Raw genomic sequence first — 121896 nt, 5'->3', positions numbered from 1 at the left:
GGAACTCGGAGACCCACCCTCCAGAACTCCTCACCCCCACACACACATAAAAAAATTCTCCATAGTGAAGGCGGGATTCCCAAGGGAAGGTCGGGCTGTGGGGAGGCATGAAGATGCAGAAAAGGGCGCACACTGGGTGAACAGCCAAAATATTAGCTCTGTGGAGCAATAAAGAAGGAATGCACCGTACAAGCTACGGGGTCAACAGTGCCAGCGCAGAAGAGGAGTGATAAAACTGGGCACCGTTCACCAAGACAGACCCCTGCTGGGCCCTCAAGCAAGTCTCAGCAGATCTCAAATGGCTGAGCTCCCACAACAGTGAGCCCAGACCACAGTGCAATTAGACAAGAAAGTAATAACAGAAAACTCATCAGAGTCCCCCAAGCATTTGGGGACACACTTCTGAGCAACCGGAGGGGAGATCACAATGGGAATTAGAAAACTCTTTGGATTGAGGGATGAAGAGAATGTTTATTTTATTATTTTATGTACGTACTCCAACACGTTTACATTGGAACTGAGGAAGAGCTGAGGTGTGGAAGTTTCTAGCAGTGTGTGCATCAGAAAATAAGGAGGCCAAGCCAGGCGTGATGGTCTATGCCTGTCATTCCCCCAGCACAGCAGGGCAGAGGCAGGAGGATTGCTGCATGTTTGAGGTCAGCCTGGTTAATATAGAGAGAGACTATATTGAGACCGAGAAAGAGAGACACATACATACAGAGAGACAGAGACAGATTCAGAGAGAGAGAGAGAGAGAGAGAGACAGAGACAGAGACAGAGAGAGAGAGACAGAGGGAAAGACAGAAAGAGAGAAAGAGACAGAGACAGACAGTCAAAGACAAACAGAAAGTGACAGAGACAAAAAGAGTGTGACAGAGAGAGAAAGGGGGGTTGGTTAACAAACAGCTTTGAGCCGATAAAGGTGATGGGGTACACAAGATGGCTCAGTAGACAAACAGGCTTGTTGCCAAGCCTGCTGACCAGAATTGGATCCCAGGACCTACGTGCTGGAAGGAGAGAACTGAGTTCCAAAAGTTGTCCTCTGACCTCCATACACATGCCACAGTGCATTCACAGTCCCACACTGCCAACCCCCTCCCAAGTAAATCAATAATTAACAAGTGAAAATGTGGAGATCTTTTCCCCCCACTTGCCCAACCCTTTGGTGAGGCTGGAGCCTGTATGGGACCTTAGCCGGCATCTTCAACTGCTCCTCCACACTGGGCCACCTGTCACTACATAGAGACACTTCCTTCTGCTGCCTACATAAGGAATAAGCCACCTGAGACACAAACAATTCATTGTCCTTCACTGCTGCTTGTGTGGGGCCATGGCCTCCCAGTGCAGGACATTCTTACGTGGTCCCAGGCACTGTGCCAAGAGCTTCCACGACCATCATTGTCTTTGTGCCCATCTCAGAGAGGCTTGGCCATTTGTCCCCATCACACAGCCTATCATGGCAGAGCCAGGTCTCCAGTATAGTTGGTTTTTTTGTTTGTTGTTTGTTTTTTATCATCATCACACTTTGTCTGAAATGTGCATCCACTGTTGCCAGGGAAACTGCATCTCCACAGTGCTTCAAGTTAGAGCTGTTCTCCTTCAGCTCGGGCCACTGGATTCTAGGCAGGGCCTCAGAGGATTTAGTGTCTGCCTGGCTTCTATCTACCACTGAGCTCTCTCCTCAGACCCTGGCTCCCAAGCTCCCCAAAGATGGCAAAGATTGCAGCAAGCACTTGTGATGTCCTGGCTGAATGAAGCCTTCTTTGCCCATCTGTTGCCAATCACAGTGAGTATGAACAGTCTCCCGTCTTCCTCTTCCCCAGAGAATAGATTGCTTCTATCTGCCTTTGCTCCGAGCCTCTGTGTTCTCATGGCTCCTCCTTCTCCCCTACAGCCAACAGGGAAGATTGTAGGTGAAAATTTAATATGACTAATAATAGGGAATCGGTGTGAACAGCCCAAGGCAAGGGATAAACCAGGCTGAACACTGCCTTACAGTGTTGTCTGCCACCGAGGCCTGCACTGGCCTTGAGGAGCTGCTCCGCCAGCCTGTGCCCTGCCGATTCACACATGACCTCTGCTCTGGGGCCGGGGATTTGCTCACTCATCAAATTCCAGCAGCAGTGTGCAAGCTGCAGTGAAAAGCAAGTCAGCGTTGGTACAGTGGATGTGTCCTCAGAGAGATCCAGAACAATGGATAATGGCAGCAGGACAGATGATTCAGAACGTGGAGACTGCAGCGAAGTCCCTCTGCTAAGAAAAATGTGGTAAAAATGAGGGGCCTGGGCAACATTCTGCAAGACAGGGACTTCACGGTGGCCCTCAGCTTTTACCCACTTTCCTTAAGACACATTTTTACATGTATTTAGTGTGTGTGTATGTGTGTATATGAGTGTATGTATGTATGTGTGTGTATATGTGTATATGAGTATATGTGTATGTGTGTATATGTGTGTATGTGTGTGTATATGTGTGTGTATGTGTGTATATGAGTATATGTGTATGTGTGTATATGTGTGTATATGAGTATATGTGTGTATGTGTGTGTATATGTATTTGTGTGTGTATATGTATGTATGTGTGTGTGCACATGCTATAGCATTCTCATAGACAAAGGACAACTTGTGGGAGTAGGTTCTCTTCTACCATGTGGGTCCTGGGGTGAACTCAGGGCATCAGCTGTGACGGCAGCTACCTTTACCAGCTAAGCCATCTCCTTGGCTTTTTTTTTCCAATTTATTTCTTATTAACCGCTTAAAAGCTGATAAAATAGACACGACATAAAACTCACTTTGATCATTCCCATGTTCTCTGCAAGAACAGCAAGTGCTCTTAACCACTGATCCATCCCTCCAGCCTTTCTCCTCTCTCTCTCTCTCTCTCTCTCTCTTTAAAAAGGATTTATTTTTCTATATGTGTTTCTGTGAGTGCATGCCACATGTGTGCAGGTGCCCAAGATGTCCAGCAGAGGGAGTTGGCCGTCCTTCTCCATTACTCTCTGAGTATTCCTTCAAGGCACGGTCTCATGTTTGCGTAGCTAGGCTGGAAGCTGACAAATCCCAGGGGATCCTTCTGTCTCTGTTCACCCTTGGAGCTGGGATTACAGGTGTGTGCCACATGCCCAGCATCTTACACAGGTGCTGAGATCCAAACATTAGTGTTTACAACTGCCCAGCAAGTGCTCTTAACTGCTAAGCCAGCTCACCAGCCCCCACCCGGTCCATTTTTGTGATAGGGGTTTTGATATAGAACACTGGCTGGCCTGGAACTTGCTTTATCAGATTGACATTGAATTCACTGTGATAATACTGCCTTAGAAGATGCTGAGCCTGCAGTCGTAAGCCACCACACCTAGCTGAGTCAGGCGCTTTTGATTGTGCTAATCCTTTTATCTTCCACAGAAATTATTTCTAACTCCCATCTCCTTTTGCAAGAAACCGTGAGCTGTCTTTCCTTAAATATGCTTTAAGGCCTCCTATGGTAGCTCACATTCATAATCCCAGCATTTGGGAGGCTGAGGCAGCGTGACTGTTGTAAATCTGAGGCTCACTTAGGCTATGTAGTGAACTGCAAGCCATCCTGGGATACAAGAGTTATAAAACATGCCTGCAGTGGTGACGCATGCCTTTAATCCCAGCACTTGGGAGAGAGGCAGGCGGATTTCTGAGTTCAAGGCCAGCCTGGTCTACAGAGTGAGTTCCAGGACAGCCGGAACTACACAGAGAAACCCTGTCTCAAAAAACCAAAACCAAAACCAACCAAACAAACAAACAAAAAAGAGTAATAAAACTCTAATCTCAAAAATAGAAGTTAAAGCCAGGTGTAGTAGTGAACGCCTTTAATCCCTGAACTCCAGAGGCTGAGCCATCTCCTTGGCTTCTTTTCATTTTATTTCTTATTAACCACTTAAAAGCTGATACAATATTCATGAGAATTTCTGAGTTCAAGGCCAGCCTAGTCTATAGAACAAATTGCAGGGCTACACAGATAAATGCTATTGAGATATTTAGAGAGAGAGAGAGAGAGAGAGAGAGAGAGAGAGAGAGAGACAGAGAGAGAGAGAGAGAAAGAGAGAGAGAGAGAGAGCGCTTTAGAGCTGGGGATGGGGCTCAGTGATAGAGCACTTCTCTAGTTTATATAAGACCTTGTTTTGTTTTGTTTTGTTTTGTTTTTTAAAAAGGAGCTTTTGGAGGCTGGAGAGATAGCTCAGTGGTTAAGAGCACTGTTGGTTTTCCAGGGGCCCTGGGTTTGATTCCCAGCACCCACATGGCGTCTCATAACCTTCTCTAGTTCCAGTTCCAGGGGCTCTGATGCCTTCTTCTGGCCTCTGTGCCTCTTCTCACACACACCCACACACACACCCACACACACACACACACACACACACACACACACACACACCCACACACCACACACACACACACACACACACACACACACACACACACCACACACACACACACACACACACACACAGAGAGAGAGAGAAAGAGAGAGAGAGAATGCCCCTATCATAATCTAAACAAACAAACAACCCAACTTTAAACAGTATAGTAGAGTAGAAAAAACAGGAGAAGCAAGATTAAACTACTATCAGGCAGCATTTGATTCAACTGGACATTGAATTCGGATGTGAGCTTCACTGAAGTCAAACAGGAAGAGAAACTTTGATACTTGAGATTTTAAAAGCATATAGCAAGTATTCTTTTTGTTTGTTTGTTTGTTTGTTTTTGAGACAGGGTTTGTCTGTGTAGCCCTGGCTGGCCTGGAACTCACTTTGTAGACCAGGCTGGCCTTGAACTCAGAAATCCCCCTGCCTTTGCCTTCCCAGTGCTGGGATTAAAGGCGTGCGCCACCACACCTGGCTATAGCAAGCATTCTTATTAAAATTCATAATTATGATACGTGCATTGGATCCTTCTAGATTGTATTTCTAATGTGAAATTAAAATGAGTCTGGAGCATAACTGATAAAATGATAAAAATAAAAGTGATGAGAAGAAGCAGGGCCCGACGACGGCAGGGCATGAAATCCCAGCATTGGGAGCATCGTCACAAGTTCAAAGCCAGCCAAGTCTCCCCAGTGAGACTGCCCCAAAACAAAACAAAAAACACAAAGAAATAAATCTTAAGTTTGAAGTAGACAAATGTAGCTTCCGTTATGCCTGAGGAACCCTCTATTCCTCACAATCCCCTTCTGATTAAGTCTCTAAGCAGCCACTTTGCCTCCTTCTTCCTGTACATCTGGGTCTCTTCCATACCTGAGATACAGAAGAGACAGGGACAAACACAAGTGTTTAGACAATTATTTATTGGTATGTGTGTGTGTATATGTGTGCTGTATGTGTATATATGTGTGTATGCTTATGTGTGTGTGTGTGTGTGGTGTATAAGTGTGGGTATATATGTGGTGTATGTGTATGTGACTCCTTTCCTATCCCTATTCCACCATGGTTATCCTGGAACACTGAAGAGCCCTTCCTTAAGTCACTGATCTCCCAGCTAGGCCACACTCCAGCTGCACAGATTACCCAGAGTCCTCTACCATGCCAGCACTGTGATCAATAGAAAGGTTGGCAGGATGGCACACATTCACTTTAAAATTAAATGAATAAATCATCCTTGCATTCTCCCAAGTGAGCAAACTGTGCCTTATTTGTGGCACAGAAGTCTGATATATGAAAAGTACCCAAGACTCAGAATCCAGCTGTATCGCAGGCTGAGAGTTCCTCCTTGCTCAGCAGAGATGCCAACATAGCCCAGCATGCCCCATCAACACAGGTGGGCATTCTTCTGTAGTGATCTGGGTACAGTGTGCTTGAGCATCCAAAGCAAGGCTTCTGGAAAGTTCCAGTAGCTCCTGCTGGAGAAACAGTTTCACGCAAAATTTCCTTGAATTTGGAAAGGTGACATGGAAGAAATAACATGGAGATTATCCCTTTGTGCCAAACCACTTGGTGGGGATGGTGTGTGTGTGTGTGTGTGTGTGTGTGTGTATGTGTTTATGTGTGTGTATGTATGTGTATATGTGTTGTGTATGTATGTGTATGTATGTATGTGTTTATGTGTGTATGTATGTGTATATGTGTGTTGTGTATGTATGTGCATGCGTATGTGTGTGTATGTGTGTGCATGTGTATGTGTGTGTGTGTGTGTGTGTTGTGTATGTGTGTGTGTGTCCCATTCAGCGAGCAGTAGCCTCTGCTGTTCATGGGAGCAGGCTCTGCCATGAAGTGACTTTACATAGAGAAGTGCAGAATAGGTGTTGCGCCACAGTCACCACGTGCTCCACACACAGGGGCAGCAGTTGAGGTGAGGCAGCTGGCTAGAGCCTAATGGTGTAACAATGGTATGGCAGGTCTGTGGATGCTACCTTGGATCTGGCTCCCATGACTTCCCACTTAGGATGTGGGAACTTGATCGCAGAGACTCCCTTGGTAAAGATGTTAGATGGCAGAGAACAGCTTCTCAACCCATGAGTGGTGACCCCCTCGGTGGGGGGATCGAACAACCTTTTCACAGACGTCACCTAAACCCATCAGAACACACAGATAATTACATTATGATTCACAACAGCAGCAAAATTACAGTTATGAGGTAGCAATGAAAATAATTTTATGGTTGGCGGTCACCACAATGTGAGAAACTGTATTAAAGGGTTGCATCGTTAGGAAGGTTGAGAGCCCCGATGTTAGAGGATCCCAGGCACGGCTCTCCGGGTGACTCCTCCTTCCTTGGTCCAGCTTCATATCTTATGTTCCTTCCACTCTAACCTATCTGGACTCTTCTCCCTCCCTCCTTCTCTGGAGCAGGCTGGGGATGCACAGGGTGGGTTGCTCCTGTGCTTCTCAACTCCCGCTGAGGTCCCAAGGAGACAGGTCACAAACTGCCACACACTGGTGCATTGCAGAGGAAGAGAGGGTGTGACAGAGAGGGAAACAGAGGTTGGCAGACTGTGGATGGATGCTTAGCAGACAGCAACCATGGGCTGACCCCCTCCATGCCCCGTCCCTCCATGCCCCACCCCTCCATACCCCGCCCCTCCATGCCCCGCCCCTTCCAGTATCCACAGCTGCACCAACCTTGGGAATCTATCTACATCCTATAGTGAGAAAATAGAGGGCAAGCACTTTGTCCAGGAGGGTCCATTCCTTTGAAGATTGGCTTCCTTGGGTCCCTGAGCTTTGTGGCTTTGTGGATAATGAGGGTGTGGTGGGGGGGAGGGGCATGGAGTGCATCTCGAAGTAAAAATCATGGGCACCACTTTCCAGAAGCATCCAGAAAAATGGACTGGTCCAAGCTCCTGGGGAAGGCCATCTCCTTCCACCCTTGAGCTGAGAGGCCTTCTTATCCACCCTTCAGAGCCTCTGATTTGAGGAACAGTCTCTGACTTAAGTCTATATAGTATAAGCATGTCAAGACAAGGTCACTGGGTTCCAGCAGAGCTGTCCCCTGGAGGTCTCATGAACACGCCAAGGGCTCCAAACACACAGGCATGCCCATGATGGGGTCTGCACAGAGGCTGCTTGGCATCTTTCCAGGGCTTGAAAGCCTGGGCCCCCATTCCCTCTAACCTCCTCCCCTGGGTGAATTACCTGCACACAATTAATTATGCAATTATCTAGATGAGGCTGTGAAGAGCAACGATCAAATCGTCAAGATGGGCTGTGGGATAAGACGCTCCTACTTTGCCAAGTGGAAAACAGTCCTCCCTCACTTCTGAGATCCAGTAGCTGCCACAGCGAGGGCCACACTGTGGCCTTGGGGTGAACCTGGCTCAACATGTCCTTGACGGGATCCAAAGCCCAACCTGCTACCCCAGAGCACTGTCGCATAACCATCATTGACCAGTGGCTCCGCTTCTCCCCAGCAGCCTGTTCTTATGTCATGGAGAGGTTACCATCTGGAAAGTTGCTTGTCTGGGAACAGGGGTGGTTCTGAGTTTGGGTTCCAAGATCAGGGCCTGAGAGAATAGATGCATTGTCCAACTGAGCAACTGAGCTGCTGAGGACTGTCTGCCTTTCGAAGCGTAGATGGGTGAGGTGCACATAGACCTGAAAGTCAGTACTTGGAATCTGGTGTGGGGAAGGCTGCATCTTTTTTTTTTTTTAATGTTTGTTTGTTTTTAAATGCACTATTTTCTGAAAAAGGCTTAAAGTTATGAAAGAGGAGAGGAGAAGGAAGGTGGGTTTGTTATATCTCAGAAAGAGTTTCTAACAAGATACCTGGGAGTGGATTATCTGAATTGTGAGCCAGCTGTGAGCCCCGGGGAGCTGGAGAGATGGCCCAGCAGTTAAGAATACTGGCTGCTCCTGCGGAGTTCCTTAGATTAGTTTCCAGCTTGGGCTGCTCATAACTACCTGTGACTCCAGCTCCAGGGGAATCCAACACCCTTTTCTGACCTCCTTGGACACCTACACACATGTGGAATACACAGATACCTTCACATATACAGATGAGCAAATATAAAGTAAATAAAATAAGCCTCCCTGGAAACTGTCCTTCCTCGGCGCCCACTGCTGCTGCAGCTTACTGGCATCAGCTGTCACAGTGACGGGCTGTCCTTCGCAGTGGCAAGAGTCTAAGCATTTCCTCCGCCTCCTGTCTATTTGCAGAGCTTTGGTGCTTCTCATTCAGAGAAGTTCTTCTGTGGGAGGAACCTCAAGAGGACAAGAATAAGTCCCCACTGTGGTGCTTCCTGCCCAGCAGGGGCAGACACATAGGCGAATGCTTATAGGACAGTTATAAATCACCTCTTCACTGCCTGTCCAGACTCTAATAAACTGTGTCAACTCATGGAATGAAAACCGCTCCCTCTCATGCATCTACAGCGCCAGTGCTGCTGACTGGGGTCTTTTTTGTGCAGCAGTTTCTCCACCCTCCCCAACCCCACCCCATCCCCCTGCCCAGCTAAGCCTCAACCCCATCACGGAGTTCACATCATGGAGTCCACATGATGCTGTGAAACCTAGGGTCATGTGTCTCAGAGCTTCTGAGTGATTGACCCTGAACCCAAACATGCAAACTTCAAGACTGATAAACTGTTAGGCCAGGCTATCTCATTCTATCCTATCCTATAGACCAGGCTCTCTCATTCTATCCCATCCTATCACCATATATTTAAAGTACAGCCAGACCCCTAATGCCTCAAGAGCAGAGTCTAGGTGCTAGGTGCTAGGTGCTCTGCCAGTCTTTGTAAAATCCTTCTAACCTTGCTGTGTCATTGCAAGAATTTTCTCTCTATGGACCACTAAGAAGGCAACTGGACCTTCTCCTTGTAGGGTCCTAGTGACAAACCAAAGTTCCCCCCTAGGAACTAATAAATTAGTGAGTTTCTTAGGCTTATGTACAGAACGTGGGAGAAGTGTCACAGGCAGGAGTGCTGGTGACCCTCCCTCGAGCAGCCACACTGGAAAGTTTGCATCCAGCATGGACGATGGCTCCCACACAGCTGCAGAGATGGAGAACCTTATTCCCCTAGTCCTCCCCAGACTATATACTGCACCCACTCCCCAAGACCCCAGGGCTACATTCAATTAGAGCAGAAGAGAAAGACTGCATATAAGTGATTGGGAGGAGGGGCTGGGTGCTCAGGTGAGGCTCCGGTGGCCCTCAGAGCCTTCTCCTGGGAGGGAATGGCCAATACTCAACAAGGTCAGCTGTGATGATCTTGTACAAACAGGCACCACGGAATCCATGAAGACAGCAGCTGTTTGGCTCTGAGGACCGGTGCTAGGCAACAAGCATATTTGAAATTTTGAATAAAATAGGTAAAAGGCAAAGAACAAACAGCTGACTTCAGGTGGCTATTTGCTAGAGCAGACCCAAGAACCTTGTTGGGACTTGGGAAGGCAGGCTTTCCATCTTTGGTTCTGAAGGCTGGGTGGGGGTGGGGGTGGAGGGCCTCTGCTGCTCTTTCTTGGTTCTCATATATTTATCAACACTGATCTCTTAAAAACATAGGCTGGCCTGAGCATCTCTCTGCTTCAAGCCACAGAACTCCTGAGTGCAGTTGGATAGGTCTCCTTCTGTTGGGATTTGTGCATTAATGTTTCTTGGAGCTCCCAGGTTGGAGGCTTGGTTCCCCAGTGCAGTGAAGCTCAGTGGTCAGTGAGGCCACAGGGAGGTGACTGGATCCTGGGGATTGTGGCTTTGTCAAAAGATTCATCCGCTGAAGGATTCATAACTTAACAGTGTCTAGGAAGGTGGTGGGAACTTCAGGAGCGGGTTCCAGTTGGAGGAAGTAGAGCATGGGGACATGTTTTTGAGGGGGAATCTCTTGTTCCTGGCCCCTCCCATCTTCCTTTATTTACTTCCTGGCTCCCCACTCTACCTTGCCACAGACCTAGAAGCAATAGGCCTTAGGTGGAAACTTCTGTGTGAGCCAAGATAAATCTTCCGACTGATTTCCTCACGTGCTTTGTAACAGCAGCTAAGTCAGCTTCCTTCAAAGCCAATAGCTTGCTGTTAGCATAGGGCAGTGTGATACCTTTCTGGGACCATCTGTGAGAAGCTCATTCTATGAGATCAGCAAGTGACTGGCGTCTCTTTGCTGACCCTTTATTAAATGCTTTCTGTTCAGGGAAGCCCTTCAAGCATTTAGGGAGGCAGTTAAGAAGGGCACACCATTGTTGGGAGACTCTGACAATTTCTTTTGTAAGAATCATGGGTACTCATGGGACCACGGCACATGGTTGGGGCTGAGTGCAACTGACACACCTGTCCATCTGTCTCTGCTGGGTGTCTATGTATAAAGAAGGAGCCTGATACGGGGTCCTGTCATGCCCGTGACTGATGCTGAGTGATGTTTGCTAAGTGATATATTCAGCTGAACTGGATGGGGTATCAAGAGTTCAGGACCAAACAGCCAGAATTTGAACCCATCTATGTTTCTAAAAGGCTGTGTGAGCTCGGGCGATAAGAGTTTCCCTCTGAGCCCTTTGTGGTTCTCTTGAGATTGGGCCTTATCACACCCAGTAAACAAAGTACCCTGTGACAAGCATACGACTCAGTCATCGCATCTTTTGGGGATACCATGGGCAGCAGCCTCCTTTCCTTGTGCTGTTAGCTTTGAGTCGTTATCCTCTACCACCCTCCACCCCAGGAAGCTTTAGTGAGGCCGCAGATGACCCTGAGGTATAAGACTTGGAGCAAATCAGAAATCCCACGGCTCAGAGAGGTGTCTGACAGGACCAGACATCGGTCAGCTTCTTAGAGGGCAGGTATGTGCTCAGACGTGTCTCCCCGAAAGTTAAATGATAAAAACGTCATCTCCAGATCCATGTATTTATTGATGGATTTTGGAAGTAGGGGCTTTGGAGGAGGGTACTGGGATTAGAGGAGGTCGTCAAGAGCTTTGTTAGAAGGGAGACCTGAAGTAGTATTCCTGCTCATCAGATGACATCCTGCCTCGTCATGGGGCAGAGAGGACCACACCAGATGTCAAGCCAGCACCTGGACTTCCCAACCTCCAAGAAAAGAAAATATACATATATGTGTATGTATATGGATATATGCTAAGTAAACATTTATTCTTTATAAATAGCCCAGCTTTTAGTATTTTGTCATAGCAACAAGACAATATGACAACAACGATTCCAGACTGGGAAGCTTTTGCAACCCCTTAGCTGGAGCTATGGGGGCAGGGGAGACTTTGAAATTGGCTTTAGGAGAGATTTGCAGTCCTCCAGCTCATGGAAGACCTCTGAGCTAGCAGAAGCCCCATCCGGAGAGTGTATAGTAGGTTGTCAGGAAGATCACAAAAGCCTGTTTACTCTTGTGAGGAAAGGCAGCTTCAGGGTACAAAGAAAGCCAGCCACCTCTATGGACACACTGAAACACACCAGACACTTCTACAGACACACAGGGACACACCAGCCATCTCTACAGACACATGGGGACACACCAGCCACCCCCATAGACACACTGGGACATACTGGCCACCCTCACAAACAGATAGGGATGCACCAGCCACCCCCATGGACACACTGGGAGACACCAGCCACCCCAGACACACTGGGACATCCCAGCCTTCCCCACAGCCATACCAGGCCACACACAAACCTTGCAGCTCACATCTTTACCAAGGGGCCCTCCTTTGAACAAAATTGCAATCCACTTTCCAAGTGCCCCCGAGGCATGCTTGTCAGCTGCTTCTGGGGAGAATTTATTGTACATTTATTTATGTGCCACTCTACAGCAGCCATCAACTTGAAACACAAAGAGCCCCGTTGGTTAAAAAAAAAAAAAAAAAAGTACCAAAATGCCAATCCTCATGCAGACTCAGTGAGAACTACCTCGGCTTTTGGGTGGAGTGCTGCTTTGAAAACTCCTTCAATTGGTCCTTAGCAATGCCTAGCTCACAGGTAGAGAAAGGGAACAAAATTCCGATTTGGCCTTTGCATTTAAAAAAAAAAGCAAGGATTCAACCACCCAGCTGAGCCATGTTTAAACGCCACAGTACACCAGCTGGACTTAAGTGATGCGGCTCAGCCTAATGCACGTGGCCATACAAACCAATATGAAACATCAAGGGAGGCCCGAGGGGTAGAGACAGGCACCTGGCTGTCACTGGCAGCAAGGGCGTAGCCAGGGGGCGGGGTACACTCCTGGCTGAGCCACAACCTGCCCTCAGAACCAGTACTCGGAGACGAAGATGTGTACATTGACGACGTTCCGGTGGGAAACTACGCCTCCCAACACGTAGTTCATCTCCAGCTTCAGGACAGCGTAAAACGGGCCCACGATGGGCCGCACTTGGCGCACGACACCTGGGGAGAGAGCAGAAGGCATGCTGTTGGGTGTTGGCAGGCACGGGGCAACATGGGTAGCTGGGAAAGGGGTCCTTGGGAATGTCAAGGCTACAGTGGTAGCCCGAGGCAGACGCTTTAATCACCAAGGTAACCATCCCCTTCCACCTGGTCACTCTGGGTTGCTTCCAGTCACTAGGGATAAGGTGACAGTGAGCTCACTACATCCCTTCTGTCACACACAGCTTGGAAGGGGAGGGAAGCAGCCAGTGTAGCTTTGGGGATTGGCAGGTCTGGGACAAGGCCAGCTGCGGTCCTTGTGGGGAGCTTGGGTTTCCTCTTCTACTACCATTTGTCTAACAAGGGCTCAAAGGCCCTAGAAAAGGCCTGAAATAAAATTGAGCCTTCTCTCCTTCCATCCTTCCTTCTTAGATCCCTGACGGGGACCCTAGGGAGAAAAAAAGCAATGGTTTATTCCTGGGACATTTGAAGATTACAAGGGTAGGTCCCCCTCTCCAGGAGTAGCAGCCCCAAGTCCCTTCAAGTCGGGTCCTTGGACATCCTGCAACATAGAATCCAGATACCCGTGCATGCCATCTGTCAACACATCACCCACAGACTTCTCCCTAAGCGAACCTGTTTTTAACTTGGGAAGGGGACATTACAGACCTCCACAGGCAGTCAGCACCTCACTCTCATCCCCACGGCAGCCACAGCATTGCAACCATGTCCCTCCAAAGGCCTATATGCAAATATGGCTTCTGAAAGGCTTGTCACCCTTTGCTTACCGCTGGGCCCCTCCCCGGGCTAGGTCAGCCTGCCAGGTTGGGTGGGGTCACAATGCTGGCTGGGCCTGTAATATTCATAAAGTTCCTTTGAATCCATGCATACTTTTTCTCCCTGTAGGCTCCAGGCCCACAGGGTGTCTGCCAGCCACTGGGACATTAGCCATGGGAGAGCAAGGGTGTTCACACCATTTGGCCCATGGCTAAAAAGCTGCTGCTCAAAGGGACCCTGAGAGGCCAATGAGCCTGTGATCTGCTACAGGACAGTGGTATGATGAATGTCTTCAAGCTCTGATCGGATCCTGCTTTGTTCCTATTAAGCAGTATTTCAATATAATTTCATGGGGACTGGAGAGATGGCTCAGTGGTTAAGAGGGATCCATGTTCGATTCCTAGCACCTACACTGAATGGCTCACAACACTATATAACTCTAGCTCCAGGGGGTACAAAACCTCTTCTGAACTCTCATGCATATATACAAAGAAACTTAATTTCATATATATATACACATACATATTTATATGTATATATATGTATATATATACACACACATATGTGTATGTATATACACATACATATGTATGTATGTATACTGATATTTTATATAACATATATTTCATTGATCCATATATATTCATATATATATATATATATATATATATATATACACATACACATATACTGTTGATTGTATACAATGATATATAAGATATCAACATATAACATAGACATCATAAAATCTTATCTCTTTGTGGGAGTAGGTTTCAATCAGGGTCTCATGCAACCCAGGCTGGCTTTAAACAAATTATGTAATAGATCATGACCTAAAACTTTTGATCCTCTGGACCTCATTTTTGGAGGATGATAGGCATGTATTACCATGCCCAACTTGAATAAAATTTTAAATGATAAGGGTCATATTATAGGTACCTATTGATATAATATTAACATGTTGATCATACTGTCACACCTACAGGTTGACACGTATGTCAATATATCTCATTTAAGTGACCATTCCTACATACTCATGGGACCCCTCACAGGGTCCACAGTTCACACACGACTGGGCATGTAGTAGACGCCTGACACTGAAATCCGTAAGAAAGGAGAGGGGCCTGGTGAGATGGCTCAGTGAGCAAGGCAACTGGCACACTAACCTGATAGCCTGAGTGTAGTACCTGGCACCCACGGCAGAAGGTGTGAATGGACTCCTGAAAGCTGTCTTCTGTGCATCGTGTGTGTGTGTGTGTGTGTGTGTACACTAAATAAAATAAGGTTTAAAAAAATGTAGAGAATGCGATGGTAGTTGTGGAGGGTGGGTCTGGGTCAGAAAGGTGATCGAGAACTCACGTGTGGGGCACGGAGATTGAGCGTGACCAACCGGAGTCAGAGGAGTTACTTAACTTCTCTGAGCCTCAATTTCCTTTCCTGTGGACAGACATAAAACCCAGCAATCTTCATAATCAGAAACCAAACAAACTGGGGGCCCAGGCCTGCAATCTTAGCCACTTGAGATGTAGGAGCAGGAGGATTGTGTGTTCAAGGCCTTTCTGGGCTACAGTGTGAGTTCAAAGCCAACTTGGGAGCTTAGTGAGATCCTGTCTCAAAATAAAGTTTCCAGAAAAATGTAGCTCAGTGACAGAGCACTTCCCAGCAAGTGTGAAGGCCCTGGATTTAGTCCCCAGCAACACACACACACACACACACACACACACACACACACACATATTCAGAAATGACTGCTGGATATAAAACATGCAATCTTTCAGTGTGATCTCTGTGCTCCAATGGCTAGGAAATGTTTGCATCTAAACCCATCATCTCAGGGAATTTATGAAGGTTCATTTCTGTCATATCTGAAGACCAGAATGCCATACTGTTGTCTGGTTTGTAAAAGTCACGTGGTGTGACAAAGCAACAAAGCAAGGGAAGGACTACAGGGCCTCCAGGTGCCAGGCCTCATCATAGACATGAGTCACTTTCAGAGCCTACAGTGGCTCAGGATCTTTGCGCACAGCAAGAAAGATGACTAAGGACAGCTCGAAATACTGCCTGGGTTAAGCAAGAGCTTGTGTGGGTGCAGGCTCAAGGAATGTGTCCCTTCCAGCTCGCCCAGAATCTTCTGTCTTCTGCCCCTTTGACCTGAAGTCTGTGTGGTACCTGCAGCTAGCCACAGCTTCACTCAGCTCAGAGCTATCTTTCTCACACTGGACCCCTCGGAGGGCCCAGCTCCCAATCCTTCCCAGCCAGGCAAACTTTCTTGCACCTGTGTTTTCAGAGAATAGGTTTCCTCTGTCTCACTAGTTCAAGTCTGGCTTTCACATTCTTGCCCTCACCTTGACTGAAACCAGGCTGCAGTGTTTCATGAAAGATGACATAAAACCCAGCTGGTCCCCAGTGCCTGGCACTCAACAAATATCAAATGGATAGATAGTTCTGGTGCCAACTTTTTATTCATAGCTTCCTATCACCTGCCATCTTCTCACCCACCTATCATCCATCTATCCATCCATCTATCCATCCATCCATCCACTCATCTATCATCCATCCATTGATCCATCCATCCATCCATCCATTCGACATCCATCTACCCATCCATCCACCATCCATCCATCATCCCACTGACCAACTCATCCATTTATTTAACCCATCTATCTCATTTGTTCTTCCAGCCATCCTTCCATCTACCCATCTGTCCCTCTATCCAACAGAGGTCAATCTACACAGGGAGATTTGGGGAAGTTTCTATAGAGGAACAGATATTTAAATAGGGTTGTGAAGAGTAAGTTGGGGCCCAGAGAGCAGGAAGGACATGTGTTCTCAACTGTAATGCTCTACCTGCCCAGTTCATAGGACGTTCCAGCTAGCCTCCCATTCAGGGCAGACTGCATTGTGCTCATGCCTGCTCCACCCTCCCCAGGGTTTGGGCAAGCACCTGGCTGGAGTTCAGCCATGATTACTGAAGGAGATGGAGATTCGAAGGAAAAGAAAGGAAGTCAGTTCTTGAGGCCCCACTAAGAATGCATCACTGTCTGGCCTCACAGGTGGCATTTCATTCTGTAAGATCTGTTTTAAACTCCTGTAAATACTCCTCGAGAGCAGAGAACCCCTTCCTCCATGGGGCCCACAGGCTAGTGTGGGCTATGGCACAAACTGGGAGTCATGAGGCCCATTCTGGGAGTCAGAAATTGGCTGGAGGCACTCCATGGCTTCTCCCTCCTGTTCTCCTGAACTCAGGTCCTCCTGTCCCATGTTCCCATCACCTTCCTGTGAGGAGCACTGTGACTACCTTCTTCAACATTGTACTTCTCATTCCACACGGTTATATTCCGTGTTTGCCCATAGCATTTGCCTTCTTAGAGCGCCCCACGAAGGAGGGTAGGCTTTCCCATTGAAGCGCTGTCCTATGGTGCACAGTGAGAGAGCCTGGGGCAGCTAGCCCTAAATGGAAGTCTTTATCCAACCCGTCTACTTCAAGGCTCAAGGACCTATACAGAAGAGGAGGCAGAGAGAATGTAAGAGCCAGAGGTCATTATGACTCTAGGGAAGACAGAGTCTTCCAGACAGAACAGGGCTGATGCACAGATATATGAACACACAGAGATTGACCGCACAGATGCAAAGCAGACAAAACCCCAGCACTGAGACCGGGAGTGGACATGAAGTTCCACCCCTAGTCAACCTATTTGCAACTGATCCCTGATGGGAGGGAAAGTCTGTTTTCTCCAATAAAAGGCTACTGGGTAGATCAACCCCCATTCCAGGGCAGGCCACATGCTTAGGAGCAGCTGACAAGCACAGAACGGACTCCATGGTTTCTTCTCTGTGTGTTTTGTTGTAATGGTTTGATGATATTTTTTTGAGAGAGAGAGAGAGGGAGACAGAAAGAACATGAAGTTGGGTGGGTAGGGAGGTGGGAAGAATCTGGAAAGAGCTGGGGAAGAGAAAATTTTAGAAACAAAATATATTGTACAAAATTTAACAAGAGCTACAGAAGGCTTTGGCTAAGGGCATATTTCTTTGACTGACACGTGTAGCAGCAAGCAGCCCATTTCCATCTAGCCTGACATGCCCGTCCCATCTGGAGGGGTGTTCCAACCTTTTCAAAGGCTCTGGCAAAAGGGAAAGAGGACTTGGACAGATGGTTCGTTGGGTACAGTGCTTGCCTTGCAATCAGGACCTCAGTTAGGAGCCTCAGCATTCACGTAAGGGTCCACGTGTGGTGATGTTGTGCACTGTAATCCTGGTGAAGGCAGATGCAGGGCAGACAGGTGGATCCCTGGAGCTCAATGGCCAGCTAGCCTAACCTACTCAGCAACATCCCAGGCCAATGTTGAACAAAAGGTAGACGGTGCCTAAGGACCAACAGTCAAGATTATCCTCTGACATCCTCACATACACTGTGCATGCATGCACCTATACACCACACATGTATATACCTGTATTCACATGTGTAACCACACATACATGACCATGCGTGCATGCCCTCGAGCACGCACACACACACACACACACACACACACACACACACACAGGCATAGTGCTACCGAATTCAACAGATTTAACCTTCTAAATCCTCATCTTAGGCATTTCTGCTCCAGGTCCCAGGCGCTTCTGGTATTCCTCCTCAGCGCGTCTGTACCTCTTAGAGATATAATTAAGCCTGTTTTTTCCCCCATTGAAAAATGTAGTCCCCTGGGGCAGCTCACCTTCATGTCTCTGCTCTGCTGTGTAACCTGAAGCTGATGTTCTGGGATTTTTGATCCTGAATACAAAGTCCACAGGTCCAGGAGGGGATGTCTGTCTCCTGGGACTGGTGCTTCTCACACTCACCCCCGAGCCCATCCAACCTCCTTCCATGTAATGTATTCAGTTGCCTATCAACTGCGTGAAACAACATAAAATCGGCTGGGCTCTCCACACACCTGACTGGCTTTCAAACATTCTATCCAGATAGCTGGAGTCATACCCTCTGGTTCTTGGGCTGCCTCTGTGCTGGCCAGTTGTGTGATCTTATGCAAGGCCTCATGTGTTCAGCTTCTGACACAAAAGCACCGTGATTTGAACTGACAGGGTGTAATGGAGTGGACCTGGCTGTCAGAGTATTTCAACTAACAAGGTGATGAATCAAGACACTGCGTGTGATGCAAGGGGACAGACAGCGGCTTGAGTGGGGAAAGGCACATGTGACAGTCTGAAAGCTATGTGTCATCACCAAGCAGAGAGTAAGAAACTATCCCTCCCTGCAGCCAGACTAGGGGTGGAGTACATTTAGCGTAAAGCCAAGGCATGGTTAGTCCTGCATGCCTGGTTCTTGGGGCCTCTTAGTGCCTGGTTTACTCAATGAATGGCTGCTGAATGCATGAACCATAGAGGTCAAGCATTGGATGTAATGTATAAAGTGGGAAAATATTGGGAGCTAGTGACCAACAGCCTAAAGCGTTGACATTTCAGATGGTGACCACCTGGGAGGAGAATGGGCAGTAAGGAAGTGTTGGGCTCTCTGTCTGGCCTTGGTGGCCACCTCCCCGCCCCCCCCCCCATGCCAGACACTGGAAAGATGGTGTCACCAGATTCACCAAACCTCCCAGTATCAGAACCACAGGCTATGACAGGTAGTATGAGCCATAACAAGGAGCTTAAGTCAAGGAGGGGATACTGTTGGCTCAGTGTCCTGAACCCACGGGGCCTGGGTGATGGGGACTTTGGGATGTCTGCACACACGTGTCCTGAGGTGCAGCATAATGTTGCAGATGAAGCCGGGAAGGACCCTACATCTGAACGTGACGTTCATTTGTTTCATAACTGCCTTCTACACATACACAGATATGTATGCAGTATTCTTCCGAATGTTGCAGAGGAAGGTGAGTTTTACCATGTGGGATATTCTTCTCGTGGTCTCAGACACCCATCCAGTTTCAGCCTTTGAAGCATTTGGTAATGGGGGGGGGGGCGGAAGGTAAGGAATGCTTGACTTGAACCTACACACGACTAGGGTGCAGTTGGGTGGGGGAAGAGCCTGCAGGGCAGGGGTGGGGAAGACCCCCCCAGTGGCCAGGCTGAATCTGGTCCCCACCATTGATCTATGAAGAAGACCAGCTTCATCCATGAGGAGGGAGGGGCCAAAGGTGAAGCTCTGAGAGTAACAAGTCCCAAATTCCAGCTACCAGGGCCACGAGTCCCAGGCCAGGCAGGACTGATGCCAAAGCTCAGCTCACTATGTGACACAACCCATGGATGCTTCTACTGTATCCTGCCCGGGCCTGACTCAAAAATACTCCAGCAAGGGGCTGGAGGGATGGCTCAGTGGTTAAGGCCACTTGCTGCTCTTTCAGAGACTGGGGTTTTGGTTCCCTGAACCCACATGGTGGCTCACAACCATAGTTCTAGTGTCAGGGCATGTAACACCCTCTTCAGACACCTCTGTGAACACCAGGTATGCACACAGTGCACAGACATATATGCAGGCAAAACACTCAAACACACAGAACAAAATAAATAGTTCTTTTTTTTAAAAAAAAAATCATTCAGTGAACTCGGCAGAAGTATCTGGAATTTTAGAGCCAGCACAGCAGGAATTAGGGCTGTGTCTCAACTCCCCACACCCTGCCTTCCCTGCTTGCCCGAGAAACCCCCTAATGGCCGGAAAGGCAGGAGGACAGGTGTCTACGCTGCATAGTTAGAATACCAAATGTCACTCAGCATGTTTCAGCAAAACTCATCAGCCATATTTTGGGATTATTATAAATGGACCCCGCCCCAAGTCTCCAGTGAGCAAAAGCAGATGCATCAAGCAGACACCTGCAGGCAGCCAAGTGGAGGGGGTAAAGTCCAGGGTGCAGCTGCCCTGGCGAGAAACGCAGAGAAATGCCAAGAGATCCAGCTTGGCTCTACACCTCCCTGACCCACATCTGAGACGCGGAACCGGCTTTTCTGCAGCACTGGGCTCACACACGCTAAGGACTGCTGGTTGTGACTGGAGCCAGCACTACAGTTTTCTGTGGTTTGTTGTGGGAGGAAATACAACTCAGGCTGGCTAAGTTACTCCCTGAAGGTTACACGGCTAGGAAGACACAAACCAGGACTCCAGAACCTGTGCCGCTGTGCCTTCCTCCCCCGAGCCGTGTGGCTTTAACAAAAGAAAGGCAAGAAAGGTTTGGAGAATACTCTGGAAGGATGTGCTCCTAATTGTACTGGGGGGAGCAAGGTGCTGGGTTCTTTTCCTTTCCTATGTCCCTGCCTTGACCCTAGCGCTCCTCACCTACCTGCAGGATCCTCCCAACCTCAACCCCAACCATGAACAGGTGGCCCCAAACATACTGAACCCTAACCCACCCTCTCCAGGACCTCTCTCCTTCCTCCCCGTGGTTGTCAATCTCCACACTTAACTGATGTACAATCACCCAGGAGACGGAGAAGCACACCTCTAGGTTTCCCTGAGATGGGTGGGGCCACCTGCAGGATGGGAACCCAGACATAAAGGGGGTAAAGGGTGAAAGGCAGAATGGGTGCTCCCTGCCTGTCCCCTGCTTCCTAGCTGCCATGAGATGAGCTAATCCACGGTGTCCTCTCTGTCACGATGACCCGTGCCCTTGAGAATGGAGGGCAGAAAGGAAATCTCTCCTGTTTCTCTCAAGGATTTTGTCACTGAATGAATGAAAGAAATCAGAAAGGGAAAGGACATGACCGCTCCTAGATACGGTGGAGAAGAAGGTTTACTGTAGATATGAAAGTCAGCATAGCCAGCGGCGGGAACATCTGGGAGAGGCCAAAGTGGACATGACCTTGAGACACGGGAGGACAGAGGGGCGAGGAAAGAGGAGAGCTAGTCCAAGAGACCACGGTAGATGAAATGGTTAGGTAACCAAAGTGGTAGGGCTATATAGAGAAGGGCAGCCTAGGCCCTGGACTGGAGATGGTTAGGGTAGGGGGCAGGGTGTGACAGCTAGGAAGACCTTGTAACAGGCAGGGATTGGAGATGCTCGGAGAATCTGACAGCCAAGTCCAGTTTGATCTGTTAATGAGCACTTCAGTCATTTGTCCCAAATTTAAGACCTAACAGTCATATGACAAGAAAGCCCTACCTGGCTTCCCAGGGCCAGGAACTTGGAGTGGTTCTGGCTCTCAGTTGATACTTTCTTCCAACCCCGGGCTCACTCATCACCAAAATTCTTATTATCAGAGTTCTCTCCTCCACACAGGCCCTTGTTTCCACTGGAGTTTGTAGCCCATTCATCCCCACTGTCTAGAAGGTTAGTCTAGTAGCAGGGCACTCCAGTGGTTCTGGACACCTGATGGGTGTGAGGGCTTGGTACCTCCTAGTAGATATTTTTGTGCATATTTGTACCCATGTACATATATGTGTGTGCTCAAGAAACAAGTCGGGGGGGGGCAACCCAATGATGGATCTATGGTCTCATCTATCCTGAGTCTCAGCAGGACAGCTTAGCAGCCCTTCCCGTGTTCCAGGCCCTTACCCTGACCCTGTTGCCGGTTATTTCTCTTCTCTGTGACCTCTGACCATCTTGACTTGTATCCAGTCTGGGCCCTTCTTTGTCTCTCCTCTCACCATGCTAATGACCTCATCCACTCTCTGAGTTCCTAACTACCTTCCCTTCTGGAGGAATCCAGCCCATGATTCTAGTCACATCTCTGAGGGTGTTTGACAAACATTTTAGACTCAATGTCTGAACGAACAGTTCATAACCTTATACTTCCTGTTACCACACCACTGCTCACAGCTGCTAGAACCAGATACCTGCCATCAAACCCGAGTCCCCACTGGCCCATCAGCAAATATGACCTGCTAGCCCGACCATATCGCTATCTGTCCACACCTACCCTTCCTACCAGACCCCAATGGTTAGAGCCACTATCATCTTGGCCTCCCGGAGGACGGTGACAGCCATCCCAGGAGGCACCTAGAGGAGCCTCTCTCTGTGTGAGCTTCCTGCATTGATCAGTGGGAATTCACAGCAAAGACTTCCCTGTGGCTCCAAGGTCCCGAGGTCCCATCTCATTCTTCCTTTGTTTTAGCTGCAACTCTGCACAGCGAGCCCATGCGCCTTAGGGCTCTGTGTGGGCTGTTCTCTCAGCGTCCAGTGCTCTTCCTCCAGCTTGCCTGAGGCTCATTTCCTGGGCTTTTCTGTCTTTGCCAAGTGTCCCCAGTATTCATATTTGAAGTGGTATATCCTCCCTGTTCCTATGTCACCTCCCTTTCTGAAGTTCTGGTCACCACCAGACTGTATCATACTCTTTGCAGTGAGATAAAAACTGTACAATGCAAAAAAAAAAAAAGTGTACAATGCAGGAGGCACATCTGTCCCTCCCTCGGACCGCCTTATTCCCAACTGTGTCCCAGAGAACAGCCTGAGGTGGGCTGTAAAAGATGAATAGCTTACTAAGAGGAAAAAGAGGTGGAGAGAGGATGGTTTGTGTTTGGGGTGGGTACAGCTGGCTGGGGTGGGCCCAAGAGTAAAAGTTAACATTTGTGAGAGGCAGGGCTGGAGAGGCCAGTGGGCATCACCCAGCCTAAAGCCTGGGTTTCCAGCCAGGTGCTGTTTAACTCTACAGTGATCAAGACAGAAAGACTATACCATATGCTCTCTGTTCCCTGAGGAGCGGAGCAGAAAGGAACAGCAGATCTGGGCTGCAGATATCCCTCCAGGCAAGCAGCAGGGAGAGACAAAGTTAACACTGGCCAGGTCAGCAGGAAGGGGGCCACCCAGTGGGTCTCAGGTTCTACCTTGAAGAGTAGAAGCTGAGCTCTTTCAACCACAGCAGGCAAGGGCACTCCTCAAACATGTCCTGAGCTCTGCAGTACTGCCAGGCCACAGCATGGCAAGGTGATGGAGACTCACTGTCTGGGAGGCAGCTCCAGGGCAGGAGGCATGCACCAGCAGCCATGAGCACAGGAGGACTCTGGTGGGCAGAGCAGTATCCTAAGGCTCCCAGGGTTCACATCTGGCTTGTTCAGAGTCCTGTCCCAGCACTGTGCACACATGGCCCACCTGCAGGCTGTGCTGCCATTCATCTACAGGCATCATCGGGCCTCACTCTGGGATGGGTAAGGGGATCAGATGGATGCTCCTTTATGCCTCCTCACCGACTCTGCGAGAGATACCTTCTCAAGACCTGTGCCCGTCATCTGTTTGGACGGACATCCTAGACTCATGTACCTGCAGTTTACAGTCCCCAGGTACTTAGGTACATCTCTACAAGGACCAAGTGAGCTCAGAGGATGAACTTTTCAGACACTTGCCAGGCCAGTCTTCCAGTCTAACCTTAATGATCACCATTGCCCAGGAGTGAGGCAGGCATCATCCTGGTCTAGCTCCCTTAGGAACTGGGACAGTTCCACCCACACAGTTTCAACTCCATAGCTCTTGTAACTGGGCGATGGCATATTTAGTGCTTAGCTTGGGTAGGGCACCCCATCATATCATCTGTTCCTCTTTTGAAGCGGTGGCTGCAGGGGGCTGCTGGCCATCAGCTAGGCTAGGCTATGGGCCTAAGGGGTCCCAGAGCTGTCCTAGCAGGGAAGGCAACACTGTCACCATTGGGCAACCGCTCAGGCCACACGCAGAAGAATCCCAGGGGGCATTTGGAGTCACCTGGGCAAGGGCTGGGACTCTTGGCTGTTCTTCATGGCCCTTTCACACCACCTCAGTAGGCCCCTAGCAGAGATCATGCCCCCACCGAGCTCTTCCCCATACCCATGCCTGTGGGTTGGGAGTGTAGGTCTCATGTTTAAGAGACCTTTGAGCATCATCTGCATCTGTGAGCTTGGGGGCGGGCCATCTTCTGTGGTGCTGAGAGATCTTAGGCAATGAGTAGTAGATCCTAACTTTGCTCCACGCCTGCCCCCCACCCCCAAGGAGCACAAAAGCTGTCTGTCCTCTTCTTACCCTTCTGTCTGGCCCTCTGTGAGAGATGCACCTCCCCGCCCCCTGCCCTGCCTGCACCTCCCGCCTGCCTCGTGGCAGAGTCAAGCCCTGGCCCATCCCAGACTGAGGAGGAGGAGGCTGGGCCCCTCACCCGGGAAGCAAGTTGGCTGCTGGCCAGGGTGTGGCCCCGGGTGACAGGGCTGTGCCTCCCGGAGAAGAGAAGGCGCCTAATCCCTGGGATTTGCCGTGAAAGCCAGGACAGGGCCAATCACTCCTCGCTGGGCAGGGATGGCTGCGCTGTTGTTTTAGGTGGAGTTTCTGAATGTCGTTTGCAGTGCCCACTGATCCCAGGCCAAACCTGCCAAATTGGATTTCAGGGCAGGGTCAGTCTCTCATATTTAACCCCTTAGGAGGTAATAGTTTAGAGAGGCAGTTCAGATCCTCCTAGCATGGCCAACAATGAGGAATTGATGCCAAAGAGACCTTAAGTCTTGAGTGAGTTCTTCTGGCTCTATTCTGGGGCCACGGTGTATAGGTGTACACTGCGTACAGACGAAGCTAGGAGTGGCATTACCTAGGGTTCTGTAATGCATAACACGTTCAACTGCCCGTGGCAGTCCTGACACATATGACTCTTACCCTTTTGAGATATGTAGCCAGCTTCTGAAAACCAACCACCTTCAGCCGTGGAAACCCAACAGATGCGTGCTAGAGAAGCTGGCAGGCAGTGTTTTGAAAGCATGTGAGTGGAGCTGCTTCCCAGACATCGGTGCAGGGCCTGGCACAGGGCAGGGTCACACCTACCCTTGTGGGATGAGTAAGATAATTCAAGATTGGCAGGACATGGGAGACATGCCCTCCACTTTGCTGTAGGCCAGGTCAGACTCACCAGCCCAGGCTATAGGACAGGCCTGTTAAACAGCTCCCAGGCAGTGAACTGGAGTGAACAGCCCCACACTACCCCATTAAACCACGTGTGTACTGCCACCCAAGGGTGCTCTGAGCTTCCCCAAGGAGTTATTTGTTCACAGCCCTCGCAGGCAGTACTCTAACCCTGTGCTTAAATACACACATCACCTTGATCCTTACGGTCCCACGAGGCAAGAACTACTGTGTTGATATTCTGAGATGAAAACAGAGAATGTGTGTGATCAGACTGAAGTCTTCAAAACCGGAAGCGAAGACCCACAAATCAAGCCTGGAACAGCTCGTATTAGGGCCTTTTGAAATCAACTGTACATGATCCTAAAAGAAGCAAACCAGCCCTTGGTATTTTCTAAACAGTATGCGTCAGTTATCGCTTCTCGGCCTTTTGGCTAAGATCAAGTGCAGTTGATGAGACCTGTGCCCTGTGCACCCACGGATGAGACTTTAAATACTAGTTCAGAATGAAAAGTATTTCCGTGACCTTTAAGAGGGGGTGTGGGGCGGGGCATAGTGGATCATACCTCTAATATGAGCACTTGTGCCCGGGTGATGTCGGAAACATGGAATACTTTTTCATATTTAAGATCAGTGTCTACTTTTGAATACTGGCTGGACCATTTCTCACCAGGGGGGCTCAAGGATCCTTGGACAGGGTCTCCAGTTCTGTACCCCTCCCAAGCCTCAGTGTGGGCCATTCAGGTGGTTTTCTTCTTAGGGACATCTCCCTGTCAGACAGACAGGCTACATGCACTGTGCAGATAGGCCTTCATGATGACCCTTTCATCACAAGGTGACATCGTGGGGGCTCATGCCTGCTTGATCTATACGTATCAGGCACACCCATGGACTTCAACAAAGGCTCTGGCCCAGATAGCTCCCTAACCCTACTCTTCAGGTTAGCTGAATGTGTGTGTCAAAAGCACTGCTCTGCTGCTGGTCCCGTGAGACACCATCTCTTCTCTGGAGTCTGTGAGGGATCGACTCTACCTGCTCCTTCCTGGGCTCAGCTATGTTCCTCCTGTGTCTCACCTGACCACAAACTTGGACCTGCTTCCACCCCAACCAGATCTGGCATGGATAGCCACTCTCAGACGTGACACCAGAGACCCTGGGACTCACAGCATCTGAGCATCACCACTGGACTTCTGTTGTCCTCTACGCACCCGACACGCAAAGGCCTCGCTCACAAATCCCTTTCTGGGTCATGGTGAGAGGGACTCTGTAATCAGGGTATCTCTTTCCCAACCTAACTCAGCAACAGTGCCCAAATCGAGCCAGCCCATCTTTTCGTCTTGCATTCCAACTTTCCCAGCTACATGGGGCTTGGCCAGCCACGCCCATGCGTGGGACTAAGGAGGCCACCCTTCTTCTCCCCAGGGATACCTAGAAGCTGTGTCCCCAAAGCCATCTTGCGGCTAAGGAGCTTGAGGACACCAGAGAACAGACCTACAGGCTTGAATTCTAGCTGGCCAGAGGACCCATTTTTCCTCTGCAAACAACCATATCAGTTCCAAGTGGCTATCATCCTCGAGGCTGTACTGATGAAGGAGTTCAGTGCAGAGGCTGGGTGACAGTTCCTGACATCAGGTGACTCCTGAGCAAAACTTGGCAAAGTCTCCTAACCCTATGCCTGCACCTGAGGTGGCACTAGGGTCTTGAGGCCCAGCCCTGATGCTATACTACTACATGGTAAGCCGCCCATAAGCAGAGCAGGGAACCAATCAGGAATCAAGCAACATGTGCATCCACACATTCGGCCTCCCTCCTCGTACACAATCATCGCTGCTCTCGGCCCGCTACCCGGCCCTGCACACATGCCAAGTCAGACCTTGGGACTTGCCCAGAAATGAGTGTAAAGTGCAGAGAGGGTGGTCACAGCAGCCAACCAGAGCTGTCTCCAGCCTGGGAGGGTTCTGCTCAACTTTCAGATAACCTTCCTGGATCACTCGTGACACCGACCGCAACCTAAGTTCCCAACCCTAGAATTAACTGCTCAGGCACTGTGGCCCTGGAGGCTGGCCTGCCAGTCCATGGGCAGATGGGGGTGGGTGGGCAGGAGGGTATGATGCTGAGTGTCCCCACAAGCCCGGGTATAGCACCTGCTACAGCAGAGACTCATGGGTACTAGCCAGGTGGAGAATTGTGGGTGCTTCAGTATCCTGTCCCAGTGAACCCCATCTCCTGGTCCCACGGATCTCAGAAGGTCTTTACTCCTAACTGTCAGGTTGGATCCAGAATTCCAAGACTATTTATATAGGACCCAGACCTACTGGTATTGGCAGATGTCAGTAGGATAGACATCACTGGGTATATACTGCCAAGAAATGGGCTTCATGGTCACCTCATAGGGGTCGATGAAGTGACTGTGAAGTGGACTGGCCTTGGGTCTAAAGTAGTCCTCCTACACCTCCCACCTGACAGTTGTGTGACCTCCTCCGAGAAGCCTGCCTTGTGTGCTCCACTGTTACCATCAGTACCATCACAGCTGTCTATAGATAACTATTAGGCGATCTTTTAAGCATCTAAGGGTCCTGTGGAGGATGATGGGGTGTGGAGTCAGGATGGCAATGCAAAATTAGGCCACAGGCCAAAAAGAAAGAAAAAAACCCCACAAACAGCAGATAAAAATGTACGGCTGAGTGTTCTCAGCTTCTCTTGGCAGATCCTCTTGGCTTGGGTAAGGCTTTGGTACAAATTCTGGCAAAGTTGACACCTCATTCTAGATAGACTCTATTTTTTCACTTCTAGAAAAAATGAAGTTGAGAAGTTTCGTGGAGGCAAGCTAAAGAGAGGCCCAGGGTCCAGGTATCCTCTAAACCCTAGAGGCTCAGACAGGGCTCAGGCTGACAGTGAGTGGCCCACAATTTTCGTGGCCAGGGCTCCCCCATTACTCGCTCTATTCAGCTTCTCAAAGCACCCTGACTGCAGCCTCGGCTCTGCAGAGTGAAGTGTGCACTCCTGAGGAGACTGGGAGGCTCTGTGGTGGCCCAAGCACGCCCCAGGCATTTATAGAGCCACAGGCCGGAGGAGTATCCCTCAAGTCTCCCTGACAGCTGGAGAGAGAGGAATGTGCACCCCCCCCCCTTGCAGAGGCTTCAGCTCCGCCCTGAGCAGCATCTCCCTGATCCCCTAAAACCCAACAGGCTACATTAGAGGAAGCCTGGCCTTTTTAGTCGCCCCTCCCCCCACCTCCCTCCCCACTTCTCTCTCAAGCACTTCACTGTCTTGTCACTTTCAAGGGCCTGAATGCCATGGCCACAGGGGTCAAAGGCTCATCATCGGCTGCTTATTTTGTGGGACTTCCAGATTTGGAGAACTCTGTCCATGCCAGCACTGGGCGTCCGTCTATGGGTTCTAGGTCTGGGTAGGCCTAGGTTTGTGCTATTTCTACTCCATTGCTCGCCCTTGCTCCCCCACCCCTGAGTGAAGATAATTTCTCTATGTCCCAGGGACTGAAGGCTGGTTCCTGAATGCTATACTCATTGAGGCTCCTGAGTATGTGAGGAGACTATCCTTGGGCCTTGCCTCTCTAGGGAAGCCCTTTGTAGGGAGTGTCCACAAGGGTTGTGGCTTCGACAGGCAGGTATTCATCCAGCCCAGTGAGCAGGCAGGTGCCCCGGCATGACCATATACAGGCCCATGTCCATTGCCAGAGACACAGGAACCTCTTGAGCTTGGATGGGAACAGCAGGTGGCAGGCCCACTTAGTCCTGAACCATGCTTTTGCTGATGGCCAAGCCTTGGGGGTATTGCATAAAGTGTAGCCTGAAGTGTCGGAAGATACCCAGCCCCATGGTTTGTGGTTGCATAGTCTTACAAGGTCATTGGACTCTATTCCCTCCTTTGCCCAAGGGGAGCTTCCTGACCTGTTCCCAGGAGTCACATTTGCAAGGACTGAACAAGAACACGGGGGCGAGAGTGTGCAGTGGTGGCAAGAAGCCATGACTGCTAAGCTCCAGAGTTGCTTTATGTTGGGCCAAAACTCAGAAAACTCTATCCCCACAGTGGTCAGGACTGGAGCCATGTTGGGGGGGGGGGCGGGGGCGGTTTACTTCTGGGAGGGACATTTCCAGGTACACAGAGATGTTTCTGGGCAGAAAAGGGAGAAGGAATTTGGCTATAGGCAATCTCAGGGTAAATGTTCCAAGCAGAGAACTGGGAGCCTAAGACAAGAAGTCGGAAAGCAGAACCCAATCACAAACACAGCCTTCGTCCCCACTCAGGGCAACCGGCCCCACCTGGTCTCCCTCTCCACCCGGCAGGTGATGTGTGCACCAGATGGAACGCCCTGCGAACTTGCTGAGGAGTGGAAAAAGGCTGGGCCACTCAGTCGGCAGAGAGATGAGCCCCAGGAATTTCCGAAGGGCTGGGGTTCCACCCCCATGCCGCCCAAGCCTAGAATTCCAAAGATCAGGGCACCCATGACCAGGCGCGGCGAGGGGGACGCTCATTCCCCACGGCCTCGGCTGCATTCCATTCCCGAGCCGCCCACTGCCTGCAGGTTACCTGTGGTCACTCGTCACCCCTGGAGCCATCTCATGGCCAGCTGGGCCCCGGAATCACTAAGAAAAGACTAAGACTGACACACAAGTGGCCTTTGTTTCTTCTTCTGTGGAAGTGGCTGGGAAAGATGAGGCCTTCTGGCTCTATCACAAGCAGGACTTTCTGATGTAGCAGACAGGAAGCCAAAAAGCAGACGCACCCAAGACTGTTCTGTCTGGGGTGCAGCCATGACCCGCTCACTGGGACTCATCTCTGCCCAGTTTCCCAGCTTTAGACCACTCCAGGAACGATTTAGCTGAGAAGAGATGTGGAAAGAGGGAGGGCCCGTTCCTGAGAGAGCTGGGGTGGGCTACGGAGGCTCGATGCAACCCTGCAGGCTCACATCTCAGTATATTGATGGCCCAGTGCTCTCTTCTGGGGAAAGGTGAGCATGGGAGTGGGGGGCAGTATCTATCTCTATAAACACAGGTCAGCCAGGGCCAGTAACTCAAGTGTTCAGAAGTAACAGAGAGCAAGCAAACTGGAAGGTTCTACGGTTATAATCACAGCGGCCCAGGCTGTGTCACATGATAGCAATAGGTCACTCACAGGGCAAGCTCTAGGGGGCTTCTGCTGGCCAATGACAGGGTACTCATCTCTCATCCACACTTGAAGCAGGACAAACCGTTACCACACCCCCACCCGACCCCCGACATAGACACAACACCTCCCCTCATCCATAGCTGAAGGTGAGACTTAGGACGGCTGGCGGCCGGGCTGCATGCCCTCTCCTTGGAATCTCAGAGAGGGCTGCTGAACCATTAATTGTAATTAACTAATTATCCTTGCTGCCAAACAGCGGAGGAGGAGGCCGGGGGTGGTGAGCCCCCAAATGACTCAGCCATGTTTACAACATGCAAACCCATTTAAGAGCTTGTAAAGTTGCTATAAATGGCTCTTTGGCAACAGGAGAATAACGATTCCCTTTCTCTAGCTGCCAGTTTAGCAACTGTCGGGGTTGAAGAAACAGCCTGGATGGAGGTTTTGGAGATCCAACAGCGCCACCTGGAGGCCAAACTCATGGTTCGGCTCCAATCCAGATCTCACAGGCCTGAGACTAGAATAAAAGGAAAAACTGATGTATGTGTGTGTGTGTCTGTGTGTGTGTGTGTGGGGGGGGGGGGGGGGGATTATCACCCAGTTTCTCAAATGCTTCAAAATGTTCAGAGTGTAAATCTAAGTCAGAAGTGGCAGATAAGACCGTTTTCCATCACCATGAATAAAAGTTACTTAAAGCACTGGAGAGATGGCTCAGCAGTTAAGAGGACTCACTGCTCTCAGAGGTCCTGAGTTCAATTTCCAGAAACCACTTGGAGGCTCACAACGATCTGTAACGGGATCTGATGCCCTCTTCTAGTGTGTCTGAAGATAGCTACAGTGATTTATTTATCATATAAATAAAATAAATAAATCAGTACTACTACTAACAATAATAATAAGTTACTTAAAGACCATCTGGGGGCCGGTGAGACGGCTCAGTGGTTAAGAACACCAACTGCTCTTCCGAAGGTCCTGAGTTCAAATCCCAGCAACCACATGGTGGCTCACAACCATCTGTAACGTGATCTGACTCCTTCTTCTGGAGTGTCTGAAGACAGCTACAGTGTACTTACATATAATAAATAAATAAATAAACCTTAAAAAAAAAAAGACCGTTCTGATGAGCTACTGTGACAAAGGTCACAAAGTGGAATGACCCGCTGGGTGCAGTCATGACCCACCGGGCATTGGTGACATCATACCAAGACTCAACTCTGCCCAGCTTCCCAGCTTAGTCCACTCCAGGAGCAATTTAGCTGAGAACAGCAGATATGGAAATGGCCTCTGAGAGCGTTCAGGGCGAGCAGGTCCTACTGAAGGCCCACAGACAGCAACAGGGACCACAGTCCTCTCTACAGAGACCGTGTGGCTTCCAGGCTTCCCTCCCATCTCCCCTGTGGGTGTTTACCAGCCCCTGTCCCGGTGTCTGGCGAATCCTCTCCACTTCCTCTTCACCAAGCCCACATGAAACCAACACAGAAGGTTGCTCTGTCCCTGCCTCCTTTGTGCTTCTGGGACACCGACTGTCCTGGGGGGTTCTTACCCACTGACACCTGGGGAGGGGTGACAAGTGGCTGGAGATTGCACACTAAGCCAAGGTAGTTAGTTGCATGGCTGGGACTAGATATGGGGTCTTCTGAAGTCCAGTTTGCTTATCTTCTCACGGCGCCATGGGAACAGCAGACAGACCAGCTCCCACTGAGCAAGGCTTACAGCCTGGCTGGGGCACGGCCTTCTAAATCCAGCTATGAGAGGCAGGATCTATTTTGCCCACCTACTTGGTAAGTGGGAAGACTGAGGCTGACAGAGTTTACAGGAGAGTCAGTGGTACGGCCGGGGTGGATCCCCGGGGGAGTCTTTCACACTAGGCTCCCCAGACTTGATTGAGTAGGAGCTGCTGGCTAGGACCTGGCAGCCAGGTAGAACTGGCCTCTGATGGGAGTGAGGAGGGTGCAGATGACCTTGGTCAATGCCCTGGGCATCTCAAGGGTCACTCACCCACAGTCATGCCGTCCTCATAGCGCTTGATGATATCAAAGGAGTCTCGAAGGTTCCCTTCTGTGATGTCGAAGATGATGTCGGCCTGGTTGGCGGGGTACAGCGGTGTGACAGCCCTCAGAAAGATGATCTCTGCAGCAAGGATGATGGCATGAGAACACTGTAGCACTGGCGCAGCCCTCCACTCCACTCCACTCCACTCCACTCCACTCCACTCCACCCCCCTCCTCCCCAGAGACTTGCCCCCCCTTCCTCGACCCAAACACAACGAGGATTCACTCCTAAGGCAACATGGCTGAAATCACCAACCCCCTCCCCTGTGTGGAAGGGTAGAGTCCTAGCCCTCACATCATAGCCAATCTGTTTCATCAGTGGGGAAACTGAGGCAGTTTGACAATTCTTATCTGCCCTGAGGTCATGGGGCCAGCTGGCAGCGTGGACTCAGCTGGGCTGTGGTGGATGTGGTTCCAGATTACCTCATGGTGAAGCAGTGTAAGCCACCTTAGCCTTGGAACCACCATTCAGATCCCAACCTGGCTCAGGGTAAACTAGGAAATGTCCTTTTTTTTCTGGGCCTCGGTTTCCTCATCTATAAAGTAAGGGAGGAAGCTGGCTGATGTCCACTGAGTACCCTAGTGTCCTGAGCCCAAGACATCAACAGGTGTCTTGGCTGCCCCCCATTCAGGTAACAAACTCCTATGTCAGCAGAGTGGAACACCAGGAAAATGGCTGCTGGGGGAGGGATGGCACAGCAGTTAAGAGCATTGACTGCTCTTCCAAAGGTCATGAGTTCAATTCCCAGCAACCACATGGTGGCTCTTGGCAACCATCTGAATGGGATCGGCTGTCCTCTTCTGATGTGTCTGAAGACAGCTACCGTATACTCATATAAACATAAGATAAATAAATCTAAAAACAAAAAAATGGCTGCTGGGAACATGGGAAAGACTTGTGTGCGGGTCTGTAAAACCCCCCTCGACACAGGGCAAATATGAGTGACTTCTCTGGAAACATGAGCCAGTGGGAATGGAGTAGGGGCTGGGGACTTCCCCAAGGACAGTGCTGGCCTGGTGGCTCTCACACGTTTCCCCCACCGTCTGGTGATCCTGCATGACACTTTCACAGTGTCAGGCCAGGGGTCATCTTGGATAACTCAGCGACACATTTTCCTGGAGAGGAAGAGCTTTTCTTGGCATGTTCTTAGTATGTAAGCTGGCGCACAAGCTCGCTGCATGTCTGCTGATAGTCAGGGAAGGAGACTCCATGCAGAAGAGAGAAGGTGACTGGGGACCAGAGAAGCCCACAGCTACACACCCCAGGGTGTGTCATGAGTATGTGCTTCACCTAGAAGTTTGTAACTCCAGGCTGCCTCAGAAATGGGCTGTGATGGCACCAGCCATGTCCTTTGGGACATGGACACAGGAAGGAACATGTCACGTTATCTTATGGCCCTCTGCTTCCAGTCTGGCTACTCCATCCATCTGTCCCAGTCTCCGAGATGTCTTGGCACCCCAGACTTATCTATGAGAACCTCTCAACAGCTCTCTTGGGGTGAAGCCTCAGCTCCAGGTTTAGGCGCCGGCTCATCCTTCCAGTCCTGTCAGTCTGTCTTGGTTCTCAATGCCCACACTGCTCAGCTCACCTCCAGACCTTGCCAACTGTGATCTACTGGCAAGTCTCTCTTCTCTCCCTCTCCCTCTTTGGCCAATAACCTCCTACCCACTTCCCTCAGGAAGTATTCCTCAACTCGCCAGCGTTCAGCATGGAATCAACACTGAATGCTATTGTCAGAATGCGTGTCAGCCATCAGAGGGGCTGCCCAACAGGGAAAGGCTGAGCAGCCCAGGATCCCAGATGGGAAAGATGTGCATCCTACCCCGACCACATCCTACAAGGAAGGGTTCCTGCAAGACAGGCTTTCTGTTCAATCAGAAGGAGGCTCAGAAGCAAGTCCCAGGACCTTGAACTTGATCCACTCACCCTCAGGACGGGTGAACTCTCGAAAGGTGGGCAGCGAGATGACGGTGTGGGAGACGGTATGTACAGGGTCCCGCACGCAGGCCTCATCGTTGGGACGGCAAGACTTGATGCAGCGGACGGTGTCTGTTTTCTCTTGGCGGAAGCTGCAGAGAAACACAGGCCAGGAAGGTTGGTGGCAAAGCCAGGACAACAGCACCCAGGGAACACCAGAAGTAGCACGTGGTCCAGGGGCACTTCTATCAGCACCTAACAGCGGCCTCTGTGGCCAGGCTAAACTGTATGGATCTGTGCATGGCCCTTCATATAAAATGGGGACACCATTTAGCCTAGCTGCCAATGTGCACAGTTTGGAATTTGCCAACGCACTAAGCGAGCATCAGTCTGCCCCTGGTAAACATGTTCACTTCTCAGTTGCTCAGCAACAATGTTGAGTAGCTAGGGGTACCAGGTGCCGTGGATACCAGTGAATAAGGGTGTCAAGTCTTTCATCCTGGAAGCCAACAACTGGGTAGATAGCTCATGGTGGAGACAGGGACAGGGTTGAGGGTTGGGGGCAGGGTTGGAGAGATGTATATAAGCTGCTGACCTCAGGGTCCATCACAGAGGAGTTGAATCCATACCAAGTGACAGGAAGGAAAAGGGTTATGTTTACTGTGAGTCCATGCCCGTGTTCCTGGCACTATGCTACACTGCTCTTACAAACTTTACCATGAAATACAAAACAAGGTTGCTCATCAGTTAAGAGCACTGTTTGCTCTTTCGGACAATCCACAAGGCAGCTGGTTCACAGCCATTTGTAATGCAAGAGCCAGGGGATCGAACACTCTCTGGCCTCTGTGGGCACTGTACACACATGGTGTCTGTACATACATACACACATGCAAAACACCTATCGACATAGAATTAAATTAAAACTAAAAAAGCAGGAAGAAGAGGAGGAGGAAGAGGAGGAGAAGGGCAGTGTCTGTGAAACAACACCCAAAGTTGTCATCTGGTCTCCATAGGACACATATACATACACATACACACACACACGAAATAAATGAAATAAAAACATATGAGCAGGCAGGTGGTGGCGGCACAAGTGTTTAACCCCAGCACTCAGGAGGCAGAGGAAGGTGAATCTCTGCATTCGAGGCCAGCCTTGTTTGCATAGTGAGTTCCAGGACAGCCAAGACTACACAGAGAAACCCTGTCTCTAATAACCAACCAACCAATCAACTAACTAACCAACCAAACAAACAAACAAAGAAGAAATAAAAACAAACCCCACAAAACAAAACAAAACCCCAGATATGAACGGAATGCAAATAGTTCGAAGAGTTATTGTATGGAAAACATTTTTATAATCATCAGTCTCATCAGGGAGTTGAGGCAGAAGGGTTACAAGTTCAAGGCCAGCCTGCTCTCTACAGTGAAACCCTGTCTCAAAAAATAAACATTCTTCACACAAGGAAAGAAACCTCAGCCAACTGCCTGAAGCTGCCTCGTGTGCACTAGATCAACACCAACACGCCCATATCCTACAGTTAGCCCTTAACCTGGGCCCACGCAAGCCCCTGCTCGGTTTCTTCACAGCTCCTTCCCACAGTGTGTACCTCTGTGACAGACATATGGGCATGCCCATGAGTGAGTGATGGTTGTCTGTCAGTCCCCTCTGACTGACAGTTTCCCCTCCATCCTTTTATTCTCCACGTGATCTGGTAAGGACCCTACTGCGTTTCAGCCTCGGAGTCCCATAGTCAGGAGCTGGCTGCCTGCATCCCTCTGTCCTCTGAATGTCCTTTATGTTGGGTGCTGGATTAGACACAGGCCCAGTCTGGTTGGAAGGATGACAGAGGTGGAGTCTCTCCCATCAGATCATTCTGGTCTTTCTGTGATACCTACAGCAGTTGGTGCTCAGCGTCTACACCCATTCTCCTAGTTAGTTTCTGTCATCTTGACACTAGCTAGAGTCATCTGGGAAGAAGGAATCTCAATAGAGAAAATGGCGCTGCCAGATTGGCCTGTAGGCAAGTCTATGAGGTGTTTTCTTGATACATGATTGACGAGTGGGAGGGCTCAGCCCGCTATGGGTTGTAGCACCCCTGGGTAAGTGGTCCTGGGTGACATAATGTTTTGTGGGTTTTGTTTGTTTGTTTGCTTGTTTGAAACAAGTTTCCTCTACATAGCCCTGGCTGTCCCAGAACTCAGTATGCAGACTAGGTCAGCCTTGAACTCAGAGAGCCAACTGCTTCTGCCTCTGCCTCTTGAGGGCTGGGATTAAAAGTGTGCACCACCAGGCACGGCTGGTCTTGGGTAATATAAGAAAGCAAGCTGAGAAAGTCATGGAGATAGAGATAGGTAGGTGGGTGGGTGGATGTGTGGATGGATAGATAGATAGATAGATAGATAGATAGATAGATAATTGCCAAAAAGCAGCACTCCTCCATGGCTTCTGCTTCAGTTCCTGCCTTGGGTTCCTGCCCTGACTTCTCTTCATGATAGACTATAACCTGTTAAGGTTAAATAAACCCTCTTCTTCGCAGATTTCTTTTGCTCATGGTGTTTATCGCAGCGACAGAAACCCAAGCCACCCACTGACTGTACCTTGGGGCTGGAAAAACCCTGCTGGCCTGACACTTTCCTCTCATTCACTGGTTGGCCTTCTGTGCCTGGAAGCGATCTCATAGATGCTACTGCTGTGTGGTCACCCAGAAGCATATAGTTCAATATTTGCTAGGTCCAACTCTACTCTGCTACTGGCCAGTGTTATGTTGGCCATGATATAAATATGACGTGATAAACATGAATATGAACACTGGATGTGAAAGGCTCCCCCTCAGGCTCTCAAGTCAGAACAGTTGGTCCCCAGCTGGTGGCGCTGTTTTGAGAGGTTAAGAATCCTTTGGGAGATGGAGGTCCAGTGAGGGGAAGTGGGTTATAAGTAGAATCTTGAGATTTATAGGCTGGCCCACTTCCTGTCCTGTTTTCTAAACTCCCAGGAAACGCACCTGTTGCTTCACTTTCCTACCACAACCAAGAGCTGCACCTGCCCCCAGCACACTCGCATGGACTGTACCCTCATACGTGAGACAAACACCCTATCTTCCACTAAGTTGCTTCTTGTTGTTAGGACTTTAAGAAAAGTAATGAATACAGACAAGTGTTTGTATCATGAACATCAGGGCTCTCTATTACTCCTCAAAATGACTTTGAGGTAGGAAAAATAAAGCCAGGGAGAACTCATGATGGGATCCAGTTTGATGAGGTTTGGTCCACTGGCATTGCTGTCCTTTGTGGAAGCTCAAACTTTCCTTCTATTCTTGGCCAGAGAGAAAAAAAAGTCGCTCTGGGACTCTTGTACTCCCACAGCTGAGGCAATACACAGTACTCAATTTCATCAAGAATGCTTTAGTGTACACTAGAGCCAGTACAGTGAGCTCTGGATTTATCTGTCTGTGGTCTACGGGAAATGTTGATACAGGATCATAGTACTCAGTGACAATGCCCAGAGCAACAGGGCTGGCCACTATTTCCAGGCATCGCCAGCAGACATTAAAAACATAACATACAGCGAAGGAGGGGCTGATGACATGCCTCAGCCAGCTACCAAAGCTGATAACATGAGTTTGGTCCTTGGGATCTAGGTGACAGAAAGAGGGAAAAACCAGCTTTTACATGTTGCCTTTTGACCCCCCTCTAAATAAATGCAATGAGAAATAAATGTAATGCAAGCTCACACTAATATTTACAATTCAAAACAAAGTTTATAAACTTCTTATCTTCTCCAGGGCTCAAGGATATAGTTTTTACTCTACGTCACAAGCCGGATTCAACTGACACTGAGAATCTCACAATTGTCCAATTTGACTGGTCCCATGTTTCACACAGAGTAACAGTACTAAAATGATCATCACCAATCAACCATAATAATCTCTCTAGTATGTTTTCCTTCTATTCGGTTTAACTAGAAATACTACATCTGTGTAGTCTGAGCTATATGGCAATTGATAGCATCCAGCTTCCCTTTAATAGGTTATGTAGCCTTAATGCCAAAGTCATTGTTCAGTGTGTGCAAGTTCATAACAGTGCACACTCTTGGTCAGTTTTGCTGGGTATAAAATCCCCGGCTTGCATTTCCTAATTGTCCTAAATACATCGCTTCATTTTCATCTGACATAAAATGTCAAAAATCTGATATTCGGGGATGTGGAGATGACTCAAGAGTTAAGAGTATTTGATGCTCTTCCAGAGAATCAGGGTTCAGTTCCCAGGATCCATGCTGTATGACACACAGGCATCTGTAACTCTAGCTCCCCGGAATCCAACAACTTTCTTCTGGCCTATTCAGACACCCAAATGTACATACATATGTATGCACACACATGCATAAATAAAAAAAATAAAAACAAATCTTTAAAAAAGCTCTGATACGCACATGAATACACATGCATGTGATCACACACACACAGTCACACACATATACATGCACGAACATGCACATGCACACACATGCACACATGTGTGCACACACATGTACACGCATACACACATGCAGTCACACACATATACATGCACACGCATGCACACACACATGCAGTCTCATACACACACACACACACACACACACACACACACTTTAGAGCTCTTCCAAAGGACTTGCTTGTTCCAGAATTTGCTTGAGTCCACAAGTGAACTAGATGAAGGATTTCTGTCTAGAAAGATTTACTTACTGCTTTATTTTACAAAACAGTGAAAAAGCAAAAAACCTGATTTCCATGTCTAGATGGAGTTAGAAATTAGAATCTATAGAATTAGATATCTAAAAACAGGAAGAGAAAAAAGGTCCTGAGTTGAAATCACATTTATCCAAGAAAAGAAATGTTTAAGTCAGAGATGCAGAACTCTAAATCCTGACCATGGACTTTAATAGGTGAAAATCCCTAAGACAACACAAATCATTTGCTGATGGCATTCAAATGGCTGATTCTCACACAACTACTTCGTGGCTTGTCAAAATAATATACAAACATCAAGACTCCAAACTCCTGGTTCTCTGAAACCAGTTGCCTTAACCTAATCCCCACTAGTTTATTTCATTTTTTCTTCATTTTAATTTTGTGTGTATGGGTGTTTTGCCTGCATGTATGTCTATACACCATGTCCATGCAGTACCCACCGAAGCCAGAAGAGGGCTCCTGGAACTGCAGTTACAGACAGTTATAAGCTGGTTCCTTTTGAAGTACAGCTAGTGAGTGAGCCATCTCTTCAACTCCCCTCATAGATTAAAAAAATAAACAAACACAAAAATCCACAATAGTTATTTAAATAAATAAACAGCAACAAAAATATTCCATGCAGGGACCTACATTCAAATACTCGTTGCCTAGGCACAAGTATAGAGGTGATTTAGCAGGTCTGGAGCGCAAGTGTGCCCTCTAGTGGCTGAGTGGACTCTTGTTAGCTCTGCACCGTCTAAGCTACAGGGGTGACCACTGGGATAAGGCCAACTGAAAGGGGGTGTGACCCTCATCAGTTGATTGATGGGTTTAAGACACCTTCATTCCAAGCTCTTCCACCAAACTAGCCAGTTCTTCCATTTGAACAACCTAATGACGCTGTTTCCCTGTTTAATGCTACTTGATTTCTAAACATGGCGTTGGCGCACTCTCTCAGGGCGAGCTAGAATGGCCACTAGATGAGAGAGGTGTGCATTACTTTCTCAATGCTGGGAGCAAATACCAAACAAGAAGTGACTTGAGGGAAGTTGGGCGTAGCATGTGGGTCCAGCGTCTGAGGCTACAGTCCATCAAGGTGGGGCAGGCTTGATAATAGGAGTGGCTCCCAGCTGTGGACACAGGAGCTAAGGCGGCTGACACATCTGGGTAGATCAGGAAAGAGAAAGAGGAATGCCGGACCTCTGCTGCCTTTCTCCTGTCTTACTTCCAACTCCAGAGGGTGAGACGGTACCACCCACATTCAGGGTGTGGCTTCCTCCTCAGTTAAGCCTCTCACGTGACCCCAAAGACCTACCTCATTAATGCTAGAGGTGCTTCTTAATTCAACCAAGGTGTTAATCAGAATTAACCATCAGAGAGTGACTTGTGTTTTTTCCTTAGGTATCCATAGGTTCCTCACCTCCCTCGCCCCCCAATAATTTTACAAGACTATCTCTGTGTTGGTTGTTCTGAGGTAATCAGAGGTTGTGAACCACCATGTGGTTGCTGGGATTTGAACTCATGACCTCTAGAAGAGCAGTCAGTGCTTTTAACTGCTAAGCCATCTCTCCAACCCTCTCTTTTTATTTATATATATATATTTTTCTTTTCTAACTTGTTCCTTTTTAGTGTTTTGACTTTGAAAAGAGGCCTGTGACAAGACAAAGACACAGGAGGCCAATGCTGTGGTGTGTTCTTCCTACGGGGATTTTCAAAGTTTATTTTTAATTTTTAATTATGTGGCTTTTTCCCCCTTCAGTTGTCACTTATAGTACTGACTGGTTTTCCCCGTTTAGGTTACCACAGACATTTTTTTCTAAGAACCAGGATTCTGAGATGCCTACTGTCTACACGTTGGACCTTCTCTGCATACCTTCAGAGCTCCCTGTTATCCGAAGCCTGGACCTGTACTGCATACTTTCGGCGATGCCCTTATCTGCAGGCTGGACTTGCTTTGTATACCTTGAGCATTTGTTACTTTTCCTTAAGACTTTCCTCTTGTAGTGCTTTGCTTCTTTGTTACTGTGAACATATATAACATTATGACCCAAAGTGACTTGGGTGGAGCAAGTTAACTCAAGGCAGGAACCAGGGGGATGCTACTTGCTGGTTCACTCACAGGCTCCTGTTCAGCCATTTTTCTTATACAGCCAAGGACCACCTGCCTAGGGAATAGTCCTGCCCACAGTGGGTTAGGCCCTCCTTTATCACAGACTAACCTGATAAGGACAATTACTCAACTGAAACTTTTCCCCAGTGATTCTAGACTGTGTCAGGTTGATGGTGCTAACCAGGACATTTATGTTCTTTCTCTTTTAATTCATATTTTCTTTTATTTAAGATTTGTTTATTAATTGATTAACTAATCAATTTATTTATTTATTATAAATACACTGTAGCTTTCTTCAGACACACCAGAAGAGGGTATCAGATTTCATTAGAGAGGTTGTGAACCACCATGTGGTTGCTGGGATTTGAACTCATGACCTCTAGAAGAGCAGTCAGTGCTTTTAACTGCTAAGCCATCTCTCCAACCCTCTCTTTTTATTTATATATATTTTTTCTTTTCTAACTTGTTCCTTTTTAGTGTTTTGACTTTGAAAAGAGGCCTGTGACAAGACAACGACACAGGAGGCCAATGCTGTTTGATGGGACAGGAAGAGCTGGAGGGGCGTGACTGTAAGCCAAGGAACGCCAAAGGCAGCAAGCAAGCCACCGAAGACTGCAGAGACAGCCATTCCCCTCCGGGAAGAGGATGCCCTGGGTCAGATGAAGCAGAGAGTGGCAAACACATAGTGGGAGATTATGCACACCTACTATGCAGAGTCACCTAGTTCACAGTCCTCTGCTACAGAACCTAGTGTGTGTGTGTGTGTGTGTGTGTGTGTGTGTGTGTGAGAGAGAGAGAGAGAGAGAGAGAGAGAGAGAGAGAGAGAGAGAGAGAGAGAGAGAGAGAGATGGACTCTCACACTGATGCCTTTGGGTTGCTCCTTTCTATGAGGAATTCACTTTCCTGGCATTTTAAAGTCAGTACGGTACATAGCTGCTTTTCTGACCCCCTAGGCTGTTGCCTCTGGGCTGCCGCCCTCTCTGGTATGCCTCTAATGGTTTGGCACCTTCCTCTTCCAGTGGCTGTTGTCACTGTTGATTTCCTATTGTTTCCACAAGCTGTCCCTAGAGAGACCCTGCCACTAGAGAAAGCCTTGACAACTCGGTCCCCACACTGACCTGTGGCTCCCGCCTAACCCAGCCCCTCCATGGGCTCCCACAAGCCTTGGCCACTGGGGTGTGAGGAGGCTCCAGTTCCTGAGCTCCCCACATATAAGCCTGTTGCTCTTTCCTGGGGTACCCCAGGACTGAGCAGAGGGAGGCCCTAACTTGCATTTGGGAGATTTGTGGAGCCGCTGTGTTGCTTTGTTTAGTAGTAAATTATTTCCCATGGATTTGTAATCACCCTGCCCAGTTGTTCTGAGCGTGGTCTTGGGAGGGCAGGATGCAGAGAGCTTCAAAGACTCTGCCTGCATCTCTCAGGCTGTCCATTCTGCACACACTTCTGCATTTTAAAATTCCCTTCATTTTTATTTTGTGTGTATGGCTGTTTTGTCTGCACGTCTGAACTACATGCTCACTTACTTAATGAGTTGCTTCTTCAGGCCAAACAGTTCAAAGATGCCAAAAACCAACCACAGAGACTACTCCTTCATTCAAAACCCCGGGGCTTAGCAGGTGTAACAAACAAGTTAACAACTTTAAGATACCAGGGCAAATGCTAATGAGGGATGCCCAGGGCCAGAGAGTGCTAACTAAACAAGAAAGGCTTCACTGAGGAGGTGGTCCTTGAGCTAAGTCTATAGGAAGAATGGCAGTTTGCAGAAGGAGGGCAGGGTTCAGAGGAGGCCAGCAGCTTATATAGTCAGGGATTGGCAAGGAAGGGGCAAGCTGCCCAATGGGCCAGGACACCAGCAAAGATAATGAGCCAGGTTGCGGAAGCTACAGCTGAGAGAATAAACAGTGGGCCAGATCAGACAACCTTCAAGGGAATCAGACTTCACGATCGAAGAAAGAGAACTAAAGAAAAGGAGGAACCAGAGAACAAGACCAGCCCTTCAGAGTCCTCTGCTGTAGCCTGGTGCATGCTTTGGGGGACAGGCAACGTGAAGGCAACATGACCCCCACATATCAGAGTAAGGTCTGGGTGCCAGAGCTTCAGGTTCTGCTAAGAGAGAACACCAGCAGTCAGATCCACTGAAAGACTAAAAACTTAAGCCTAGTGTGGAGGTTTGAATGAAAATGGTCCCCACAGGATCAAAGGGAGTGGCACTATTGGAAGGTGTGGCCTTGCTGGGGTCAGTGTGGTGGAAGTATGTCAGTGGAGTTGGGCTCTGAGGTTTCAGAAGCTAAAGCCAGGCCTGGTGTCCTTCTCTCAGCTGCCTGCTGATCTAGATGTAGAACTGTCAGCTACGACGTCTGAGGCACCATGTCGGCCTACACACCACCACAATCCCTACCATGATGATAATGGACTTAATCTTCTGAACTGTAAACCAGCCCCAATTAAATGTTTTCCTTTATAAAAATTGTAGTGGTCATGACATCTCTTCACAGCAATAGAAACCCTAAGACAACCAGTATTAATGGCATGATCTCCATTTTCTCAATAGACATAGACAAGAGTACCTAATGTGTACCCCGAACCTTGGTAGAAGACCAGGACAGTCGCAAGATGAAACAGACCTAGTCCCTGCCTTTGTTGAGTCTTCTAGATGATGAGAAAGACACATTCAGAAAACTGAAGCAAATGGGAATCTTGGGCTGTTCCAAGCACCATAAAGATAGTGTTATAAGCAAAAGAGACGGTCTGGAGAGATGGCTCAGTGGTTAAGAGCACTGACTGCTCTTCCAGAGGTCCTGAGTTCAATTCCCAGGAATCACATGGTGGCTCACAACCATCTGTAATGGATATCCAATGCCATCTTCTAGTGTGTCTGAAGACAGCTACAGTGTACACACATTTATATGAAATAAATATGGCTGGAGCTGGGCCAGAAAAAATTAAAAATTAAAAAAAAAAAAAGCAAGAGAGACAGAACACAGCCTGGAGTGTTGGGCAAAGCTTCTGTAACAGAAAGGATATGGTGAGCATCCCCCAAGGCTTCAATGTATTGACATTTAATTCTTATTGAGGTATTAGGAGCGTGGGCACTCACTGCAACTATGATATCTAGAGACGGGATGTAAGGAAGGCTGGGATGAGATGCTTACTATGGCAGAGCCCCACAACTGAATTCTTAAGGCTGTATAAGACAAGAGATGTAAATGCTCATACGTGTGACATCTTGCTCCATGTGACATCCTGAGACACATCAGGACTCACCTGCAAGAAGGGCCACCTTCAAGTGTAGATAAGCATCTTTTCTTCAGGATGTTACCCAGTCTTTGGTAATTTGTTATCTTAATAAAAACATGGATTAATACAGTCTGAAGAAGAAAGCCTACTTAAGCTGAGATTTAAGTAGCTTTTAGGCTAAGGGTATAAAATTATGTCATTATGGCTCAGGGAAGTGTGATCGGGGAGAGTAATTTGAGGTCAGGCTGGACTGTCACACTAAGATGAAGTTGTGCCCGCCCCTGAAACTCTCACTGAGAGTTCCCATGGTTCCGTGGTTAAGAGCACCAGCTGCTTTTGCAGAGGACCTGGTTTTAGTTCCCAGAACTTACACGGAGACTTACAAGGTCTGAAACTCCAATTCCAAGGGATCTGACACCCTCTTCTGTCCTCTACCAGTCATGCATTCAGATAGAACACACATACACATAAAATAGATATTTTAAAAATAAAGAATAGAATAGAATAGAATAGAATAGAATAGAATAGAACAGAACAGGGACAGCAACTACATGCAGTGGGTGCCATGAAGGATCGAAGGATCTTAGGCCAGTTCTTCAAAATGCTCTAGCTTCTAAGCCAAGAACAAACTGTGAGGCAAGTCTAGTTGAAGCCAAAAGATCGGCAGCTGGGTTGGCTGGACTCATGAAGGAGAAGCCAGGGGCAAGAGGCTCAGGGTTCACAGCGGAGGGACTGTGACAGAATGGACTAGGCAGAGCTGTCGAGCTAGGGTACACAGACCACCTCTGTGATCTTGGGCAAATCACACTCTCTCTGAGTATCCACAAAGACAATACACACCGGAAGTATATACGACATATGTTAGACAGGTTATGGTTCCAGCAAGCACCACAACAGTGCTTCTTCTTGGCAAAGTATTGGGGGGTGGGGTGGACCAGTAGAGGCAAATGAGTTTCTTTAGTCAAGCACTTTATCAAAGATCAACAGCGTTCAGTGTTTGCCCAGAACAGCTCTGATGATCCTACATGTGATCCCCAGGGGCTAGAAGGCCTATTACCCCAGATTAGCTTGGCTACAACAAGCTGAGCCATTAGAGCCAAGTCCTTCCCTTTCTTGGGGGTGTTGGGGAGTGTTTCTATATTGGAAAAATGAAGGAGGCAGAACTAGGGCATCTCTGAGAAGGAGGCTCCTTCTCAGCCGTCACAACTACTCTTTAGAGTTTATACAACAGGAAGAGATCGTTCACAGGTATAGACCCAGCCTAGCCTCATTCTCCTCTTGCTTTGGCTGTCTGATAATGCAATGATGAACTCTGTTGCTGTGATTCTCAGGTACCTAGACCATACAAAAGTTATTCCCCAGTCACACGGTAGGGAAACCAATTCTGGTAGGGGCTCAGCTTAACCCCGGGTAGAGAGAAAGCAGAGAGGCCCCTGTCCACGCCAAATAAAACCAAGGTACAAGAGGCATGCTCTTGGGATGGCTGCTGAGAGTTTATTAGAACCCCAAGGGTGGGAAAGCAACAAGAGGGAGTGCCCAGGGCTCAAGCAAGCACTCAGAGCTCTGCAGACACAAAGATGAAAAGCTTGGCCACAAAGGAGCTGACTGTGCCGTGGCGATAAAGATCCATCTTGACGGTCAGGAGCAAGTCCCTGGGCTCAGGGATGGGTTTGGTGAGGGCCACCACCCCACTGTGGTGGCTCACCTTTCGAGTGGTGAAAAAGCCCTCCTCATTGCCAGCGGTGATGGCCAGCTGCATGCTGTCCCCAGGGACAGCACTGGAAGGGCCCATGCGGAAAACCACCGCTGGCACTTGGATGTTGGTGGGAAAAGAGAGGTGGTAGTAGGTTATTCTCAGAGGCAGCCTGGGGCACTCCTGGTTCTCATGGCAAGGCAAGCGCTCACAGCGGCTGAAAGACAAGTGGACAGAGAGACAGGAAGAGGGTTAGCGCCACCTCGGCAAGCAGAGAAACAACAGAGTGTGGGCAAGCACGGCTCACTAGGCGGGGCCTCCTGTTCACTGGGTGGGGCCTCCTGCCACCCCTCTGACTGATGCAGCCAGCACAAAGAAAACCCTCACTCACCTGGGGGAGGCGTTGTAGACCTCCAGGCCGCAGACTCAGGTACAGCAACACCCTCTAGGGGTACTGGTGACCAGGGTCAAGCCAGGGGGAGATGTGTCCCCTTCTCAAGGCAGAGAGCTAGCTACCCTGGGCACACTCAGCAAGGGCCTCACCCAGATAGTGGCCAAGGCCATGAAGAACTCCTGGGTGGATCTCAGGGATTACCCAGAAATCATCACGGCTGTTACCACGTACTTGCATGTGGGGCTAATCCCCCATACATTCATTGGCGTCATCACAACCAGTGTTCAAGATGGCGGCTTGAGTGCCCCTTGTCAGATGAGGAAAAAGGTTCAGAGAGAGCCACATTGTGAAGGAAGATGCCAAGTCTAAGCTCAGGGATGAGATCCGTTCCCCAGCCCTGTGATTCAGCTTTAGACACTTGGTCCGATTCTCTGCTTCTGTCCATAGAGACAGAGTGGGGCTCAAAATGGGGATAATGCCAGGTTCTAATATCCTGTGACAAGACTGAACTTCCTGTGACAGGATGAAGACAACACCGAACTTCCTGTGTGGTGGAGATGAAGACAGGTTCTTACTTCCTGTGACAGACTCTAACTTCCTGTATGTGGTATCAATGAAGACAGGTCCTAATTTCTTGTGTGTTAGAGATGGTAACAGGCTCTCACTTCTTGTTACAGAATGGAGACGTGTACTAACTTCCTGTCACAGGAACTGATTTCCTGTGCTAAGGTGAGAATAAGTTCTCTTAGTAGCATCTAATTATAGCCTCTAACTTCCTGCAACAGGATGACAACAGTACATTCTTATGACAGAGTGTTGACAGGAAAATGACAGGACTCGAGTTCTAGTCCTGAACCAGGCCCAACACATGATAAAGGCAGAATGACAGGAACTTAAGAAGCAGAGCCAAGATGGCCAGCCCCATTGGACTTGACCAAGTCCTCCTCAAGTAGGTCTGCCATTTTGACCAAGTTTGGATTCTCCAGTCACGGAATCTCTCAGGGTCTTGCATTACATCCCTCCTCTGGCTTTTTAAGTCTCCATGTCTTGTCCTGAATTTGCTACACATTTGACACTTCTTGTGCACAGCGTTTCTGTTTGTGTCTTATTGGATGCTTATCAGGGCTGCTAGGAAGCCTCTCACATACTTGACTAGTTAACATTCTGGCTCTAAGAAAAGAGAAGTCCTTCAAGTAAGATCCACAACACCAGTGACAGGAGAGAACCATGCCCACTGAAGACAGAGCCTGTCACTGAGAGTCCAGAGCTGGCAGTAGGGAATAAGGTGGACATCATGGGCACTGCTGAAAGGCAGCCGTCCCTGGAGATGCCAGAGGACTGGGTAAAATGGGGGCACTCTACATGCCAGAGAGATCTTTCTATCAAGGAAGGGCCTTTGATGACTGGGAGAAGGGAGGGCCATAAGAGCCAGGCAGGCAGCTGGGGTTCATGTGCTATGTTCCTCTGGGATGTCAAGGGCAGCAAGCAGTAAGTTTGGGTTTCAAAGTTGGCCTATTTCCCTTTAGAGCACACACACACACACACACACACACACACACACACACAAAGACACACACACACACTCAGACACAAAGATACATACACCGCACCCACTCAAACACACGGAAATACATACACCACACACACTCACACACAGAGACAAGACACACACCACACACACACACACACACACCATACCCATTCATGCACAGAGACACACAATGACACACACATTACACACACTCACACACATACATACTGCTTCGGGAGCAATCTAAATGGATCTGGTCAGTAGGTGGTGCTAGAGTCTCCCTCATGGAATTCACCTTTCCCACTTGTCTGTGAGGCCCTCTACCGACCAAAGACTAGGTCTTGAGTTGCCACAAAAGCACAGCAAATGTGAAGGGAAGGAATGTGAGACACGCATGATGCCCTGATCCAGCTCCCATGACTGTCACATCCAGAGCCTGACAGAGATGACGCTGTCATCCATCAGAGCATCCAAGACCTCCCTGGAAGAGGTGCCTGGGGTGGCTCTTTTTAGACCACTCACTTCCCAAAAGGCCGTGACTCCGCCACTCACTGTGGCACTTTGGCTCTATCTCCAGTGCCAGCACACTTTGTAAATGGTCACTGTACAGGCAGACTTGGACCTTGAGTTTCCTTCTCTGCCCCAAAATTTATTGAAACATCCTAGGGATCAGCATCAGCTGGTGGAGGCTTTTAGTCCCAGAGGCTGGAAGATCTCTGTGAGTTCTAGGCCAGCCTGGTCTACAGAGCGAATTCCAGGACAGCCAGAGCTACACGGAGAAACCCTGTCTTGAAAAATGAGAGAGAGAGAGAGAGAGAGAGAGAGAGAGAGAGAGAGAGAGAGAGAAGAAAAAAGGAAGGGAGGGGAGGGGTAGAAGGGGAAGAGGGGAGGGGAAGAGGGAGAGAAAAGAGGGAGAGGGGAAGAGGGGAGGGGGGAGAAAATGGAAGAGGAAAGGAGAAGAGAGGAGAGGGAGGGGAGAAGGGGGAAGACAGGGAAGGAGAGGAGAGGAGGGGGAAAGGGAGGAGGGGGAAGAGGGGAGGGGAAGAGAGAGGAGGGGAGGGGGGAGAGGAGGGGAGGGGAGAGGAGAGGAGGGGAGAGGAGGGGAGAGGAGGGGAGGGAAATAGAGGGAAGGAAACATCCCAGAAACCATAATCACTGTGTGGCAATCTACTGGTCAGACTAGGGACAGCAATAAAATCTGTTAGCTGAATCACCCCGATGGGGGTGGGCAGTCACTACTGAATCTATTACAGAGTAGGGCGGGGTGTGTGTGTGTGTGTGTGTGTGTGTGTGTGTGTGTGTGTGTCTGTGTGTGTGTGTGTCTGTGTGTCTGTGTATCTGGACCTCAGATCAGCTCAGCATGGCAAGCAGGCTCACGGCTTCCACACGTTTCCCATATACGCATTACAGTGCAATGTGTCCCAATTCTCAGCTTCAACATCTTTGACTGCAGCAGCCCAAGTTCTGTGAAAATGATCAGAAGCCTCCACGGAAGAGAGACAAAAGCGCAGAGAAAAGCAGCAGGGCCGCCCCTGTGACCATCCGCGGACGTCAATTCCATCTGTCGTCCCTGGCCAGGTCCCTCTTGAGCTCTGTGACCATAGCTTTTCACTTTAGCTACTTTCCTAAGACTCAGTATCCAAAGCTACCCAGCCTCATGACAGCTTTACAACCATACTCCATCCGAGTGGCTCTGTGGGCAGGAAAAAGGATGTACCCAGTCCCATCGGGTGCCAGAGGTAGCCCTGAACACAGGAGTAGCAAGCACTCAGAGGTCGGGACCTCAGTGTGTCCACGAGACTCATTGGTGGCTTGTGGTCCTGGCTTGCTTGGTCAGGCTCCTGGGTAGCCAGGAACAGCACAGGAGAGAAGGAAGCTACATGAGGAAAGAAAGGGCCTGAGGCAGAGAGAGAGAGACAGAGAGAGACAGAGACAGAGACAGAGACAGACAGAGAAAGAGAGACAGAGAGAGCACACTAGCACACAGAGGGTAGAAGAGACTGATTCTCACATCTTACCCACTAAAGTTCCAAACAAGCTCCCCCCTAGAGCAGGAACCTCAGGAGAGATGCCCAGTATATATATATGGGCATATATATGTATGTATGTGTATATATGCATGCAGTGTTTGTGTGCATGTATATGCATTCATACATGTTCAGTACATCTGGTATGCACGTCTAAGTGGAGACCCGAGGTTGCCGTCTGATGTCTTCTTTGATCTCTGACATATGTTATGAAGCAGGGCACCTCACTGGAACTCGGAGTATGACAATTTAGTTGGTCTACCCAGCCACCTTGTGTGGATGAATCCTCTGTCTCCATGCTGAGATTACAGGTGGGCTGCTGTGCATTTCTATGTGGGTGTTGGCGACCCGAACTCCAGTCATCAGGCTTGTATGGCAAGAGCTTTCCCTGCTGAGCCATTTCCTCAGCCCAGTTCATTTTTCTCTCTTTGGAGACCGGTCTCATTGAGCCCCAGCTGATTCTGAACTCCTGACCTTCCTGCCTCTACCTCACCAAGGCTGAGGTCACAAGCGTTCTGCCGCGGCATCTGGTTTACTCCGTCTACTAGCCTCCTTTGTAAAGATCAGGGAATTTAGAGAGCTCAGTTTCTAATGAGGAGAAAAGGGAGTTGTAAAATAGAAGTCTCTCATCTGAGATGTGCCAGGAAGTGAGTCTCTTCTCAAATGTGCCACCCCCTAACTGAGGTGAACAATGGGTGACACCTTCCCACGGGAGACTCAGGCCCCACCCCTTCCTCCACCCAACACTGCTGTTGCAAATGGTCTACAACTGAACAGGGACTATCAAAGGAGAAAGCTGTAACCAGAGAGATTCCTATATAGCTGCGATCAGGAAGCCATAACCATGAGTCCTTCATGTGCTATCTCAGGCTGTCCCCATCCGAGAGCCAAGCAACTGGCCAGAAGAACAAACTGATGAAGCCACTCAAAAGGAATTTTGTCCTCTGGTTTGTACATTGGGGAGAAGGACAATGTCCCACCACCCTTATCTCTACCACATCACAATGTGCTCACTGGACCAGCACTGAGACAGGCTTGCCATCCCTGATTATCAGGACCTGACCACGTAAGTCATCTTGGTACCACCGCACATAGGTGGCCCAACGTTGACCCAGGGCCAGAGCACTTAGAAAGGCCAGAAGCCCAGCATTTCTACACTGCAGCCCAAGTTTCTCCATTCTACCCGGCCTCCCAGACCTACAAACCATAACCACAGAGGACCCAACAGTACTGCAGGGATGTATGTGTCTTAGAATGTCTGCCCCATCCACTGGGCAGAATCTATATAGAAGAAGCAGAGGAAGGCTGTGCCCCACAATCAGGGGTCACTCTCAGGGACCCCTGAAGTCCACCCCAACATTCCATCTTATAGCTGAAGACAAGACGCTCCAAGAAACCCAAGTTAGCCTGACTCCACAGCTATGATCTTTCTAGAATGTCAGTCAAGCATGAGGCTTGGAAGAAAAACATCCCCCAGGGGGTTCACTTGGACCTCCCCCAAATCCTCAGTACAGAGGGCTCCACCTCCACCTCCCCCACCCCCATTCTCCTCTCCAGTCCCTGTTAAGGCTCTTGGTGATACACAGACAAGGACAGAAAGTGTCACCGGTAGACAGCCATCTTCCCAGGGTTGAAGCATCAGTCCCCGCCTCCCTCATCCCTGTGTCCGAATCCGGCCTGTTTTGTGGGGAATAGAGAAGCTGTAGGACAGGACAGCCGAGACCTGGCACACCAAACCCACACTGGAAGGAAAGGCACACCAATCCCAAGGATACACTATTTCAGTGTGTGCAGCTCTCAGATCTCCATCACTGCCCAATTCAGCTCCCAGTGGCATTAATTCAAGCCTGGCCAATACCATCCCACTTGCCCACCCGTCTCCACCAGGCTGGCATCCCTCCATTCTCTCAGCATGCTGTGTACTCTGTTCATTGTCTGGCACATGCTCCTAGGAGCTGGCCCAAGTGGTAGGGCATCCATGGATCAATGTTTACCCAGGAGCCCGTATACAGTCAGTCCACCAGCACTTGGTTTTTGCTAACCTTAACAACAAACTCAGTAAGCAAGGTCAAGCTGCCTACCCATGGACTCGTATGTCCTGACCCCAGCAGGGCAGCCTCCTCTTTCAGCCTGATGGCTGCACAGGAGTTAGAATTTGCCATTGCAACCACAGCCTGGCTTCTGGAATCCTCAAACCCAAGTATTTATAATGGGAAACAGAACATAGTCTCAAACCAAGGGTGCATAGCTTTCTTAGTGACTCAGGGTAGCTTTGCCCCAACAGCCAGGCTATTGCGTAACCCCTGCTCTCTTAGGGATTGGACACATTTGCAGACTCTGAGAGTAGCTTTTCCCCTCACCCAGACACAGAAAGAAACAAGGCATTGGGTGTTGCTGAGACAGGGTCTCAATATGTAGCCCAGGCTATCCCCAAGCTGGTCACCCACCTGCCTCTGCCTCTTAGTGCTGGGATTACAGGTTAGCATCATCTCATCAAGGCAGGTGATAGGTTTGTAAGGAGAAGAAAAACAAGCTCAGAGATGCGGGCAGAGTGGTAAGCAAGCAGCCCAAGGTCTGAAAGAACTCAGGGCTGCCAAGGCAGAGCAAGCCAGAAGCTGGACAGGACCACAGCAGAAAAAGCTGTCCCCAAGGTCATGGGGTGAACATCGGAGTCTGAAGCATCATCGAAAGGAAACAATGACCCCTGTGCAGGAGCAATGGCTGGCCAAGAGCCAAAGACAAGTGCAAGGTCAAGAGGTGGAAAATGCAAGCTGTCGGGCCATGTACTTGCTGAGAGCATTTCCGTGCTGTGGGAGAGGTTATCAGTCCACACTCTTGGAATGAGCTCTAGAGTGGGGCTTTCCCGGAAGCAAGGACATGAGTCTCTCTGGACAGAACTCAAATGATGGTGGTTGCTGTGAGAATCATGGCCTAAGGCCCCAGGGACACCAGAGATGTCACCGTGATGATCAGAACTTACAAGGGCACAGTTTCCAGTATAGGACACAGGATACGCCATGCTGTTCCCACACATAATTCAGTTAGACGGAATGCAGATGCCTTAGAAAGTCACCTTGAATCCTGGGTTTTGGCCAAGACTGTGAGATGGCATTGCCACCTGCTCATCTGAGTCAGCATAACTGCACACGTTCATGTTACAGATGAAGAGATTGGGGCCTATCTCCATGACAGCACGCCCACAGTCCAAGATTCATCTGCGGTCACACCCGTGGCCTCCTGATAGTCTCACTGGCCCTCGGGGGCCTGAGAACCAAGAATCAGCAGGTTCCTATAGCCCAATAGGAGAACCCTAAGAAGACCTTGTGAATCACCTGCCCATTCTCAGAGCTGGACCTTTAGGTAGCCCAACCCAGGCAGATGACAGCAGGCCCCAGGGACTTACGTGTCTGCGGAGCGGCGATAGTTCTCGGGGCATTCAAAGGACAGACAGCGGAAGCTGCCCTGGATGTTGAAGCAAGTCTCATTGATGGAACAGTTATGGATGCCGGTCACACACTCATCAATGTCTGCAGAGACCCAGAGACAGCATGGTATAGGCTAGGGTCATGAAAGTCAACCCCACCCAGAGGCAGCATGATCTAGGCTAAAGCCACGAAAACCATCCCCACCTACACAAACTGTGTGTTGACACCCTTGCCCTCTGTGGGTGTAGCATCTGGTGCAAGATCTTCTGTTTACTAGACACCAAGAGTTACCAGACTCCAGAGCACACAGTATCCCTGAGTGGGGGTGTGTAACAAGAGCAGACAGCATAAGAAGGTCCCATAAGCACTGCCTGGGAAGTGTTGTTACAATCCTCATCTTAGGGAAGGCTCACACAGCTGATGGAACCTGCCCACAGTCGCACATTCTATAAGCTTTGAACCCCATTAGGTGGGCACCAGCTAACCACCTAGCATCTTTCCATGGCTCTGAAGGAATGCCACCTGGACCTCAGGCATGACTGGTTCCATCTAGTAGGACAGGTGAGGAAACAAGACCTATAGGAACCATGCAATCCGTCTTGGGTCTCAGGGCAGTGACTAAAGTGGCCAGGCAGGGGGACCAGGCCTGGAGGTCCTCTACAGGGCCTGGGGCCTCTCAAGATGGGGGATCCCCCTCTATGATATTCCAACTTCTGGGGTCCAGAGGTATCACTGAGCCTAGGAGGCAGTTGTTGAGAAGTGTCCTGTGTTTGACTACCACTGGCAAAGGCAACCCTGGCCAATCCCAGAGAGCACGGCTTCAGGAATGTGGTCTTACGGTGTTTTTACATTTTTATTTGTGTGGGCATGTGCCACAGCATGTGTGTGGAGCTCAGAGGACAACTTGCAAAGAGCCTGTTCACTCTGCCCAGGGATTGAACTCAGGCTCTTGGCAACAAGAGCCTTAGCCAATGAGCCATTCGGTTCACCAGCCCAGAATGCGTTTTTGCTGTTTCTGGGCAGGACTTCAGGCTGTGGTGAGGAAGCTGGGCCAGGAGAGCAAAAAGCAGGACTGGGGGTGTGGGGGAGGTCCAGTCCAACCTCAGAGAAACTGAGTGTGTCCCTTCCAGAGAATGCCACAGGCCCTGCCTTTGGCTGGCCACCTTCTTTGCTGCTGCTGCTGCTGCTGCTGGTGGTGGTGGTGATGGTTGTATGCATGTGTGTGTGTGTGTGTGTGTGTGTGTATGAGGATGGGTGCATGCATGCAATCATGTATGTGTATGTGGGTGCACATGCATGAATGTGTATAGCATCAAGCATCTATTGCCCCCCACATCCTCCCCCTCCCTCGAAGACAGTATCTTTCACTAAATCTTGTGCTCAGCCCTTGGCTAGCTTGGCTGGTCACCGTCGGTCTCTGTACCCCCAGTATACAAGGGTTACTAAAGACCATCTTCATGTGCAGAACCCGGGGGTCTCTGGAGCCTCTGGACCTCCAGCTCATGGGGAGCCATGAGGAAGAGGCTGATCTCCTCAGGCAGCTCCCGGTGTGAGCCAGGGTGTACAGATAGGATCATGTGTTCACAAGCTTGTCCTCAGCGCTCTTAGTAACCAAACCGTGGCTCACACAATGCAGGGGAATCCCAGATAGTTCTTAGAAACAGGGAGCAGATATGGACAGATACTACCAGCTTTCATCCCTGAGCCCATGCCAGAGCTGACCCAAGCCCACGAAACACTCGCCATCACCAGAGTCCCCAAATACAGCGACCTCAGGATTCTCAACACCAGACCACAGTCAGCCCCTTGCAGGTGACATCTGCTCACTTCCAGGACTCAAGACTTGGTTTACAGCTTGTCTGTCCAATGACTGGGTAAGAAGCTGCACAACTAGACTAAGCTGAGGACAGGGTCCCTGGTCACTCTTCCAAGGTCTGACAAGGACAGAGCAGGAGGAGGGCTTGGGTGTTCTTACCTAACAGGACCTTCACAGAGCCCAGATAGCCCCGGGGACAGGCTAGATGCTGCACATGGGAGACCATCTGTGGTGCAGCCCCTACATCTGAGAAGCACATCTCTACCTCGACACTGTGGGACTTGTAATACCCCTGGACACCAACACAGAGAATCTGTCTCACTCACCTTGGCAGTTGCGGCCATTGGGAGCTAGCCTGTAGCCAGATGAGGGGCAGCTGCACTGGAAGCTTCCGGGGATGTTGATGCAGCGGTAGGAGCAGATGTGACCTCCAGTGGGCAGGGCACACTCATCAATATCTGCAACAGCGCAGTTACAGTTCTCCCTCAGCATCTACACCTGTGCACTGTCACAGCCGCAGCTGGACCAAGGGGTAGCCCTACGTGGCCAGGCTGGGCTGTGGAGGGCAGCCACAGAAGGCAAGCCAAGAAGAGAGTTCAGAGTCCCTGAGGCTGGGGTGGCCTCAGAGACTATCATTACAGAAGGAGAAACTGAGGCCCAGGGATGGGGTAGGACTAGTCTAGGGATATTTAGCAGGTTTGTGGTGTGAAGTACGCACAAAGAAAGGGAATGAAGAGCCATTTGCTAAAAAAACAAAAACAACCCAACCAGCCAATCAAACAAACAAAACTCACCACGTACGTATCACAAGAAAAACCAGGCTGAGTCTCCCTTATTTGAAATGCTTGGGACCAGAAGATATCCTGAAGATGGGGGTCAAGTCTAGGCCCCAAATCTATCCGTTTTATACACACAGGCTAAAGGTATTGCTAGACAGTATTTTCAGTGCACTTGAGTTTGGACTGTGACTCAGGGTATAGAACTTTGCACTGTAGAGTTGCACAGGTACCCAAAAAGCTTCAAGTTTGGGGTCAGAGCTCAGTGGAATGGCATCTGCTGAGCAAGGCCCTAGGCTGGATCCTAAGCACCTGCACACATGCATGCATATGTGCATACGCACTCGCACGTATGTGCGCACACACACACGCAGTCAGGCACACACACATGCACTCGCACATGTACACACACAGCATTGTGATAGCATCAGTAACATTTGCTCCTGAAGCTCCTGGGTACTCCTGAACTGTCATCTGGTTGGATTGTCCAACAGTCCAAGGAGGGAGCATTGCCTTTGACAGAGAAGATGAGAGTCAGGCCTAGTAAGGGTGAAGCTCACAAGGCCAGTGCAGAGTTGGGTCTCAGGGGTTGGGTGGCTCTCGGGTTGCCCTTCACCTCTCAGCCACATGTGATGCTGAGCCCTGTGCTCCATGGCCCAGAGTGTCAGCACACTGAGGCGTTGCAGCCATGGCATGTGCATTTAAGAGCGATCCATGGACTCATTTGCTCTCCTACTAATCTCTCTCTCTCTCTCTTTCTCTCTCTCTCTCTCTCTCTCCCTGTAGAAGCTCTTCAAGCTCTCTCAGAGGGGAAGCCAGGAGCCAGCCCAGCCTCCGTGGGAGCAAATGGGAACCTCACCAGGTGGGGAAACCTCCCCCGGCCATGGATTCTGAAATGCTACTGTTCGGTAGCAAGGTCAGGGTGCACCCCATAGAACACAGGGTGCCCTCACCTTCGCAGGTGACCCCATCCACGTCACTGAGCTGGTAACCTCGTCGGCAATAGCACTGGTAGGAGCCATAGACATTAGCACACTCCTGGCTGCAAGGGCTGTTGAGACACTCGTTCACATCTAGAAGAGAAGAGGTTCCTGGGAGGTGGGGTCAGGTCCCTGCCTCCGGGGCAGACTTGACTGAGAACACACTGAGCAGAATACTTCTTCATCACCTCCCTGTTGAAGTTGCAAGACTGAGATGCTCAGAGAGAGTGACCTCCACTCCAGCCCACTGTAGCTGAGAAATCTTTAGTTTCTCCACTCCTGCTACTGCCTCCGTGAAGCCACACTATCTCCTGGTAAGAAGGCAGCAACAGCCTCCAGGCTTGGCTCTGTTCAATCCGGTCACCACAGGGCACAGGCTCAGCACCATGGCATATCTAGAGTCCCACCAGGACCAGTCCCTTCTAGCTTTCAGTGAAAAGTGTTCCTGCCCTCCCCACTTCATCTCCAAGACCACGGTGACGTAGGTGGGATGGTAGCCCTGGTACTCCTAAATCTCTGGACTTAGGAGCTACTCAGCAACCCAGCTATTGATCACCCATTCTCTTCACCTAGAGCAAGCTCCTAGACAGGTTTGGCCCACCACTTGTTTTTGTAAATAAAGTTTTATTGGCACAGAGCTACAAACACATTTGGCTGGGACCCATGGCTGCTTTTGTGCTTCTACAGCAAAGTAAGGTACTCTCTACAGACTGGCCAGAAAGGTTTAAAACAGTCACCCGCGCATCTGGGAGAGAAAAATCTTGTCTTCTTACATTCATTTACTACTGTCTCCGAGGCTAGGAGGGATAGCTTCTTAGTCAGTGTTTCCTATCTGTAGCCCCCACATGCCTGGCCAGGTTACCTGCTCAATCTACGCTCAGTGTGGTTTCCTATCATAGACAAAGCCCCTGACACTGGAACCACGTCTTGCCACACCCACATTGCATGTGCTTAATTATCCATAGCAGAGCCAAGGCCAGCCGGGCCTCAGCACCGTATCCTCTGGATTATGCAAGCACAAGGCTCAGATGCCTAAGCACAGCCAGAAATTATAATCACAGCTGATAATACAAGACACTCTGTTATCTGTGCACAGCAAGTCTCATGAACTCAAATGACTGACCAGACCCTGCCAGGGATACTGGCCAAGTTTCAGCATGGCTGGCCCTGACTTACAGTCATATCCCTAGGGTGGGGATTCTAGCGTCTTTAAAACGCCTGCCTAGGAAACCCCAAATGAGTTTATGAGCAGAGGAGAGATATGGCTGGCCTCCTCTGTGACCCCAGCCTCACCTTCACAAGACCGGCCGTCCACAGACAGCCGGAAGCCGGCGGAGCAGCTGCAGTGGAAGGAGCCTGGCGTGTTCTCACACTTGTGGCCACACAGGCGCCCGGGATAGCGCTGGCACTCGTTGATATCTGAAAACAGAGGGGCAGTCAGCTCAGAGCGTGTTCACTGGAGCGGTCCCACCCTTCTGCCAATGGCAGCAGTTCATGGTCCTCTACCCCTAACTCCCTTCATGTCTCAGGTAGAAGGGCTGAGGCCTCTCCTAACAGTCTGTGTGAAGCCCTGTGCTCTGACAAATGTGGTGAAGCTGGACAGGTGCCCTTCTGCCAGCCCCGCCCCGCCCAAGAGGAGTCTAAGGGGATCTGTTGGGAGCACGGGGCAGTTCTTGCCACCATCGAGTATCGTGGTTTGGTCTCAGCAAGTGCTCACTGGGTAGGGTCTGACACCGACACACCTGGCCACCTTTTGCTCTGACTACCTTTGGGAGCTGTGCCTCCCAAGCCCTTGGGCCCTACAGGTCTGCAGCAAATCTGAGAAATCACTAACATCTTGTGGGCTGGAGACTTGGAAACCCTTGGAGGCTGGGGGTCAAACAGAACACCCATTCTGCACGGAAGCAGGCTAAAGCCCTGCTGGAGGTCAGAGGCCAAGGTGGCAGCAGAGCTACAGTTGGATAATGTCTTCTGACTGATGGCCTTCCATCTGGGCCTGCCTACGCTTGGAACCTCCAGAGATGAGGATGGGACGGACACGGTCACCCTAGATGCCACAGAGTTGTCCCCTCGGTGGTGTCACCCAGCCAGGACCCCTGGAGTCTGAGAGATATCACATACCCACGCAGGTCCTGCTGATGCCATCAAAATAGAAGCCAGCCTTGCACTCGCAGCGGAAGCTGCCGGGGGAGTTCAGGCAGTGGTGTCCCTTCCCACAGGGCTCCGCTGGTGGGGAGCACTCATCCACATCTTGTGAAGAAGAAAGGAAGACATGCTGAAAGCCTTTTAGTGTGCACACCAAGCTGTCCACTGAGGGCAGCAACCTAACCTTCAGAGAGCACCCACTATGTCCCGGGCCCAATCTGGAACAGTAGTGAACCCTCCAAGAGGCCAGCACTGATCTCCAGTGAGGCAGGAAGTTCCCAGGGCTATGGGGGAGATGCTGAGATGGCCTGGGGGTTTCGGGGAAGATGGTCCCTTTTCCTAGCAGGGATCTGGGCTGGCTGACTCCCCTGGCCTACTCAAGAGCAGGCATGTGGTGGGTATAAACAAGATACCACCCCGTGGTTTTCTGTCCTCTGGGGAGTAGCAAGACCTATGCCATCCAGATTAGCTGTGACCACTTTAGAAGAATTGAATTGTGAGTGTCCGTCCTTGGTCACGGATAGGCTATGACCAGGTAGCCTGAGAACACTGGGCAAACTGAAGGCAAGGCTGGAAGCGCCGGTGTGTTACTGTAATAAGGCAGGCGAGTGAGACAGCAAAGGCCTGTGCCTGGGGAGGGGTTAAGGGAATGGATGGATAGGTAGAATGTCTTCACTTTGGAGACCAACTCTCCCTTCTAGAGAAGAGAAGGAATGTGCTGGAAATAGACAGGAAGTCAAATTTCAGAAATGTGTTTTGGAGCGTGTGTGTGTGTGTGTGTGTGTGTGCAGGCAGGCACGTGTATGAGATACCAACCAACACAGCGGGTCCCCTCTTCATTGAGATGATAACCACGGCCACAGTTGGGCACATTCTTCTGGCATGTGTAGGAGCCCTCTGTATTGATGCATGTCTGCCCCACAGGGCATGGAGCACTGATACTTAAACACTCATTGATATCTACAGAGAAAAGAGACAAGATATGGCATGGTTAAACATAAACACTACCCACAAATGCAGCCACTGAACTCCCCCAAAGAGCCTTTTCCTTCTCTCAGTAAAGTCACAAAACAACAGGCCCTGACCCCTTCACCCTACAAGATACCCAGGGCAGCCTCAGGTCCCTTCTTGTCCTCTCCCCCTGCTTCCAAACACAATTACTCCACCTTCTGCATCACCTGCTGGCCTGGCTTTCCTGTATGCATCTCACCCACACAGGTAGATAAGGCCCTACCCTGAGTGTGGTGCCAGGGAGACAGAAAAAACCCATCCCTCTGTACCAGCCTGAGAGACCCTAGGCTCCTCTGGTCGGTGGGTGGCCCCTGTCTACTTCACCAAGCCAGTCCTTGGAAGCCCCAGTAATATAGCTCCCTGGACCAGCCATGGCCCCACCATCTCTATGGAAACTCCTTCCTGTATCCCTATCCATCTGACTCAGGCCACTCAGAACTCCCATACGGGTTTCCGACCTTGCGAGGACACAAACTCTAGTACAGGGACCACTGGCCATTTACCATTGATGGACACATGCAAACATGTACCAGTACCAAGGAACACTGGGCTGCACATCTGTTGGCTCTTTATGCTCCAACTCTACGCCAAAACCAAACCTCTTCCTAAGGCATAGCCAAAAAGACCTACGTCTCAGAAAGTCAACATCAGGATCTTCCTAAAGTCACACGCACAAGGCACACTGGAGCTGGGGACAGCAGGAAGGGCTGCAACAGGCAGCCTGCTGGTGGCAGAGGCTGTATTACTGTCTATGTGTGACACTAGGAACCCAGGATCTGGAGAGAGCAAGCAACACCTCAGGCTCACAAGGGTGAAGAAGGCAAAACAGCCCAGTCGCCTTCCTCAAGATCCCTCTAGCCAAATCTGGCCCACTGCTTATTCTTGTAAATAAAGTTTTATTGTCAGTCAGCCAGTCCTGCTGTCTCACTTGTGGCCTACAGCTGTTTTGGGCATTACCATTACGGGAGTCTGATGATTACGATAGAAACCAGATGGCCTGAAAGTTGATGGGCATTATCTATTCCTTTATGCAAAACCCGGCAACTCCTGTCTGTTGTCGGTGGAGAGTGACCCCCTCAGCCTTGAGTGCTCACATCTGATGTGATTTCCCAAACTGTATCCGTACTGGCTGGTTTTGTGTGTCAAATTGACAAGCTGGAGTTATCACGGAGAAAAGGAGCCTCCCTTGAGGAAATGCCTCCATGAGATCCAGTTGTAAGGCATTTTCCCAATTAGTGATCAAGGGTGGGAGGGCCCATTGTGGGTGGTGCCATCCCTGGGCTGGTAGTCTTGGGGTCTATAAGAAAGCAAGCTAAGCAAGCCAGGGGAAGCAAGCCAGTAAGTAACATCCCTCCATGGCCTCTGCATCAGCTCCTGCTTCCTGACCTGCTTGAGTTCCAGTCCTGACTTTCTTTGGTGATGAACAGCACTATGGAAGTGTAAGCTGAATAGACTCTTTCCTCCCCAACTTGCTTCTTGGTCACGATGTTTGTGCAGGAATAGAAACCCTGACTAAGACAGGATCCAAACACTGGTATTCCTTGAGACTGTGTGGGGAAAGAGAGTCCCTCATCTCGACTCCAGGAAAGTCAGATGATGAATGAATGAAATTGAAAGTGGATCAACAAAAGATGAATAGATAGGAGGCTAGAGGCAGGTTTGGGGACGCACTACATGCTTTCCCTCATGGGATCCCCATGGCACAAGTGCAGGCTCTCCGGCTGTCACTCTCAGCTCACTTTGTCTTACAAAGCACTTCTAAGACCAACTAGGGCCCTTAATGGCCTCAGGATCCTTAAAGAACCTGGCACCTGTGGGCCAGCATGTGGGAAGCACACCTGTGGGCCAGCATGTGGGAAGCACACCTGTGGGCCAGCATGTGGGAAGCACACCTGTGGGCCAGCATGTGGGAAGCACACCTGTGGGCCAGCATGTGGGAAGCACACCTGTGAGCCAGCATGTGGGAAGCACACCTGTGGGCCAGCATGTGGGAAGCACACCTGTGGGCTAGTGTGTGGGAAACAGTGCCCTTGATCCCTTCCCTCCTCTTCACCAGGGAATGAAGGAAGAAAGGGAACATGAGGTAGAGAGTGAAGGAAAAGAAAACCCGGAAAAGACTTCCTCACAGTGTTGAGGAATCAGCATCAAAGTTCTAAAAAAATTTACATTTTGTATGAAGAAGGCCTCAGCTTTCTCAGCCCAGCCTCTTATCTTCTGTGCTAGTCTGACAGGGCAGGGTTCATCCTTCCTTGCACCGGGATGGGAATGCAGTGGAGTTTGGGGACGGCAGATTCTGGGGTCACTGTCTCCCACTGTACTGGCTAGTTTTGTGTCAACATGACACAAGCTGGAGTTATCACAGAGAAAGGAGCCTCCCTTGAGGAAATGCCTCCATGAGATCCAGATATGGGGTATTTTCTCAGTTAGTGATCAAGGGTGGGAGGGCCCCTTGTGGGTGGTGCCATCCCTGGGCTGGTATATATAATCTTGGGTTCTATAAGAAAGCAAGCTGAGCAAGCCAGGGGAAGCAAGCCAGTAAGTAACATCCCTCCATGGCCTCTGCATCAGCTCCTGCTTCCTGACCTGCTTGAGTTCCAGTCCTGCATCCTTTGGTGATCAACAGCAATGTGGAAGTGTAAGCCAAATAAACCCTTTCCTCCCCAACTTGCTTCTTGGTCACGATGTTTGTGCAGGAATAGAAATCCTAACTAAGACACCCACCATAGATGGAGATCAAGGAAAAATGGGTAGAAGTGTGTAGGGTGTAGGCCCTGGATACATAGAGAGGAGAAAAGACAGCCTGCAGCTCTCTCCTGGATGGCCCCCATCTTTGGGTTTTATATTGTTTGGATTTCTGAAACTGGGTCTCAACCTGTAGCCCAGGCTGGACTTTAATTCCTATAGAGCCCAGGCTAGCCTTCAACTCATTGTATCCCTCCTCCCTCAACCTCTGCAGGGATGACAGGGGCGCTCCATGGTACCTGGCTCTTCTCTTCTCTCCTTACGCTGTCTGTCTCCTGATAGCTCTTTCTGCTGATGATGTTATTATTTTAGACAGGAATAAAAATGCTGACACAGAACGAATTCTAAACGCATTGTCAAGAGGGAAAAACCAAGTGGTAGAACAGTCCGGTCCTGTTTCCATGAAAAAACAAACTAAGAGAGCAATGCCCAGAAGGGCGGCCCCGCTCATCTAGAGGCTGGCTGAGCAGGCTGGGCGTTATTTTTTGTCCCAGGTTTTCCTCATCTATAATCAGATATGTGTGGCTTCTTTTTTTTTTTTTTTTTTTTTTTACCATAAAAGAAGTTACTTCTAGAAGAAATTAACTTGGCTGTGACCAGTAAGTACAAAGGGGGACCTCTCCCCATGTCAAGTTAGGGGGCCTCTGCACTGAACATCTCTAGTCCTTGATGTCACTGTGGTCCTACACAGAGGTGACAAAAGATGTATATGCCATTAGGCTGGGATCTGACCAATATCCTGGACTCTCCCAGGGCTTCTATCTGATCTGGTGGGGGTTGAGAGTGCAGAGGGATGGCTCTCGAAGCCTTGCACTCTGTGGAGGGAAACCTGGGGCATGCCGAGACCTGCAAAGGTTTTCTCACAGAGGCGAGCAGGGCCGGTCCTGCCATGAGTCAGGGTTTCCATCCTCAGCTGTTTGAGCTCCCTGAGGAGGCTGCAAGTCTCAGCAGGGCCCCCTTTCCTCCCTGCTCCAGGGGGTGTCACAGCCACCCTGCTTACTGCATGAGTGTGTAGCAATGACAGTCTGATTTCAGGAGGCTGGGAAAGGGCCAACTCATAGCTCAGACACTGCTCCACTAGCTAAGACCCAGGCTGGATGGGGAGGGGCTTGGGTGAAACTCCTGGCCTAAAAGGTTCTACCTGGGAGCAGTAAGACAGGGACAGGGGAAGTGAACTTTCAATCCCGTCTCAAAGAAAAGACAGAGGCAACGCTAAGTAAGGGTCTGGGGAGAGATAAGAGAGGAACTTGCACAGCAGTGTCTAGTGTTTTCCCTTTGAAAGGAGAGGGGTTGCAGCCAGCAGACCTGCAGCTGTTTAGAAGAAGGGACTCTGACCTCAAAGCAAAGGTTTAGAAGTTCCTGCCTACAAAGCAGATAAGACTTCAAATGCTAACAGCTAGGCGGTGCCCCTGCGCAGCACAAAGACAACAGAAGAGAGAGGCAGGTAGCCCTCCTATCTGAGCAGCCTTTCTCTGGACTCTTATGATCACACTGAGCTCATGGCTCCTTTATACACTGGTTCACTCGGCTCTCAACCCACACATCTTTGAGTCTTATCCTTTTCCAGATTGAAACTGTCTCCACCGAACGCCACTCTAGTCTGTCTCTACGAAGTGAACCATTTTTCTGTGAAACAATTTCCGAAGGTCTAAGTGGCTGTGGCTGGGAGCAACCACACGTCAAAGGATGCTTCTCATGTACCCATCCTATCACAAGCAACCGCCGAGGTCCTTGTTCTCAGCCTCTCAGCTAGATGCTACAGTCACGCCCATCTTAAGGGGAAACACCTGAGGCTCCAACGAAGGAAATGAACCTTGGCACAAGTTCGAATCTAATAGTCTCTGAGTCTGAAACCCCTTCACCCAAAGCACAGGGATTAGACCCTTAGACCCGGCCTTAGACCTAACCCTGATCGCCAGTAGTTTTATAAATAAAGTTTTATTGAGACACAGCCCCACCACCTGGGTCTACACGCTGTGCCCTTTAGACTGTACCTGGCCAGGATGAGTCACTGTGGCCACATGGTTCACAATGCCTATGACATTTGCTTTTTGCCCATGAAGGAAGTTTACCAGCCCTGATCTGGGCTGACTGTCGCATGCTCGCACTAACCCCGCTCACGGCGGCGCGTGTCTTACCAATGCAGTTGCCTAGAGCATCCTGTATGAAGCCGCTCTTGCACTGCAGCTTCGGTCTGCAACGGAAGGATCCCAGAGTATTCTGACAGATAAAATCGGGGGGGCAGTTATGAATACCAGTCTCACATTCGTCAATATCTGGTGCATCGTAAAAAAAGGAGATTGTTAGCAAGAGTCCAGCCAGAAGAGTGTCACAATACTTTAATATCACAAGAAAGTACTTTAAAAAAAAAGGCTCATTTCTCAGACTATAACCCCAAAATATTTCAACAGAGAGGGTGTTACGAAAAGGCCCACGGTGAGCCAAACTGTGTAAAAATTGCTAAAGTCTTAAAAAAACACTCTTAAAAAAACACTCCTCCTCCCTGACTTATGAGGCAAGCTTTTTGCTATTTAACAAATCGCTTAGGCATTTTCCTGGCAGGTATATCATTCATTGAGAAGTGTATGTTTGGATTAGATCATACAGCAATTATCTTAGCGACAATAAACACAGACTTTTAATTCTTTTTATCTCGAGGTCTTCATAATAGTCCAAATATTAACAATAGTTACATCAAGATAGGACAAGATAGATTGCCCTGTCTCGAAGTTCACGGCTGTCAAAGGTTCAAGTGTATCTACTCAGCTGGCCTGGCTCCCAGGCTCTGGAGTCCAGAGGCTCAGGCAGGCAGCAGTGCAGGGTGGGGCAGCGGGATTGCTCAAGGGCTTGGCTGCCAAGAGAAGGCATCTGGCTCTTGGGTCACCCCGTATAATTCAATGATCAACATTTTTACACAAGACCTGCGCTAGCAAGCATCTTCAACTTCATCTGGGTTGGTTCTGTTTGTACGGAAACACAAACGAGGACCCTGGACTTGTTTGTCAAAGATCAGGCTCCGAGCTTTCTAAATCAAATGGGCTAGTGTCACTAACTCAGCATCATATTGAAGTAAACCTGCTCATCACAGACCTTCCTTCATTTGCCCTTGTGTACTTTGCAAGGAGGTGGACCCTCCTCCTTCTTGCAGTACCTGAGGCAGCCACATGGGGGCAGCACCACAGAGCCCAATGGGCCCTTCCCTCTAGGCCATACCCACAGCTGGGGAAGGGGTGAGTTTTAGGTTTGGATGTGAGCTGTACCTTTGCAGTTATTATCCTCTGTGAGCTCATAGCCAGTCCCACAGCTGCTGTCCCGCTGGCAGCGGAAAGAGCCCACTGTATTGATGCAGGATTCTCCCAGCCGGCAGTTATGGCTGCCTGTGATGCATTCATTGATATCTAGAGAGATTAAGGCGATGCAGAAGTAACCAGCAAGAACAACCAAGCCTTAAGCTTGAGCAGAAGGAATGTCCCAGAAGCCATGGTGGATCTGGCTTCCTGCATTCATCAAGTTGCCCAATCAAACTGAGCTGAGTCTTGCTGTGGGCACATCTGGAGAGGGGCAGACACCAAATCAAGCTCTGTTAAGTTTCAGATCTCTTTGAGTAAGGGCCAGACCCTAGAATCATGGCGTCTACAAGACTCCCACAAAGGAGGTCGCATGCATCATCCCCATCTCTTAGACAACGGGAAAGGCAGAAAGAAAGATCTACCCAAGGCCTCACGGCAGATCCTGAACCCAGGTGAACCCCAATGCAGCCCTTTGCCCACACTGTATCTATAGTCTTCTAGAAGACAGCCTTGTCCAGGCAGCACGCAGGTCCCAGCTGTGTTCCAGGAATGGAACAAAGGTTGTGCCACGCAGGCCTGCTCAGCAGAGGCTCCGAAGCACAGGGGCTAGCTCTCAGATGTTACCTTCGCAGGAGACACCATCCGACTGCAGCTGGTAGCCCACAAAGCAAGAGCAGATCACCTCGTCCCCAGTGTCACGGCACTGCTGCTTACAGGGCCCGCCACCTGCAACCAGAGTCCATGGGAGCTAGTGAACAGACTGAGCGACCTTCAGAGACCCTTCCAGGATGCACGGACACAGAAAACAGGCTCCTTGCCACAGCCACGTGTGGTCCTTGGGACACTCCCAAGCCTCGGCTCTGAGCGTCTCCGGGGCCTCTGAAGGCAGCAGAGGTCTGACAAGTTAGGAACCTTGTGTTGCTTCTGTGGTTAGAGTGGACCTGGGGAGGCATACTGCTCGTGGTCAACAAGAGGCCTGGGGGGAACAGGCTCCACCTGGAGGCAGGGCTCTATCAGAGCCCATGTAACTCTCAAGGGTTTCCAGCTGCCCATTCCTGCTAGCTTGCCCATGTCCATGTCCGGTGCTGTGACAATTGTGGGTACAGCCTCTCCCTGCCTGGCACCTCCCCTGTGACTCACACGGGATACTTCGAGTGTAACCCCACTGGGATGATCTGTGTTTCCTTTGCCACAGCCTGGCTGGCTATCAGGGGCACGCAGGCCTTACAGCGATGGTGGCTAATGGATCCTCCTAAGTTGTCACACCGGCTGTCACTCTCGCAGAAATCATCTGTGGCCACCCAGAGAGGGCTCACTCCAAGCTTCCTGGGAACTCCTTATCTCCCTCTCCCCTCCCTCCTGGCCTCAGCGCAGGTTGACACTGAGTGCTGGCGCTATCACTTTGTGATTAAGCTGCCTGCATACCTAACACCCAGTCGCAGAGTGAACCCTTTGGGTGGAGCTGCAACAGAACGGTCAGGTTAGATGAGCCAGAATGTTCTTGAAGAAAAAGAATTTAGTTAGAAAAGGCTGCACTGCGTGGTCACTCTAACGTAAGTGCAAAGGTCTCCTAAGAGACCATGACTCTACAGGGACAAGCGGGGCTCCAGGGACACACAGATAAGAAATAGCTACTCTCCTGGGGCATCGCAGCCTTGGAGAAGTATCATCACCCACAGAGCCCAGGAGCTTGCTGGCACTGGAGTGCTCACACCAGTCCTGCCTCCATAAGCCACTGTCCCCGACAGATCCCCCCGGCTCTGAGCACTCAAGGGTGGAAGAAACAGGGAGCCCCAAGGGCCCCAAGAACAGAAGTACTTTCCAGCTGAGTCTTAGCAGAAGTCAACACTATCCCCTGGGCTTTCATAGCTACCTACCAAAGGACTCCCACAGATCCCAACATCTCACCTCGACAGCGGTCATTCAGGTACGGGTCTTCTTGGTCCTCCTCGTCAGGAATCTTAGCTAGGGGTAGAGAGATGACACAAGATGACACAAGCACCTGCTCCTCCTGTCAGGACCGGACACATCCGAGCACACCACACTCGTTCAACTTTGGTAAATGTACCCTCACATGAAGGGGCAGGTAAGCTCTCCCAACACACAGCCTGAATTAGTTATCGTAGTCGGTGAGTCTAAAGCTCAAGAGAGATGTGAATGAGGTAAAATTCCCAGCAAGCATAGTGCACGGATTGCCTGCAGCTTCTCAGGGCTTCCTGCACGACTCAGGAGCTCACAGTGTAAGAGAGCGGATGAAAGAACCAGGGGGTCGGGGCTGGAGAGATGGCTCAGCGGTTAAAAACACATCTTTCTTGCAGAGGACCTGGGTTCCGTTCCTAGCTCCCACACTTGGCTCACGGCCACCAGTAGTTCCAGTTCCTGGGGCTCCAATTCCCTCCTCTGTCCTCTAAGAGAACTCTTCTGACCATGGAGGGCACACGGTATACATATATGCAGGAAACACTCATACTCAGAAATATAAATTAAAAACAACAAGAAATTCCTATATCACAGAGCCATGGCCCTCAGGGCTTCAAGCACAGGTGGCTGTAGTCAATGGGGACAGGTAGAGCTGGCCAACAGAACTGCTTCTGTGGTCCCACAGCCCTCTGAGGAAGAGCCTGCCACCTGAACACAGATGCACCCAGCCACTGGCTCACACTGGCCAAGACTCAAAAAGGCCAAGTCCTCCCTCCACTACTGTTTGTCATGTGACCTTACACATCACTGTTTGTCATGTGACCTTACACATCAAGGCCTTCCTGAGAGGATCAGATCAAAGGGCAATCACCCACCAATTGCCAGGGCAAAGTGAGGTCTGCAAGGGAGCCAGCCTCCTGCAGAGCACGTGGCAATCTTCCTGTCTCACAGCCGTGATGGTCAACCTCACAGGGCAACTTGACGGGAAGTCACTATGAAGGGAGCTTTGGTGACAGTAGAGTGGTATTTAAATCAATGGACTCTGAGAGGAGCATATGGCCCCTCCCAGATGTTAAGTGAACCTCACTTAAGCAGTTGGAGGCCCTAAGAGATGGAGACGGGTGGGGGGGTGGGGGGGGGGGAAGAGAACCTCCTGCCAGCCAAAGGCCTTTGGAGTTCAGTAAAGCCAGCTTTTCCCTGGAGCTTTGGCCCGCCCTCCAACCCTCCGAGGCCAATCACACAGCTCTCTTTACACAGCTGTTCTTTGGTGTCCATGGGGATAGGTCTTGGGACCCTGGAGGGCATTAAAACCCACAGAAGAGGAGGTGGAGAGATGGCTCAGCAGTTAAAGGGCATGCGCTGCTCCTGCAGAGGATCCAGGTTTGGGCCCAGCAGCTATAGGGTGGCTCACAACCATCTGTAACAACAGTTCCATAAGATCCAGGTTTGGGCCCAGCACCTATAGGGTGGCTCACAACCATCTGTAACAATAGTTCCATAAGGTCCCATGACTGTTTCTGGCTCCAGTAGACACCACACACATGCGGTGCAGAGACATAAATGCAAACAAAACATCCCTACATATAAAATAAAAATAAATTCTTTTTTAAAAATCGACAGATAGCCAGGCGTGGTGGCACACACCTTTAATCCCAGCACTCCGGAGGCAGAGGCGGGTGGATTTCTGAGTTCGAGGCCAGCCTGGTCTACAAACTGAGTTCCCGGACAGCCAGGGCTATACAGAGAAACCCTGTCTCGAAACGCGCCCCCACCCCCAAAATAAAATAAAATAAAATAATTTTTAAAAAATCGATAGACATTCAAGTCTCTTACATAGAATGCCATGGTGTCTGTCCATTGTCTATGCATAGCCTCCTGTAATCCTTAAATCATCTCTAGGTTACTTTTAATACCTAATGCTAATCAATGCTATGTAGATAGTTGTTATTTTGTTCAAGGAGTGACAAGAGAAATGTCTGCACACACCCGGTACAGATTCAAGATCTTTTCTCCAACATTTTCTTTGAGTGTGTGTCATACACACACGTGTGTGTACAGGTGTCACACGCATGCATGCACACATCAACATCCAGTGTCTTCCTCTACAGCTCTCGGCTTATTTTTTGAGACCGGGTTTCTCACTGAGCTGAGGCTCGCTGCTGGTTCAGCTAGACTAGCAGGACAGTGAGCTCTAGGGGCACTCCCGTCTACACACCCCAAGCCCTGGATTAAAGATGCACGCTGCTTGCATGTGGGTCCTGGGAAGCCAAACTCAGGCTTTTAGGTTTGCACCCCAAGTACTTTACCCACTGAGCCATCTCTCAGCCCCCTTTCTCTAATATTGTTAATCTGGGATTGGTAGAATCCAGAAATGTGACACCCACAGGAAGGGTAAGTCACAGACATGCACGTCCCCAGAGAAGAATAACACACTGCTCCTCTGCACTGGAAGGGAGAGGAGTTACCTGGGTCCTGAAGGTCTGCACCGTTGCCTTGGACAAAGTCTGAATTCTCCCGGGCCTTCACACAGCAGGCACGGAACACCAGCCCACACTGGTAGCTTATCATGACAATGGGTTCACAGGTCTGGTCTCGGGCCAGGGATGCCTTTCCCAGCATGCAACAGTGGCAGCACCTCTATGAACAGAAAGATTCCAGACTGGGTCAGGGGTTTGTACAAGTGGCCCCTTGGGACCTCGAAAGAACCTCAGGGGCACACCTCTGACACCCTCTTTCTTGTCGGTGTTCTCAGAACAGAGAGAAAACATCTGGTGTGGGTAATTTATCAAAATGTCAGAAGTAGATAGAAAAGCATGCCAGGCCCCTCCAAGCCTCCTAGGTCTGTTTGGAAAGCAACCTACAAGACCTGGCACCTAGTAGGACTGCTTTCCCTCCCCACCCACATGATTACTATGGTGGTGTGAATGAAAATGGGCCCCATAGACCCGTAGGGAATGGCGTTATTAGGAGGTGTGGCCTTATTGGAGTAGATGTGGCCTTGTTGGAGGAAGTGTGTCACTATGGGTGGGCTTTGAGGTCTCAGATGCGTAGGCTGGGCCCAGTGTCTCACTCTCTTCCTGCTGTCTGCCAATCTCAGCTACTTCTCCAGGACCATGTCTGCCTGTGTTCTGCCATGATGACAATGGACTAAACCTCTGAACGACAATGGACTAAACCTCTGAACTGTAAGCCATCCCTAACTAAATACTTTTCCTTTGTAAGACTTGCTGTGGTCATGGTGTCTCTTCACAGCAATAAGATCCTAACTAAGACAACAAGCCCCTCTGGACCTCCCTTTCCTGACCAACAACCCCCAGCCCAGCCCACCCATCTTGAGGAGAAGGGGGCAGACCAATGCTCCAAGGGCCTGCTCTGTCTGCCAGGTCTCATCTCCCTGCCGGAAAAATAGGCGCACACTCTCAAGCCCAAGAGTTGGGCACAAGAGCCCCAAGGCCCCTAGTAAGACATGGGGCCCAGTCACTGATTTTCAGAGACCTCACATCCCAAAAGTTAAACCTGTGTTCCAACCCAGATCCTGGGTACACAGGAAAAGTCCCAGGTCAGTCCTTCTAAAAACAAAAAGCCTCCAGCAAGAGGCTTTGCTTCAGCCCCTGCAGAGGCTGAGGGCCTTCTCCATCCATGTCCTTCTACCCACTCTGCAGCCGCAAGAAGCCCTGGTGATCTCACCCTCCTATGCGGTGTGAGTAATCTTTTCCAGAAACACACTTCATTAAGCCAGCCAGGGAATCTGCTCCCGCTCTTGCTAGAATGTTCTAATATTTCACACCTCTCTTTCCTCAAGTCTAGGGATGGGGCAGAGCTGTCTGCCAGGCATATAACATAAGCAGAGGCCAGCCCTATCCTGGGAGGTGGTCACTCAATGCTCAAAGTCCTGGCTAAGAGACCCCTTAACCAGGCCACCCATTCTAGCCCTGCTTAGCTCCCTGTACTGGCTGGTTTTGTGTGTCAACTTGACATAAGCTGGAGTTATCACAGAGAAAGGAGCCTCCCTTGAGGAAATGCCTCCATGAGATCCAGCTGTAAGGCATTTTCTCAAAAGTGATCAAGGTGGGAGGGCCCATTGTGGGTGGTGCCATCCCTGGGCTGGTAGTCCTGGGTTCTATAAGAAAGCAAGCTGAGCAAGCCAGGGGAAGCAAGCCAGTAAGAAACATCCCTCCATGGCCTCTGCATCAGCTCCTGCTTCCTGACCTGCTTGAGTTCCACTCCTGGCTTCCTTTGGTGATGAACAGCAATGTGGAAGTGTAAGCTGAATAAACCCTTTCCTCCCCAACTTGTTTCTTGGTCCTGGTGTTTGTGCAGGAATAGAAACCCTGACTAAGACACTCATGTCAGTGCCTTCCCCAACCCCTCATAAAGGCCTGATGGCTATGGTAGGCCACAGCTGTTGAGGCAGAGTCTGGACCCATGAGCACCCTCTGTCCGTGTGCCTACCCACCCTCTCAGAATCCAGACTCTAATCAGATTTTCACTCCTTGGCTCCATTACCACCCTCCTGAGGGAGGGAGATGGGTGTCGCCCCAGAAGCCACTGTCATCAATACCTCTGGAAATCACTCAGGAGGACAACTGGCTTTCTTCCTGGGCAGGTAGGGCCTGACCATTGGTCAATTTGTGTTCAAGCCTAGAGGTGCCGTAGTCATCTCCCATGCACACACACACACAAGCCTTCCATAGCTAACGCAAGCCCTGCAACCTGACCAGGCCCTGGGGCCCCAGGAACATTCGGGAAAAGAAATCCCACTACTTATTCTGATTATGTTCTATGGAGAATCCCCTCTGAGTCCTCGACAAAGAGAGGCCACTGGAGTGTGGGCCCCTCCGGACTCCAATGTCTTCCTGTAGTGTGTGGTTACAGAATCCCATGTTATTAGAGGCCCTAGTGTGGGTCTGGTGTGAGCTCAGAGCCTCAGTTTACCTGAGGAGGAGAGCAGCATGGGGCTCTTGGGCAATAGGGAAATGCCTACCCTGAACTGAGAGGATTTTGATGCGTCCAGAGAACCCCTGCTCTGCCTTCTGCCTGAAGACAGACTCAGGCTCTACCTGTTTCCCCAGGGTGGAGCTGGCTCATCATCATCTCACCCTGTCTTATCTGGAAGTCTGGCTGGTAAGGCATACCGTCTGAATGAGAGGGGAAGGGTACCTGAGTGGTCACAGGGGAAGGTAGACAGGGAGATTGATGGCCTTGGTGGCCTTACTCACCTTTATGAAGATGGTCTCAAGGCTACTGTTGTAGCTGTGGAGCGAGGCGCAGCCTTCTGGCTCGCTGGCCAGGTTGATGCCCGTGGCACAGTGCAGCTCTTCCAGTTGGTTGTGACAACATTGCTCCTGGACCATCCTGTGGGCAGAGCAGGACTCCTTGGTGAAGTTGAGCTCAGAATAGAGGCTCAAGGAGAGGAGTGATGTCCTATGACATATCCCCCACATCCCAGCCCCCACAGGGAGAGAGACACAGAGTAGGACTTAGCAGGTGTTTGGTTAGAGAGAGCAAATGCAGAATGATGTCCGGGGTGGGAGCAAGGAGACCCCCAACTCGGCCTTTTGCCAAGACTAGTTACAGAACATCCTCACCTATGTAGGAACAAAGCAGGCTGCAGGCCCCATCCTCCCCCCCTTCCACCTAGCTCATTCTCTTCAGCCTCCAGAGGGGAAGTTTCAGAGAGTCTTTTGACACCGTTTGTGAAAGGACTAGACTGGAAGACAGTAGCAACCATGATGCCCAGTGCCAGCCTCCTGCCACCCACAGGACTAGCTACGAAAAGCTCTTCAGTAAACAGGACCTGGGCCTGCCAGAGTCTACTATGCCTCAGACTCAAACACATTTTGTGACATCTCAGAGGCCAGAAAGCCAGCCCTGCAGACAACAGAGACGGAAGGATGTCAAATATGGCTCTCATCCAGACCTAAGTAACCTAAAGGCAGAGTCAGCAAGGGCAGAAACAGGAACCTAACCCGTACTGTCTGCAGGAATACAGACAGAACAAAGACAGGGAGGCTTCCCTGACAGAGGCCCAGCTAGCCTTTCCTCTACCCGGGGCTCAGATGTGTGAACCCTGCTTCCCATGTCTCTCCAGATCCGGGATGGGTATGACTACACAGTGACATGAATTTCACACCTGCTTCATTGGACTTGCAGGCAAGAGGTATTTCACTAAAGGAGACTGAGTAGACTGCCTGATGTGCCACTGCTTCAGCCAGTCTAGGGTCACCCAGTCTGTCCCAAACCCTCTTCCTCTGAGCGCTGTATGAACCTGGTGAGGGGTGGGGCGCTGCTGCCCTAACGAGGCTTTAGGGAGAGGATTCGCTGGGTACCTAGAACGGGACCCCAGGGTGCTGGGGTTGGCCCCTCGTACCCCAGGTCTGCTCTGAGCAGCACTGAGATTCTCTCTCTAGTTGGCCTCTCCACACTCCTAGCAGGACCAACAGCCCATTTGGGTTTCTGGGTGTTTAAGGATACCTAGCCTGATTCTACCCCACCCCCAACCCCCACCCCTCCTCAGCCTTCTCCCAACGGCATCCCTCACTCATCTACCCAGCTAGACAAACTGAACCCCTAAGCCATTGCCGACACCCCTCTGGATCCCACCCTACTCCCAGGACTGACAACCTGTCTCCCTGCCTCCGCTTACCTCCCCAGCCAGACCCTTCTCTCTATCCCAGGCTACTGCCCAGTTCCAAGCCACTTACATATCTCCTAGAGTCTTCCAAACAGCCTGTTAGTCTCCCACATGTCAACCGCCTTTTTAAAGACAAGTCTGGACAGATGTGCTGGCACGCAATTAATGCCTAAAACCTCCATCAGATTCTTACCCCGATCCTAGTTACTTCCTTTAACAGCCACACTACCAGGAACAATGGAGAGCACCCCCACCCCCACCTCCCTTCAGCCCTGTGTCTTTCTGCCTGCTGGTCCTCTCTGTTTGGACACTCTCTGGATGCCTTGCTGCTGCCCCAAGAACCTGCACAGCCTGCCCCTGAGTATCCGCGTTGGCTGCTCCCTCCCTGGATGCAACTCCCACACTCCACATGTGACTGTGGAAAGATCTGATAATTTCTTTATGATAACCGACATACTCTATTATCATAATCTACTCTAAGGTTTTACATTCCCCAAACTTTGTGAGTAACCTGGTTTCATCTAGAGAGAGAGAGAGAGAGAGAGAGAGAGAGAGAGAGAGAGAGAGAGTACAAGATATGCTGAAGCTGCGTGAATGAACTGTTTGTGTTCTTGGGGTCTGCGGGCAGGTTCCTTCAAGTCACGAGGTCTCATCTGACGCTCTACGTACAACAAACCTTCCTTTTACCTGGGGAAATGACTTGCCCAGAGTTAGACAGCTGTGGCAGACCTGACTGCACATCTGGATGGTTTTACTTTTCAGGTTGGGGAAGGCAACAGATGCCCCAGTGAGAGCACTGGGCAGCCCAGGGCCATGAGCCAAGCTCTGTGCGCAGGGCTCAGAAGCATAGAGGGAGGAAGGTCCCCCCATCACCATCTCAGACATCTGGCGCACACTGTCCTTTCTCCCGCTTGCCTGCAGAAGGGCATGTGATGTCGGACAGTGGTAACAGCACACACACCTGCACTCCTTGGATTCTGAGGTGTACGGCAGCGAGCAGTCCCTGTGCTGGTTAGCCATCTGATTTCCATCCGTGCAGCAAGCCTCCATGGAGATGTCTGCATTCGCTGTGTAGGGAAGAGAACATGCTGATGGGTGACCCCGCTGGGTATCCCTCCACTGCAGCCCTGCCTGCTTCTTGCAGCCCCAACTACAACACCAGGCCAAGTCTGGAAGGGCAGGGAGTACTCACAGAACACTCTTAGTCACTTTGTAACCTGTAATGAGCATGCTAACCACTCTCAGCTGGAACTGTCCACCCTATTTCCTTCCACAAAGGCCTGGGCCAGCTCTGAACGCAGCAAGCTCAGTGCAGAGACCCGAGCATATAGACCACGCCCCGGAGTTCCTGGTCCAGACAACAAAGGAGAGTTCTGCAGACAGATGCATGGTAGGGGCACCATCGACCTAGCACTCACGGGATGATCATGGTCTGACTCCTCCAGAGGGGAAGGCAGGAAGAAAAGTCTCCAACAGTGGTAAACCCACCACATCCAGGTTTTGATTTGGTGTTTGTAACAAGCTATAAAGGGGTTTCCACCCTCAGCATACAGCCGGGGAAAACTAAGGCTGCTGATAGTCCCGCCCTTCGGCATAACAGTCTTTTGTAGAAACAGCGACCAAAGAGGTGAGGTCAGTGCTGGCCTGGCACAATGCCAGGTCGGAAGTCACAGCTGTCCTGCCAAGCAGCAAGCACAAGCCCTCAGCAAAGGATGCAGCCAGAAACTGAGGCCCTCATCTCAGCCCAGGTCTTTGGCCTCACTAGGCTGCGTCCCCTCTGCTATTGGCAGGTAGAAGATCCCCATGAAACCCCTAAGGTTTGCTCTCAGCCCAAGGGTCTTACAGGACAGGAAACATCGCTGGGAGTGTTGGTTGCTATGCAGACGGCCACTGCCTGTCACCACCATACAAAACTCAGCTTCTAGAGACACCATGGGAGCTAGAGACACCATGGGAACCCATGAGGCTCTTGCAGAGGATGTGAGTTCAGTTCCCAGCACCCTTATACGGTGGCTCACACAACCACCTGTAATATACACATATACATACACATATACACACAAGCATAAACAAACACACAAACATATACACACATATATAAATATATACACACATATACAAACATGCATACACACAAATGCACATACATATACACATATATAAATATACACACATACACACACACACACACCATGCTTTCTCACTATCAGCCTTCTAACATCCCTTCAGCAGCGTTCAGCACCAGTAGCTGCGGATGCTTCGAGCTCATTTCTCTTCCAGGGCTGGCTCTAGCCGGTGGTCCCAGAATAAGGATTACTCTAGAGAGAGACTGGGGCTTAGTAAACCACATCTCAGAAAGGGAAGACGAGGAACTTCCAGAAACATTCAGCATAGTGAGGTCAGAGCACAGCTGAGCTGAACCATTCCACTTGGCCAGGAAGAGAGGGCCTTCGCTCTGAACCACCCTTCCCCATGACTATGTGGGGCTTTCCCCTTTCCCTGAGGATGTCTGGAGAACACTGAGCTGTGCTCTACAGGAAAGATGTGTCCATTCATCCCTTTCTTACAATTTCCAGGCTCCCCTGAGGGTGTCCTTGGGATGGGTGAGAACGTGACGGTTTGTCCCACAGCAGGGCCTAACAATCTGTTATGAGCCATTTTGCTCCCACTCCCATTTTGCTGTCCTCTCTCCATGGTCCCCCCATGATTCCATCTGGTGATTACAGAGTTCACAGAGCGAGGGCATCGGAGTGAGGGCCACATACTGATGCCAGCCCTACCCATTCACTCAGTCAACAAGGTAGAAGATGAAAACTGACCCGAGGATGCACTCCCACTGCCACCCGAGGCTGTCTTCTGATTGCCACAAGCACGCCAAGGCATGCACATGTCCACAGTCACACACACACACACACACACACACACACACACACACACACACACACATCTAAAAACAAGAAAGCAAGCATAGAAGCATTCACACAAAACATGGTCCCGACTGTTCCAAAGAGTGGTTTAATCCCTAGATAAGTGGTGTAGTGTGTCCCCATAGTTTCTCCATGTAGCCCCAAGCCCCCAAAACACATCTGACACACACACAAACTCATACAACATCACCAATGTGATTAGACTCCTTAAGCTCTTCTCCAGACCCAGCCTCTCCCTCACACTGTCTGTCGCCTCCCGGCAGTCTTAGGGCCCTGGGCTCCCATCTTAGAACCCTTCACTCTGGGCTCATCTCTCTGGTCCTGATGTTCCACTTATCTGACACACTCTTCCAAGCAGAGATCCTGACACTGAGTCTGTCCCTTGTCCCCTTATACTTTAGCCAAACCTGTCATGGAAGCAAAGAGTTGAAATGATGAGCTAGGAGGCTGAGGCAGGAGAGTTTCTGCAAGTCTGGGTTCAAGACTGTTCTGGGATACATAGCAAACCGCTCTCCAGGAAAACAAACAAACACACAGACAAAAAACCCAAAAGCAAGACTGGGGAGAAGGGCACAGCTTTGGAGCCATTAAAACTCTGGCTCTAGTGTTGGAACCTTCGGTCCCTTTGTGACCCTGGCATGGCCACTTCAGCCCTCTGGCCCATTTGTATTAACACAGAGCTCATTTTAACCTCTGCAGTCTCTGAGAGGGTGGAGCAGGTTGATGAAGTTCTAAACAGTGGTTTTGCCACTTGTTAGAGGATGGAAGGGATGCCTGCTGTCACCTGAGAGAGGGGAGGCTCTGCCAGTTCTGTGTGCAGAATTCCATTAGCAAGGCTGCACTCTAAGTGGGTGGGTGGGAACTGAGTCCTGAGCTGCATGGGGGCCATCTAGTGTGTTTTAAAAGGAATCCTGTTAGAGGACCTTGGACACCCTGAACCATGTGCGCTCAGCGGGACAATCAGATGTTAAAACTTTCAGGCAGTCTGGAAACTTGGAATGTCCCTGGAATGTGGCTCCACTGTTCCTAAGCAGAGTGTCCCAGGCCTGATACCTGCAGAGCAGAGCTGTCTGAGAGCTGTCAGTGCCTCCCCTGAGGCTTCAAGGGATCAGCTCACCGTCCTTGGGCCTGAGATGTCTCATAAGTCAGTGGACAGTGCTTGCAATGCCCCCTTAAGAGACCAGGCAGGGACCACAGCCAGGCTGGACAAAGGCCAGAGGAGTAGCCTTTTGGCAATAAACAAGCCCAAGATCCCACTCAGTCCCCAGATCCTGTCCCCTGAAGCTCTGAGCTTCACCCTGCCGGGAATGCATTACTTCTAACCTTTCTCTCTCAGGAAGGAATACCCAGACCCAGCAGAACATTTGAGCACAACGTGAGGATTTAGAAATCTTATTCTAAGTGATAATCACTTGCTCAGGCTACAGCCTGGGAAGGAGAGGAGCCAGGCTGGGGACAGCAACATTTTCAGAGTCCCGCTAGGTGCACAGAGCAGACCAATGCCTGAACATCACTCTATAAGCCCAGCACTGTAGCTAACTAGGGAGGCCACAGGGATTGCCAAGCAGGGGTCTGTGTCAACAGCTGGAGCTGCATGTGCTGGCCCAAGCTCACAGGCTCCTTCATCAAGGTGGAGTTGTCTGTCTAAGGATGTTCTGGGAGCTCCAGCCCAACAGGAAAGGAGTCCAGGAGGACCCATGCCAGTCTAGAAGGGCTTACAGCATCTGGGGATGTACACAAGGGCAGTGAAGAAAGCAGGCATGGGCACACCTGCTTCTGGAGCCACCACCCTGCAGTTATCAGAAGTCCGCCAGGGTTTTCCCTATTTCTGTCCCCAACAACAGTTCCCCAACTGTTTCCATAGTCATCAGTCTCTTTCAGATACCTGAAGGGCTCAGCCACCAAAGGGTCATAGCAAGGAAGGACTTCAGACTTCAAACAGAGCTAGGAACTGAATCTGAATCGAGTCAAGTCACCACTAACAGAAACAATGCTGTGTCTCCCATCCACACCAAGGCTATGCTTCACCAACCTAAAGCAGCACATGGCCAGCTCTGCCCAGGACTCGACAGACACTGAGGCCCTGCACCCTCCTGCTCCCTGGCACTGGACTTATGTCATGGACAAAGAAGCATCCCCCCCCCCTTTGATGTCCACACTGCGTCTGTATTGGCCAGCATCCCGACCTAGGCTCAAGAAGCATTAATTCCAAAGAACGAGGAACTGCTGGGCATGGCCACCCCTAAACCACAGAGGATGTTTGGGGCAGAATGCTCTGCCTTTCAAATGAGGGCTTCTTCCTGGTTCTTCTCAGGGAGTGGAGGGAGTGACCAGAAGGAAGGTTCCTCGGCTGGAGTTGAGCACAGCAAAGGGCAAGACTCGCTAGAAGTTCAACACGAGCCAGAGTCTAGAGCTGCCGCTTCTGATCCCTGGAGATGGGTCTTACTTTCCACTGGTGGGCTCAGGGCACTACCCGCCTCTTATCCACTAAAGAAGGCAGAGCTGTGGAAGAGGAGGGGTTGGAGAAATGAGAACACATCCCTGGTAACCACAGCCCAAGATGCTAACAAAGGCTCCCTCTATAGGTTAGTCTTTAAAAGGTGTGTATGCCCCAGGCAAGACAGGTTCTATAGGGCAGGGCCAAGCTGACTTCAGCACACAAACACACACAGCAGGGACAAGGACACACGCACACTCACACACACACTTTCTCTCATCCTAGTTAGAAAGGGAGATTACTGTATTCACAATGACTATGTTCACTTTTTTTTTTTTTTAGATAAACAAGCTATACTCGCCTTATGAAAAATCAAAATATAGTCAGAGAGCTCAAGACACGGGAACACGGGTCCCTAAAAGTCAGATCCATACACAAAGCCAGCAGATGATTCAGTGTAAAGGTGACTGCCGCCAAACCTGAAGACCAGGGTTCGATCCCTGAGACTCGCTTAGCAGGAGAACCCACTCTCCATCCCCTGGCCTCCACCTATGCTCATACACAGGCTGCCCCCCTCCCATTTTAAAAAATGTAAATAAAAAAATTATAGGCAGTGAACAAGTGCTTGTCAGGGGCTGGGGGTTGGGTGGGAAATTAAGATTTAATAAGTATGAAATTTCCGTGTGGGAAAATGAGAACATTCTAGAGATAAATGGTAGAGACGTATACACAGCAGTGACTTCTTTTATGGGATCTGGAGGGTACACACCTGATAGTAAAGAGTGTGATATACATTTCACCACAATGAAAACATTCATTAAAAAATACAAACTAGTGTTTAAACAAACTAACTAACAAACTAACAAACAAACAGTGTTTAGGGGCCAGAAGGATGACTCAGCAGTTAAGAGCCATTACCACTTTCACAGAGCGCCTAGGTTTGGTTCCCAGCACCCACAGGGCAGCTCACACCTGTCTCTAACTGGAGTTCAAAGGGATCTGATAAGTGATAGTTTGTATTTGCTTGGCCAAGGGAGTGGCTCTATTAAGAGGTGTGGCCTTTATGGAGTGGGTGTGTTGTTACTGTGGGTGTGGGCTATATGACTCTACCACTAGCTGCCTGGAAGTCAGTGTTCTACTAGCAGCCTTCAGATGAAAACTCTCAGTTCTGCCTGCACCATGCCTGCCTGGATGCCACCATACGCGTGCCTTACTGATAATGGACTGAACCTCTGAACCTGTAAGCCAGCCCCAATTAAATGCTGTCCTTTATAAGACTTGCCGTGGTCATGGTATCTGTTCACAGCAGTAAACCCTATGACATGATGCCTCCAGTGGCCTCTTTGGGCACTACATGCATGTGATACACCTACAGAAATACAGACCAAAGAGTCATACACCTCAGTACAAATAAACCTTTTAAAAACTTAGCGTTTTCAACAAGTCTGGTGGCGGCACACACCTTTAATCCCAGTATTCAGGAAGTAGAGGCAGGTGGATCTCTACGAGTTCCAGGCCAGCCAGGGTTACATAGTGAGAATGTTTTGTTTTATTATTTTTTTAACACAGTGTTTAGGTGTATAACAGTGGTCCCTTCCTATAAACCCTAGTTTGGGAAGCTGCGGTAACCAGACTTCTAGCTCGGACCCCATAGTGAGGTCCTGCCGGCCCCAAAATAAAATAAATCAGAATCATTTTTGCGAGTCCTTCCACCTTCTCTGTCACTAGGAAAGGAACTGAACATTTTGCCCGTAAACTTGTTGGTCTTTTTCCGCCAGTGCTGGTCTGACTACCATGAAGAGATGAATTTAGTCAACTGCACTTGGGAGTGTTCTTAAGAGCAGCTGTGTAGACAATGACATGATTCGCATGGTGAGCTGTGAGATTCCAAATAGGAAGAGTTAAACTGTGTGGTAACAAAGAGAAATAATTCAAATAACTTATTTTGAAAAACCTCCCTGGGGAGTGTCTTCCCCCAAGTGTCTCTAAGGTAGCCATGCGGGAGGTATTAAGATCCAAAGCAGGGCCCCGAAATGGCGGTGCTGGTGACAAGGTCCTAAACAGAAGGACTCTGACTGGGTAAACAGGAGGATTATTACTGGGTAAACAGAAGCTCACACTCGGCATTCCTCGGGAACCTTGTAAGCAGTTTTCTCTTTACTGAAAACAAAAACAAAAAAACTATCTCCTTTATCAGCCCCAAAGGCCAACTACACTGGGCAAGGGCATCGAGTTCCCGGTTAATCTAAACAGCCTTTATCGACTCAAAGACCACAACCTGGCTGACTAGCATGTAAAATTCATTTGCCTTCCCAGCAAGCCGCTGCTCGCTCTATCCCAGTGAGACAGCCGGGAACTTGCTTTCCCAAATAAACTTTTCTTTCTAGCCACAGAGTGGTCCAAGTGGGTAGGTTCATGGCACCCTCACTTAGAGCAGGGCAGTGAGGAGGGGGCCTCAACTATGACCTAAGACCTCCTCCTCATGCAGGTGCAGTTCCCGCAGACTCACCTGGGGATCGGGAATGATCAAGTCACCTTGAACACTGGCATCCTGGGTCCTACCATCCGGACACAAAATTTGCAGACTTCCCGAAGCCCACAGAGATACAGTCCTTCCTTCACCCCATGGCTCACTCCCATTACACCCAGAGCAACCTCTCTTAGTGTCTACCAGTAAGTTACCGAGCAAAGTCCCCACCCAGTCCACATTTCACAGGTGCTGAGAGTTCCATACCACAGCTGGTCTGTCACAGCTGGTCGGTCACAGGCCCACTGGTGACACCTTCAGAAAGGTGAAGGTTGACCACCCCAACCAGCACACACACCTGCAGCACTGAGAAGAGTGACTCAGAGCCCATCACAATGTCAGCATTTGGTGGGGACAGGGAGAAGGCACACCTCCCCACTGATGCCTGCAGCATTTAGGGACCTGAACTCAAACCAAACCTGGGTTGATCGTGGCTTTGATGCCATGCGGAAAAGAATTTCAAGACTGGCCAGAGTTGAGGTTTAATAAGAGTATTTAAAATTTAATAAGAGTATTTAAAACAACAACAACAACCAAAACCCGGCTTAAGTAGGAGGATTAAGAGGAAAGGTGCTCAGATAGAAAGATAAGACACCAAGCACTTGGGTTTGGCCTTCTCTACGGAGAGTCTTGGAACAGAAAACAAACCCAAGTGTGGGTGTGGACTCCCCGAGGGAGAGCATTGATTTCTGAAAGTCAGATACATCTTTTTTTTTTTTAGGTTTTGAAGTTACTCTCTCCAAAGGCTTACTATGAAACCTAAATAATTACCCTCGGGCTATCTGACAGGATCACAATTGTTATATTAAATAGAAAACTCTAGCCCACAGGTATGTAGGAGAGCTATACCATAAACACACTCACTGTGCTTAAAAGTCCCAGGCCCAACCTTGGTTCACTCACTTTAATATAGAGCAGTGGTTCTCAACCTCCCTAATGCTGAGACCCTTCAATAGCTCCTCAGGTTGTGGTGATTCCCCCCCCCCCCAACCATAAAATTACTAAATTGCTACTCCCAAAGGGGTTGCGACCCCCAGGTTGAGAACCCACTGATACAAAGTATCTGTAAATGAACCGAATATTGGCTGGGATTCCTGCTTCTCAGCTGACAAGTGGCTTCAATCATATTCCAGAGTGTGGGGCTCCTCTACTTCCTGTGTCCCTGCAAGCTCTGTCGTTCTATTCTGCTTCCAGGTTATCACTGCCGCTCCTGTGCCACCAGCCTATAGCGGCAGCTTCCAAGTCTGTCAATTAACTGACCCACACCCCGAGAGCTTCGAGGTCCCTTCACTGAGCAGGGCCCCTTCAGCCAACCCAGAACCTTCTCTCACTTCAGTCCTGGTTGCTTGTCTATAGAAACACCACCTAACTACTTTTAACTTCTAACTCTGTCATCTGACTGGGCGACAAGATCCTCAAGCAATTAAGAGCATAAACCAAGAATAAACTCTCTTGCCCAATATGGCTGCCCTTCAGTCAAAGAATCCACAGGCTGGCAACCTGCCTAAAGCTGCAACCCTTCATTTGTTCCACAGGCTGTGGTGTCTCCCAACCATAAAATTACTAAGTTGCTACTTCATAACTGTAATTTGCTACTGTTACGAATCATAATGTAAATATCTGTTATGCACCCTGTGTCAGGGGCAGTGGTGCTCACCTTTAGTCCCAGCACTGGGGAGGCAGAGGCAGGCGGGTCTCTGTGAATTTGAGGCCAGCCTGGTCTACAGAGAGACTGAGAGAGTCCTGGGACAGCCAGGGCTACATAGAAAAGCCCAGTCTCAAACAAACAAACAAATAAGCAAAAAAGAGCGATCTCCTATGGGGCTGGAGAGATGGCTCAGGCACTAAGAGCATTTGGTGATTCCAACACCCAGGTGACATACAACAGTCTGTAACTGTCCAGGAGATGGGGACAGCTAGTGCAGCATATAGAGATGTCACCAAACAGAAGGTAACATTGCTCAGCCTCAAACAAGCTGCCATATCTCTCCAAACCTCGGGGATATCTATTCCACAATCAAATGTGCAGAAATGGGGAGGTGAAGGAGGTAACACCGGAGACAGGACTACAGGATGAAACAGAATCCACAGTTATTCTATAGGAACTGCATATTCCTCAGCACCTACCCACCACCTGGCCCAGATCCCTCTTTCAGAGAATGCCACTGACCCATAGAACTACTGTGGCAGTCGGGCAGATGGCATCAGGGTAAAATTTTTTTTAAGATTTATTTATTTATTATATGTAAGTACACTGTAGCTGTCTTCAGACACCCCAGAAGAGGGCGTCAGATCTCATTAGGGGTGGTTGTGTGCCACCATTGTGGTTGCTGGGATTTGAACTCAGGACCTTTGGAAGAGCAGTCGGTGCTCTTAACCACTGAGCCATCTCTCCAGCCCCCAGGGTAACTTTCTTCCAGGTGAGTTCACACTTCCAAGGGGCCGGGAGACAGCTTAGTCAGTGCTTTCCGTGAAAGTGGACGGACCTCAGCTGGAGGCCCAGAACCCACATAGAAGGCTGAACACAGTACCCATGCATTTGTAATCCCGGTACTGGGGAGGCGGAGGCAGAAGGATTACTGGAACTTGCTAGCCAGCCTAGCCTAATGCTGGTGAACCTCAGGTCCCAGTGAAAGGCCTCATCTCAAAAGCAAAGCAGGGCTGCAGAGATGACCCAGCAGTGAAGAGCACTTGCTGCTCTTCCAGGGGACCTGAGTTCGGTTCCCAGCACCCAGGTAACTCCGGTTCCAGGGGATCCCACACCCTCTTTTGGCCTCTGAGGGCAGACAGACAGACAGACACACACACACATACACACACTAATTATATTAAAAAGCATGGCCGACAGCTCCTAAGGAACAACCCTGGAGGTTAACCTCTGGCCTCCACACATGGACATCAGCATACACCCATAAGTAACTAAGTAAAAGTCATAAAACTGACAGCTACAAACAGCACAATACATGCAGTGTGTGAGCTATGCAGGCTCCAGGGAACAGGCCCAGGGTCCCACCCATTACGGGACACCAGGGAAACATGTGTCCCTGCACACGCTCGTTCATGGCTTCCAGAGAGAAACAGCAGACCCCACCCTGATATGTAACACCAAGGTCACTAGGTCCTCCCATGACTGTATAGACACCGGGCTTGGGATTAAGGGGTTCGGTACCACTCTTCAGGTAGAGGCTTTCCGAGTGTCAGTCTGGGGGCCACCAAGATCTAATTAATGTCTAAGGTTTCTCAGTGTGTTAAGTAGAAGATTTTCCCACTGTAGTAGGCCTGAGTCTCAGTTTCCCCTACTGTCGGACTTGCCCCTCCCCACCTCTGCCTGCGCATGCATGGGCCTTAGGCTGCTAGATTCACAGGGAAAGCAAGGGCGCTGCCTCAAGAGCCATCCTACCAAAAACATTTTTCTTCTTAGGCGGTCCTTACAAAACTCTGGATGTTAAATGTCCTCTTGTTCTACAGAGTAGGTGGGGTTGAGGAAGGACCAATAGTGAGGCTAGCCTCCATTGACCCCACCCCCGAGTTTCGAAACAAGCTCAGACCCTCAGAGAATGGCCCTGGTGTTCCATAATGGGTGGAATCCTGGCCTGCTGCCTGGAGCCTCCATAGCACACACCTTGCAAGGATCCTGCCCATGGCCTCAGTCACTACCTTCTCTAAAGCTACAGCAGAATGAGGGGACCCTGCAGGGACTTGGGACCGGGATTAAAGAAGCCAAAACTGCCGACCCCGACAATAAAGCCAACAGAACGGAATGCGCATGCCCAGAACGTGTCCCAGACCGCACAAGGGTCTGAGGTATGGAGAAGCAGCCAGGAGGGGGCAGAGGAAGATGAGGAGCAGGGCACTGTTAGGAAGGCGAGTTATCTTCCCCTTGACGCGCCCTGGAGCAGGTCCAGCTCAGGCAGCTATCTTCTGTGCCAAGTCTAGCACACCCAGTGCCATCCTCACCGCCGACCCTTCCGTAGCATCCCACCCTGCTCCTCAAACCATCTCCCCCCTGGCTTCCTTCACTTCTCCGGCCACCTGTCACGTGTCCTCACACACCTGGCCTTTAGAAGTTGCAGCCGGGTGGTCCTAGGTCAATGTGCTCCTGCCAACAGCCCTTCCTTCAGGGACTCCTAACCACCCTCGACTCGCTCCAACACGCAGGCTCACAGAAGAATTGTTTCCTGTCTCGCACCGCCTCTTTGTTCTCTTACAATTCCCAGCACCGAGCACAAATGATTACACTTGAACTTAACACCTGGAGGGTGGGGCTGGGCGGTGTTTCACTCTGTACTTTCTTCCAGTGCTTTGCAACCACGCCGAAAAAGCAAATGATCTCCTGAGACCCTAGCAACTGCATAGGGACCCTAAAGAGATTCAGGCAGAAAGAGCAAAGGTTGACTGGCCCTCAACCCAGCTCAGCTTCTAAAGCTCCCAGATCCACTATAAAAGCCCCGGGGAAAGCCGTATCCCTCACTGATGCTGGAATTAAGAAAGTGAAGAGTTAACTGGTAAGATATGAGGCCACCGGGCATCCTTGTTCGGCCTGGGACCCCTAATCTCTGTGTGCCTTATTGTCCTCCTGTACAATGGGGAAAATGACAGAGTCCTCTGTGAGGAGGTATGTGGCATGCATGCTACCAGGTCCTCTAGGTGAAGCAGGGTCCAGGGCTAGTGTCCTGCATCCATTCTGTCAAGGGATAGTAGTATCCCACAGCCACTCTCAGTCAAACTACAGGCAGTACTGACTCTTAGTGATGGAGTTTCCCAAGAGAATTTTCAAGTCAAAAGGAAAGGCAAGACTTCACACATGTAGCAAAACTCAGTCTGTCTTAACTCCAGTAGGTGAGAAGACTGAAAGTAAAAAGAGACCCAGGAAAAATACTGGGTCACATACCTCACAGGGCTGTCAGCTCTTGGATGGGAGTCACTTCCGTTAGCCTAATGGCCCAGAACAGCATTAACCAGTGAAGTTGACTGACATCGAGAAATAGAGGCTTGGGCCACTTACCATCTTGAGCCACTTTCAAAACCGAGTCTAGCTTCCCCCTACCCTCTTTTGGGGTGAGATCGCCCAAATACACCCCCTGGAAACACACAGACCGCTGGAGTTACACCCACCAGCTCCATCACTGACCCCACCTTACTCAGGACCAGCCTGGGGTGAAAGGAGGTGAGGCCTGTCCAGCTTAGGAAACAGCACCTCTGCTTGCCCTAAGTGGGGCAGATGCCTTACCGGGATTTTGAAAAAGTTCCTTTTCTCCCATCCTGTTTTGTTACACAGCCATAGCTGAGATCATTTCAAAGAAATTGGACCCACACACACACTATGTCAAAGCAGCTATTAATCAAATTGCTACAATGTGATATTTCACAAAAGGAAAGTCTTTTGTAGGATAGAATACACTGGGATGGGGGTTCCGGGCTGGAAAGATGGCTTAGAAGATAAAAGCATTGGGAGTTCTTGCCCAGAATGTGAGTTTAGTTCCCAGAACCCACGTGGCAGCTAACACCTATCTGGAACTCCAGTACCAGGAAGAATCTGATGCCCTCTTCTGGTCGTCCCAGGTACTGCACATACATGGTGCACATACATGCAGGCAAAACTCTTACACAGATCAAAGTTAAAAATAAACAAACCTAAAAAACAAAGTGCATTGGTAAAATCTCATGTGCCTTTTGGGAACTGTTGCCCAAAGTGTTACCTGCAAAGATGGCTGTCCATTATGCCTTTTGCCTGGGTTACTGGACCTTCAAGGAGTGGCTTCCCCAAGCACAAGGGTAGGGCAGAGAGCCCCTATATGTTCCTGGTTATCTCATTGTGGTGGTTTGAATGAGAATGGCCCTCATAGATTCATATATTTGAATACTTGGTCCCCAGTTGGTGGATTAGGAGGTGTGGCCTTGTTGGAGGTGTGTCACTGGGAGTAGTGGGCTTTGAAGTTTTAAAAGTCCATACCATTCCCAGTTAGCTCTCTCTGGCTCCCTCTCCCTTCCCTCCTCACCCCCTACCTCCTCCTGCTTGTGGATTAAAAGGAAGCTCTCAGCTATATCTCCAGCACCGTGCCTGCCTGCCATCATACTCCACACCATTACCATGGACTCTTTAACTCTCTGAAACCTTGATCCCCAAGGTAAATGTTTTCTTTTATAATTTGCCTTGGTCATAGTGTTTTTTCATGGCAATTGAAAAATGACTAAGACGCGCAAGTTATCTTTTGCCAACAGGACTTTGCTCAGGCTCTTTCTCCTGCCAGAAATGCACACTCCCCCCCCCCACCTCCCCCTACCCCCACCCCACCCCCAGCAAACATTGAGATAAACACCACGGGTGCACATTGCCTCCTCCAGAAAGTCTCCCCCGACCCAACCATTAAGGCTTGGCTTGTTTATCTGATCTCCTGGAAGCTACGAACCACACGAAGGGAAAGGGTGAATCTGTCTCATCCCTTGCCACATCCGGGAAACCTCAGCATCTGGCGCTGTGCTGTCCCTCAGTGCCTATTTAGTGAAGGCTTCTGCATGCCCTTCACCACCAGGGCTGCCTGTTTGGGGCTCCTTCAGGAAGAGTTTGAAGTTCCGAAGCATGGACAAAAAGGGCTCTCCAGCTGCTTAGCTCTCTTCCTTAACCCTTAAAGCAACCTAACAAGCGGGAATCTGTTATCGTGTTTTACAAACTGGGAACCGCCCAGCCATTCCACTGGATTTTTCTCCAGATAGGAAAACTGGTTTCCAAAGCACTAGGTACCCGGGTAATCTGATGAGCGAGCTGGGGAGCAGGGAGCAGACTTCTCACCTTCACAGTGGGACTTCTCCCCTTCACCGTGGGAGGGGGTTGGAGGGTGGAGTGGGCACAGACACACCAACACAAAAACTGCAACTCTAGAATTCATAACTTTAAGCCCTGGAGGTCTCAGTGCTGCGCCCCCCACCCCCAGGGGTTCTCCCAACCCCCAGCCCCATCTTCCTGCCTCCAGTCTCCACCTCCTGACTGGGAAAGTTCCAGGAGCTCAGCTCACAGCCACATGTTTCTGCCAAGGGCTCAGGGCCTTTGTTCTCCCTCCCAACAGGACTTTTCTTTTAATCAGTCGGAAACTGCAAGCTGGAGCCAGAGGCCAAGAAAGCCTTGGAGAAAACACAACTGTTTCTCCCAACACCTCCCCACCCCCCTACACCCCGTCTGCTCCCTACACCCTCAGCTGGTCCTGAGGCAGCCAAGCCCAACAGGACAGATAGTCACAGGACAGTCATGGGCTGACTCTGTCCCTTAGCAAGAAAAAAATCAGGGCTCTTCTGCATATATATACAAATATATACACAGCCAATGGGGGACAAGTGAATGGCCAACAGGGTACTCTGCTGGGCTGGCTTCCCTAAGGTCCTTTTTAGATGTCAGCTTTCTCGCCCACCCCACAGCTCTCTGGGGCCTGAGATCAGGGTCTCCTGGCCTTGCTACAGGCTGCAGGAAGGGACCAAGCAGCTTCAAACCCTTTTCTAAGATCATACCAAACTGAACTAACCAAACTCAAGGCAGCTTCCCCTACAAGCCACAAAATGGGCCTGAGTGACTCTAGGAGACACGACTCTGAGTACCACATCTTTCCACCTGTCTCCTTTCTGCAGCAATATGGGGGTATCAGAGGTCCCTGCCATTTGCAACGGGTGTGCCTCCTCCCTTATTAAAAGTCCTCTCTGGTTTTCACTCTCCCTGGCAGGGATTCAAATGCCTTCTTTGGCCCACAGACCCACCTCACCATCTCTGGTCCAAGCACACAATCTGCTCCAAGAAGCCTCCCTGAACTCTGAGGGGCTGCAAAGCTCTTGGCACCAACTCAGGCCTATGAGCCTACCCACCCTGTCTCCTACACTGAGAAGTGACCCAAGATGTGCCAAGGCTGTAGCCAGTGCCCGGAACAGCCAGAACTCCTCCAGGATTCAGGACCAGCCAGCCCCTTCTCCCTCCCCTCTGCCTCTCTCTAAGACTCCTCCCAGTCGTTAGTTATCACAACCAGTGACCTTTTGACTAAAAGGGTCAGAGAGTTCAAAAGAAACTAAGCTAACCCAGGAATAAAGAATAAGAGATCAAGAAGGTGGTGTGGATCTAGGGCCCCCTGCAGAAACAAAGACTCCAGGAGGGCCAGGCTTGGCTCTGAGAACCCCTTAATCACAAGAGGTTAAAGGTCATAGATTTACAACCCCATTGCTTCTCTGATAGACAGGTAAAGTGCTTGCGTCAGGCCTTGCAGCTTTTGGACTGAGAAAAGTACAGCCTAGGTGGACCCTACTCCATTCTAAGTTTCCTGTACTGGGGACGTGATTCTGGGCCACTAATCTGCTACTACGGTGAACCAGCAGGGAAGAGGTGGCCAGCTCCCAAACCTCTGGGATGTTTCTCTATTTTCTGTTTTCTTTCTGCCCCCATCTCTGTCTTCCTGTCTCAGTTTGTTCAGGGGCAAAATGGGTGCAGTAGTTCCTCCCGCACCCACCTCCCACCCCCACCCCCGAGGGTAGGGGTTGGAGGCGGTTTAAAAGATGCACTAAAGTTACTTCCAGTACAGAGCACTTCCCACCCCCACGGCCCAGCAGGCGATCTGCCTTCACCAACAGAGGACCCGGCTTCGTGAACCCGCAGGAGGATCTGTTTGGAAGGTTAAAGATTTAAAGCAAGTCCCCCTAGTGAGGAGGGCATTGGAGCCGAGCCGGAAGTATTGGGGGGGGGGGGTCGTGGGCCTGGATTCCACGCAGCTCTGGGGACCGTGCGATGACCCCTGGGTGCAGCGCGCGCTCCGGAGCATCGGGGGCTGCAAACTTCCAGGGAGCTTGGGGCCTGGGTGGGGACCTAGTGCGGGGCCGTGGGCCCGGGGCTCCCCTACCTCGGGCTGCCAGCAGCGAGAGGCTGCTGAGCAGCAGCAGCGGCAGCGGGACGAGGCGCGACGGCACGGGGCGCTCCATGGGGCTGGCGGGCTCCGGCGGCGGACAAAGGCACGGCGGGCAGCGGCTACACGCTCGAGCCAGGCCTGGGCAGCCAACGCGAGGCTCCTGCGCGCCGCGTTCAATTATCCCGCCCGGAGGAGGCGCGGCGGGGGCGGGGCCCGCGGGGACCCTCCCTTCAGCACTGCGCAGCTGGAGCACGCCGCCACCCAGACTCTCCTGCGGGGATGCAGGCAGAGCGCAAAGCTCAGAGACGTGCCACCCACCTACAGGCAGAAAGTCACGTGAAAAGTGTCTAACCTAAATTGTCAGGATAGCGGGCAGCCGTAGGCTAGACCAGCAGAAGCCTGCTTGTGTAGACTCCCTGGCAGCCGCCAGACAGTTTAGAGGACTCTCTGATTTATTTAAAAAAAAAAAAAAGAACAATAAAATTTTTTTTTTAAAAGCTGGGAAAATGGCTCGCTCGATGGCTCAGTGGATAAGACACTTGCTGTGAAGACAAGAGGACCTGAGCTCAAATTTCCAGCATTCATGTAATATAAATAAATGCAAAAAAATTTAGACTTTCAACTGGATGTGATGGCACACGCCCAACACTCCAAAGGCAGAGGCAGGAAAATCTCCTGAGCTAGTTCTGTAGATCGAGTTCCAGGACAGCCAGGGATACACAGACAAACACTGTCCGGAAATACAAACAACAAGATTAAAGTAAAAACAAACCCACTACAGGTAAATTTGGAGGACCATAGGACCCCAGTTAGCTGATTGCGTGGGACAAGCAATTCAAACGCAGGGATTAGGCTCCGCTGGAATAATTGTGCATATCTGCAAACAGACTAGCGCTAGATAGACCGTCCATAATGTCCAGTGGGAGTCATCCAACATCCTCCACAGTGAATGAATACTCAGGGGCGTAATCACACACTAGGACCTTAAACTCGGAAGGTGCAGAGTGGGACCAACCACAGATGAACTTTGGCTGTGTAGGTCTCCTTGTAGAAAGGACAGAGCGGGTCAGAGGTTAGGAGACTGGTGTTCCTGGGCAGAGTAGAGGCAGCGGCAGCAGCTGAGGAGTAGGTCCCTTAACATAGTCAGCGTGTGGAAACTTACCAGGGTGTTCATTTACGAAATATGCCCTTCTGTTTTAATTCGAGAAGGGGGCATCATGCTCTGTTGCCCAGGCTAGCCTTGACCTCCTGGACTCCAGTGACCCCCCACTTCCTCCTAGGTAGCTCCTCCTAAGTAGCTCAGTCTACAGGCGTGCACCACTGTGTTTAGCTATCTTTAAGTGAAACCTCCTTTCAAAAGATGCGAGAAGCCAGAGGTTTGCAGAGAGACCAGGGAGGCTGGAGGAAGAGCCTGCTGACTGAGTTCAGTTCAGGAGGCCTCCCAGAAGTGAGGCACAGCTCAAGCGCAATCCAGGTTGTAGAATGCTCTCTGAGCATGTGCAAAGCACCGAGTCAGATCCCCAACCGCACATAAAGCAGGTGTCCTGGCAAAAGCTATCATTCCAGCAGTCAAGAGATGAGAGCCCGAGGCTCAGAAGCTTACGGCCATCCCCTCAGCTACATAGTGAGTACAAGAGTGAGCAGGCTGGGGCCCCGAGAGATGGCTCAGCGGTTAAGAGCACTGGCTGCTTGCACTTCCAGAGGTCCTGAGTTCAGTTCCCATTAACCACATGGTAATGGGATCTGATGTCCTCTTCTGTTGTGTCTGAAGACAGCTACAGTGTAATCATATACACGAAATAAATGAATCTTTTTAAGAAAAAAAGAATGAGTAGGTTGTGTGAGAAAGAAAGGGAGGGAGAGAGGGAGGGAGGGAGGGAGGGAGGGAAGAGGAAATAGCCTCTGTAAAGGCTCACAGGCTGTGGCACCAGAGAGGATGGGGGGGTTTGCCTGGATGTGGTTCAGGAGGCCCCAGCATGTGCAGATACCTGAGGGAAGGGTCTCTGAGCTGTGAGCAGATTGGAGACTTCTCAGTACTTCACTTTGAATTTGATTATTGATGCAGAGTTTGGAGAACTAAGAATGTGGGTTCCTGAGGGGAGTCAGGAACCCCCCCAAGGTCCAAGGTCCGTGCTCAGACCTTCCCAGACTCTGCCAGTCACTCCCACCCTCATCTCCCCCACTTTTGAGGTACTTGCCCCAAGCCTGTCCCCACAGCTTTTCCCCATCTTCTTGTCACACGCCTAGTGGCTTGGAAAAGCAGTCGTCAGTTGTCAGGGAGACAGGGACCACCCTGAAACTCCCCAGGATGGGCTAGCAGTGGAGATCAAGAATGAGGGGAATGGATAACTCTGAGTCTACAGCACCCAGGCCCAATCCAGGCTGGGCCACTTCTGGCTCTGTGACGCCCTATGAGTCACTCACCCACGAGGTGCCTTCGTGTCCTCATCTGTTAAATGGGATAGGATTTTGATCAGTTGAGAAGTCGAAGATACAAAATGCTACAAACAAATCTGTGGTTACCACGCATAGTGTGGCTCACTTGCCGCCAGCCAGGTGACAGGGTAGGAGCAACAGACCGTCACAGCACTGGAACACCCTGTCAGTCCCAACCTCTTCTCTGTGGTCTCACCCCAGCCTGGCCCCAGACTCAGTCCCAAATCCTAGGTGACTTTGGGTCCCTGGGTCCATTCTATGTAGACTCTAGTTCGTAGATGTCCCTGGAAAGACTGGAGGCTGGAACTTTGGGCAGATGCTGAGAGGGGCTACCTACCCCAGGGGAAGCCCCAGGCATTCCCACACAACACAAAATGCAAAGCCTGAGCTACCCTGTTATCCATCGGTCCCTACCTCAGGGTTGGGGACACAAGAAGCAGCCTGGGACCCCAGCACTTTGGAGGCAGAGGAAGGTGATTGTGAGCCCAGCCTGGGCGACACAGTGAGGCCCTACCTCAGAATAACAAAAGTTGGGGGTGGGCAGGAGGAGAGCGAGTGGAATATGAAGAGAAAGAAAAGAAGAGAGAGGAGGAGGAGGAAACAAAAGAAGAGGAAGAAGAGAAGGAAGAGGAAGCAGGCATACCCACGTTGAGTCACTGATGTCAGACCCTAATAAACACAGTCCTCGGGCAGGAGGGTGTGAATGAGGGAGGGGCTCTCACACATGATTACTCAGTAACACGAATCATCCATCCCAGGACACCCTGCCAAAACCTCAACCTGGCACAAAAGCCATTCCAGCCTTGCTCAGTAAATACTTTGGCAAGGATTCCCACAACAATGGCCTGGGCAGCATTGGACCAACACCACCTGTGGGATTGATCCTTGTGGCCAAAGATTGCTTTGCAGAGTGCTCTGTGCAATCTCCCTACTTTCCTTCAAACCGGCTCCTTGCCTCCATCTCCTTGAACGGGATGACAATTTACCATGGTGGTCATGCCCCCGTCCATCGTACTGCTCCCCCACCTTTAATCGCAGCCCTCAGGAGGCAGAGGCAGGTGGATCTCTGAGTTCAAGGCCAGCCTGGTCTACAGAGTGAGTTCCAAGACAGCCAAAGCTACGCAGAGAAAGGAAACGAGGCTGCTCTTCAGAGAGGTTCCATGCGGAGAGAGAGCACAGAAACCTCTGACCCTGGGTTCTAGGCAGGATGACACGTACCCACACAATCATACAATCCAGCAGCTACTGTCACTGGAGAGTGACTCCTGCCATTTAGACCAGCATGCCGAGCTCCATGTTCTCTGAGAGTATGAAGGCTCACAGTGCTTGCCCTTGACCTCAGCCTCCTGGAGCGTGGGAGACTTGAGGAGCAGCTTTGTGTTACAGCTGGTGACTCTCGACCAGTGAGTCTCTGACCGGGAGTCTCCGGCCTGGAGAGTGGCGCCACTGGGATTGGACTCCATGTCCTCTGACACCTGGCCCCAGTTCCATTCCGTATCTGGGCATCTGTTCCCTACCAGACCCCAGGGCAGAAACGTGTCTGTGTCTTGGTAAGACCTAGAGAGTTCACTGTGTGAACGTGATGAATGTAACTAGTGGACAGTCTCCAGCAGTGTGATGGTCAGATTCTGTAGGGTTTGAAACTGTAGCAGTGTGAGTTTGTGCTCCAGGCTGGGCTGTCTCTGCAGGTCCTGGCATGGGTGCCATGGAAGCTGAATGAAGAGTTCACATCCAGGAGACAGGACTCAAACATGGAGTCTTTTGCCTCCCAGCCAGCATAGGCTAACGTTTCTGCATGCAGGCTATTTTCACCAGCAAAAACGAAAAGAAAACAACAACAAAAACAGTCCATTCTCACAAACGGTGTTATGAGCCGTTTGTATTTCTCCATGTCATCTGTATCCCTTTCTTCCTTTTACTGGGTTATTGCAATGGAAGAATTATTTATAACAGCAAAAATCTAGAAAAAAAATGCAATGTCCATCAATAGCCTACTTGTGGTCTGCACAATTGGATTGAACTAACAATTACACCAGAAACCTAGAGAGATATAATTATTGCACCTCAACTTGACCCTGAGTTTCTTGGCAACCAAAAGAAAAAAAGATTACATTGTGGTGGTTTCTGCTATTCTTGTTTTTAACCCAAAGGAGGACCCCGTGTTGCTGGGAGACACAAGTATTTATGTAAGAGTCAACGAAACTTCAGGACTTACATATTGGATCATACTTTGAAAAAAAATTAAGAATTACGAAAAATAGATTGAGGCAGTCACAGGTGTCACATGTCTTTAATCGCAGCCCTCAGGAGGCAGAGGCAGGTAGATCTCTGAGTTCAAGGCCAGCCTGGTCTACAGAGTGAGCTCCAAGACAGCCAAAGCTACGCAGAGAAACCCTGTCTCCAAAAAGAGAAAGGAAAAGAGGCTGATCTTCAGAGAGGTTCCATGTGGAGAGAGAGTACAGAAGCCTCTGACCCTGGGTTCTAGGCACGATGACACATACCCACACAATCATATAATCCATTACCGGCAGGAAGTCGTTCATTATGGCCTGTGTGACAATCCAGCTTTGTCCCGTCTCCAGAGCCAGATTAACAGATGGCTTTCCTGATAACAAACAGCTCCTCATCTGTTAGAGAGATCATAGCTGGCGCTTGCAGGCTGTCCTGTCGCCTCCCCTTCCCCCAAGTTAGAAGATGAATGGCTGGAAGCCACCAGCCTCTGGAGCCCAGCTGCCTGTGATTTCTGTACATGAAGCCGTGTTCCCTCCTTTGTGGCTTTCTGAAAGCAGAGGCTGCCCTGATCTCTGTGTCCACCCCTCCAGGGCCATCTCAGCCTCACATCCCTCACACCCACACCCCTCCTCAGCTCCATGGCCTTTGCATGGCTTCCAGAGCACCTAAGCCCTCGCCTTGCTTTCTGCCTTTGGGTAGCAGCAGCAGCAGCAGCAGCAGCAGCAGACAGAAGCCCTTCCCAAACAGGGGGCTGTGTGTACAGTTGGCTTCTATTGGCTATAACTATTGGCTTCTGTCTGGTTCCAAAACCGGCTTCAAAGGCAGCTTCAAAGGCTTCGTGGCCTTACATTTAAGCAGCTGGCTTCTTCCTGTCCTTCATGCCTCGGCCAAGATTCACCTCTAAGAAGCAATCCTGTTTTCCATGCTGATCGCATTTGGGCCTGGATGTCCCCTGCCCTGCACCGACTCCTCCCCCACTCCAGGACTCCAGTCCCCTTCCTGATCCTTTATTACTCTGTTAGTGTGTGACGTCTGTGCCCACTAGCCCATGGGTTCCTAGAGGGCAGGGACTGTCTGCCTCTTCTGCTGTGCTCAGAAGTCCTCAGGAAGGACTTGAATGGAGAGAACCTCCTTCTCTACACTGCTGCTACCAAATGCTAAGAAAAACTCAGCTTTCAGTGGGAGCCCTGTTTGACATTATACTCTCTGGCAGGACCAGCATTCTCCTGTGCTCTTTACCTGAAGCACTGAGAGACCCCAGCACACCCCCCACTACCACCCCCAGGTTGCTGCAGGGCCATTGCTACCCTGCAGCCTGGGAGCACGCCCTGGGCATGCAGTCCCTTGCTTCCCTTTTAGTCTCTTCTTCTTTCTTTGGGGGCCGTTTCTTCGTGGGATGGTCATTGGCTGCTGTACGTCCAGGGTGAGCAATGCAGAGAGAATGGCGAGGCCTTGAGTGGACTGCAGAAAACAACGCATGACACACTGCATGAAAAATATGAATAAGGCCAGCAGATGCTCCCTCCTCAAAGCCCACCCTGGCATCTGTGACTCCTCCCATCGGAGCCTGGCCCTCATCGGTGTATTGCTTATGACAGTAAGAAGGTTTGGACGGACTGCTCTCAATGCATTGGTGTATTGCACAAGCACACTCCTGGTTTCCCTATGCTTCAAGGACAACCCCAGGCCCTGGGCCTGAGGATGCATGAAGTGGTCAGAGGAACCTTCCTGGAGGAGGTGTCCCAACCCTGGCCCTGACACAGGCAAGGATGAAGCAAGTTCAAGGGCAGAGGAAGAAGAGAGGAGAGAGAACACAGCTCAGGCTAGAGGACAGCAGACAGTAATCAGGCAGGTGTGGGAGTGTTGGGTACAAACAGTGGGAGAGGACTTCAGTATGGGATGGTGGCCAGAGTCAAGGGGCTCCACTAAAGGACGACCCAGAGTGGTGTGACCTTTAACCTGAGACAGGCATTAGGACTTGGCAAGTGCTGTCTACACTGCTAGCTCCTGCCTGACCCATCTTACACATCTGTCTGAGGATTTCACGTGTCCAGCCCAAACACAGGCCAAGCCTTTGGTCCCACTTCACTTATACAGCAGCCTAAGAGGCGGGTGCCTCCTGAATCTCACAGGGAAGGAGGCAGGATTCTCAAAGTGGGCACTAGCTTCGCAAACTGGGGTTTACGTGCACCCCTGGCAGGGCTGGACCTGTGTTCTTGCTTCCTATAGGGCTTACCCAACACAGTACCATGTGATTGTTTAGTGTGAAGGGCAGACATGTGTCTCCCTAACTTCACGTGCTGATGTCCTAGCCCTAAGACGTCAGTTGATTGTGTAGGAGACAAAGCCTTTAGAGTTCATTGTAGGAAGGTTGTCCGCTGGTAAAGACTGAGGTCTTTGCAGGGGGCTGGGAAGGACTGGGGGGGGAGGGGTACTCAGTTCGTAAAGTGCTTGCTGTGCAAGCATGAAGATCTGAGCTCAGATCCCGAGCTCCCACGGAAAAGGCCAAGCACAGGCCATGTGCCTCTGTCACCCCAACCCTGAGAAAGCAGAGCGAAGTGGAGTTTGGGAACTCAGTGACCAGCCAGCTCTCCTTCAGGTCCAGACTCATGTCGTAGTAAGAGTACTAGAGAGTCAGAGTGACAGAAGGGAAGTCCTTTATTTTATGAAAACGATGTAAAGTCAGGCGTCAGCCTCGAACAGCAGGTGTGCCTAGAGTGCACAGAGCAGTTCCTAACCGTGCTGCATGACCCCGCCCCCTCTTTTGCATAGTAGAGACAGTACAATTTTACAAGTCATCTAGAGCTTATCTTTCCCTACGTCACTTACATTTTTTTAAAACACCAAGTGTGTGTAGGCTCATCTCTATGTTTTGTCTTAGATACTGTTTATTTTCAAAGCTTATCAGACGTCTGACCTTACAGGCTAGTTTAGCTGTTAATAATTTTCTACTCTAGTCTCCTAGTTTGGGGGTTAGCTTAGATAATTTGGGGTGTGTGTGGGGGGGGGGACAGACTTTCAGGCATTGCAAGAGGTTAGTGTTATCTGTTCATGTAAGGTCAGTAATGAAGGGGGAAGGGTCAACTTTTGGCCTTCATGTGCATGTACACATACACACACACACACACACACACACACACACACACACACACTTAAACACCATTTCAAACAGCAACAACAAACCAAAACAGAAAGAGTAGAAAAGAATGGCCAAGGCCTGAGGCCAGTCAAGCCAGACCCAATGTCATGGGAGCCAATGTAATGGCTTCACAATACTTGACTGCCTTTAGCAAGGGCAGTTCATGAAGCAGTTAAGCGTCTAAAGTTCCTATTGCTGTGAAGAGACACCACGACCAAGGCAACCCTTATAAAGGAAAACATTTCACTGGGGCTGGCTGACAGTTTTCAGAGGCTTAGGCCGTTACTGTGATGGCTGGAAACATGACAAAATGCAGGCAGACACAGTGCTGGAGAAGGGTTGAGAGCTCTACATCTTGATCTGCAGGTAGCAGCAAGAGACTGTGAGACACACTGGGCAGAGCTTGAGCATAGGAGACCTCAAAGCCCACTCCCACAGTGACATACTTCCTGTAACAAGGCCACACCTACTCCAACAAGGCCACACCTACTAACAGTGCCAATCCCTATGGGCCAAGCATTTAAACACGTGACTCCATGGGGCTCATTCCTAATCAAACTACCAAAGCTGGGTTGAGCTCAGCGATTGGAGGCTTGTTTGTACATACAGAGAAAAGGATGTTTCCCCTTTCCCTTGGTGACTGGTCAACCAAGGGTAGAATATAATAGACATCGTTGGGAAATGGTACCCAGCCCTCGACTTCTAGTCTAAGAACTACATGCTTCTGACCCCAGGCTTGGTTCCTGGAAGCTCTGTTCACACTGTGTGAATCCCCATATCCCTGGTTCCCCTGATCCCAGCTGACTACTTCTGATTGTTCTACTGCTACTACTAATATAACTGCATTAGGATGACCCAGGCATTGGAACCAGAGAGATGGCTCAGTGGTTAAGAGCATTTGCTGCTCTTGCAGGAGACCCAAGTTCAGTAGGCAGCTCACAAAAGTAGCTCATAGCCATTTGTAACTCCAGCTCCGGAGGGTTCAATACCTCTTCTCACCATCACGGGCTTCTGCCATCATGTGGTACACATACATGCACTCAAGCACAAACATACACATACAAAATTAATACATGGGAACTTTAAACTTCCTGATTCTCAGGCTGTTAGAATTGGAAATGGTTGTCAGGCATGCCCATGTGATTCACGATACAGTAAAATTCAGGGCTCCTTACCATGAACCAACCTTCCAATTTCCAGCAGGTTTCTGTTTATGCAGCTAAAGGGAAGGGGTCTTGACTGAAATACACGTGATTCCACCATGGTTTTGTTTTTTTGTTTTTTTCCACAATTACCTTGCTTGTGATTTATATTACCAAATAGGTGTGTGAAGGCATTTGATATGATGTTGTAGCAGATACAACATTAACATGCAATGTTGTAGCCGTCATTGCATGGTTACCCTCTTGTAATGTACAGTAATGTCAGTCCCTCCTGGCCTCCCCTCAGCTACCTGGACTTTGTATTCTGCATCAAACAAAGATGCGTAGTGCAGAGATAAGCAGAACTTATTACAGAATTAAGTGTTCTCCAGCATGATGACAGAAAGACCATCACCATCATCATGATCACCACCATCACCCATCCTCACTATCCTCACAGTGGCACTAGGAATTAAACCAGAGCCTTGTGCATGCTAAGCACAACTGTGGATCCATGCTTACACCTCCATTCTTACTACATTAGTCCTAAGCGTTCTGTAATTGATTGACATTCTAAGTGGAATGTTTTTCCATGCTTTCTAATGTGATGTTGGAGATATAAAGGAGAGCTGTGTGACAAGTACAGGAGCCATATTTGCAAACTGTAGTGGCTATTCCTGGTTGTCAACTTGACAATATTTGGAATGAACTACAATTCGGAATTGGAAGGCTCACCAGTGACCCTTATCTGGAGGCTTGGAGATCCTTATCTGGATCTTGGTTTGAAGATCTTGAGCCATAGTGGCTATGGATTCCAGAAGATTGAATCTCCGAGTTAAGGAACACACCTTTAATCTGGGCTATGCCTTTCATCTGGGATTAAAGGTGTGGTGGAACACACCTTTAATCTGGGCTACACCTTTTGCTGGAGACAATATAAGGACATTGGAAGAAGGGAGTCTAGCTCTTGCTCTTGCTCCTTTGCCTGCTTGCTGCGTGAGACTGAGTAACTGCTAGATCCTTGGACTTCCATTCACAGCTGCGACTGAACAATTGTTGGGAATTCGGCTGCCGACTGTAAGTCATCAATAAATTCCTTTACTATTTAGAGATTATCCATAAGTTCTGTGACTCTAGAGAACCCTGACTAATACAGAAGTTGGTACCAGGAGTGGTTCTAGAGTAACAGAAGTACAAGGATGAATCTTTTAAAATACTGGAATTGGCTTGTTGATCCACCAGCACTTTCAAATATTGAAACCTCTCCAGATTCTCTCCCTCCTGGGAGCTCAGAGAATTTTGAAGACCCATGGTTGAAACTATATTCCGAACTTAAAGAAGCTAATGCCCTTGATTTTCTTAATGAATTAGGTGATTCAGTGCACAAAGCTTTCTACAAGATGGGGAAAAAATCGAAAAATGATTTTACTGGCTGGCTGCTCTTAGTATCTGTGGAAAAAATGATGAATGAAAGGAAGGAGTTGTGTGATAAAATCGAAAGGCTCCAGACACAAGTAAACGATCTAAAAGTTGCTAAGTGTGTCCTTGAGGAGAATCTTCTCTCTTGTAGCAATAGAGCTCAAGTTGCAGAAAATCAAACAGAAACTCTCATTGTAAGGTTGGCTGAACTACAGAGAAAATTCAAGTCTCAGCCTCAGAGTGTGTCGACAGTTAAAGTAAGGGCTCTAATTGGCAAAGAATGGGATCCTACAACATGGGACGGGGATGTGTGGGAAGACCATGTTGAAGCTGAGAATTTTGAATCCTCAGATTCTCAAGGGTTTGCCCCACCTGAGGAAGTAGTACCCTCAGCCCCACCTCTTGAAATAATGCCTTCCCCACATGAGGAAATTAATTTTGCAGAGTCTGCTCACGGCCCACCAATAGTTTCTTCTAGACCTGTAACCAGACTCAAAGCAAAACAGGCTCCTAGAGGGGAGGTAGAAAGTATAGTCCATGAGGAAATTCGCTACACTACTAAGGAGCTTAATGAGTTTGCTAATTCGTTCAAGCAGAAACCTGGTGAATATGTGTGGGAATGGATTTTAAGGGTGTGGGATAAGGGTGGAAGGAACATAAAACTAGAGCAGGCTGAGTTTATTGACATGGGTCCTCTGAGTAGAGATTCTAGGTTTAATACGGAAGCTCGCATAGTTAAAAAAGGTGTCAAAAGTTTGTTTGAATGGTTGGCTGAGGTGTTTATCAAAAGATGGCCTACTGGAAATGACTTGGAGATGCCTGATATTCCGTGGCTTAGTGTTGATGAAGGGATTTTAAGACTTAGGGAAATTGCAATGCTAGAGTGGATATATTGTGTAAAGCATAATTGTCCACAATGGGAAGGTCCAGAAGATATGCCTTTCACCAGCTCTATAAGACGCAAATTGGTGAGAGGGGCACCAGCACATTTGAAGGGTTTTGTTCTTTCCCTTTTCCTTGTGCCAGATCTTAGCATTGGAGATGCTTCTGCTCAATTAGATGAATTAAATTCACTGGGTTTAGTTGGATCCCGAGGTAACAAGGGCCAGGTGGCAGCATTGAATCGCCGGAGACAAGGTGATCCTAGTTATTATAATGGACAGCGTAGACAAAAGAATGTTTATAATAACATACCCAGTAATGGTCAGCACAGGAGAGGTGAAATTTATAATGGCATGACTCGCTTGGACCTTTGGTACTGGCTAATCACTCATGGTGTTTCCAGGAATGAAATACATAGGAAGCCTACTGCATATTTGTTTGATCTGTATAAGCAGAAAAATTCTCAAACAAATGAAAGAAAGGCTACATTAGATCGTGGTAAACAGCAATCTCGGCCAGTGAATCAATTTCCAGACTTGAGACAGTTTGCAGATCCAGAACCCCTTGAATGAAGGGGTGGCCAGGTTCCTCTGAGGAAGGATCTTGATAAGACACTCAAAGGTTTTGCTGTTACCCTTTCTCCAGTTCTTCCCCAGAGGGACCTACGGCCTTTTACAAGGGTAACTGTACACTGGGGAAAAGGAAATAATCAGACTTTTCGGGGTCTGCTGGATACTGGTTCTGAGTTGACACTGATCCCAGGGGATCCCAAGAAACATTGTGGCCCTCCAGTTAAAGTAGGGGCTTATGGAGGGCAGGTGATTAATGGAGTTTTGACTGATGTCCGACTCACAGTAGGTCCAGTAGGTCCCCGGACACATCCTGTGGTGATTTCCCCAGTTCCAGAATGTATAATTGGGATAGATATACTCAGAAATTGGCAGAATTCTCATATTGGTTCCCTGAACTGTAGAGTGAGGGCTATTATGGTTGGAAAGGCCAAATGGAAGCCTTTAGAGTTGCCTCTGCCAAAGAAAATAGTGAATCAAAAACAGTATCGTATTCCTGGAGGAATTGCAGAAATTACTGCCACTATCAAGGACTTGAAAGATGCAGGGGTGGTGGTTCCCACCACATCTCCATTTAACTCTCCTATCTGGCCAGTGCAGAAAACAGATGGATCATGGAGAATGACAGTTGATTACCGAAAACTAAATCAGGTAGTAACTCCAATTGCAGCTGCTGTACCAGATGTAGTTTCCTTACTTGAGCAAATTAACACATCTCCTGGCACCTGGTATGCGGCTATTGATCTGGCAAATGCCTTCTTCTCAGTACCTGTCCATAAGGACCACCAGAAGCAATTTGCTTTCAGTTGGCAAGGCCAACAGTATACCTTCACAGTTTTGCCTCAAGGATATATTAACTCTCCTGCCCTGTGTCATAATTTAGTTAGAAGGGATCTTGATCGTTTGGATCTTCCACAAAATATCACATTGGTGCACTATATTGATGACATTATGCTGATTGGACCAAGTGAGCAGGAAGTAGCAACCACTTTGGACTCATTGGTAACACATATGCGTATCAGAGGATGGGAAATAAATCCAACCAAAATTCAAGGACCATCTACCTCAGTGAAATTCTTAGGAGTCCAGTGGTGTGGGGCATGCAGAGATATTCCTTCTAAGGTGAAAGATAAGTTATTGCACCTGGCCCCTCCTAGAACCAAGAAAGAAGCACAACGTTTAGTGGGTCTATTTGGATTCTGGAGACAACACATCCCTCACTTGGGTGTGTTACTTAGGCCTATTTACCAAGTGACTCGGAAAGCTGCTAGCTTTGTGTGGGGCCTGGAACAGGAGAAGGCCCTTCAACAGGTCCAGGCTGCTGTGCAGGCTGCTCTACCACTTGGACCATATGACCCAGCAGATCCGATGGTACTTGAGGTGTCTGTGGCTGATAGAGATGCTGTTTGGAGCCTCTGGCAGGCCCCTGTAGGTGAATCACAGAAAAGGCCTTTGGGATTTTGGAGCAAAGCTCTACCATCATCTGCAGACAACTATTCTCCCTTTGAAAAACAGCTCTTGGCCTGCTATTGGGCCTTAGTGGAAACTGAACGTCTGACAATAGGACACCAAGTCACTATGCGACCTGAACTACCCATCATGAGCTGGGTACTATCAGACCCTGCAAGTCATAAAGTGGGACGTGCACAGCAGCAGTCTATTATCAAATGGAAGTGGTATATACGTGATCGGGCCAGAGCAGGTCCTGAAGGCACAAGCAAGTTACATGAAGAAGTTGCTCAAATGCCTATGGTTTCTACTCCTGTTACAATGCCATCTGCTGCCAAGCATGCACCTATAGCCTCATGGGGTGTTCCCTATGATCAACTGACCGAAGAGGAGAAGACTAGAGCCTGGTTTACTGATGGCTCTGCACGTTATGCAGGCACCACCCAGAAGTGGACAGCTGCAGCATTACAACCCCTTTCTGGGACAACCTTGAAAGACACAGGTGAAGGGAAATCTTCACAGTGGGCAGAACTTCGGGCAGTACACATGGTATTACAGTTTGTTTGCAAGAAGAAATGGCCAGATGTACGATTATACACTGACTCATGGGCTGTAGCCAATGGATTGGCTGGATGGTCAGGGACTTGGAAAGATCACAATTGGAAAATTGGTGAGAAAGACATCTGGGGAAGAAGTATGTGGATAGATCTCTCCAAATGGGCAAAGGATGTGAAGATATTTGTGTCCCATGTAAATGCTCACCAAAAGGTGACTTCAGCTGCGGAGGAGTTCAATAATCAAGTGGATAAGATGACCCGTTCTGTGGACAATCAGCCTCTCTCCCCAGCCATCCCTGTCATTGCTCAATGGGCACATGAACAAAGTGGACATGGTGGTCGAGATGGAGGTTATGCTTGGGCTCAGCAACATGGGCTTCCACTCACCAAGGCTGACCTGGCTACAGCTGCTGCTGATTGCCAGATCTGCCAACAGCAGAAACCAACACTGAGCCCCAGATATGGCACCATTCCTCGAGGTGACCAGCCAGCAACCTGGTGGCAGGTTGACTACATTGGACCACTTCCTTCGTGGAAAGGACAGCGTTTTGTTCTTACTGGAGTAGATACTTATTCTGGTTATGGATTTGCCTTTCCTGCACGTAATGCCTCTGCTAAAACCACCATTCACGGACTGACAGAATGCCTCATCTATCGTCATGGTATTCCACACAGTATTGCTTCTGACCAAGGAACTCATTTCACAGCCAGAGAAGTACGACAGTGGGCTCACGATCATGGAATTCACTGGTCTTACCACATTCCCCATCATCCTGAAGCAGCTGGGCTGATAGAAAGATGGAATGGCCTTTTGAAGACGCAGTTACAGCGCCAATTAGGTGGTAACAGCTTGGAAGGCTGGGGCAGAGTTCTTCAGAAGGCAGTATATGCTTTGAATCAGCGCTCGATATATGGTACAGTTTCACCCATAGCCAGGATTCATGGGTCCAGGAATCAAGGGGTGGAAAACGGAATAGTTCCACTTACTATCACTCCTAGTGACCCTCTAGGAAAATTTTTGCTTCCTGTCCCCATAACTCTAGGTTCTGCTGGCTTAGAAGTTTTGGCTCCAGAGAGGGGAGTGCTCCTACCAGGAGCTACAACAAACATTTCATTGAACTGGAAGCTCAGACTTCCCCCTGGTCATTTTGGGCTTCTAATGCCCTTAAACCAACAGGCTAAAAAAGGAATAACAGTGTTAGGAGGGGTGATAGATCCAGATTACCATGGGGAAATTGGATTACCTCTTCACAATGGTGGTAAGCAAGATTATGTCTGGAGTGCAGGAGATCCCTTAGGGCGTCTCTTAGTACTACCATGTCCTGTGATTAAAGTCAATGGGAAACTACAACAGCCTAATCCAAGCAGGATGACAAAGGACGCAGACCCATCAGGAATGAAGGTATGGGTCAATCCTCCAGGAAAAGAGCCAAGACCTGCTGAGGTGCTGGCTGAAGGTGAAGGAAATACAGAATGGGTAGTAGAGGAAGGTAGTTATAAATACCAATTAAGGCCACGTAACCAGTTGCAGAAACGAGGATTATAAAGTAATATGAATGCCCATTGTAAATTTACTAATGCGTTTGCGATTGTACGAGGGATAGTTATATCATGTTAGGCGTATTTACAACCTTGTTATTGTTTCATATGAACATGAGATATTATTTGTGTCAAGTTGACAAGGGGTGGATTGTAGTGGCTATTCCTGGTTGTCAACTTGACAATATTTGGAATGAACTACAATTCGGAATTGGAAGGCTCACCAGTGACCCTTATCTGGAGGCTTGGAGATCCTTATCTGGATCTTGGTTTGAAGATCTTGAGCCATAGTGGCTATGGATTCCAGAAGATTGAATCTCCGAGTTAAGGAACACACCTTTAATCTGGGCTATGCCTTTCATCTGGGATTAAAGGTGTGGTGGAACACACCTTTAATCTGGGCTACACCTTTTGCTGGAGACAATATAAGGACATTGGAAGAAGGGAGTCTAGCTCTTGCTCTTGCTCCTTTGCCTGCTTGCTGCGTGAGACTGAGTAACTGCTAGATCCTTGGACTTCCATTCACAGCTGCGACTGAACAATTGTTGGGAATTCGGCTGCCGACTGTAAGTCATCAATAAATTCCTTTACTATTTAGAGATTATCCATAAGTTCTGTGACTCTAGAGAACCCTGACTAATACACAAACATATATCACCATGAGACTTATCATAAAGACACAATCACAAAAAGAAATATAAGGAATATGTCATACAGGGACAGTCACATAAATACAACATACCCCACTTGAAATATGATAAAACTTCACATTTGCAAACAAGAACACTGTTGAAATAAATTATTTTCTAAATAAAATAAAACTGTAAGCAGAAGTTAAGATTGTGCATCCCCTGCCTTTATTAAAGTAAGCATTGAGGTGGGGGAGATGACTCAGGCAGTAAAGCACTTGCCAGGCAAAAATGAGAACCCTAAACACCCACAGAAAAGATGGATGCAGCGTGGGCTTCTGCAAGCCTAGCACTGGGGAGGCGAAGACAGAAGGACCCCTGGGGCTACAGAGCCCGTCCTGCCAACAGAGAGGCTCCAGGCTCATTGAGAAGGGCCTGTCTCAAAATAAAGTGGATAGTGATTGAGGAAGACAAGGAGCATGGGTCTCCACTCCACTTGAAGGTGACCACACACACACACATACACCCCTGCATGCACAAGCACACACATATGTGCATACACACAGACATACACATATATGCACAGATACATATCCATGCACAGATACACACACATATATATGTGTACACCCATATACACATACATACTACACACACATACACATACATACAAGCAACACACATATACACACAGATAAGCCACATATACACACAGACATACACATATAAATCATACATGCACATACATACACGCATACACAGATACACACATATACATGCACACACATACACGCATACACAGACACACAGATACATACATATGTACACATACAAACCACACACATACATATACACAAAGACACACACACAGAGACATACACATATACATGCACACACATATACATATAGATACACACGTATACATAGATACACATACCCACATATATGCACACACATATATACATGCACACACACATACAAATCACACATACACATATACACACAGACATACACATATACATGCACACACACACACACACACACACACAGACTGAGACTGGAAAAAGACACAGCCAGGTCTTTCTTTCCTGAGTATTTCCCCTCAACATGTTCTACTTATTAGCATCAGCCAGTGTGGGTTTCCATTTTCTGCAGAAAGACAAAGAAATCGAAAGCAGGCCATGCCAGTGATTCTATAGAAACTGCCCTCACCAACTCAGAATTCATATTCATATTCTCTCTTCTCTCTCTCTCTCTCTCTCTCTCTCTCTCTCTCTCTCTCTCTCTCTGTGTGTGTGTGTGTGTGTGTGTCTGAAACCTAGGTGTTTCCTTCTTTGCTTTTAATTGCTTCTTTGTTTACAATATACTTTTAACTAGAACCACATTGCAGAAAAATAAGGAAAATGGAAACAAAGTAACGCCTCCCTTGTGACATAGCTGGAGCGGCAGTGCGTTCATCCTGGTATTGGATGTGAGCGGCTTCCATAGCTCATCACAGGGCACATAGTTTTGAACTTGAACTCTTTCCTCGGCAATCCTGGGTTGCCTTGGAGCTTCCTGGACACTCCCACTTGGAACATCATCCAGCCAGGCAGGTGGAGCAGCACCCCTTTCCCCTTGATGCCCTGTCCTGTGCTGTCAGGAGAAATACTGCAGGGAGCCTTATCTGCTCGTAAGCCTTCCCATATTTGGAGTTATTTCTTTAGGACTGATTCCCAGAAGTCGGATGAACAGGTCAGAGGACACATACTGTGGTGATGCTCACCTTTCTCAGTTGGCCCAGCCACCTGCTGTTTGCTGGAAGGACAAATGGTTCCAATTAGAGGCCTGGAGTTTTCTCACAGATTCCAGCTGCAGAAATGGAGGAACCCCTGAGGTGCACACAATGTAGTCAGCTTGCTCTGCTGAACTCGGTGGAGGCAGGGGGGGCCTGTGAGACCATTCTATGAAGGAACTCAATGGCCTTTTGGATTGGCTCGTGTTTCAGGAGACCCTGGGATGGTTGTGGCTGTAAACATGCACACTTAGCAGAGCAAGGAGTAGGTCCAAAGCCCTCATCCCTGGACCTGGACCTGAGTCACTATCACCTTACCTCGCGGCTAAATTCAGGGTTTACTAGTCTTTCTGTTTCTCATTGCTTCCATGCCTCCATCTAAGGATGAGAAAACAGAGACTCAAAAGGGTAAAGGACCTGGGGCAGGGGAGGGGAGGGGAGCATAATCTTAAGTCACCAAGTCAGTACTCACTGAGTCACTCTGCCTCTGGCCCTCTTCTGGGTCCATTTGCACTGAACTGCATTCGCTCATTACATGTGATCGAGTGCTCGCGCACGCACACACACAAACACACACACACATACACACGCACACACATGCATTCACAAACAAACACACACACTCACATGAACACACACACACACACAAACACACACACACACACACACACACACACACACACCAACTCTGTCCTGGGCCCTGGGTAGCAGGAAGAAATAGTGCTAGAGAGAATTGTGGGTATCCTGAGAAGAGCATCCTGAGGGAACTGAGAGGTCATCAGAGGCCCCTGAATAGGTGATGGTCAGAGGATGCCTCAGCAGGCAAGATGCTTGCTATGCAAGCCTGACAACCTGAATCTATTCCCAGAACCCACCATAGCAGGAGACAACTGACTCCTGAAAGTTACCCTGGGCTCTCCACGCACATGCCGTGGTATGTATGTGCCCGCACTCAGGCACACACACATATAATAATAATAATAATAATAATAATAATAATAACAAAACAAAAGACAACAATGACAAAAAGTTTCTCTCCTGGCCTCCTGGGTAGGATCCTAAAGGACAGGATCAGGAGTGGCTTGGGACGGTGTTGGAGGCCACCATGGCCACCTTCTCTGCTGTTGTGTGTTACAGTGGTTAAGAGCAAGCTTTGCTCTTGAAGGTCTGCACTTTGATACAACCTCTCTCCCCACTGGCTGAAAGAAACGGTGCAAGCTACTGACCTTCCCTGGGTTTCAGTGGCTGCTTCCTTCAAAAGCATAATGGTGTCGTCTGACTGCTGGTGTTGGGAGGCTTCCAGAGGACAGCGTGTGGGAAGTTTTTAACTGGGCTCTTGAGACCTGTTCACGAAAAGTTGGCTATGATGGCGGTGGGGGAGGTGATGGACAGACTTAAGCTTGGAAGTCTTCCTGAAGATTCTGAACCCTGGATAAGAAGGTTATGAAAAGCTCCGTGGGCAGAGATAGATACTCAAGTTTCCAGAGGCAGAAAAATAACAACGTTTTAGAGAGAGGCCTCAGAGTCTCCAATATTTAAAAAATATTTTAGCCTGGTGGTGGTGGTGGTGGTGGTGGTGGTGGTGGTGGCACACGCCTTTAATCCCAGCACTTAGTGGACAGAGGCAGGCAGATCTCCTGGAACTGGGGACTGGTTATGACCAGTTGTGAGCTACCATGTGCGTGCTGAGAACTGAACCTGGGTCCTATGACAGTGCTTCTAACCTCTGAGCCATCTCCCTAGCCCCCTCACCCCACAACCTAATATCTTTGAGACAGGGTCTCTCACTGAACTAGGAATTGGCAGATTTGGCTAAATTGACTAAGCAGCAAGCAAGCCCCAAGGATTTCCTATCCTCACCTCCCCAGTGCTAATTCTAAAGGCACACACCACTGTGGCTAGCTTTCTACATGGGACCAGGTCTCAGGTCTTCATACAGCAAGCTGTTTACCAGCTGAGCTATCTCAGTCCCTCTACCATAGGTTTTAGCTATTGTATGCATTTGTCCTCATGAGCCCTGATTGGGGAGGGGGACAGGCTCCTCACTGTCTGCTGGCACAGGGTCAACTCATTGCTCTCATCAGACCCCTGACTCTCCTGCAACCATCACACAGGGAGTCTGTCTCTGTACTCTGCATCTAGGTGGGTGTCCCATCCAGGGCACCATGGAGGTCTCTAGACATCGCAACTTAGACAGGCTAGCTTGGGCTTCCTCCTCACATCCTCCTGCTGGATTTTTGCCTTGTTTGTCTCCAGCTTCCTTTGGGTGTGGCCATGAGCTGACACTCCATGCCTGCCATGGGCTCCTTCTGGGAGAGCATCCCGAGGACTGAGGTGTTTCTAGCTGTGGTCTTAGCAATGCCCAAGGTATGACCTGCCACACATCCTCCCTTTCTGTCATGGTGTTTGGGACAACTGGACAAGAGCAAAGGGATCTTTCCAGGTCCTTGCTGGTTCCCCCTAGGTCTAAGACCTTGGCCAACCTCACCCAGCCCTTGGGATCCTTCTTCTGTCTGCTCCTTTCTCTTCCATCTTCAGGCTGTTCTTTGTATACAGCATTAACAGTTCATTCTTCCACCCATATTCCAAGTGCTTTGCTGAGTATGTGCCAGAAGCTGGGCCCTGCCCTAGGTGGGGTCTCACTCTATATCCCTGGCTGGCCTCAAATCCTCCTGCCTCAGACTCCTAGATGCTGGGATGACAAGCCTAAGCAACAAAGTCAGGCTCTAAGCATTTTTCTAGCCACAGAAGTGAAATTCACTAAACCCTGGTGGTGTGCTTTATATAAAGAAAAAGAGCTAAGGATATGTTTGGTATGGTGAGATGGAAGGGGGTGCCTCTGTGGACCCACGCAGAGACATCCCTTCCCTCTGAGATACCAGCCATAGGATGGATATAGTATAGAATTGTTTATTTAGGGCATGGGGGGAAGAGTTGAGGCGGGAGTAGAGACAGAGAAAGGCAGAGGGAGGGAGGGAGGGAGAGAGGGAGGGAAGGGGAGAGGGAGGGAGGGAGAGGGAGGGAGGGAGAGGGAGGAGGAGGGGGAGGGGAGGGGGAGGGGGAAGAGGGAGAAGAGGACATGCTGGCCAGGAACTCTTGGAGAGAGGGGGAGGGGACAGAGAGAGAAGGGTCAGAGAGTCTAAGTAAGAGAGCTAGGAGAGGCCAAACAGTCCCTTTTATACTAAGCCAGGTATTACCTAGCTGTTGCCAGGTAACTGTGGGGTGGAGCTTAGAAGGAATGCTAACATCTAGCCTCCATGGAATGGTAGTATGAGGGTCAGAATTTCCACTGAGAGGGGCTGAGGTGATGGTTCGGTGGTTAAGAGTGTGTACCACTCTTTAAGGGGCTTGAGTTTGGTTCCACTCATCCAGGTCCAGTGGCTCACAATCCTCTATAACTCCAGCTCTGATACCCACTCCCATGCACATACCCAAGACACAAGCATGTATAATTAAAGATAATAAAGCTAGATCTTTGAGGTCAGAGAGATGGCTCAGTGGTTAAGCACACTTGCTGCTCTTGCAGAGGACCCAGGTTCAGTTCCCAGCACCCATGTTAGAAGACTCACAATCACCTGCAAACTTTAGCTCATGCGTATACATAGAAATGCAAATAAATAAAAGTCTAAAAACACTCAAAAAAACCTTCTCCAACTGAGATGTGAAGGATTATTTCCCATCACCCTCTCTTTATAGAGATACCACTGCTGCTGCCTACCCCCTCCCTCTACCCTGCCGAACTCATTCCCATTCTTCGAAGAATCCTGCAGGCCTCCCTCTGAGCCCTGCAACAGGAGAGTGAGGATGGGTGGTTGTTATAGGCACTCCCCGGTCCTAACCACAATGGACGAGCTTGCAAGCCAAGCCTGGGGGGGCCCACCTGGAGCAGGAGCTGCCTCCCATCAGAAATGGGGCTGGGGTTCTTTTGTTTTTTTCTTCTGGATGTGAGATGTACGGTCCTTGGGTACTTACTCCCAACAAGGAGAAAGGTCTGCCAGTGCCTCGGGTTTCAGTTTACAAGGTTGGATTCATTTTTGTACATGTGGTTTTGTTTGTTTCAGCCCACCAAATACCTTCAACACCCTAGGGGGCCTCATAGTGTGGTGTGCACCAGTGTATAAATTCAGGGAATGGCCTGGGTGGTCTGTTGGGGTATAAGGTGCACGACCCCTTCTCTCCTTTGGGTCTCCTTGGGTGTTTTTTTCCATGGTTCTGGGAATACCTCAGTCCATGCTGGCTTGGCCAGTGTGTTATCTCTCTCTCCATAGGATGGGGCTATCCTCAGTTCATGTCAAGATCCCCAGCTCTGGACTGGCCTGGGGAAAATGCACAGTTGTTATGTACTGACTCACGTCTGGTACTCTGTATGAGCCCATGCGTGGATTTAGCCAGATTATCCTGAAATCCCACGGCTGTGCTTGGGTCCCTCCACGCGTGTTTCTGGGCCTCCACAGCCACCATCTGTTCATACCCGTGAGTATGAACCTCGAGTATGAACCTCGGGTCAGCTGGGTTGTTACAAAGTTTAACTGATTTGCAGTTTATCTGCCATTATTCTGTGTATAAGAGTGAGTGTGCACCCCTGTGTGCCACAGCGCACAAGTGGAGGTCAGACTGCAATGCTTCTGCCATGGGGATTGGGGATCAAACTCACGGCACTGAAAGCGGTGTATAGAGTTCGGTGCAGGGTAATGAGGGCTGCACAAACTCTGTCTCGAAAAATAAAACAAAGCAAAGCAAACAAACAAAAAGCTTTTACCTACTGCGTTTTCTCACCAGCCCCAGGTTCCCACACTCTATATAGCAAGGCCCTAGAAAGCAGTGGTATTTTGCCCTCTTTACAGATGGAGAAACTGAAGCTCAACAAGGTCAATAACTTCCTAGGCACCTTGCAGCTCATGAGAAGCAAGTTAGCCTGTTAGGGCCTGTTAAATGAACAGGTCCCTAGAAACAGCAGCAATGCTTCAGAACGAATTCTCTCTCCCCTCCCCTCCCCTCCCCTCCCCTCCCCTTCGTCACCTCCCCTCCTCTCCTCTCCTCTCCTCTCCCCCTCCTCTTCTCTCTTCCTCTGTCTCTCCTTTCTTCTTTCCTTCCTTTCTCTCCTCTCCCCTCTCTTTCTTTGAGACCGTGACTTAAGTAGACCATGCTGGCTTTGAACTCATGCAACTGCAGTTATTTCCTAGTTATAGCTCCAGAGCCCATGTCATTGAAGCACCAGAGAAGGGACAAGAGGCTTCCCTGGTCAGTGTGACCTCTCCTCCCTAAACTTAACCCTAAAGGTCCTGATGTGGGGGAAGGCAGGGGTGGGGGGGGGGCTGTGGGGCTTCTTCAAGAGGGCACAGACTCACCTAGAGAGACTCTGAACAGGTGGAGGTGGGGCAACAGCCCATTTACAGGAACCTGGGATGTGGTCTTGCAGGCAGACATCAAGTGCAAGCCCAGGAGCCAAGCTTGGAATTTTGAAATAGTTTTGGAAAATTCTGTGAAATATGTTTGAATCTTATTAAAAGAAATAAAGACCTTTGTGGGGAAAAGTGACCCACAAAGGTCTTCTTTCTTTGTGCCCATCTCTGGCTGCCAGTGGCTTGCATGAAAACTTCTCTGGGATCACCATGGAGTGGATGCTATTGTTCATGTGGTGGTGTTTTTGAAGTGTGTTTCTGTTCTAGAAGCAAGCAGTAGGCAGGCTATGCAGAGACAGCCTTTCTCTACATTTTAAATTTAACACGATGACCAAAGGCTCACGCTTGCACTGTAACAACTGATTAAAATACAAAAAATCTGACCTGGTACAGGGGAGCTGGAAAGATGGTTCAGTGGTTAAGAGCAAGGTTGCTTTTACAGAGGACCCGAGTTCAATCCCCCGTGGCTCACAACCATCTGGGATTCAAGTTCCAGGTCCAATGCATCCGTGGGCACTACACACATGTGGTACATCGACATACATGAGGCAAAATACCATACACATAAAATTAAGAAGGAAACTAAAAAAGTTCATCAGAGCTGGAGAGACAGATGGCTCAGTGGATAAACTGTCCTCCGCAGCCCTCTCTCTAGTCTTTCTTCTCAGGACTGAAAATGGGACTTCTCCCAAGGCTGAGAACAAAGCTGGGGGCAGTGGGAGAGAAGAAAGTTGTGGCTACTTAAGCAATCACAAGGAGAAGGCCAAGAGTCCAGGAGGGGACTGAGGAGATCAGTCTGTTTGCCTTGGCGTCTCATCTGTGGAGTTCTGCTTGCACAGAGCAGAGGGAGCTGAGCAGCAAGACCAATGGCCTTTCTTGGAGTCTTCAAGGGCAAGACATAGTGGTGATGGTGGTGGCAGTCGCGCATGCCTTTAGTCCCAGCACTGGGGAGGCAGAGGCAGGTGGATCTCTGAGTTCGAGGCCAGCCTGGTCTATAGAGGGGGTTCCAGGACAGCCAGGGCTATATGATGAGACCCTGTCTTAGACAAACAAACAAACAAACAAAAAAGACAATGAGGGCACAAACTTGGCTTTTTATTAGCCATAGTCCTCTTTATCTGGAAAGAGCAATTTTATATTTAGCTTCTGTCCCTTACTCACAAACATATTCAGGAAAGGAGAAAGAGCTATCTATCCATGACATTGCCCAAAACTCCTTTGCTTTTGATATATAATGTCCAGGGTTCCATTAAAATTATTAGACATGAGAAGTGCTAGAAAAACTCTGGCAAGCAGTGAAGGGAAGAAGCCAGCCAGAGATGGACCCAGAATGACACAGGTGTGGCCATCACTGGGCAAGGAAACGGATGCAGACGAACAAGAGGGAGACTTTGCAATCGGACATCCAAATCGGAATCTTTGAAGAAAAAGGACCAAAATATCATCCCACAGCTCCAAAGTTAAGAACTTCATGGATGGTTCTAATAACAGGTTAGGCACAGCAGAACACAGGGAACAGGAACGCAGAGAACGCCAGTAGAAAATACTTAGCAGGAGGAAGAGGAGGAGGAGAAGGGGAGGGGAAGAAGAATAGGAAGAGGAGAAGAGGCTGACAACTCCAACCTTCTCAAGCTAGAAGCTGGCCCTAACAAGACAAGCCACATCAGTATGCTCTGGGTTCGATCAAGAGACCCAACGTCACCTAAGATTAAAGGTGGTGGTGCACACTTTTAATCCCAGCACTCGGGAGGCAGAGGCAGGTGAATCTGAGTTCGAAGCCAGCCTGATCTACAAATTGAGGTCCAGGATAGTTAGGGCTACACAGAGAAACCCTGTCTTGAAAAACCTAAGGTAGGGGAGGGGGAGAGAGAGATGAGAGAGAGAGAAACAGAGAGAGAGAGAGAGAGAGCTTCCTCAGTAAGTTAGGCAGAAGAGTAGTGGAGGAGCTTCTACACACATGTGCACACACAAGGCTGTGAAGAAGACAGGACTGACTGCTGTGAGATCAGTCTACATCAAATGGATACACAGGGGACAAGGAAACTCAGAGGATCAGATACAGGTGACCCCAGCTGGGGGCCACCTAGGCCTTCCAGAGAGGGTGTCTATGGCTGTGGTCCTTAGAAGAAAGAAAGATGTTCCCGACAGATGCCACCAGTGGTCCTCTCTGTTCTCTATAGCTGAGCAGGCCCTCTTTCTTGGGGCGAATACAGGGTAGGCAGGGGCCCTGCTCAGGAGTTCTGCAGCTTGTGAGCCCTTTTCTTCCTTTCTCAGAAATCCCTCCCTCCAGCTCAAACAGCAGCTTTAACCTCAAGGCAATGTCTCACCAAGTTTCTAAATATTATTTTGGAGAAAGAAGAGAAAAGAAAACAAAAACAAACAAACAAATGAGGCTGAGGATGTAAGCTAAGTTGGCAGAGTGCTTCTGTGGCATGCTCAGTACCCTGGGCTCAGTTCCAAAGCCTCTAGCATGGCATAGAAACAGGCTGTGGTGGCAGAAGTTTGTAATCCTAGCAATCAGGAGAAGGCAAGAAGGACAGGAAGTTTACACTCAACTGCAGCTGCATGAGTTTAAAGCCAGCATGGTCTACTTAAGTCATGGTCTCTAAGAAAGAGAGGGGTAAGGAAAGAAGAAAGGAGAGACAGAGGAAGAGAGAAGAGGGGGGAGGGGAGGGGGAGGAGAGAGAGAGAGAGAGAGAGAGAGAGAGAGAGAGAGAGAGAGAGAGAACTTGTCCTGAAGCATTGCTGCTGCTTCTAGGGACCTGTTCTTAGGGAATGTTTAAATAATCCACCTCAAAATGAAGGAATGAGCAAGTCCCAGGCCTGCCCGGGGTACAAAGAATCTCAACTCAGAGCATTTGAAAGCTGACAATTGGGTACATTGCTTTTGAGCCAATATTCTAGAAAATACTGTCTCTTTCCTTCTTCCCCACCCCCTGCCCCCGCCCCACAATGGGATTAGTTAAAAGTATGAGTGTCTCCAGCACTTTCCAAACCCACCCTGCACCCCAGCACGTGTTCACCGTTGGCACAAAATCACGCTGGCACTGAGAGTGCACAAATGGGTGAGACAAATTGGAAGTCAGTGCCACCTCCTAGTCTCTCAGCTGATCCCAGAGGCCAGTCTTCCTTCCAAGGTTTAAATTTGGGCAGACTGGAGTCACGATAGAGATTTAAGACAAGCCTGCAAAACCCAAACTGAGAAACAGAAAAGTATCTATATGTTAAAGACATCACTATCATCACCCAGCCAAGTCTGAACTCTGCAATCAAAACAAGGCCATTCCCCAGAGAGTGAGCATGTTTTTTATGGCAAGCTTCATTTGAGCCTAATCTCCCTCTACACAGCAGAATGGCTTTAATAAAACACTCCCAGACACACACTCAGATTCTAGAAAGAGACCATCTGTTGACCATTCTGAGGTCTTATGACTTCATTCTAAAATCAAAATATACCGTTCAAAGCTGCATGGAAAATGAAACAGACCATAAAGACAGGAGGTCGACTTTAGCGGAACAAGAAAGAATCGATTCACAGTTCCGCAGGATTCAGAATCCAATTCACCCAGGAATGAGCCCATCAAACACTGAAGTTACCAACAAGTCTTGGATGAGGGATTTGCCACCTTCGTGTCTCCACAAGCAGAGGGGTGTTCATAAGCACCCCACATTCATTGGCCATATGTTTGGAAGTTTGAAAGTCTCCACGAGCAAGCAGGGTCTCACGTAGCTCAGGCTAACCTCAAACTTCTGATCCTCCTGTTGCTATTTCCCAAGTGCTAAGACCACAGGTTACCACCAAGCCCGGTGTTATGTGGTACATGGGGTTTGTGCCAGGAGTTTGTGCATGCCAGGCAGCTACTCTACCACTGACCTACAACCCACACTCTGCTTTTGTTCTTTCTGAGACAAGATCTTGCTATATAGGCTTGGCAGGGCTACTCTCTGTGTTTAAAACTCTCTCGGTGACCCGCTGGCTGCGGCTTCTCGTTGCTGGGATTACAGACATGCACTGCCATACTGCTTTACTTAGGCACTTTGGGATGGGGAGGTTTCCAGACTATATTTCCTTGTCTTCAGAAACAGGATATGGGGCTTGCAAGCAGCCAGTCTACTAGAAATGGTGAACTATAGGGTCAGTGAGAGATCCTGCCTCACAAAGTGAGGTGGGGAGCAGAAGACATCTGACATTGAGTATGGGTTAATAGTCATGACAGCACATGCCGGCAAGTCTACTACTAGTAAGATTAAGGCAGGTGAATTCAAGGCTAGCTTAGGCTACACAGTAAGTTCCAGTATAGCCTGGGCTACTAGTGAGACCCTGACTCATGCAAACGGTGGTGGGATGTGTTGGAGAAATGGACCCCTTTTGCCCACTTCACAGAGTGCCAATCACTAGATTGAGTTTCACAAGAAAAAAACAATGTTTATAAATGAAGCAGCCATCTCTGGAGATGGGAGAGCAAGTCTCAAATTCACTTCCCCAAGAATTCAGTTCAGAGGTTTTTTTTTTATGTGTGTCAGCCTGGGGAAGGGATTGGAAGGTTAGGAAACTGTCTGTGTTCTGCACACATGTAATTGACTTCATCAGTTGTCACTTGGGACACATGGGAGGGCTGTTATCTATGCTTCTAAAATTGGTGGTTGCTGGCGTGAGGCTGGGGGTGGAGCCCAGGACAATGTACAAACTAGACGAGTGCTCTGCCCTGATCCAGCTCTAAGGTTGGTGACACAGAGATAAGTAGGTGTCTGTGTGTTTGAAACAGAAACAGGACCTCACAAGTTTTCCCTCGTTTGTCTTGAGCTTGTAGGTTCGAGCAACTCTACTACCTCTCCTTCCAAGCAGCTGACGCCACGAGTGTGTGCCACCGTTCGCTACACCGCTCTGCCACCTGCCGCTGCTAACCTGATGGCCTTTACAGTCAACTGACCTGAAAGCAAGTCTGCAGAGTTTAGTTCAGCTTCTCTGTTTCAGGTTCATAAAGGGCCCTGTCCCCTGTCCCCTTTCCCTTTTGCTAGTCAATGTGGAATCACGCTTGTCCTCGGGAGATGGCATAACAAAGGGCTGCAGCAGAAACCATGGCTTTTGAGAGGTCTGAACGGGTCTGCCACTTCAGCCATAGCCCCATTCACACTGTTGGCCGCCGGGAAGCAAGTCAGATTTGTGGTGCTTGCCCTTAACCCCCTGCCCCACATTCCACACACACTACTATTTATTATTCATTCATTCATTCATTGTTTTTTTTTTTTTTCCGAAGTTACGGATCCGGCTTGCCGACTTCCCTTAACATTCATTCATTGTATATGAGTGCTCTATCTCTGTATGTACAAGAGGAAGTCTCAGTGATGAATAAGTGGATTCCATCAGACATTCCAGGAAAGATAACGTTCAGGTTCATTTTACACAAACTCTTTCAGAACTCAGGTGAAGGAATCCTTTCTAATTTTTTTATGTAAGGCAGCATTATCCCCCTAACCAAAACCAAATTAGAAAAGAAAACTGCAACTCAATAACTCCCCCAACACAAGAAATCTGTAATGCCAAACTTCAAACCAAAGCCAGCAGTAAGTACAAAGGATGATACATCATGACTGAGCAGCCCTCATTATCAAACTTCTAGATCAGTTTAACCTCTGATCGCCAATCAGTGGGTTTCACCACATTGACACAAATCACACAGCCACTTCAATATCAATGGGGAAAGCGTTTGACATACCAAATGTCTCTGCCAGCTAGGAATGAAAGGACATTCTTCACCTTGAGGAAGGTGGGCTTCATATTTGACTTGTAACACTCCCCTGGGTGCTTAAGGACAGCTGGCACCCTTCCAATTTGGAGCCGTGAAGAATTAAGGCTTGGGGGGGTAGCTCAGTACCTAAAGTACTTGCCATGCAAGAGTGAAAACGGGTGAACTCCTAGATCCCACATAAAGCCAGGCATGGTAATGCATGTGTCTATAATCCCAGGACTCCTAGGGAGAGATGGGAGGCAAGACGAGAAACTCCTGGAACCAGATAGCCTGGGCTATACAACAGGGAACAACAGGAAAAGAGAGATCCAGCTTAAGGAAGGCAGAAAGGAGGAGGGACATCCAGGTTGTTCACGCACACTCACTGTCCCATTAATGGTGAGAGAATTATGCATTTCTGCTTTTGTTAGGCAGGCAGAGTTTCTCCAGCGTTACTTGAGCTCCTGTTGGTTGATGGTGCTTCTTCTATGTCCTTACTGTTTGTCTTAGTTAGGGTTTTACTGCTGTGAACAGATACCATGACCAAGGCAACGCTTATAAGGACATTTCCCTCGGGCTGGTACGCAGGTTCAGAGGTTCAGTCTGCTATCATCAAGGCAGGAGCATGGTACAGAAGGAGGATCTTCATCTGAAGGCCACTAGGAGAAGACTGGCTTCCAGGTAGCTAGGATGAGGGTCTGAAAGGCCACGCCCACAGTGACATAATTCTTCCAACAAGGCCAAATCTCCAAATGGTGCCACTCCCTGGGCCAAGCACATACAAATCATCGCACTGCTATTCCACCTCATTCTAGAAGTTACCGAAGCATCCAAATATACAGGCAGGGCTGGAGAGATGGCTCAGCCGTTAAAGGCTAGGCTCACAACCAAATATACAGGCAGAGTTACTTACTTCATTTTCAGTTGTAAATATTTCCCAGTTTTGCTTTTGGGTAGAAAAACATTTAGAATTGCTGTGCTTTGGTGGGCTGGCCCTTCACCCTCATGCATTGTTTCTCTCTGTCTCTGGAACTCTCTCTGCTCCAGAGCCTTACTTTGCCTGATATTCAAATGGCAACCTGCTTTCTTCTGGTTAATACTTGCATGATAGATCTTCTACCCATGCGCTGTCAAACTGCCCAAATGGTTGGAAGCCCCTTACAAGGGACTTGTAGTTAGGTCCTGCACTGCATTCAGTCTGCCGACGTGTGTCTTGTCATTGCTCTAGGAGACGTCATGGCTGATGCAATTATTGATGTAATTACTGATGTAACTATTGATGAAATTATTGATGTAATTATTAATGTGCCAGAGCTGTGCCTGCCACTTCGTCTTTACTGATGTTTGTTCTCTACGTGTTTCTTTTTAGAATTTCATTTTAGCCAGGTGGTGGTGG

General features: G+C 49.4%; 1 protein-coding gene across 2 annotated transcripts; it reads right to left on the bottom strand.

Annotated features, from left to right (window-relative positions):
- Positions 1 to 11514: 11514 nt before the first annotated feature.
- On the bottom strand, positions 11515 to 91860 carry Fbln1 (fibulin 1). Of its 2 annotated transcripts, NM_010180.2 has the most exons (17): positions 91597 to 91801; positions 75800 to 75905; positions 73424 to 73559; positions 70670 to 70841; positions 68193 to 68249; positions 66909 to 67010; positions 66255 to 66392; positions 65133 to 65270; positions 60058 to 60201; positions 59218 to 59346; positions 58390 to 58515; positions 57070 to 57189; positions 55667 to 55798; positions 53503 to 53626; positions 34408 to 34550; positions 32428 to 32559; positions 11515 to 12769 (listed from the first exon to the last, which is right to left on the bottom strand). In NM_010180.2, the coding sequence occupies exons 1-17, from the start codon at positions 91673 to 91675 to the stop codon at positions 12630 to 12632; spliced, it is 2118 nt and encodes a 705-aa protein (NP_034310.2). In that variant the 5' UTR covers positions 91676 to 91801; the 3' UTR covers positions 11515 to 12629. The 2 variants fall into 2 exon arrangements, with proteins under 2 accessions (NP_034310.2, NP_001334017.1); NM_001347088.1 differs by lacking the exons at positions 11515 to 12769; positions 32428 to 32559; positions 34408 to 34550 and adding an exon at positions 45924 to 46364 and having other exon boundaries at positions 91597 to 91860.
- Positions 91861 to 121896: the final 30036 nt, after the last annotated feature.

This window comes from Mus musculus, chromosome 15 (assembly GCF_000001635.26).
Source record: "Mus musculus strain C57BL/6J chromosome 15, GRCm38.p6 C57BL/6J".
NCBI lineage: Eukaryota > Metazoa > Chordata > Mammalia > Rodentia > Muridae > Mus > Mus musculus.
This window is presented reverse-complemented; position numbering and strand designations above follow the sequence as displayed.

Excerpts from the sequence above, each read along its gene's own strand:
- Fbln1 (NM_010180.2), bottom strand. The coding sequence starts at position 91,675 with ATGGAGCGCCCCGTGCCGTCGCGCCTCGTCCCGCTGCCGCTGCTGCTG. Across the intron at positions 68,250-70,669 it reads TGCAGACCTTCAGGACCCAG|CTAAGATTCCTGACGAGGAG; the intron begins GTAACTCCTCTC and ends CTCTACCCCTAG. Across the intron at positions 12,770-32,427 it reads TGAGGACGGCATGACTGTGG|GTGTCGTGCGCCAAGTGCGG; the intron begins GTGAGTGACCCT and ends CTCTCTCCCCAG.